This window comes from Callospermophilus lateralis, chromosome 1, assembly GCF_048772815.1.
Source record: "Callospermophilus lateralis isolate mCalLat2 chromosome 1, mCalLat2.hap1, whole genome shotgun sequence".
Lineage (NCBI taxonomy): Eukaryota > Metazoa > Chordata > Mammalia > Rodentia > Sciuridae > Callospermophilus > Callospermophilus lateralis.
Genome location: NC_135305.1, coordinates 150,696,630 through 150,839,804, shown reverse-complemented (window position 1 = coordinate 150,839,804; position 143,175 = coordinate 150,696,630). Strand labels below are relative to the sequence as shown.

At 51.0% G+C, this 143,175-nt stretch overlaps 1 protein-coding gene across 1 annotated transcript; it reads right to left on the bottom strand.

The window, feature by feature from the left end:
* Nucleotides 1-44,615: 44,615 nt before the first annotated feature.
* On the bottom strand, nt 44,616-112,521 carry LOC143642075 (uncharacterized). Its single transcript, XM_077110168.1, has 10 exons — nt 112,507-112,521; nt 111,185-111,278; nt 97,599-97,780; nt 91,155-91,235; nt 88,130-88,208; nt 81,249-81,309; nt 78,755-78,834; nt 77,352-77,407; nt 75,773-75,885; nt 44,616-44,928 (listed from the first exon to the last, which is right to left on the bottom strand). The coding sequence occupies exons 1-10, from the start codon at nt 112,519-112,521 to the stop codon at nt 44,733-44,735; spliced, it is 957 nt and encodes a 318-aa protein (XP_076966283.1). The 3' UTR covers nt 44,616-44,732.
* Between the last annotated feature and the right edge of the window lie 30,654 nt (nt 112,522-143,175).

Genomic DNA, 143,175 nt, shown 5'->3' with positions numbered 1-143,175 from the left:
GCAGGCCTCAGATTCAAACTGGTATCTAAAGTAAAGGTAAAATGAAGCCAAGCAAGACTGGCTGCCAGGGTGTCTAGCACACAATGGACCCAGAGATCGTCAAGAGTTAAACTTGACTCTAAGCTTCATGTGGAATTCAGAGCATAGTCTCCAGTGACTAATGAGCTTTGTAAACCTGAGATGGCTTGGGAACAAGACCATTCTGATGAGTCTCACTAGACCCATGCAGCCTACCCCTGTGGTGAAGATGACCAGTTCTAGCCCAGGCTGACCTCCTCCTGTGCCCTAGTCTATGCTGCATGTTCAGGGAACATGAGGGTCTGAGGTCCTGGGTGAGCACCTTTCCAGGCATCTACCCAGATGAACCAACAAAGTCCCTCCTGACACAAGGGGCTGCTCCCTGTGAGGCCCTTCTGTATCTAGGGGAGCTCCTTGGACAACTCGACCTTCAACCCAGGGGGCCTTATTCTTGGCATCTTCATGTTCAGGTGCTCGGAGCTTCTACTTAAAAGGGGGCAAGTCTGCAACAATGACATAATGAAAAAAGAAGGGGAACTTTAGAGTGGCAGGATTGAAATACCAAAGACTTAAACCTATGGGATCCGAGGAGCTGTGGACCCAACACCAACTAGAGAAGACTTAAGGTGTCTAAGAGACCATGCCTCCCCTTCAGAGTTTGACTATCTGGAAGGGAATGATGTCCTCCACTGTCTAAATCGACCCAGTTTCCTCTTGCTCCACCCATCTTGCAAGACAAGGAAAGGCTTGCACCTGGGGGATGGGATCCCATTGACCTGATCTTGGACAAACCAGTTTCAACTGTTAAGAAGCCATGTCTTATCAATGTTATGTGTGAGCTACTCGGACGATGGACTACCACTTCTTCCTCTGTAAAGACTACGGCTGACAGGTATGCATCAGCTGGTGACATCTGGGGACTTGGGTATTAAAACTGAGTTTGCCCACTCCAGAGGGAAGAGCAATTGGGAGAAAAATTGGAGCAAACTCCCAACCTTCTGGGCACTGGCTTTTAGCTCTTTGAATCTCATCCTCACCAGCACTCAAAGGATTCAAAAAAGATCCAACTAGCTATTTAAGCACCAAGTAGACACAAAAGATCCCTGGTGTGTACCATACTCCAGGTGACAGATCCCCTCACTCCTCTGCAAAAACCAGAGACCTGTTCCTTCTAACAAAAGTCTCTAGGCTGGTAATGGGGGAGTGGGGTGGGGAAGAGAAACACCTGATATGAAGGATCTCAGCTGCTGCTGGGATGTCCCTAGAGTCCTCACCGCAGGCGCAGCCCAAAGCAGTTGAGTCCCCTCTCCCAGCTGAATGCCAGTTGCCTGGGGCTGGCTGCTGCTCCTGGCTGGCTCTGCCAACCCTTCCCAGGGTGACAGGTCTATGCTGCTTGATGCTGGGTTGGAAAATCTGGGAGAATGAAGCAGGGAGAAAGTTCTGTTCAAAACTGGCTTTTGAAGACAAACTTGGTGTAAATGTTCTCCCCATCTTGGAGTCTCAGAATACAAAGAACTTCGAGGAGTTAAAGGGGGATGGTTGGATACAGGGCATGAATGTATGCTCGGCGTGGGGTCCTCATTTGGAGGCGCCCCCCTCTCTGGGAAACATCTTGATGGACTTTGGCTTTCTGTAATGAGTTAACTAGAACCTAAAAGCAGGCTTTCCGTTCACAAAGGATTAGGGGAGAGCAAGAGACCATTGCCCATGAACCCCTGTTATGTTAGGTGCTCCCCAATTATGCACCAGGAAATCCTTGAAGGTTGAACAGCCTAACTGTCCTGGACACCAGGAGAAAAGTCAGTAAATTAAACTCCTGAAAAAGTCCACATGAGAACACCAAAAGCCTATACCAGTTCCAGACTTGCAAACAGATTAAAACTCAGTTGCCCCGGCCTCTGGATCTAGAGCAGTGGCCCAACTTGGCTGTCCACCCAAGTACCATACGCATTTCTTGCCTCCGGTCTCTGGAGGAACACTGGCCATCTTTCTCTGAACCTCCCGGTACCTCCTGGGGCTTGACTTACTGATAGCAAATACCCACTCATTGAGACTCCTACAGACCTCAGTTGAGGGGGCCACACTGAATCTCTTGGGAAGTTTGTGGAACTTGCCCGGTGTTTTGGTTCATGGAGAACCTCCTTTCTAGAATCCTCTGCTCTTGGAATGTGAGTATATTGGTTCCCGAGCCATTCTTCTCTGGAATTGTTCAGTATCAGCCTGTATCAGGCTCTTGATGCCGACGACTCAACGCAGTCAGCTGTGCCCTCTGAACCCCAGCTCATGATGTCAAGCTTGCTTGTCTGCATGACTCTTGGGTACTCTGATCTGGAATACTATGACCCTAAATGACAGGCATATCTAGACAAAACCTTCTCCAGGCCTGTTGCAATTAGGCTGAGCAGGCCACAAACCTTAAATGGAATTAAGCTCAAAACTAAGTTCTGGGAGAGGCCACTTTGAGGAGAACCATGACACTTATTCTTGTTTCCTGTCCTCTTCTATGGTGACCCTGTATTTAGGAGGAGTCTCCACACCCAGAGTCGATCCATTCCTCGGCCACAATGAGGCACCAGAACAAAGCTAGTCAGGACTGCTCATGTGCATGGGGACAAGTGACATCCCTGGCTCTGACCTTAATGAGCCTGACTGGTTGGTCCAGGGCGCCTGCCCCTATCTCAGCCCCCTGTGGAGGTGATTATCCAGTGTCTGCCCCTAAGGAGGGAAGCCAGGGTACTGGGCCCCTCTAATGAGAGGTGACAGTGTCTCCAGCCTCTGGCTTGGGGATTGACGGTAGGGCAGGGGCTTGAGAGCCGGCCATCTCAGGGGTGTCTGCTCCCTGACCCGGGAGGACTGAAGTCTGTTTCCCCTGCTGTTAGGGAGGCACAGATGGGTTCCTATCCCTGAAGAAGAAAAGGGAGCCCGGTGTTTGTTTAGCCTCCCTTAGAGAGGATTAAAGTGGAATACCAGGGCAATCAGACAGGGGAGACCCTGAAAGCAGAGATGGGACGCACTCCCCTACCACTGATCTGAGCAGATGGGCCTCAGATCCTGAACCCTGGTCCCTGTAAGGACTGGACAGCTGAGCAGAGGCTAGTAGGAGCCTTTCCAGCTGCATCGTGCCTGTGTCCTTCCCCAGCTTGGGTGCCCAGGGCTGTCATCTGGGCTCCATAAAGAGCAGGCAGAGGCAGTTCAAACCCACATACTCCGTTCTTGGACCAACGTCTGGGCTTCCATGCATCCCCCCACTCTGGGGTCCTCCGTTCCCCCAGCCTATGCTATAGGTTGTGGGGAGTGGCTCAAGCTCTTTATTTCGGTAACTTTTTCTCCCTCCCTGTGGCTTCCTATGCCTTCAATGCAGATCTACTTCTGAGGCTTGACTGAAAATCCAGCTGGGGGCTTGTTTCTCTCCCACATGTAAACAGAAGCGAGCTTCTTTACCTGTCTTGACACAAATACTTATGTCTTGCCTCCTGCCAGCCATGAACAAGATGCCTGGAACTTCAGGTGAGCGCGCATTTGGCCCCTGAATTCAGGGACAGTTTCCATCTTGTGGCGCTCACCAACCCTCCATCCCCTGCTGTCCCCTCAGCTGGGTGATAAGAGGATGGGACAGCACTCTACTTCCCCATCTTGGTTTACAAGTGCTAATCAGCAGCTGAGCTGTCTTACTGACTGAGAGCTCCTGACTTGGAGGAAAAAATCTTGCCTCCCATTTTAGGACACACCCTGGGCAGAGGTTCTCTCCCCTCCCCCAGCTTCTAGAGGCATCCTACAGCTGGGTCCTTAAGGCCACACATCCTTTGTCCACTGTGTGGCCAAAGAGCCCAAGTGTGGGTGCCAACTGGAAGGTGGTATTTTCCTTTGCACTGATTTCCCCCAACCCCTTCCATTCTCATTCCTCCCTCTTCTGTGCTTAGCTATGGGGGGAATAGGTGGTGGCTAAGTCCTTCTCAGTGGCCTTGTGAGCTGCCATGGCAACCAGAGTGTCAACCTGCACCATCCTTCACCTGTGCTCTGCGACTTGGAGCTGCCTCTTTGCATGGAGGCCTGAGGTTTGTCAGGTGGCCCTCTTGTAGCCTAGCTGGGCACTAGTACCTGTGGCATTTGTCTTCAATAGTAAGCTCTGTCCCAGAAAGCAGCTTTTGAAAGCTGAATGTACTGGTCAGGAAAGGGCCAGTACTTCCAACATTGCTTCGGGTCCTAGATAAGGTGGTGATCAGATGGTACTTAAAGAAACAGCCATGATTGTCACAGCACCAGGCTTCTAAATGCTTAGTGAATAGTTTGGTCACACTCATATTGGGAGAACTGAGGTGACCAAATCCTCTTGGCAGGTCCTGAGCCGAGTTAGTTCAACTGGGTTGGGGGCTCAAGGACCACGTATACTTGTAAGGGGCCGTCGACTCGGCCAGTCAGAGTTGTCCAGAGTTGGACTAAGTTCCTAAGGGTTCGCATTGGTGGTGAAGCTTTGGAAAGTGACTTTAGGAATGATCTTCCATAAAAACATAGGCCATGCTGAGGAAGGGGTCATGTGAATTAAGACTGAAAGGTGACACACGACAGAACCTTGGCTAGAGATGCCACTGCCCTCACTATAGCTGTACAGGGGCTGGACATCCTTGGAAAGGGCTCAGGCTAAGACATTTGCTGTGACACACGTGTGAGCTCTGGATAACCTGCTAGTGAGCAGGAAATAAGCCTCCAGTGACATCCCCCCAAGTCCCTTCACAAGAAGGGCATTACTGGGTGCATGAAAATCTTGGAGGGGCACTTGTGCCTCCGGCTTCTGTCCTTGCATCTCTTCTCCTAAAGCGTAGCCCTGCAGGTCCCTCTGCCATGAGTTCTCATCTGGGGATGTGCTGTGAGGGAAACCAAAGTTGCTCTGTGACCTAACGGCTGAGGTCAAGCCGTTGTTGAACAAGTGACATATCAACATATTGACTTTCCTAGTCCCCCTGGGAACAGCCCCTCTCCTTGAGCTCTGACCACTCCAGCATTTCGGGCCACAGTGATGCTGCAAACTTCCAGCTGCCAGTTGATGATTGGCTCACAGCAGCCCCAAGCTATAAGCTAACTTATAGCTGCCAACTGATTGGCTCCTCTGCAGTGATGCTCATTGGGCTGTTTCCCCACCCTTTCAGACCATGGAGCTGCTCACTGGGGGACTTTTTTGGCTCCGCCCACGTGACCCAGCCAATTGGTCTCAAGAGCAGGAGGAGTGGGGGAGGTTGAGAGGCTTGTGGGAAGCCCCTGGTGGCAGTTGGGCTCTGAAGGTTTTTCCTGAGGAGCTGTTTTGTTTGACGTGTGTGTTCTAAAAATAAAGTTCATTTTTTTTGACAAGTGGCTCCTGAATTGTGCCCAGCCAGACTGCGGCACTTGTGGATCTGACTTAAGGGGGACACCTGACTTCTAGTGGGGTCTTCACCTTGGTCACCTCTGAGTCTACCCAAGGCAAATGGGCAGAAGGACCTTGAAGACTAAACTAGTCCAACCCCTGTGCTTCCCCCCTTCGGTTCCTTCAGTTCAAGTCACGTTGGCAAGAACCTGTTCAGCTGGCAGGTGCATCATGGTATCATCTAGAGGGACATGGGAGGTGTCACTTGGAGAGGCAAAGGTTGGACTTAGAGGTATCACCCCTGTGGGTAGATGGTCATCTTTGTGACCCTCCTGTGGGATGAATGTTTGATATGTTAAATGACTCGCCTGATCTCCCCCAGTCCTTCTTTAACCCTTCTCTGAATCCAGGCCATAATAACACTCCCCTGAAGCAATCCTCTAAAACTCGTGAGATTTGAACATTAGACGACCATTTCTGTGGCTCTTTCAGTTTGTCCAAGAGCCCTGTCAAGTTGACCAGTCGCCCACCATTCCTTATGTCCTCCCTTACTCTTGGAAACAATGTTTCCAATGCTCTCCTTGGACTTCACCTGCTTCAAAGCCCCAGCTGGCCTCCGTGGAGAGCCCCACATGTAATCATATGGGTACTGAGTGTGTTCACTGCCCCAGGCTTTATATTTTTGGAAGAAACCATACAGCAGGTGTACTCTCATAGTTAAAACGGGACTGATGGCCCTACCGAGGGTGAATTCAATCCCGGATTCCTTGCCACATCCCAACAGTCCATTCCTCTCACTTTCCAGGTGAGCTTTAGGCACTGCTGGTCAAGGTGAGGAGTGTCCCTTACTCCAGTCTGTGGATAATCCAGTCCCTTGGCTGATGCCTCTACTAGAGGTCTCAAGGAATTGAGGACATTCGGTTTGGAGAGCAGTTTCTCTTCAGCCACCAACTTGTGCAATCAAGTGACTTAATCTGTTGGGGTTTCCCAAACTTTGTCTATGTGGCCCTCCATTCCAAGTCCTTGGGATGGCCTGGGTGACCAGGTGGGCTGGCTGACGTTACCATGCATGCCTATGTTGAAAGGGTATGCAGAGGGACTGACAGATTTTTAAGATCTTGTGACAGTGCCACTGGGGATGTTGGACCTGTCACTCGTAGCATCCAAAGCTATATCTGAAAGTCCCTTGTCTGACTTGAGCTCAGAGCCATGTGGACACGGCCACCCCAGTCACCTCCTTCATTCTGAACTTGTTCTGGGGACCTCAGTGGTGTGAAGGTTCTTAACCTCAAGGCTAGCCCAGGCCTTTCCTTGAACTTGACCAGGGGTTTGTGGAAAAGGCTTACCAAGTCTCTCTGGTATGGAATTTGCCTGGTTTCCTGGACGTATGGACCATGGGGTTCCTAACGCGGAGCTGCTGCTCGAGGGGAGTCTTGGGATAGTTCCAGGACTTGTCTGAAGTTGGCTCAGGTGTCCTGGGTGAGGGGAGGCAGTGATCTGATCCGGCTTCTGTCTCTGGAGATGACCTCTTGTGAGCACAAACCTTAGGTACACCCAGACCACCCAAATCCAGCATATGGATAAGCAACTGAATCCTCACCTTCCCATGGGACAGGGAGGAATTCCAGGTAGAAGGGTAACTCGGGAGTACACGTAGCCCCAGAACACCTCCAATCACATGCAGTTTCCTGACCTGTTGGGGGGAACCTCTCCCTTCTCCTGAATCTTACCAGATCCAGGGTCATTAGCTACTCTAGTGGCTTTCCTAGATTTGGCCTTGGAGCCCCTGAAAGGCAGATCCCTGTGGCACACGTGGACAACGTCACCTGCAGGGTCAAGGCATGTGGCTGAGCTTTATAGACTGGAGAGTGGCTCTGAGATGTGCAGCTTTGCCAGAGTTGACACTGGGTGAGAGGAACTGCATCAATTGTGGCCTAGACCTTATGACGAACACCTGTTCAGGTTGCCACACACTCGTATGGCCTCTGCCCTCTAGATCTTGATCCCAGGGGAAGCCTGACATCTGACATCAGAGAGCCCTTTGGACTCCTGATCTCACTTTCCTTCCCCAGTTCCCTTATTACATTTGACTTTCCTAATCCTCAGCCCTTTTGAAGGGCCAGTCACCAATGCTGAAGGTCATGACTTGATTCTTGGTCCGGGGTGAGGAAACTTCTAGAATTCTCATGGCAAAGGATCCATCTGCATTGAATCTGAGCTGATGGACCCCCTAAAAACTCGGTTTTGGGTGAGACCCCTCAGCCATAACTCCTGAAGTCACCTACCACATGTCATACATCCTCTGGGCTTTCAGTCAAACCCTGTGAGGAGGTTGGTGAAGGGTAGCTGAGGTTGCTTATCTGGTGCTTCTTGATACCAGCTCTTGTTGACAATGGTGACTGACCTTCTGAACAACGGTCCTCAGTGCTGGAGGTAGCAGCCAAGTCTCTCATGGCTGTGCTGTCTGGAGCTTTGACAAAGGCCTTGCTGAACCACTCTTGAAGCATTGCTGCTTGAGCAACTCTAGACTTGGGGTGTTGCTTTGTGGAGGATGTGTCTGCCCAATCACCACCTCGTCTCCATTGTGGGTTGAAAGTTGGGCTAAGTCTCCATAAAAGTGCCCATGTGGGCACTTGGGATGGGTTAGTCAGGGACTTCTTGGCATCAGGACATCAGACGTGGGGTATAGCTGGCTTGTATCAGCTGTCTCTCACCCTGGCATGCAAGGATTCTTGGAGGTGCTAATAGACAAAAGATTGCTTGTCCTTGTACCTGGGCTCTTGGCCTCACTCTTGTCACTAGAACCAGATCTCTAGAGATCAAGGGGACTCATCCATGAGAAACGCATCCTAAAGGGAACTAGAATCTGGGCAAGCATGAAAGAGGATGCTGAACCCAACATGGACTCTTCCCCCAGTTCCTGGGAAAGCATGAAGTGCCCCTACTCAATGTCCTTGAGATCTGAAGGAAAAGTAAGAACCAGAGCTGGCCCAGGACACGCTGGACTAACCAACTTTCTTATCCATGGGAAAGTTGGAAATGGTGAGATGAGAAGCGGTCACAGGGTCCCAAGCATGCTTTTACTTATGTAAAAGGGCTCTTGCGGCGGGGGGGGGGGGTCTGGAGGGCAAAGAATGCTGGCCGCCATGTTGTGGCCCAACCCCATGGGGAGGGCCTCTTGAAATGCAAGCTCTGCCTGGGGAGGCTTGGGCCTTTTATACTGGTATCTCGTTGGGCACAATCTGACCCAGAAGAGGGTAAGGCCTTCTCCGTGGTTTTCCTAATCCTCCAAAGACATGGCTGCCGTGCTTTAGGACAAGTCAGTGACCTCGATGTCAATGTTACCAGCATTTCTAAGTTGTGGTATCTGTCAGGAACAGACCACCAAGCAGGTTTGGGTAACTCTTTAGGACCAGGACACAGCTTCTGAAAATGGATGAGCTTATTAAGGTGGCAGGTATTGTATCTTGGTGCTGTCCGGGTGGCCCCTTCTGCCAAGGTGGTACGTATGGCCTGATGAATTCTGGATGAAATGAACTGGCCCAGCCTCTGGGTGCCTCTGCCACTGTGGCCTTCCAGGACATTACTTGGTAGTGCAGACACTGCCTGAGATGGCATCAGGGATGCGAAGACCCTTGGCACTGGGACTCTGGATGCTGGCTTGTGCTTTGGCCCCTTTCACACGTCCTTGCTCACCTCAGATGGAGGATGGATGCCTCCAACCTTCCGGTCTGGTATTGTCCAGAGTGTCTTAAGGATTGATCCTTTAGAAATGGATGGACAGACAAAAGAGGTGCCAGGAAATGCACTTGGTGGAAGGAACCCTGGCTAGGCTGAGTGTCCTGGAGACGGAATGACCCTGGGAGAGGTGGGGCCTTGTGCTTCTCATTGGCTTAGTCGCCAGCAGGGTCCATGGCTGAAAAGCGGGCATGACCTTGGAAGGTCCATCTTCCACCAATGTACCCTTGCACACTGACCACTGAGGGCTGTCAGATAGCAACTGAAGCCACCAGAATGAGGGGATTAGGGGAACTTCGTGTCCTGTGATGACATTGGCCAGATAGTGAATGCAAGTTCCCTGAAACTCGTGTCCTGCTTCCCTTTATCTTGAATTCCTTGCTGTGATTCCCATAAGCTACCTCTTCTGCTACCCATCTTGTGTCTCAGAGAAAGACTAGACTTCAAGAATGTCGCTGGCTGGCTGTGACGGGGTGGAACCCAGGGTCTGGTGCACATACCTAACCACTGGGCTGCTCCCTAACACCTAGGTGGTCAGCCCATGTTAAAAGGGACTTGGGACATCTAATTTGAAGTCTCCACCAACCATGGTGGCAAGTGGCGCTGTAGTTGCTATAGGGCAGTTTGTTATTATAGCAACATGAAATGCACACATTCCATGCCCGAATGTCCCTGAGGAATAAACACGTTATCCGTTCCCTGGATATCATTTCCCATTTCTGCTTAACTCAGTTTCTTGGCCAAAAAAGGAGTACCTTGAGTATCAGACGCCCTACCCAGGTGTTTAAATTTGTACGATGGCTATTGATGCTGAACGATGTCTCTTTGTACAATTGGTAAGAACTGTTTCTGGTCAGAATCTTGTCTGAGACTATAGTGAAGTGTGGCTCAAGTTGTTCCTGAGAATTTGTACTGGACATTGTTTCCTGAAGCGTAACCCAGGCATCAGCTTCATTTGGGATCTTGGCTTAAATAAAACTAGGTGAATGCAAATGTGTGGCACCAGTTATAAACTCACTCTCCACTCCCAGCTCCCCTGTCTGAGGATTACTTGGCACTCTAAAACCAGAGTGGGACCTTGCCTTACAAGCTTTAAACCCATGAGGCTCTCCTGGTCGGGAACCTCCATGTCAACTAGAATGAGCCTGAATAGCCACCTGTCCTGTACGTGAAGTAAGACTTGGCTTCCTAGAGTGCCCGGGGTATCTCCAACTAGACAGTGCAGTTTGCTAGCACAAACTGCCACTCCTAAGAATCCCAAGGTTGAGTTTGCACTTGATTTATGGCCATGGTAGAGGGGAAAGTTGACCATCACAGACTTACTATCAGTTCCAGGAAGGAGCTGATTGTTGTGGCATTGCCGAAAACCAAGATGGTGGCACAGTGGGACCTGCAGCACTTTGTACCTTTTCCAGCCTTCCCCATAGACCCCAGTTGTTCCCAGAAGTGGCTGACGCAACAGGTATTATCAAGGAAGGGGACATAGACAGCCAGGAATGGGGGAACTGGGTGGGGAAGACACTGGACCTCTGATCTGTACTTTAAGCAGTAATGGCTATGGCTGTGGTCATTCTGCATGGGGGAGGACAATAGTGTTATGTAGGAGCTGGCTGGGTCATGACACCTGATATGGCTGTGACCATGGGACTGGAGTCACCATGCCTGAGTGTGTCCCCACCTGTGCTTTTGCAGAATTGCCAGGTGGAGCTGTGAGTCTACACTCCCCACATTTGGGAAGGGGGGCTGCCAATCAATGCTGGTAGCCAAAAAGGCCGAGAAACCTCTTAACCATTTCCACATCTTCAGATGGCATCAGCTGTCTGGAACACAAGTACCACAGTGACCTGATGTCCCTTGATTCAGATCCCGGTTAGAGTGCCCCAGGACTGGGACAAAGTGGCCTCCCTCCCAGTTCTTTGTGGTTCTTGCGATGCTCTGGCCTGTTGTTGGTGGCTCTTTTGATCCTTGTTCTTTAACCCAGTGTCTAGTCAAGATCTAGACCCCCAATATTGCTCCAGTTTAGAGGTGAGGGAGCTCCCCTATGAGCCTCCCCATGCAGTGGAGACTCCGCATGCTTGGAACTGACTTCAGTTCTTCCTGGGGTGCTTGTACAAGAACACTGCTCCATGTTGTGTCCCCCCTGCCCCCGTCATGCCTGCTCTCCCTGAGGAATGCCCCTGGGCTTGACGCTGCTCTTGAAGGTAACAGCCCATGAAGCAGCTTAAGCCACTGGCCGTGGCTGCTGCTGTGGCCACCACAGCCCTTCTCTCCAGCTGCCCAAACTGGCTGGCCCTGGAAGGATACCCCGGAGGCTTATCTCAAGCCACTTCAGACAAGGGGAATGTTTCCTTGCTTTCTCAAATGACAAGATTTCCCCCCAAAAAAACGAAGCCAAGTCTCTTCCTCATTGAGACATGCAAAGTCAGACATCTGTCTAGGAATTAAAGGAGACCTTATCAATGGCATCCCATCTCACCCACATGGGCTCTAATGAGCAGGAGCAGATGATACACCTCTTGCCCTCCCTGCCCACCGCCCACCAGTCTCCACCACCAGTCTCCACACTCCTCTTGACCTCCCTGAGGTTGCCCTGACTCCTCCCTGAGTCAGTTGGTCACGTCTAATTCTCCCTTGTGTACCCTCCTTAAGGGAATCCTCAGTGTCTCCCCTCCTGCTTCATATCAGACTCGGACCATGCTAAGCCCTTCCGTCTACTAGGATTCTTTCCAGAAGTCTCTCTCTAGCCTGGCTACCATCACCCCATGCCCCTGGGGTACCTCCTCACTTTCTGGAATAACTGTCCATGCTTTGGGTTTCTCCTCCTCCATCCCATAACTGGCTTCTGGTTTAAATGTCTTTGGCCCCTTCTCAGTAGGGGTATATTTGGGAACCATGAGCACTGGTTGGATTCACTCCTCCAGGACCTGGTTTTTAATCTAAACTAAGCATATGGAATGGTGGTGACAGTCACTTCTGATTGAACCAGAGGTGCTTCTTCAAGACTAGGAACTTCCCCCAAAGAATTTTCTTACCACTTCGGTCAACTGCTCACCACCTGCTAGGGATGCTCCGTTCTGCTAGACTGGAATAAAATGGCAGATTCTCTGCTGTCAACGTCCTTTAGTTCCTAGCCCACAGATGGCATCCATTCAAGGTCTTACGGGGACAAAGATGGGAACTGTTCAGTTAGGTCAGTTTCTCTCCTGGCTACCTCCAGTGACTTGATCACTGGATTTACCAACCCTGGGTAACTTAGTCACTGTTTCTTTATTGATCTCTGCGACCTCAGGCTTCAGTATCGCCTTGGATGTAGGTGAGCTGATGAGTCACCTGGTGTGTGCCTATGCATGTGCACCAGCAGAGAATCTCAAGTCTCAATTGAATAATCTGGATGTGACGGTCCTCAACTTTGCCCTCCCCCACCAACTTGAAACTGGTCTTTTGTTGAATCACCTGTGTGGGCAGGAACAAGTCCCCAGTGGGACAAAACATGTCTTGGTGACATCAAATCTTGGGAAGGTGCTTGACTACCCTCTTAAGAGCACATGCTGACTCTCCTTGGTGGTAATGCTGCACTAGGTGTGGCCTTGCCACTTCTCGGCAACCAGTGGCAAACCTGAGTCTTTGACTGACTTAAGCTGGGGTCTAGTGGACATGTTACTACTTGGTCACACTCGCCTCATTCTGCATACTGATCTTAAAGCCTAGTGACTTCCTATTGACCCCAGAGGCTGGAACCTTTCCTAGAATGACCAAAGGTTCATGGAAAGGACTTGACATATGCCTATAGACTAGGAGTGGGGTTTGCCTGGGTCTCCTGGACTTCTGGACCATTAGCTTAACACTGGAAGAATCCACCCTTGAGAATCTTGGGCCGGGCATGCTGGTGCATGACTGTACTCCTAGCAGCTTGGGAGGCTGAGGGAGAATCAGGAGTTCAAAACCAGCCTCAGCAAAAGTGAGGCACTAAGCAACTTGGTGAGACCCCGTCTCTAAATAAAATGGCTGGGGATGTGGCTCCGTTCAAGTGTCCCTGAATTCAATATCATGTTAATTTCGATAGAGCTGAGACCTCTGAGACTTGGCTTCTGTTCTTGCTGGATGACCTGTCCTGTCATCTCTGGAGATGATGGGAGATGGCAACTTCTCATGAGCTCAAGCCTTAAGTGCCACAGACCACCAAAATAGTGTTCACCAAGATTCTGAAGTCTATGTGTGGGGTAACCTGACGTGGAAGGATTGCTCTTAATGTAGAGGGGGACATGGTCTGGGAAAGTCTCCAAGGCTCAAATGGGCTTCCTGACCTCGTTGAAGGAGACCTCTTCCCCCTGTCCTACCTCCAAGGTCACCCCACACCTCTGGATCTTGTTTGGAGTAAGCCCGTGAAGGCAGGTAATGACACTTGAAGCAGGTGTGTATTGTCTTTCCTTATAAGACAAAGGTCACCTACCACCCTTGGGTGCTGACTTTTACTTGGGTACAGCTGAGACTCTTGGTTCAGAAAAACTTTGACCATAAAAACTTTCACGTAGGAAGAGCTACATTAATGATGGTCTTCTGACATGGAGAACCTGTCAGAGAGCGTACTTCTCTAGTTTCTTTCCAGTTCTCCTGCTCCTCCAGAGGAGCCTGGGAAGGTTTGAGAAGGACCAGCAATGTCTTCCAGAACTGCCAAAGCTGTACCCTAGTTATGAGGACCCTAACTTGAGTCTACTCAAAGTAGGAGCAATGATGATTTTTCCCTCGTTACACTCCCTTCCTGTCACTCCTCTCTGCCCGTTAACTCTTGATCTCCTTAGAGAGAAGTGTCCCCAGTAAAGGACAGGGAACAACGACACTTGGGCTCTGAGCAGAGGGACACAGTGGCTCAGGACGGTATCTGCTTGATGTCAATGCTGAAAACGGAACCTCCAAACTCCATGAAGAGAAGCTGGAGCAGGCTTAGGACGGCTCTCCCCACAACTTTCCTATCCTGAAAAACCCTAAACTTGGATCTCAAGTCAGGAATTATTTAGCAACTCTGTAAATCCAGACCTCTGAGAGGGTGGGGGTCCCACTGGGTCCCTTGGGTGTGTTCCCCTGCGCCCCGTTGTTTCTGGGGCAGTTCTCCCTCGCCCTAACATAATTGTGCACAAGCTCAGTGGAGCCTCCTAGCCACCAGGCAGGTCTCTTGCTGGTATCAACACTGTCCTGATGTCAAGTCCCCTGTCCAACAGGAAGAGAAGCCCATGTCATTACCCCTGACATCTTAACAGACCTGATACTGAATGCTCAGGAAGCCTGTATAAATGCAGGCTCATGAAGATTTTTAACTAAGACTTAAATATGCTCATGTTAGCAAGAAAGCATGCAGTTCTATGGAGGGTAATGAGTTCTTGACCACTAATGGAGAATTCTTGCAACAAGATGATTATCCTTGAATCCAGTGGACATGATGTACAGGTCAGGGCCATGGGACAGGGAGAACTACTGGCAGGGGGGTTGTATAAATCTGTGGGATGCAGCTTATGCTGGTTTTTGGTCTGCAAAGAGTCCTCGGTATTTCTAAAGTGGTCAAAGAAAGCATCAGAAAGGCACAATGTGTCTTTCCTCTAGGCAATAATCACATCAATGACATGGGTTGGGTCTTGTTTCTTATCCCTCAACCTCTCAACCGTCCCTTAAACCTAGGTCTTAGGTCTCCCTACTACAGTATATGAAGACCATGATGTCTCTAACACACTCTCAGAAAAACCCAATTCCTCTACCAAATGACCCATAAGTAGTCACACTCCAAGTTGGCCGCCTTTTCCTCCACTGTTCAAGTCAGGATCCGAACGTGGTCCATACGCTGGTAGCTAGCAGACCACAAGCCCTCTAAATGGAATCATTCCTTTTGTCCCCTGGCTGCTTGTCCTACACTGGACAGCCAATATCCTACAGATGTGCCCGGTACCTGTCATGGCTTCACGTTCCTGTTCATGGTCCTCGACGCCTGCTCCTCACCACTCCTGAAGCTGAGTGTGCTGTTAGTTCATCTTTTTTCTTTGAGGCTCTCTTAGCTTGGAGCAGGAATAGTGCCCAAATCTACAACCCCTCAAAAGGCTCTTTCTGTCTATGGCACTGGAACCTGGGGTCGGGGAAGGAGGGCATGATCACGGGCACCAGTCTTACCAGGTGAGGCCTGGAGTGACCTGCAGAGTCTTCGGTACTGCTTGGGAACTTGGCTCTGATGTCGACTGAGGATAGAGATCCGTAGTTCTACCTTCTATCTACTGGCACCACAGTTCCTCAGATGAAAGGCTTGTCCTGTTGGCCTGACACCTAGTAGCCTGACTGCCCCATCCTACCAGGTGTGGGTTCCTGGACACAAACAAAAGGCCAATGGGTAACACGTGAGACTACCTGGGCCTTACTAGGTCCTGCTGAAGGAGTTCTCATTCCTTCTCAAAGTCCTAAGTATGACTCGGAAAGACTTCCATGAAGGTGATCACTTGTAGTGGCCTGTCTCGGACACACATGTTGGGGGTCACATTATGGACACTGAGATTGCTACTTGATGAAACCAAAGATTTTTTTTCTCCCTTTATGAAGGTTCTTTTCCCTGCTGGGTGGTTACTACGTGGGGACAAATGAGATCCTTGTTCTAGTTCACTGAATTCTACTAACTTGTTGAACAAGGTGAATAATCCAGCATTTCTAATTCTATGGTTAACATCAGATACTTCCAGCTCCCTGTCCTGTTAACCATAGAAGTGGAATTTGCCCTCCATTGGGAAGTGATGAATGTTAAAAAATGCTGGACACTCTCTCCTAGCACCCAGGGAAGACAAGAGAACATTCAGGAACATAATCCTTAATGCCTTCCTAGTTATCCTGCCAAGGCCACACAAGATAGTTCTATGTTACCTTCCATAGAACTGCATACACTGTGTATGGTCAGGATTAACTCTTACCATGGGAGGTTAGACAGTCTTCAATGCAAGGAAGGGTTCTTGGTCACTTTTAAAGACAAATACTGAAACACGTAAGAAAGAGTCTAGAAGAAGGTACAAGATGGCGGCAGCAGTAGAAAGCTTTCTACTGAAGCTTCGCCTCTCGTGTTTGCCTTCATAGTAAGGTCCCATCCCAGCCCCTAACCCAAGAGTTGCATCAGAGGCTTGGGCAGGGCCAAACTGCAGCCAGTCGGTCAGATGGATGTGGTTATATCCCCTCTGGTCGCCAGCCCTGAGAATCACTGGACGGTCGAACTTTGGTGCATAATTGCCCCCATGAAACTCCAGATCCAAGACCCTTGTCCTAAGGGTTCGTCTTTGTTCTAATGGTTGGCCTGTGTGGAAGGACCTGACTCCAACTTCCAACACTGGTCACCTTTGAGCATTTTTGCCACCCACTCAGGTAGGACATCCATGGTCTAACCCTACAAATCCATGTGGCTGTCAAGTTTTCTAGATGGGCTCATCCAGAATGGAGGGTATCCTATAAGACAACCTGGACTCTGCATTTGGTTCCCTCTGATTCCACTCCACTTGGAAACTTGGCAAGAGTCCAAGGAAAGTGGTGGTCACTTCCTCTGGGGTCACATGTTGAAGCATGCGCCATGGTGTTCTGCCTCTGAGGATGCCGAGATTGCTCCTCAGTTAAGTCCAACAGCCCTTCTTCTGTAAAGGGTCGACTCCTTGACTTGTGATTCATGTGGGGTAAAGGTTTGAGATCCCTGAAAGTGACTTTCTATTTCAACTGTGGAATCTGAACCTTGGGTCTCTGCTCCCATCAGATGTTATAAATACATTCCATACTTACCAAGGAAATTCCTGAGTTTTCCTTCCATAGTTCTAGAAATCGGACCTTTAGAGGGTTACTGACATAACCCTTCCCAGCTGTCTAGACAACAAGAGCCTCTTCAAACAGGCCCTAACCCTGTTGATTATGAGCAGATATTCTTCCTGCATTCTTTGGACAAACTATGGTCAAGGTCACCTTAACTTTCTTGACAGACTTGGACTCCTATCGAACATACTGTGTATATTTACTAGGAATACTTAGTAAAGATGTGGGTATTTGTTGAGGTCATTACCCACAAATGATGTGGGATTCCAGGAACTGGAGCTTGGTCTATGTAAGGGATCTATATTCTCAAAGAAGAGATTTTTTTTTAATTTAGCAATTCTCAAGTTCCTACAGAATAAGTGTCTCCCATACTGTAGACCACACTTTTCATAACTGAGCCTAACAGGAGGGATCTGACCACCATGCTCTCCCATGATTTCACAAGAATTCCCAAAGGGCAGCCCCTGTTAATGGTGTTCATGTCAATCATAGCAAGGTGAAGGCATCTGAGATGACCAGTCGTTCTGATGAGTTCTGTGGATGAGCCAGGGAACTGGCCAGCCTCTTTCCAAAGTTGTGTGGCCCTAATTGGGCTCAACCATCTTCGTTCCATCTTTAGTTCCAAGAAGTATCGCCCTGTCACCCAGAATCTGCAATCACATCAGAGAATTACGGGCCTAAGACAGTGGCCCCCGAGAGGGTGACTTCCGGATTCTAGCCAAACACTGGAGGCTGACCTGTCTTCAGACATAGGACTGACCTTGTCTCCCTCAACTACACCTGAAGGGACTTTAGGACCTGGCACTTAGGTTTGTGCCACTGCAAAGTCTTCCCCTGTGGGAACACCTCAGGGACCTAAACCACGCAGAGCTACGTCCATGGAATTTCTCCCTAAAGGTCCCCGGGTGCTTCCTGTGTACAGGCCCCCATGAAGGGAGGACTGGGTGTCCCTTTCCTGCTCGGGCCCAGAACCAACGGTGCTACACCTGCACCACCTGTCCATGGCTGCCTGCCTCTGTCTGAGAACCTCACATCTGAGTGAGTTCATGGACTCCTTGGGGCCAGGAACCAGATCTCTCCCGAAACTTGGGTGCAGGGTTGACCAAGGCTCTTCGTACAACTAAGATGACTGCTCATGGCTCATGGCTTTCCGGACCATGGGTCCTTTTTTTCCTGAAAACTGCCTCAGATGGACAAGGGATAGAACTGAGGTCACCCAGAGCTTTGCTTCTGGGCATGACATTGATGTGGCCTTGCTAGGTAGCACGGCCCTTGCTCCACTGTCCTCAGTATTCATTCCTGAAGATGTCGGCTGCTTGTGGGTTTAGATCCTGTGTGTACCCACTTGACCAAATGACTAGCATTCCAGACAAGAGGTTGTCCTTCTCCATGGGCTCCTAGATAAAGCCTCCCTCACGTTGGCTGTGGAATTCACTTGTGTGCAGACTTGGTGGGGGCCTCCCTCCTGTTGGATGGAGGATACCTCATCTCTGTAACAGGGTTCCTGTGTCGAGAAACATCTCAATCATGGTACACCTGGTCTTTCTCCTGGCCAGAAAGTCTTTGGTTTTGCTTCTTATAAAAACTTTAGAAACGCACAGAACCAGCCAGAGAAATGGCTGTCCCCATCGTGTTCAGGGACCCACCTCTGACAGCTGGGACACAGTGTCTGGTTTCCGCACCAGCTCGTGTAGCTACCCCTTAAGGCAAATGAACATCTCCATCTGCAGCCTCCATGGTGTATGGACATGAACCAAACATCTTAATGCCTTTAGCATTCAGACTCAGCTTCTCCGGCATCCAGCAACATGTAGACAGTCAAGCAAAACTTTCACAAGGATCATCAAAACTGGCTTGTTTAAATGGGGATCCAGATACAGCCTACACATCATGAGCAGGGGTTCCCCCACCGTTTCCCCTGGCAATTTCTGTCTTCCCTGTGTCCTAAAGCAGATGTCTGCTTCAGTCCTCTGAATGGGAGACACTGCCCCCCATAAATCTAGCTTCCCAACCCGGACAGCACAAGATTCTAGTTCTCAGGTAAAGAAATGAGAAGGGAAACGGCCTCCCTTGATAATGAGCCGGTTGGGACCTGACGGGCCTCACCTGGGCCCCGTCTCCCTGCCGTGATTCCTGGGAAACGTTTCTGGCTTGAGATGGTGTATGTCATGTGGTAGCTGTCAACAGACCCATGACGGGGAGACAGTAGGACAACCGCGTATACTGTCGGAGCTGCAGTTGTGTCCTTCTGCCTGAAGGTAACTTGATAATCTTCGGCAGTGGAGATGCAGGGGATGGCCATTGGACTTCATTACTGAACTGCTGTTCCCATTTAGGATCTACCTCAATGATGCTTCTAGATCATTTTGGATTTGCTATGGCTTTGGGGACCATGATGATCTGCACAACCTTCACTTTCTTACAAGCCAAAGAGCATCTCCATTTAAAAAAAAAAAAGAACTCTCCAGCTTCTAGGGATGGAACAGTCAGACTTCATAGGAGTAGGGTTCTCAACACTCCTGTGTGCTGACGACCTGTCACTCATGACCTGAGATGGAGATTGAACTTGTTCTGTTGAAATTGTAGCAGCCTAACTGCTCTATGGTACCAAATGTGGATTTCTAGAGACAAGTCTACGGAAGAGACCGGGAAGGAAAAGCTACAGTATCCATTCCCCAATCATGGAGGATGGCGAACATTCCAAAGACCCTCTTGACACTCCTCCCCAGTTCTAGGAACAGTGCTGTCGGCCACTACTGAAGGCATTTGTGACTTGCCTTTGCAGATAAGTGAGTAAACAACAATAGTCTGATGTATTGGACAACATGGACCCCCTCATCTTGACACGAGACTGGAAATGCTCCACTGAGATGATGAGACCTTAAGGGGTTCTAATTGTCTAAGGATCATGGAGGAGCCTGATGTGACAGTAGAGTGCTGCTATCTTATTGCAGCTTTGGCTCAGAAGGTTGTCTTTGTCTTCGAGGTAGGGTCCCATCTGGGCTTGGAGAAGTCACTCTCCAGGCTGTGTCCACTTGGCCACCCAGATCTGGCTCCCTCGCTTCTCGGTTGGCTGACTCGGAGCCTAGTGCAGGATGGAGGCTTGGCAGGTGTGTCCCAACTGCTCCATGGGGAGCTCTACCACCAAAAACCGCCAGGACGTTACTTGGCTTTTCTAAACAACATACGTTCATAGTGTCCAGTTCATATGCAGGTGGTATAAAGGGTGTTACCGGCTCTTGGGGTTCCCAGATCAGCATTGGGTTCTCCTGATCGATTGGAGATAGAGATCACCAAGAGGTGACCAATAGAGTTGGGACAAGACTCTGTTGGGACTTCTGCTGGAGTCGAGGGGAGAGGATGCATGGGTGAGGGTTCCTAAACCAGCTCTCCAAAGACATGACGAAGCTAAGGGAAATGGGCTCAGGTAGGCACATGACCCAGGAGTTCTGCACCTGGCTCCTCTGCCCCTGGCACCAGGGTTTGCACAGGAGATCTGCTCAGCCCTGGGCCTCTGCTCAATGCCAGAGGGATCCTAGGTACGTGGAGGTTGGCAGCACAGATCACAAAGCTGATAGACACGTTCAGTATCTGCCTCCCAGGAAGGCTGTGCCAGTCAAGGATGGACATATTGTGTATGTGGGGTTTTAGAAAAACTCAGGAGGAGTCGGCTCTGAGTCTGGTCATGGGTGGAAATCCTTACTGACAGCAGTTCTTCCTGGGCAGAAAGTCTTGGTGGGGAACAAGGGTTCTTCCTGCCCTGTTTCGACAGGGGCGTAGTACATGATGGAAAGTGTAATACCTTGGTTATCTCCAAGCATTCCTATCCCCTGTCTTACATGGGAACTGAAAAGAATGACACCAGCCCCACCTGCCACTTTCTAAAACTTTTCATGATGGGCTAATGCAGAATGTGGGACAACCTCTAAGACGACTGGGACCCTTGGTTCCTTTTTATGCCAGCCTCCATTATTCTCTGCCTGCATGGTGGGTCTGTCATTGGGGGCTCTCACTGCCCTGGGTGACCAGGTATGCTGACCATGCCAGAATGAGACCAAAACCCCAGCCCAAAGGAGTGGTCACGGAGGGACAGTTATAGCCTCCAGCTTAATTCTCCAGTGGTTACTGAGGCTGCAGGTCCCAAAAAGGGACTAGTCCTTTCATCCTGTGCTGTACCTGAGAGGTCCTTATTAAAATCCTGCCTTTGTGGCTTTCACCAACTTGAGATTATCTCCAATGGCCACATCTCAATAGCCTCAAATTCGTGTCTGACATTCCCAAGTTTGCCCTGACTCTCCTTGAGAACAAAGCCAGATCTATGTAGGCCAAGGGGGCCCTTTGCCTCGGGCTCAGAATCAAAGGTGACCTAACATTTCACCCATGACCTGCCTGATTCCCACCTCCTGGTTCTAAAACCTCATTTTAGTCCGATTTTTGGGCCTGAAGTTGGAATGAGCTATCTTCTGAATCTAGGATTACGTGAGAAGAATGACTGCAAAACTGAGCTTTGTTCTGTTTTGGTCTCCAGTTCCTGGTTGACTTTTTAATTTTTGAGCTGAATGTCAAGAGCCAGCCACTCCTTGGTGTGCAGGGTTGGGGGGAACGAGGGATAGACCTGAGCACTGCTCTCGGGCCTGCTGCCATGGGCTTAGTGTGCATGTCCTCACTGGTTCCAATGACCTCTACCACCGTCCTCGGTGCTTATTCTGGAAGGTTGGCTTCTTACGGGGTCAGGCCCTGTGTGCACCCAAATGACCAAAGGCCTTTCATTCCAAGCAGGCGATTGACTAGGGGGTCCCTGGGAACATCAGAATCGTCCTTCCCATGGAACCCCTTAGGAGGGGAGAAGCCCTGAGGACGTCTCCAGAGCCAGAGGAGAGGGTTCCTGCCCGGTTGAAAGCCCTGCTTCCCTTTTCTCTTCCATATGTCCTCAGATCTAGGGTCACAAGTAGCCTGTGGCTTTTTACACTGTGGGCAGAGACCCTAAATGTCACATATCGATTCTCAGGGCAACAATGGGTTTTTGTCATTGCAAGACAAATCTCAGCTCCCTGTGACTGAACATCTGGCCTCTAGTCTCTCTGCTAAGGTCTGGATGAAATATCTGGGGGCAAGAAGGACTTTGACGGTGAACTCGTTTCAGTTGGAAGGAGTGTCGTCTATCGAGCTGTCAGACTTGACATGGAGAAATCTGTCACTGTTGTCTGCTCTCCTGACTTCTCCCACTTTCTCTAATCTCTGGGCTGCACAGGGAAGTCTGGGGACACCTGTCACCCATGGATGAGGTTTTCCCTGCTAATCAGAGCTGTAGCCGATTAGTGGGGTATCGAGATGGCTGCACCTCAAGATCACTTCTGTGGTGATGCAAATAATCGAGTTCTAACTCTCTGCTTGGCTCCCCACCTTGTGAGAAATGCAGGCGTGTCCTCGGGGCCCGTGAGGCACTATGTATGGAGAGCTGAGGCCGAGAAGGCAGAGTCGGTGTCAGCCTGAGTGGCCACTAACAGAAACTGAACCCCAGACTGCAACGCAGAGGGAGGAAAAGCAGGCTCAAGGGTCCTGGTCCTTCTTCTGCAGAGAAATCCTGAACTGTCTTCAGGTCAGAAGTGACCTGGCAGTGGGGCCATGGTGTGGGAGTTGAGGCTGGAGTGTCTTCTGGGCTCTATTGTTCCAGGGTGAGCTCCCCTCACTCTGGATCCACCTATGGGCACCCTGATGGGCACATCCTGGCTGTGTGGAGCGGGCTTCTGGAGTCGGTACCATCCTGGATTGTAGCCTCTGTTGGAGTGCACCACTGGACCACCAGTGCCGGATGGAACTGCACTGAAAACCTAGGAACGGCTGTCCGTGGTTTGCCTCAGCTTCCCTGGTGTGAGGAAAGGGACTGCCAGATGTGGGAGTCACACCTATAGTCCCAGTGGCATGGGAGGCTGAGATAGGAGGATCGAAAGCTCAAGTCCAGCCTTAGCAACTTGGCCCTAAGTAACGTAGCCTGACTGGGTCTCAAAAGGGGTTGGGGAGATGTGGCTAAGGGGCTTAGCATCCCTGAGTTCATCCCCAGTACCCCCCCCCAAAAAAACACCCTAAGACCCTGTACTGACACTCCTACCCCAAAAATTGCAAAAACAATTTTAACCAAAGTAATCCTCTCAGGGTGGCATGGTCTAGAGCTGTCTTAATCCCTCGTATTTGGAATACACAGAAGGCACTATGTCCCACATAGCTTTATGACCTCTGGATCCCAAATACACTTTCAAGTGCCTCAATCTGTCACTGACTTCTTGAGGAAAGAATTCCCCATCCTGCACACCATAGCTCGCATTTTCTCTTACTGTGAGGAATATTCTCTGGATTTGGAGGAATATAGTTGGTCCTCCTAGCACTTAATTGCTAGACTTTAGCCCTCAGCTTGGATTGATGTCCAGCCCTTCATGGTCAGTGGGGCAGATTCCAAGGATGATGGAGGTAATGGTGCCTTCTCCCAAGGTCCTAGGTGCCGCTGTGTTGGGCTTCCCCTCTGGACAGGAGGCTTGGCTATCTTTCATAGACGATTGGTTAGTTCCTGTCACTGTGGCTCTTTGAAGTACAGCCCATGGCTGACCAGATGCCTGTTCTCCCGAGCCTCCACTAATACTGACTCCTGAATATTTGAGGTTTCCTGAACATTCTGCCTTGGGCTTCCCTAGTATCCCACTCCTTGCCTCTTAAGATATCCATTCTCAAGTGGAGACTGACAAAACAGGAAAGCGCTTCCTGCCAAAAAGCTTGGATCTTGAAGTTATTTTTACTTTTCTGAAGTTGAAGGAAAAACGTACGTTTCAAGTGGGTCCTAGAAGGAAGGACTGCATTCCTTCTGCTCTTTGGGGGTTGACTCTACAACCTCCATCTCTGCCTTCTGACTCCCAGGAAATATGTGTGTCCTTGACCCTCGGGGTCCAGCTGGGCTGACCTGCTCCACAAGTAGCAGGTGGGTCAGGCAGGACTTGGACCCAGAATGTGACCTTCCCTCACTGCATGAAGGGCCAGAATTTTCCCTTTTTAGAAATGTCATTGTGGGGAAAAGCCAGCGCCTTCAGTGACATTTCCAGAATGAAGCCTGCAGTCGGGACCAAGGCTGTGTACCTACTGCCTGGGGACCCCCACCCCCCACCCCACCCCATGCCACTCTGGGGGGAACTTGAAATGCACACCCAAGCGGCTGTAGCCAACTGTGTGGCGTCTGGTGGGCCAACTGCCCAGTGAGTCTAGTCCTGTCACTCCTTAGTCACCAACCCCATTAGTCAGTGGATGAGACGGGCTCAGGGGATGTACCCATCTGGTTCTTAGAGGCAATGTTTCCAAGACTTTTGCCCAGTTTCCCTCCACACATTTAGGGTCTGGAACCCAGGAGAGATGGGGGTGGGAGATGGTGTCTGACTTCACATGGGGTCTTCACTTGGCCATTTGCCAAACTTCTTCAGCAAATTCCTGAAAGTGACACCAATGTCATCTTAGGTTATCAATGCTCCCCATTGTCTTGCAAATTCTCCAGATGGGCTAATGCAAATCTTTGCCAGGCTGACAATTCCCTTGAGAAGCCATTGCTTTCCCTGACTAAGATGCAGTTGGATACTGAACAGAACCCCATGAGGGTGGTGGCTTGTGTCCTGTTGGGGCTGTCCCTGCATGCACCTCATGATGGGAGGCTAGGGACTCACTCCATGGGGAAGGGTCTACTTTCTGTCTAATGTACTGTTGTCCTTCTCCAGTGTGGCCACCACTTTATTGCTCATAGGGACATCAAGTATCCATCCTGAAAGTGTGGTCACCGTGGGTCCGACTGGCATTTCCTGAGACCACTGGACCACCTGTGGCTTTGCCTAACCTTTTGGCCTAGACACCAGCCCATCCTGTCTCTGGATTAAGGTCAGCCACCTACAATCAATGACTAGTTCAATAGCCATGTTGGGCTTTCTCTATATCAGCTTCAGGGTTGGCCATTGGATGCACTGTCCCGCAGGCAGACCTCCCAAAGTGAGTCGTGACCTCATGCCTAGGAGCAGGCCTCGTACATTGGTTTCTACTAAAATCCTAGATTAGCTGAATCCTGGAGGAGGGGCTGGGTTCTTGGATTACACGAGGCAAAGTAATCAGTAAAATCCTAAATGTCTCTTAAATGGGTGCATAGGGCTAGTACAAGTCGAGGGATTTCATTGACTTTCTATACATACTTATAACATACTTATAAGTTACAGCCACCCACCTGGCAACCCTCTACCACTCCTCCCTAGTCCCCTTCACCTTCCCCCTGCCCCCCAAAATCCCCTTTTATGTCATCTGAGACTCCACATGAGAGAAAGCATGGAATACTTGTCAGGAGTTTAGCTTATTTTGCTCAACACAAAGATCTCTGCCTCATCTTTCTATGGATGGCATCTCATTCTGTGGTTAAATGATACTCTATACACACACCACACTTCCTCCATTCATTCAGTCCATTGTCTCCCCTTGCTCTCTGCTGTAACTTAACAGCCCTACAGAATGATTCATGAAAAGACTGCAGAATACATGATTCTCATGAACATGCAGAATTTTCTCTCATGATCATATTTGAGACCATAAATATTTCAAGTCTTGGCAACACAAATCTGAACATACCTTGCATTTTAATCAAACCATAACAAAATCGTGGGAGTCAACAGCAAAAGAAGCTGCAGAAAGTATACGTGATCACAAAGGGATCAAGCAATAGGCTTTGAGCAAACAGTGGGTCATTGAAATGGAGGTCAAGAAATTTCTAGAATTGTATGAAAACTGGAAATGACCAACCAGATCCTTTGGGACACAGTAAAACAAGACTTGTATAGCTGTGAGTGTCCACAGCAGGACAGACCTCAAATAGCCTAATGACTCATCTTAAGATCTTAATAAGCCAAAGCAAAAAATTGGTAGATGAGAAATAAAGATCAGAAAGAGGCTAAAAATACAACGCAAAGGACCAAGGAAAGAGTTGATTCTCTGACAAAATACACAAAATTGACAAACCTTTAAATTGTCTGAAGAAAAATGTAACAGAAGCTGGCAAGAGGGGAGGTTTTTACAGATAATGCCAAAATCCAGAGAGTGTGTACAACTTCTCAAAATGTACCCAAACTGGAAGATCCAGAAGAAATGAACAAATTTCTAGACTCATAGGATTTATCAAACTTAGGTTGACATCCTGCCTAGACCAGTAACAGCAATGACATTGAAGCAGTCATGAGCTGTTCCCAGAGAAACACCCTGGACTGAATGGATTCGGTTGCTGAACTTTTCCAGACCTTTGAAGAACTTGCTGCCTTCATGAGTCAGGGAATTCATGTATTGCCCTAAAGAAACCAGATACATGGACACAAAAAACTAGAAGAATGTCCTTGATGAACATGAATGAGAAACTCCTCAATAGAATTCATTATCCCAAAGTTCAAGGATTCTATCTCGTGCACCATGATCAAGTTGGTTCTGTTCTAAGGATGCAAGATTGATCAACATACGCGAGTCCATAAATGCAATGCTTTTCATGCAAACAAGGATAAACACCAGACAATCATCTCTAAAGGCAGACAATTGGCGGCCTCAAACTTGGCATCCCTTAAACTTGGCATTCCTTTGTGGTAAACCCTGAATAAACAGGTATAAAATGATAAGAAGCCCAAATAACACAGGATATCTATAGATCACATAGCCAACACCAGACTGAATGGGAGAAGATAGAAAGCATTTCTCTAAAATTGGGAACAGACGAGGGTGTTCACTCTTAACTTTTGACCAAGGTTGGTGTGGAAGTACCATTCTGCAAGTCAACTTGTTCTGAATTGTTATTTTTAGACTTGAGGGACATGATAGCAAAATCTTATCCAGCTGGGGCAGGTATTTGACCAGGCCACATGGCTGGGATTTGGCCCAAATTAATCTGGGCTCTATACTAGGACATGCTAGCTCCTCCCAAGGGAGGAGATGATCACTTGGGGCAGGTGATGCCAACTTGGCCTGAACAGTCAACTCTCCAAAGATGGAGAGTAAGTTATTCTTGAAGACATGGTTTCTTCTACTCAATGCTGTCTCTGGGGCCATAACATAATCCACTCATCTTATTATAAATCCAGTAGGATTTTTGGAAGAGAACTTTCTTCCATTACTCAATAAACATATTAGGTATTTACCGAGGATCTTTCAAATGCCTCCCTTAATTCCTTATGGCTGGTGTGGAAGAGTTCCAAGTTCCATATCGGGAAGCCTAGGGCTCAGCACCTGGAAAGATGTCCAACTGTGGAAGAAACAGAATTCCCCCTGAGGTGGGTGCTGCCCAAGGCCTGCTCTCTTTACTGTTGACTGGGATGAGGCCTCGAAAGGAGACCGTGAGGGAATAAAGGGAGATATACTGGAACTTGGCTCTGCCAGCTCCTCTAGACGGTGGCTCTCAACTGAGTTTCTATTCGCTTTGGTTTCCACGGCTGCTATTGGTCTTTGATTCTCAGGGGCTGAATATGGTGTAGCCAAAACATGGAAGCCAATGTGGCTTAGAATAGACCTTCCTGATCACTTCAACCTCCTGGGGGAGACTGCCCTGAGGGTGCTTTCCGAGCAATGGCAAACCCCCTCTTGGTTACTGGTGTAAACTGTGGCACTAGCAGATCAATGCGATAGGCAGAACTGTGGTGTGAGACCCTAGTCATGCAATCGGCCAGGGTCAAGTGTTGAAGGGAGCAGACATGTCACTAAGTGACAACATCATAATTACAAAAATCCTCAAAATACTTGCAGTAAAGTTCAATATCACATCAAAGTTTCTGGCACCATGATGGAGCTGGTTCTTACCTGCAGACGCAAGGTTCTTAGACATACATGAGTTGATGAATGGGATGCATCTCACACAATCGAGGACAAACGCCAATCATCTCGATAGAGACAGATAATTGATTCCCTTAAAGTCTGCATCTCCTCATGGTAAACCCCAGGTGAACCAATATAAAAGAATAATAATCCAACATGATATGGGGTATGTAAACACAGCCAATGATCCATTATCCTCTAGCCTTGAACAATGATTCTGAAAATACAAGTTCAAAACCAGACAGAAGTAGCATTCAAAGATTCTTGAAAAACCAAGAGCTATGACAGTAGCCAGGGCGTAGGTTATGGATCGGAACCCAGGCCCGTCTGAAGCCCTTCTGAAGCTTTGCAAACCCACGGCTTAGAGTGTCACTCCTAGGCCAGAAGAGCCACAGAGTCTTGTCAAGTCACCTACTTTAGTGTCTAAAGATTGCCTGGGCAAGATTTCCTCTTTCATAGAGGGAGCTGTCTGTACTCGAGCAGGGCCATGTGCTTTGACTTTCAGAAACAGATTTGGGTATTAAACTCTGGCTCATACCGACTCTTTGAAATTCCTCTAAAATTGGGAGGAATTGGAATCGACCTAAGCCAGAAATGGTCTCGGCTTGAAGAAAAGATCCCTCTTTCTGAATGAGGGGGTTCCCTCTTCCTCCCTGAACGTGTACAAGATGTGGGTGAGAAGTGGCATTCTTGTGTTAGGGGCAGGGTCACTGGGGGCGGTTTAGGCAAACCAAAGGTGGTCCTCTTACCAGTTTCCACAGGGAACTTAAAACTGCAGATGCTCTAACCTCTCCAAGGAGGAGAAATCGCCAGCAGTCCAGTCTTCAAATAGATTCTTACCTCCTTCTATCATAGTGGAGGGAGAGGGGTAGGAAAACCAGGAGAGAGACTTCCTGGGGTTTGTGTCAAAGCCACATGGCCTGAGGTGCTCTGGTCTCTTGGGTATCCTAGAAGTTACTGAGGACTCTTGTGAATCCCAAGTCTTCAAGATGATTTTCTTTCAAAGAAAATTAACAGGTGGTAAACAACTCTCCCTGTCAGGAGGAAGGTGAAGTCGTGTAGAACTGCTATTGCCTAAAGAATCCCTGAGTTCTTCCAGAAACGATTGCTAGGAGGTGACCACCTAGGAGGTGTAAGTAGAAACAGCTCATTATTTCATGACAGTTTCCCTATGTCTAAAACCCAAGCCCACCTGGGCAGGATGTGGCCCAGTGCCCAATTCTCATTGGCCGGCAGGAAGGGGGCCCAGGTTCCTCACTTTGTGGCTTGAGCTTTTGACAGTCTGTGGCAGAAGCCTTGGGGACAGCTTTAATGGCCCCTCCCCGTGCCTCCTCCCTGTGCGGAACCCTGAGTTTGCAGTCGGCTCTTGCGGGTCCCTTGCAAAGCCAAACCTCAGGTACATCAGGAGAGGAGTCTGGAACAACCCTTGACCAGAGGACCCCACCCCCGGGTCCTCCCGTGCCCTTGGACTCCTTCCTCCTGTGCACGTCCATTAGGTCCAGAAGTGGGATGGGTGGTCCCTCGGCTGCCTGTTGGCTCGACTTCTGTGAGAGAAGTGGAGAAAGACGTCGGGCCACCAGGTGGCTCTCCTGGAACCTGGGCAGGGAGATCTGGTTTCAGTGCCTGCCACTGGGCTTGTGGTGGGGTCACGGGACACACTACGCAGCTCCACTTCTGCTAACTCCCCCTTCACGTCCTGTGACTCTGTCGGATGGCCCAGGACTGAAGGAATAGGTCCCATCTCTGCATCCCCCATGTTCTGAACTTTGAGGGGGACAGAAAGGCCTCTTGGGAAAGATGTCCCTGAGGGTGGTGTCTTTTCCTCAGTTGCATATCAAAGTGGGCCCAGGAACAGTTCTGCTCTGGGCACCTGCACCTTGACCATCTTGCCGTTTGGCCTCCCGAGGGCCTTGAGGCGGGTCCTCCTGGAGGGACCCTGGTGGTGAACAGCCCAGTATTTCCCTGGGGTCGCAGCCCCTGGGTGCTCTGGTTTGACTGTAGCCTTCTGCATTCTGTACCTGGGTCCCGAGCAGACTCGGGGCCGGGAGGAGTGGGCCTTCCTTGGTGCCCTCTCGGGACGGAAGGCTCTGTCACCTTTCATCACCTTTTTCCCCCTGGGGTCCTTGGTAGGCCACAGACAACACCCCTGCTGCAGAGATGCTGCCCCTTGGAATTGGGGTCCTCGTGGACGTACCTAGGGTGCTTCCCTCTGTTTCTAGAATTCTCTGTGGTGAAAGTCGAAGTCTGAGGACTCTTAACAGGCTTGTCCCAGACACTTGACTCCCTCAGAAGTCGATATAATGTGCGTTTATTCCCCAAGTGGATCACCTGCAAGGAAGGGCTGGCTTTCCTCCTGTCATCCTGGGGAGATCTTCATCTTCTGCCTCAGTTTGGGCCCATTTCCATGCCACAAGTCCCGGGTGGGAGAGGCTTGGACCAGAGTGTGACCTTTACTAGCTGCAGGAAGGGCTGAAACTTTCTCTTCCCTGAAATGTCCTCGGGGGAAAGGCCCTGGCCTTTGGTGATGGTCTCAGAACGAAGCCTGCAGTCGGGGATGAGAGCTGTGTACCTACTGCCCCCAAGCTGCCCAGTGGAATGTGCACGTCCAAGGGGCTGCAGCTAACGGTGTGGTGCCTGGCCAGGTAACTGGCCACTGGATCCAATGTTGTCCCTCTCTGGTCACCATCTGAGAGTCAACAGACAAGGCAGGCTTCAGATGGATCCCAACTACTGCTTGGAAGGAACATAACTATTTCCTCCTCTGTGGCCCATGTGTTCATAACACAAGAATGAGATGATGCTGTATTCAAGTGTGGTCTCCAAACACAGGGAACAAGCCCCTGGCTGGGTTGAAATGTCTGGCATGTACAGAGGCACATCCCTCACCCCCACTCCCATTCCTCAAATGTCCCTCTGGATGAGTGCATGTGAACATCAGAGCCATGAAGGAAGCCTGTCTGTGACCGTCTCCAGGGGTACAAAGTGCCTGTTGGCCATGATGTTGTGACACATGCTTCTGGGTCTGATGGTGTGGGGACCATTTTTAGCTCCCTGGAACACTGGGATAACTTCTGCCCTTCAAGGGACAATATGGGATAGGTCAGCCTCCAGGGCTTGGCCATGGTGCAACTGGTGGCTCTGGCTTGCAAGGCACTTCCTCTACTGCCCTTGAAGACCATTCTTGTGGGTATCAGCTACTCGGGAGCCAAGGCTATCTGCCACCAAATGACCAAAAGGAGATCCTCCCAGACAAGTGGACAGGAAGTCAACGGGGCTAAACAGGAAGTCAACGGGGCCATCCTCTTCCCACGTGGACTTCCGGAATGGAAGGGGCAGACGACCTGGAAGCATGTCCAATAGCTGAGGATATTTCCTGTCTCCATTGAAGGAAAACTGGCTTCCCTTTTATCTCGGGTCTGCAATCAGACCCCCGTGTCCCATGAAGCCTGTGACTTTTCCTGTGTCTCAATCAGGAGTTTCTAAAGGACAAGTAAGGGCACCTGTGGCCCTTAGAGGTACATGTTTACTGAAAGACAAGCCACCCCTGTGGGTAAGGGTGGGGGCTGAGCTTTAAATGTCCCCAGAGAGGGGACATGGGGATAAAACCTTTGGGTTGAGAAGGACTTGGCAGTGAAATTCCCCTCCAATGGTAAGGGAACCATGGATTTCACGTCCTAGGTTACGCTGGCACTGTACAGCAGGAGCCAATGAGGAGCCTAAGGCGGGTCCACGTCCTACCCAATAGAGTCACGATGAATAATTCTTTCCCAAAGAACTAGACTGAGAAGGACCAAGTTTCTTTCAAATTCCCCCATCTGCCCCTTCACTCACAAGCCTCCTGAGACAAAGCAGCGGCCTCAGGGGGCGCTGGTGAAGACCTTCACTTGGCCTTTGAGCATCTGGCTGCTGAGGCTCCCAAGGGCAGAGCTGGCTTCTACCTGACTTGCCAAGAACAGGAAACCAAGCCTAGGACCCGAAGAACAGATACGGGCTCAACTAAGGGGAGCATGCCCCAGGGTCCTCGTTAAGGAGGAGCTCACGGGGTTGGACTCGCAGATGAACTACTCTGCATTGATGTTGGCTGAATGTCTGCTTCTGCTCAGAGACTTGGGGCACCGTTTGTCCCGTTGGGCATATCTGAGCTTACCAAGCAGAGGGGCTGGCACTTCAGAACCAATGCTGGTCTGTATGGACCAGCTGGCCCAATAACCAGTCTGCTTTCCTGAGTCCGTGGCCTTCACAGAACTTTCTAGTCCCCCAACTGGTGAAGTAGGCATAAGGGGACTCTTCTGATCAGTTTTCACTCACTATGACAGTCTGGGAGTCCTAGGTTTTCTGAAGGCCGTTTTGAGACCTATGGAATGCAGCACTACCAGTAACTTCTCTGCCCAACTTAATTGATGGTGCCATAATGTCAAGACCTTCTGCAGGAACAAAGCACAAAACCCAAGCTGAGCTTTATTTTAGTGTGGACACATAACACTCAAACTCTGACCACTACTGACAGGATTGGATTGGAGGGAAGACCATGGGCAGACCATGGAAGAATCTTCCATGAAAAACTTCTCTTTAATATCATTTGAGGATTATTGCCTAACCCATAAGTAATCAGGATTCCAAACTTCTGAATTCTCCCACTCCTTCCAGGGCATGGCTTATTTGACTTAAAGTCATTTTTCATCAGGAGAATCTTTAGACAATACTGGTACAGCAAGAGAAATGAAATACAGATTTCTGAAGTTCATGGGACAGCAATTGAAAAACCAAATTTATCAGGTGCTGAGTCAGTGTGTGGCTTTTTGATGTCCACCATATCAAGGTGGTTTTTAAAAAACGAAACTGGAGTGGAAGATGGGGGGAGCAAGGGGCAAGGAGGAGGGATGAGAAAGGGAGAGAAGGGCAGAATGAAATTAACAAGCCACTCATGTGCATGTACAAATATATCACAATGAACCCCATTGATGATGACCATAACACAGCAAGAATATGAAGGGGAGATCAATTTTTAGCTTAATCCTATAAGAACACTAACCTGCATGCCATGACAATGGTCCCCTCAACACAGCTCATGAATACCTTTAGCTACACACTTACAATGCAATGTTAAGCACTTAACAGCTGGGAAGCCATCCTCAGCATCTTTAACCAGCAACACGGAAAAGCTACCACTGGAGATAATGCTGGCAAAGTGCCTTGGCTTTTAACCCACTGTCAAACCATTGAAGTCTTCTGATTAGAAAACCTTGAATGTTCTATGTATCGAGAATCCTACACCCTGAAAGGGGGGAGCATGGCCGCCTCCACCTGCAGCTACATGTTGTTGAAAGTCAGACCCCATCAGATCTGTATCCCGAGGGAACCCCACCCTGAGGGAAACTCCTGTTGCCCCCAACTCCAGGAGGCTCTGCTGCAAGGAAACTCCCACTTGAGAGCAGTTGAAGTCCTTTCCTTCTCAAAGAGAAGGCGTCTGGAAGCATGAACAACTTTCCCAGGACTGGCTGGAAGGAGGCGTGCTCTGAAGTGGTCCCCTCTCTGGGACTCGCTGTTGCATGCAATGTAGCAATGTAACTTGGCCAATATCGCTGTTAGAATGTAAGGTGTCCCCCAAAAGCTTGAGAAAGCATAAGGTCTAATAGGGAAGTGACTGGGTTGCAAGAACCTTCACCCAATCTGAGTTAATCCCCTGATGAGGATTAACTGAGTGCAAACTGTAGACAGGTAGGGTGTGGCTAGAAGAGGTGGGTCCTTGGGGTGAGCTTCTGGGGTTTAGTCTTTGTCAAACAGATCTCTTCTTCCTGCTCTTGTCCTGAGCCACTTTCCTCCTCCACCCTCCTCCACCATGATGTCCACCCTCAAATAAACTTTCTCCCCTCTAAAATTGTCTTTGTCAGGTCTTTTGGACATAGTGGTGCAGAAGATGACAAAAGCAATCATTCCACAGGTATCTGCAACTTCCCTCTCTACTGATCTTCCTCTTAAAATAAGACCTCCCCATACCTTTTACCCCTCTTGCTTCCACATGAGATAACATGACCCTTGACTTCCCAAGTGTGGGTTTTTGCTTAACATAATGGTCTTAAGTCCCATCTATTTTCCTGCAAATTTCTTTATGGCTAAATAAAGGCCATTGTGTATAGACATCACTTTTTTTTTAATCCATTGATGGAAACCAAGACTTTTAATTCCTGAGGATAAATACCAAAAGTGGCACAGCTAGATTATACGTTGACTCCACTACTAGTTGGCTACGTTAGAATCCCTTCAGCAGTGCATTCCCTCCTCTCCATTCTCTCCAGCATTTGTTAATGAGATTCTAACTGAAGTGACAAGAAATCCGGCTTATTTCCCTAACTGCTAAGAATGTTGAACATTTTCTCTGACTAGTCACTTTTATCTTGAAGTGTCTGTTTAGTTCATTGGTCCCATTGTCTGGGTCATTATTTTTGGTGTGAATTTTGAGTTCTCTATAGATCCTGGATGTTAATCCTCCATCACAAGAGTAAGAGCTGACGCAGGGTCTCGAGCTCAAAGCCAGCCTCAGAGACTTGGCAAGGCCCCGGGCCACTTAACGAGATTCTGTGTCAAAAACTAAGGACTGGGGATATGGCTCGGGGGTTGGGCACCTCGGGGTTCAATTCCTGGTACCCTAAAAGTAACTAGCAAAGACTTCCATTCTGAAGATTCTCTCAACATTGTTGCTGTGCAGAAGTTTTCTAACTTGATGGCATGCTGCTAGCTCGGGAAATACTGACAAGAGTTTTAGGGGTCCTATTGAGGAAACTCAGTGCCTCTGCCCATGTGCTGGAGTACTGACCCTACATTTTCTAGGACTTGGGTAGTTTCTGGTCTAATTCCTACGTCTCTGATCCATTTTTTTTTTTTTTAGTTGAATTTTGAACAGGGTCTCAGGTATCTCTGATATCTTGCTGAATACATTAGCTCTAGCAGTCTTCTGGTTGTTTTTTTTTTTTTTTTTGGATCTTCTGAATACAGAATCATAACTGCAAACTGAATCTGCTTCCTTTCCTACTCTGTGTATTTCCTTCCTTCTCCTCATTGCTCTGGCGAGTATTTCTAGTACTGTATTGAACAGGAATGGAGTAGACATTCTTGCCTTCCAGATTTTAAAGGAAATGCTTCGTTTTCCCCAGTCACTATGATGATGGCCTTGAGTTTGTCATAATCTTTATGATGTGGTAGCTCCTACCCCTATTTTCTTCAGCGACTCCATTATGAATGCCGAATTGTCAAAGACTTTCTTTCCATCACTAACTTTTGTCTTAACTCTACTTAACGTGATAAACTATTGACATGCATGTTAAACCATCTCTGCATCCATGGGATTAAAGCAAGCTGGTCATGCTGCGTGATCTTAATCTGTTGAATACAACTGGCTAATACATTAAGGATTTTTGTATGTGAGCTCATCCGTAATATCAGTCTGCAGTTCTTGATGGTTCCTTGTCTAGTTGTAGATGGAGTGATGCTGGATTCCTAGAATGATCTGTAAATGTTCCACTTTCTATCTTGTGGAATAACTTGAGGGACATTGGCATTCATTTTTTAAATGTCTGGAATCCAGTTGAGAATCCATCTGATCCTGGGCTGTTTATTGGAAGGCATTTGATAACTGCTTCTATCACATCACTACTTACTAGTCCTGCTTAGGCTATTTCCTCTTGATAAATCTTTGGGCATAAACCTCCCAAGATCTACGTCTTCCAGGTTTTCCAACTTGTTATTCTGCTTTCAAAATAGTCCATAACTCTCTGGATTTTTGTAACATCTGTGGCAATCTCCTTTTTAACTTCGAACTTCATCTGGGTCATCTTCGATTGGGTTAGGGCTTATCAATCTCTGAAAAGATAGGATCAATGAGACACTTCAACTACAATGTCTCATGGAGTTTTTAAATCTTTTTTGTCTGGGGTTCTGAATGATTCCTGTACCTGGATGTCAATCTCATGCTTGAGGCTTAAAAATTGTTTCCCTGAAGAGGCTATTCATTCTATTAGCTTGCATCTTTCCACACTCAATTCCAATTACTTAAATCCTATTTATAAATTCTTACTGTTGTCCCAGACTACTTGTATCTTCTGGTCATACTTATATTCCCTAATACTATCTGAATGTTCAAGGCTGGCCACTTTGTCTTCCAACTGAGATTCTGGCTTCAGCATAGTCTATTCTAGACTTCCAACTGGATATCTTAATCACCGTCTCTCGTTTGAGATTCCTGTTTGGTTCTTAATATTTGTCTCCTTATTGACCTCACACTCAGATCCTGTGCCAACTTCCTTAACTCAATTGTGCTTTGTGTGCTTGGAATTCAGAGACCATTTCTCTTTCAAATACTGAAGTGGATGAAATGGAAATACCTTAAGAGTCAGTTGCTGGTGGATCACGACCTTGAGGAGGCAGCCAGTTACCTTGTGCATAAGACTCAAGGGCTACATTGGGTGGTATCACTGAAGAGATCGCCCACTCCTGGGGCCAGGCAGATGCCAGTCTGGGCTGGGAGCCTGGGTCTTAGGAGCCTTCCAAGAATCCCCATCATGGGGTAGGTCTAAGCCTGGGGAGTGTGTATTCACGGGCAGCAGAGTGTGGGGAGGATGGATCCCCCAAGTGTAGTCACACCTGCCTGATTCATTTCCCAGCCCTCCTCAGCCCATCCCATGAGCCGCCAGACTCAAAGGGAGAAAGTGTTGCACTCCCCTGTCTTTTCTGACTCGAATACCCTGGGTTCAGTCTGCTGTGTCCATTTCACATGTAGCCTATGTCCACCTTAGATGATGAGTAGTAGGAATGTGCTGGAATGTGTAGGTAGCGGCCTAAATGTGGTTTCTGCTTCCACTCTCCACTTGCCTATTGAGAAGTAAAAAGCACTTTTCTATACCAGGGTGTTGTTCAGTCTGATTTTGCTATGTTCAGGCTGCTTTTTTGATTTACAGGCTCTTCCATGCTAGATGTCCCCTTTGTAGCCAACCAGTGCTGTGGCTGCTGCCACGGCCATAGCAGGCTTGACCCCAATGTACTTTCTTGTCCAAAGCCGAGTCTGTCCAATACTAAAATTCAGTAAGTCCCCTCTTTCACCAGAGAGCAGTACTCCTTCAGCTTATATCCCAAGCCATGGAGCAGCTGGAGATAGACTTCTCTAGCATCTTGAATCTCCCTGTCTCCCAGTTCAACAGGAAGCAAATGTAACTCCTAGGGCCGGGGGCACCACCTGCCCTCCCAATTTGACAGGCTGCTTACAGGCAGGCAGGGTGGGGGAGAGCCAGAGTCCAGCTCTTTGTGGCCAGGTGGAGCTGACCATCCTCCTAGGACCCTCTTGCCTCCTGCTCCGGGCTGTTCGAAGCTCTACATTAAGACTTTGCTCCTGTGAACACACAAGGCACATGCTGTGCTGGATCCAGGAGCAGGGGTGACAATTTGCAGGCAGGAAGCAAGAAGAGTGGACTTCCTCTTGTATCTTCAGGAACCCAGCTGCTGTGGTGTGAGGCCAACACTGACCCAGCCTTCTGTGTCTACAGGGAGCCTGGCCAGCTGGGCCCCAGGCCTTAGGTGGCAACTCCACTGTCTTCTCCCCCACAGCCTGAGCTAGAATCCTGGCCCAGGCATCCAGTCCACCCCTGTCTGGGTGGAAGGACTGATGCAGGAGGCTCAGTTTTATACCCAACCACGTCCTGTTCTCAGAACTCCAGGGACATCACACTCTTGTCCACATCTAATTGTGTTTTCCACTCAATGACATCTTGAGCTTGGCCTCGTTTACTATGTCAAATATTCCTGACTCATGAGCTTAGGCAGAGTGATTGACACACCTGGTTTCTGGTCTCCGTGTGTGCATAGTGCTGTCAGTCAAAGCCAACCCCAGTGTCCCAGTGAGATGGGTCCAGAGCGCAATGAAGAGCCAGCTCCCCCAGGTCCTGGGCTCTGGTTTCTCTCTGCTCTCTGTGAAAGGGGGGAGACCTGCTCTGCAAGGAGGCTTTCCCATCTGCTTTCAAGATAACCTCAGTGGCGGGAACCAGACAGGATCGGCTGACCACATACCCACTGTTCTATGGGCGGCTGTTGACCATCCTTGGACCTTGGCGTCCGCCCATTCACTGGACTTTTCTGCAGAATCCTTTTCTTTCCCTTGTCATCTCTATTCTCAGGAAAGAATGGAGATTAAAATGTCCTAGTGCTTCCCCCGACACCAAAAAAAACCACAAACTTGTCACTTGTCTAAAGTGTCTTAAAAAAATTGAATATTAAAATTAACTAACTTAGAAGGAAAGGTTGAGTTTAAACCCTTCCTGGGGTATTTTCTCAGCCTTCCTATGCCTCCGGGCAGGGGAGGGGACGCCTCTCTCAACTGGAGGCACTGCTGGACTTATTTCTGTATTCAAAGCAGACAGCGAGGCAGGGTCACACCAGAGCCTGGTCCCCACCATCTGTAGGGAGGGGGATAGACCTTTCCTTACGTCATCTTTAAAGGGTTTAGGCCTTCAATGGCACTATGGTAATGAAGCCTAGCTTTAGGGACAAGGACTAAATCCCTATTGCCTCGGTATCCCAAGCAGCCTTACGACTAGCTTGCAGACTACAAGCGTCTAAATGTGTGTAACGAACTACTGGATTGCATTTTGGGCCAAGAGGCATCCAGCTGCGTTACAGCCTCCAGTGCTGTGATGCAAATCAGCTTGTCCCCTTAGCATGGAGGATTCTATTAGGGCAAGATACCTCCGTGCCTGGAACCAGATATGGGTGGGGTACACATGCTGGGGGCAGAGGGCAGTGTGCCTTCCTTCCCCCAGCAGCCTCGTGATGTGGAAGCACAAATCTATACCCTGCCCTCTGAGGGTTCTATTCCCTCACATGGCCCCTAGACTAGCACAGATGCTGCCCCTCATCTGCCACTGCCATAGCAAGTGTCTGCTGAGCATCTTGGCTAAATGGGCCATCTTGGTTCTGATGGTCCCAGGACGCTGAGCATGTACACCCTGAAGAAGTCGTATTCTGACCTTGGTGTGCTAAGCTTGCTGCTCCATGGTAGCTCTGTGGACCTAACTCTGAGAATATGCGTTGACCTGTGTTCCTTGTGTCTAGTTCAGAGGCACACAGCACGTTCATGTGTTAGCTCTCAAATGTGTTTGAGGGGACACCTACCCAACCTCAAATCTTAGGTATTCATTCAACTAAATTTGGTTTTACTAACCCCAGGGCTGGATTATATATACTCCTGTGAATTTCCCTGAAAATTCATCTTCTATAAAATTTTCTTTTTATGAAAATCATGGTCACGATGGATGGTCTTTGTGGATGTTAGATGGCTTCTTGTCTAACACACTTGGCTTGAGACTTTTCAAATTACCTTGAACCTGTCGAAATGTGGCTTGCCCTTGGCCTTGGATCTACTAATAATACTGCTTAAAGTGGAGGAGTGGAAGGTTGGTTGTGGTAGGCAGACCAGATCAAGGTAAACCAGGGCATAGAATGGAGTCCAAGCGGGAAGTGGGCATCATTCAAGCACTTCTGACAGACACTGGCATGTGTCCTCTCGTCTAATACTGACGCCATCCCTGGAAACATGTTAAATGTTTTATAGACCAAACTTATTAAATGTTTTATAGCTATCTTACCAAAATCTCGGTAATTAGATCTGTTGTGGGGGGGTGGTTTGTAAAAATTTCATTCAGGGAAACGTATCTTGGGTCTCCAGGTCATCCTGAACCATCTCACTAGCATGTGGTCCAATACGGTGGCCTTCGTGAACGGGCTGAGGTGTCAGCACTCCGAGGATTGCCGTTTTCAGCCCTGGGTATGGTACTGCCTAAAAACAATTGGCTTGATGGATGGCCTTACCTACAGATAGATGTGAATACATCTGCAAATGGTTGGACTGGGTGATAGCTTAGCTGGGAGTAGGAAATTCTGTGGCTGTGGTCACTGCAGCTCATTTCTGGAAGTGAGACCTTATCAATGAGCATGTGGGTTCCTGATACCTGGACACACATAGGAGCAGGAATAGGAATTCTTTGGGGGACTCCAGTTTTATATTCTAAAATGCCATTGTCTCAAATGTTCTAAAGCTTTCGTCCTCAATGGGGTTTTACGAAGGACGTGTAACTGCCCTAGTGTGTTCATGTCAGCTGTAGATCCCCCAACACAAGGTCACCTCTTGACCCATGTTTGGCTGAGATCTAACGCTTTAGAAATACTGCCTGTATCTAATAGTGCACATTTCCTACTGGAAACACATATCCCCTCTATTTTGGGACACCATCACGAAGCAGAGTGTTTTAAGTTTTTCATGGACAGAAATCATCAGTTGTGGTAACAAGCTCTGAGCGAGGGGGTCGCCATATCATTTGCAGTTGAATCACTGGACTTGTCTTGGGTTCAGACGTGTTCATCAAGTGGAATTTGAGACTTCCCCAGTCTGGATTCTGAAGGAACAGAATTTGGTCATCTCTAGTCTCATTTGCTATTGACTTCTGCTCTTCTGCCTGTGACCTTAATCTGACTAAAATTTTAGGTTGACTTAAGGACTCTGAAAGCAGAAGTTACGGTGGCTCTTCCTAATCTTTTTTTTTTTTTTCCTTACATGAAACTTGATGCATAGCCCTTTCCCCAAAAGAAATACCTGTTTTCATTGAGGCAAAGGTAGTACTCTCTCAGAACATAGCCAGCAGCAAAGATCTGGATAAAGTCCTAAAGATGTGTTTTCTCAGGCATTGCTTATATCAAAGTGGCTTAGAATTACTTCTTGGAGGAAAGCCACCAGGAACTCCACCCTAGTCAGTGTTAAGGTCTAAAGTGATATTGCAGCAACTCTGCTTGTTGACTGAGTATTCTATGCCACGGACCTTTATGTCTGACTTCAAAGTCCACAGGAAAGGAAATGTAACGGATTTTGTTGAAAGACAAAGAGGATCACCCTCTTACGATCTACCCTGCGTAGATCATCTTTTTATTTAGAGCAGGGCAAGCGCCTGACAGTTACCCTTCTAGACCCAGGAAACAGTCTGTGGCCTTGAGCTGGGGTCAAGACCTTGGTGAGAATGGGTAGCATTCTCTAGAGTAACCCTGGCTGTAGGCCTGTGGGAGGCGGTACTCTGCCCAAGCTGGGAACTAGTCCCAGTTCCTCTTGGAGCATCCAGCGGTGTCTATATGACTTCTGATTGTGATTGGGGGAAAGGGTGTTGGGGATCCAGAACTGAACAGGGTGAGATAAGCAGGGTACTTCCTAGGTTGAAGTTTGGCACAAGAGCCTCATGTCTCTGGTCTCATGTCTCATGATGTGAGGACCAGGTATGTTGACAACACAACTTGAAGTTTGGGCACCTGAGCTTCAGGACCCCTTGGCTTCTGACACCATTCAACTCCCATAGAAGCTGAACTGGATGTGGTGGTCTATGCTAGATTCCTGGGTCTCACCATCTCAATGGCCTCAATGCTATTTTCAATTATGGCACCACAGACGTGTTCTGATTTGTTCGAACCTTTCCTTCAAGTGTTTAGAGAATGGAACTTGACAGCTATGTTGGACCTAAACTAAGTCATACCTACTTACGCCTGGATATTATTGTATGGGGTGGGGGGCAATTATGACTAACAGTTTCCTGTCATTATGTCAATGTCCCTTTGCCAAAAATGTGAAAGGGAGAGAAGGCATGTCATAAAGTGGTATGTGCTTTTCATTAATCAGGATTAAAAAATAAATCTTGCTTTGGGAATCCATGTGCCAAACTATCTTGCCAAACTCTCGTTCCAACAAATCCCTATGCTTGCAGCAGAATCCTGATGACTTTGGCAGAGTCCGTGAGTCTGACCCTAGACTGGAATCGCCAATCACTTAACCAGACAAGTTGGTTCACACAGGATGGCTGAGGGACACTTGTTGACTGCCATCAGAAAGATGGCAACAGATCTCAGATGAGATTACAATACTCGGATGTGATTATAATAGGACCTGGCAAACCAAATCTTGAGCTGGTCCTTCCATCAATTTCTCCAAACTATCATATCCCTCCCCACTTCCACAAATGTTTAGAGGCATACGTGGAGTCGCCAGGGGTCCTGTTTCACCTTGTCTGAAATCTGATGGTAAATACATTAAATTGGCATATCTTAAGTAGTCCATGTCAAGAATGACCAGTGTGTTCTCTGTACTACGGGATTAGAATCACTAACATTTTAGGTCTGATGGGATTAGAGAGCCAGGTTCAGAAGTGCCTTAAAACTTGGTTCCTTTATAATCGTGCTTGGTACCAAAGCCTATTAAGTCAAAGATCTACAGGGAAGATTGGCAGGAGATACATAAATATCTGAAGACCCCTGACTAGCCATGAAGACAGAAAAGGTTGTGTCAATGAGGCTTGAGATGGGAAGCAGATCCTGTAGAGCCCTGGACCCACAGCTATTCATGTTACGTCTTTGTCAAAGAACTCGTCTGAGTATGGATGAGACAGGATTTAAGAGAATTTGTTTGAATACAGAGGCTGAGAAGGCCCTGACAGGTCATCTGAAAGCCAGACATTTTGGGATACTCTGAGAAGCCTTGTCCTAGTGAAAGTCTTCAAAATGCGGAGTGGGCGGGGGGGGGGGGGGACTTGTGTCAATCCTAGAGTTCTGATCAAGAATAGGATTGAGAGCAAATCCCACCCCCAGGCTCAATTCATTTCTGTTCCATGCAGGACCCCAACCAATGGAAAGGGCTCCTCCATGTGGGGACCAATCTCTCATGCTTGCTCTACTCCATCTCTTCTAGAAACATCTCCATAGACATATGCAAAACTCCAACTTTTCCAGTTCTCTAGCTGTTGACTAATCCAAGTTAACACCTAAAAGTGAGCTGTTTGTAACAGTGGAATAGATGTACAGTCGCTACCATGGCCCCCGAAGGTCCTGTACTGAAGGCTTGGTGGCACCCTGTGGCACCCTGTGTGTGGGGGAGTGACACTAGTAGAAGGCTGTAAGGTCCCTGGGGGCAGATCCTTGAAGGGTCCGTTAGGACCCTGGCCCTTCCTTGGCTCTTTCTGAGTGAGGTGACTAGCTTTGCTCCTTCCCTGATCCTCTCCCTCCCTCCAGTCTCAAAGCAATTGGGGCTAAGTGACCGTCAACTCAAATCTTCAGAAAACAGTCAAAACCTTTTCTCCTCACAAACTGTCTATCTCGGGTGTTTTGCCAAGGCAATAGAAAACTAAACAAAACCTGGTACCAGGAGTGGGGCCACTGCTGTGACGACATCTGGTATACTTTAGAAGCCTTTGGAATAGGCTTATGGCACAAGTTAAGTCTAGAGGCGTGGGGCTGGAGGCAGCCTAGGATGGTCCAAGCCAAGTTAATGGATGAGCCTGACCTCGGAGGACCACAATCCCGATAGGCACACAGACAGAGAAGGTTCTGCTGATGAGGCTTTAGATGGAAAAGAGGATCTCATGGAGCTGGGTACCTGATGCCACTTGTGCTCTACTTTGTCCCTCCGGAGACTTAACTCTTCACCTTCAAACTCAGTCTGTTATCTGGAGAGAACTTCAAGTCAAAATAGCATTTAGGTAGCACTGGCATTGCTGTCTGCTTTTATCTAGACCCCAGTGGGTCCAGAGCAGAACACAGTGGAAAGAATTGAACTTTCCATTCTGCAGAAAACGGGTGTACTTAAAACCTCAGCCAATGACGGTTTTGTTGCTAATGAGGTGATTGCCATTAATAAGCCAAAAGTGGATGAGCACTTCCCTGGTCACACAAGGCCCTGGGTTTCCTACTTTGACCAGGAGAGTAGAAAAAGGCCATTAAGGGCATTCTTGGCAACCAGCAAAACTCAAAGCCTCCCAGGCTCAGACTTCCGAGAGACCCTGGATGCACTCCTTGCTCAAGACTACCTAGGAGTCCTACGTCCCCAGGGTTTGTTTCTCTGTGCTGTGGGGTTCAGGCACTCGGGCTGCCATAGCCAAGGTCTGAGTGGGTCCCCATGTGTGGCTCCCTCAAGGGGCAGACCTTGGCCTTGTTCACGTGGTGATCCTTTGAAAGCTCTGTTGGATGCCAGAACTGTGGGGCTGGCGTCAAGGCAAACCTGGGAGGCCAGAAACGTGTTGCCATCAGAAACCCTCCAAGCCTCACCAGAGGGTGGGCTGTGACGCTGGGTGAAGTTGAAGCTAGAATGGAGACCTCAAAGTTGGGGATGCCAAGAACGGGGGGCATTTGCTGAAGGAAGCTTCAGGAAGAGCCAGCCCATCTGCACCCTCTGATGCTCACATCCTCCCCCTGGTGTCCCTGATACCAGGAGGAAGCCATAGGATTTAATGTCTGCCCTGCTGGGTTTTGGTCTCCTTGGGTCTGATCCTTCCTATCATCCTACTGCCTTCCAGAATTGGTGTGTACCTTGAGCCATCGAATCTTGGAAATAATTGAATTATTTCTTGGCTTTTAACTGAGAATTTACAGCTAAAGTTCACCGTGAGCTGCCCAGATGAGTTTGGACTTGGACTCCTAAGCAATGCTGGGTCTGCCAAGGTTCTGGGAGACTCCTGAAGATCACTAATGCAGTCATCATTATAAGATGCACATGGGCCTTCGTGGGCTGGAGGAGGAATGCTTTGGTGTGCCTCTGAAATGCCCCTCAGAAGCCATTCCCTGAAGGTTGTGCTGAGGAGGCTTTGGATTAAAAAGCGGTCCTCATGGAGCATAGGACCCTCAGTCGTCCGTTACTGTCTGTTATAAAGGGAAATAAGGGTTCACATGGCAGAATACATGGTGCAATCAGTGACCAAAGGTCAGTTGTGTCTGAAATCAAAGAACAAAAGGCAGTCTTGTGACCCAAGAATAGGACTCGCCACTGCTGCGGTCTGGTTGTGAACAATTCATGAGCCACTTGTCAAGCAAAAACAAACTTTATTTTTAGAATACACACTCCGCACCACACGAGCTCTTCAGGAATTCCCTCAGAGCCCAACTGCCACCACCAGCTTCCCACAAACCTCTCAAACCCTCACTCCTCTTGCTCTTGAGGCCTATTGGCTGGGTTGCATGGGTGGAGCCAAAAGAGTCCCCCAATGAGCAGCTCCGTGGTCTGAAAGGGCAGGGAAACAGCCCAGTGAGCATCACCACAGAGGAGCCAATCAGCTGGCAGCTGGAAGTTTGCTGGGGCTCCTTCGGCTGTGGCTCTCAACACGCCACCCAAAGACCTGGAGAGAAACAGAATGGGAAACTCGGTGACGTTTGACCTGCCTTGGTTGGCAATCATGCAGCTTTGAGAATTTTTCTCTTATGCAGGATGATAACGATAAGCCTGCCATCATGTGGTCCACAGGTGAGGGACTCGGCACAGACTCTGTGGCCTCTCTCCTCAATGAACCAGGAGTGCCAACTCTGATTCCTCGCTGGCCCATTCTTGGCTTTTGTTAATGAGGTTGGGTTTGGGTGGCTAAGAAAACATGGTTATCTCTGGAATCCTATGGCATGAGAGGTTTGTGTGGAGGGTGGTGGGACTTTCCAAAAGTCTAGGGCTATCCAGACTTCCCTTGAAGGAAAACTGTTGGCTTCTGGAGTCTAGTGGGAAGAGACAGAAGGACAAGAGAAATAAGGTCGTTAGATAGAAAGACCTGAGTTTTGTGGTCATCCCTGCATGCTTGTTATGATACAAGTTCTCCTGGGGGACTCCGGAGACATGGAACCAAATGCCCCAGTACTGTGGCCTTGCAGGGGATGGTCTTGACTCAGAGGTGAGGTTGCCCACCTCTGCTGAACCTGAGAAATCATCCCTTAACCTGTGGGGCTGAGGAATCCAACCAGTGAATCAAAGTAGGTTCGCCTGTTCCTTGGTTCCGCCTTCCCAGAGGGGCTTACGGGAATCTAGGTCTGGTGAACACTAAGGACCAGGAATGATTCCACTGCAATCATTGACCCCGATGGGGTCAATGTGCCTTTGCAAATGGAAGTGAATTTGAAGCCCTCACCTGGGGAGGATAAGCCCTTCCTGAACCAACTCCTAAGGAAGAGAAGTCCTCCTTGCAGATGCTGCTTATTTAACACACAGAATCTCTCCTCCCCTGGCTCTGACTCTAATGTTTCTGTGAATCAAAGCTTTTATACCCTGGGCAAGTGGAGAGAAGGGACTTTGATTCCTAGTCAATCCCTGATGGCAGACAGGAAACCACTGCATGAAGTCCACGGCCTAAAAGATGACCCATTCGTCACGGTCTCTCTGTAGTCTCGGGACTGTGTCCTCTGCCACTTCTCCTAGAACTGAAAGAGCAGAGAAGGAACCAGTGCTCATGGGCCCAGCTGAGCTTGTAGCCATGGAAGCCCAAAATGGAAAGGGAATGTAGTCACTGGTTGGGAAGAAAAGAACGAGATACCCCAGACTGCCTTTTGCTCTGCTGAGGATTTTTCTTGATGGCACCCTCTGGTCCCTGGGGATAGGATCTCTTATACTATAGGATTCCAGAGGTACCATTATTTTTTTAGCTACCAAACCCAATCTCGTTAGCAAAATCCAAGAAATGGCCAGCGAGGAACTTTAAGTTGGCACTCACGGTTCATTGAGGACAGGGGCCAGAGTCTTCCGGGTGAATACAAATAGGTGATTCCTATGGAGCACAGCACAGGATATAGCATGATCTTTTGAGTCAAACCAAACAAACACACCCACGTGAAGATGTCCTGTCAGTCCACTGGGGGCTTCTCCTCAAGTATGAGGAATGACCATTTATAGCGACTGACATCGTATATTGTCCATTCTTCCACTGGAGTCCCCCACACTAGGATGGCATCTCTGCCATTTTTAGTGTGGTCCTCCGTCCTGACCTAGTTATAAAGGAGTTTTCATGCTGTCCCCACTACAGTTGTCTTTTCAGATCTTGCCATCATTGTCACCCCTGTTGGCTATTCCTGCTCCTCGGGTTGTCACAAATATGCCACCTCTTCTACCACCACTGTTCCCCATCCCCTGTCCCTGCCTTGTGGAGGCCCCTTGGCAGCAGTAGAAATGAAGTCATTTGCATGGTCATCTTTGCAGTGGAATCATTCCTGGTCCTTAGTGTTCCCCAGACCGAGATTCTTCCGACCCTGGTTGTCTGTCCAGTGGAATGGGCAGAGTGGCTCCCACGTAACCCCTGGCTAAAAAGGCTGGTGGCTAAAAAGGCTGGTGGAGGGTTAGGGACCTGGACTGTGCTCAGAAGCACCTCTTCACTAATGGTAACGAATTACCTGGCATCCTGACGTGTTCAGCGTCTGGAGCGTGTCCTTGCTGGGCCCTCCTGTACATCTCTATGTGCACTTGTTCCCGAGGCTCTTGTAATCCTAGAGTCAAATCTCTAATGTCAAAGGATGAACCTTGGGCCACTTGGGCTGAATGTGTGAACCAGAGGTGACTATACCTCTGCCTCATCCAGGCATTGATCCATACGCCCCCATCCCTCGAGCCCCTGAAACCCACTGAAGAGACCAACTGTTCCATCCCCAGAGCTTGGCTGTGGAGTGATGTGGTTGCCTCTGGACTTTGCTTGATGGAATGCATCTGTCCACCCTCTGGCCTCCCGCTTCCTTGAGTGGAATGATCCCTACTGGTAAATCCCAAGGGCGCTTTGTAGCAACCCCTGGACCCCAGAGTCAATGCCAGGGGACCCACTGAGGTGGCCTCTCCCATTTATTTTTTAGCAACAAATAAACCTCATAACTTTGTAGAAATGAAGTAGATAAAACTGATGTTCAGCTTCCTACAGGAAGCCAGCACTTGGGATAAAGCAAGTGTTGATGGGATTAGAGCCTAGAGAGTCTAGATCCATAGTTCAGTGCTGTTTGAGAGCAGAGTTTCCTCTTGTGGGATGAAACATGGAAGTGAAGAGGGAATAAAGAACCTTGCATGCCAGCTAGAAGCCTAGACATCTACCGATTCTAAATGGCCCCAGACTGTATCCAGCTCAGACGGATGTCATTCCCCATCGAAGAGCAAGAACCTGTCCAAATAGATTCACCAAGTGAGATTGCCTGTGTGTAGGAAGGAGCCCTAGGGTACCTTCTTCCAAAAAAGCAGATCTCTCAAAAGAACACACCAACGTAAGGATGCTCTGCTTAACTACAACTGCAGAGACACATTCACTCTGTGAACAGCCCCTAAGCACTGTACTTGGGATCTTCGCACCTTCCCAAATGTAATAAAAACACTGTGAAACCACTAAAGTGTAAATACTGACCTGCAGGTCCTGCCCATGATCCTATCACAATATATTTGCTAAAATTAAAATGACCCAGGGCCCATGGTAATCATGGAGCCACAGGAGTGGGAGAGGGGATCAGACCACACATGCGGCCACATGCCGCTGACACATGGGTTACTTTTTCCCTCTTCCAAGTTGACTCACTTGAAGATGCAGAAAGGAATCATTTTGCCCTGAATAGATAACTTTCCCTCTGCATTCATCCAGCAAAACCTCAAAATTCCTACATCTCCTTCCCCTCCAGAAGGGCTGTGGTGGCTGCCCTCTCTTGTAACCCACCCACCTCCCTGCTACCCAGATGCCCGGCTGGGTCCTCAGCTGCTGCATCTGTTGGTGAGGCCATAAATCAGAGGCGGGGTCAGGCCTGGTCAGCTTGCTGATGGAATTAGAGTAACAAATGGGGAGTGGGGTGTTTAGATTAGTCTTGGCTCTGGAGCTGAAGGAGGAAGGCTGGCACTTAACTTCTTGATAAACTCGGCACCAGCACATCCTGGGTCAGCAATTATGGTTTAAAGATCCCTTGGAAGGGGCCGAGGTGGATCCTCCCTGAGCAGCTGTGTCCACCTGTGTAGCCCTGCCATGACTGAGAGGTGGGTGAGATGTGAAAGCAGGAGAGGGCCAGCTGCAGATGACACAAGGTACCTGCCAGTGCAGAGCACTGCCCCCTCGCGTGCCCTGTGCATGAGCTGAGGTACGCTGCAGTGGTAAAGGGGTGAACTGGATGTGGACAGGGGAGACTTGGATTATAATCCAAGTCTGAGGATATCTGGGCAAACCCCAGGGGGATGCTCCAGAACAAGGCTCATTAGGCACTAATGAGCCAGGTCCCATGTCCCTTCTGTGCTCAACCCTGGGCTGGGGTGACTTGAGAAGCTCATGGTGACACTGCAAATGCTATGATAGATCCCAAAGGTGCCCCAGACCTGTGCAATCCAACCGTTGAACAGTGACTTTCTCTCTGAATAAAATCCCGGGACCTGTGGGACTGCCACGTGGACATCTTCCTCCCTGCTCCAGAATCCAGGCTCACTGGAGAGACTGATGCATCCAGATATGTCCACTTACCCTGCATGCCACTCTTGGGAATCTTCTCGGTCTGTGGACTTGGTGGCAGGGCCTTTTCTGTGATCCTCGGGGAAGTCGGAACATGAGGGGACTTGAATGGCCTATTCAATGGGTGGGCCCATCCCCCTGTAGACCACCCATCCCCCTGTAGACTTCAGCAGAAGGGCCAGAAGCTGTGCATCCCTCCAGTCTTCATGTCTCAGGGCGTCTGCATTGGATGAAGACCCAAAATCATGGTGACAAGTGGTTTACCTGAAACGCTAGAAACGGGCAGCTGGAGTGACTACAGGGAAGGGATAAGGGAGATGGAGCGGGAGGTCAATGAGATAGCAGATAATTTTTTTTAAATGGTCTCCAGTCTCCCCAGTTTTCCCAAACTGCATGAAGATCCATCCCTTACTGCTTGGAACTGAACCCGTCTTTTACCTTCTTCATTTGATAAAACATGGCATAAAGGAGCCTTCCAAGGCTGGATCACAAAGGTGTGAGGTTGGATCTCCACTGCCTATCTTTAGACACTTGGTCTTGGAAACCCTCTGCCATGTTGTGAGGAAGCCCAAGCTCCCCTGTGGAGAAGCGATCTGGACAAACACCCCTAGTCCTTGGTAGCTACACCCACATGGATGTCAAGTATTGTAGATAACAAATCCATGTCAAGAATGCTGTCCTGTCACTCAATTAATGATGGGATGAGCTGTCTATTCCTTCCCTGATCCCTGCACAAGGGCAGATCCATGGACAGACAGAATGTGGTTGACTTAAGGTGATGTTCAGGCAATTGATACAAAGAGCATCCCAGCTTCAAAAACACCAATATAGGGTGTAGGGGACAACATGACCTTTTTTGGATAAAGGCTCAGGGAGGTGAAGTTAAAAATTCCTGAGATCACAAAGCGAGTAAGAGAATAACCATCAGACTCGGATCTGTCTGACCTTAAACCATACTTTCAATGCTACTGTTGACCATCTTCAGGATGTTCTTCCCCAAACTGCAGGGAGGTCACTCAATCCCATGTTCACACAGAAAGTACCCAGGCCTCCCCTCATGGATCCCTAACTGCCTACAAGACATGAATGACTCCACACTGCTGGGGGCAGATCACCCATTACATCTGTTCAGCAACCAAGTAGCAGATACAGGGTTGTATAGAAAAGCGTATGTGCTATCTAAAAGCTGCTAGTTGGGGGCACTTATCACAACAGCCCTGAGATAGATCAGGATGGTTTAGCTTCTGAGCTTTTATTTTCTCAACTGTAAAACCAGGATAAGAATCTGGGAGAGTCTATGCTGGAAATCCTTTGGATTTGCACCCTGACATTCAATCTTCAGCCATGCCAAAGCTGCCTGCAAGACCAAGTGTCAGACCAGTGTCCTGTATCTGGACACCAAGCATTCTCAGCTCTAGTGCTCCCCAGTCAAGCATACAAGGGGACCTTTGTGCTGGCTAAGACCACACAGCAGGTCCTCTTTCTCCTCCACAATAAAGTCCCTGTGAACACGGGCATCTTGCCATGTTCCAGATGGCCAGCCTGTTCTCCTGATGTGTCACTGAACAATCCTCCATGTTTCATGGTCCTGTCCATTAAAAGTCTGATGCTTAAGTAAAGTGGAGGCCTCTGGCTGGAACTGCCACTGGTAATCTGCAGGCTCTGCACTGAGAAGCATGGGAGCTATGTCCACAGACCGAGGAAATTCCCAAGAATGAAATGGGACATCACCAAGGGAACTAGGTAATGGCTGGCCAGGAGCCGAGGGTGTCCATCTTAGATCCTCTGGTACCTTTGGAGAGATACTGGTGTGCTCCTTAGGCGACTGGGAGGCCAGGATCTCACCATCCTGAGATCCACAGAAAGGTAGAGATACATAAGAATCAGGATCTGACTGTTGCTAGTGGCTGTGGGTCTGGAGTCGGTCCCAGCTCTGCTGCTTTGTTATAAAACCTGTTCTGATCTGAAAAATGGGAACCAATTTCAGTATTAAACACTTGTGAGAACCCACATCATGGTGCCCAGTGCTCAGAGCACCAAGCACACAGAAGCCCTGGATCCAGTATCAAGCCTGCAACACTGGCCTGCAGTCGCCACCATTTCCATGGATGGTGACACTGGGAGTGTTGTGTTTTCTCAGGGGACTGTCATCAAGGAAGAGGCTACAAGGGCTTCCTTGGGTTCAACCCCTTGGGGAAGGAGACGGGAGTGCCGCTGCCACACAGGACCAGTGACAGACCCCATAGGGAGCTCTAGAACTGGCAGGTCCCTTCAAAGGCATCAATATGGCCTTCCCAGCCCCTCATATAATGACGTGGCTGTGCCATTGGTTGGAAGCCTGGCGAGAGAGCGTGTGACCTTGGCCTAGGCTGCACCCCACAAATGAGGCAGCATCAGGAGGACTGACAGCCAGGGTGGCAGATGTAGGGAGGTCTGGGTGCAGCATACGAGACGTGGGGAGCTGGGGACAGTCTCCTGGAGGTGGCATCTCGGCCGAGTTGGCCAGGTGAAAGACGGGAGGAGGAGCTCCAGACAGACCTCGCAGCTGAGGGGTGGGGAGGGGACAAGGGGAAAAGTTAGCCCCACTGATGCCCTCTGACATCCCTGGGACACATTCACCTGCGTGTGGGCTCTCTTCTTCTCCTTAGCTCTTGTAGGAAACTTCCTGAGAAGGTGACATTGAGCTGCTACAGTAGCCCTGTTACTGTCCATCCCTTACCTTGATATTTTTTTTCCTTGCAAACTCTCTCAATTGGACACCACATCCCAAACCAGATGAGAAGGTCCTTTTCCACTGTGGAAAGGAAACGTCACAAGGGCAGAGACCTTGAGCACCTGCCTCGTGTTGAACGTCCCCAGCACCTGAGCAAGATGAGACTTTGACACATTCGGTGACTGTCCTATGGGTCTAGGTCTTCCAGTCATGGGGAGGAGGGCCAGCAGGTAGAGTGGAAGATGGCATTGAGTGCTAGGATTCCATGAGGTCTTGGAGTGATAGAAGTTGGAAGGTCAAGTTCCTAGGTCTTGGGAGGTGGGAATTTTGACCTCTGTGGTACATAATTGGAAAGGACACCTGAATCCTCAGGAAAAAGAGGCGAGTCTGACACACCCTCGGATGCATGGACAACTGGGGGAAGAGACTGGCACACCAAGGCCTCACTCCCAAAGCCTTGGAGACAGACCTGCACTACAGCTAACAAGGTGCATCTGCCATGGCCAGGCCAGATGGTCCCCTAAGCCATCCCATATGGGCAGCTCTCCCATCACCCCAGCAAAGGCCCCTCCCAAGTTCTCTCATCAACTTGCCTTGAAGTCGTACCTTCCTGGGGCAGGATACTCTTTTATTGCAAACTCCCTGACTGATTGTTCTCGGGACCAAGCCCTTTGATGGTTTAATTGTCCCTAAATTCACACCAGGCTCCAGTAACTTCAGAGCAGGTAGAGAATGCAGAGAGGGGAGGGTTTGGGAAGGGAGCCACCTAGGATCAAGGCAGGAAATTGAGACTTCTAAATCTGCCCACCAGACTTCCTCTGAAAACTCGCACATGCAGGAGCAGGTCCCATCATCTCTGGCCCAGAAGGCCCACGTTAAGTGGATCAAGGTGGCCGTCACCTCTGGGAGCTCCTGAGCACACCTGCTCCCCCTGGTTGGACCACGCAGCTCCCTGATTCCCTGCCTAGCGGCCTAGTTCAGGGACTGAGTGGCTCTCAAGATGGACACTGATGCGGTTTCATGGTAGGTTCTGGATTTCCCAGTTCGTGCTGGGACCCGCTTGGCCGATGTAGTGGCTCGAGGTCTGCTTTTGGAAGTTCCCAGACTGAGCTTGGGTACAAGAAGTCCACTCACTTCCTGTCTCCTTTCCCCACCCTCTTGCTTCCTGGGATGGACCTCTGGATTACAGGAGGCCCTTAGGAACCGTGCTGAGCAGAGGGGCTTTATCCTGTTGGAAACGGATGGCCTGGACATTTCTTACCAAAACTCTTGTGCTGAGGACCTGCCACCAGAGGCTCTGGTGGAAGAGGGGGCCGTTGGGAGGTGCATAGGCCCATGAGGGCGGGGTGCCCTCAGCCCTCCTGAAGGGACCGCTACACCCATGAAAGACCCCAGAGAGCTGCCTGGCCCCTCCCAGGGGGGACCAAGCAAGAAGGTCTGAACCAGGAAATGGGCCCTCACCAGACGTTGAGTCTGCTGCTACCTTCATCTTGACACTCAGACTGAGATTTGTTTAAGCCACCCCCACCCCAGTCTGTGGCCTTTTGTCAGAGTAGCTCAAAGAGACTAAGACAGGGACGACTTGATGGGTGGCCCAGAAGAAAGCTCTAAGGACAGTTATCCAGGCAAAGAGGAAGCCACAGGGTATCGAACCATCTTTCATGGGTCAGGTGGGGTGGGTGCCTCTGGGTGGGGATGTCTAGGAACTTCTGGTTGTATGTGCTTCTTGCATGCTACATGATCAGACAAAGATCTCAGGTTGACTTTGAGGCCACTAGCATGATGCTCATAGGGACAAGAACTGTCTGAAGGGACAGGTGGACTTGAGTGGGCTGGGAGGATGGGAGACATGCCCTGGATTCTAGCTACAGACTTTCTAGCTTTGGCCTGGTTCGGCCGATACATGCTGAGGCACTACTACATATCAATGCCTCTCCTAAGCCAATTGCAAGAAGGCACTTGGCAAGAAAGCCCACTGGGCTCTGTGCTTAGTGTGTAGGACAGGAGGAATGTGGGCAGGTTCAGGGTGTTTGAGAGCTTACTGGATATGCTGATGGACAGGATGTGGAAAGAGACAATTCCCAGGGATCAGTTGGAGACAATTCCCAACTGTGCTGAGTGCTACCTCCTCTTGGGAGATCGGCTCCGATGAAAGTGTTTGTACCACAGAATTTGTCAGATGCTATAACCTGAGCAGGTTGTTAAACGTTGCTGGCACGCCACAGGTGTCTGCAAAAGAGATGGGGGCAGGAGTCGGACCTGGGCAGAGAGCCTCCGCTCAGGAAGCAGACCTGATGGTCCCCATTAACTCAGGTTAGCTAAGAGCCGAGAGTGCCTCTCTACGGAAAAGTGCTGCATGGGGCAGAAGTGCCCCACCATGTTCAGCCTGTGAATCCGGGCTGCCCAAGAAGAGCCCAGCTCAGCCTGAAAGCAGAGATTGACCCTAGAATCTCAGCTAATGGCATTTCTGCAGCTAAATAGAAAGATGATTCTTTAAAAAAAAATTTGACCAAAAAACATGTTTTGAAACATGTATACATTGAGGGACAGGCTCAAGCTAATGCATTTCCATGGCTTTCTTGTTTTCTGTGATAAGAAAGACAAATTAACTCTTGGCTACTTTCTGGAATGCAATACTTCGTTAACAGACTTTTTCATGTGATACAACAGATCTCTTGAGCGGATTCTTCATATATGACACTTTTTTATTTGACCAACATTCCTCCAACTATACCGACCCATTAGCGACCATTCTACCCTGCTTCTGAGTTCAACATTTTTAGGATCTACATGAGAGATCCCTTTGGGAGGGGTCTGGGAGGTTCACCTGACTGCTCTCCAGCATGTGTTCTAAGAAGGAGGTAGCTGTACCCCAGTCTTCCTGCTCTCCATGGTGGGGGTATGAGGGGGAGGGGAATTCATGTCCTCCAAGGGGAGGACAGAAGGCACAATCACTAGGATTTATAAGATGCCGGGTGTCAATCCCCGTCTCCATGGCTTCCCCTCCTATCTAGACCAGATCTGTTTTACTTCTGGCCTGTGCCAGATAGCCCGTGTCTGGCTTTCAACAGAGTTCAGCCCTCAGAGAAGAGGCAGGACCTCAGGGTGGCAGGGAGCGGTGGGACAGCTAGTCTCCAATAGCGGGAGCATTGTCCTTTCTCAGTTCTCTAGATGCGGTTCCCCAGAGTGGTATGGCTCCCTTCGTCCCTCAGGTCTCTACTCATGTGCCACCTTCTTCATGAGACCTTCTCTATCATAATTAACATTGTAAATTTGCCCCCCACCTCCTTTATTTTCTCCACCCCAACGAGGATTTCTTTGTCTTCCCCCCTTGGAACCCAGAGCTCCACAAGGGCTGGGGTTCTGCATCTGTCTCTGCTAAATCCCCAGCAGCTGATTGACTATCTGATGCAAAACTGTTTTTACCCCGTATCCCTTAAAGTGGGAATACCATGTGGGAGGTGCCCTGGGTTGGTGTAAGGTGGGCACAGAAGGCCCGGTGGTGTCAATCACTGGCCCCAGCTCAAAGGAACATGCCAAGAAGCTCAATAAAGGCCACTTAATATGGAGAAGAGTAGCAAAGCCCTTAGAGATGTTGGAGCAAACGGGGTAAGAAGACCCCACACACATCTCCCGCAGAGATTATCAATAGCCAGAAGCCACCACCATTGAGGCTGGTGGGGGAAAGAGGTGGCACCACCAGAGCCCACAAGTTTGAACTCCAGGTTGGAGCTAGAGAAGCTCTGGGTTGTCACAACAGTAGTTGGTGACCATAGAGGGAGGGGGCTGGCAGTGGGCACTGGACCCAAGAGACAACTCAAAGGGGTAGATTATGCAGGCTCCCCTGCTCTCCAGGGTAGGAGCATGTGCGAGGGGGAGAAGAAGGCATGACGAGATGGGAAGCCAGAGAAGGATTCAGAGGCCAGACTTGACCTTCTAGAACTTTCTAAGAACCATCCACGAGATGGCGTCCATCTCTTAAAAGGGCTGTGACCTAACACCTTCCTCCAGGCCACTTCTCCTGAGGGTTCCATCTCCACACACAGGATGCCAGGCTTCCTTGGGAACACTTGGAAATGGACCAACTACACTCAAACCATAGCCGTCACTGAGGGAGAAGAATGTGCTGCTAGGGAGCCTGGGAGTGGGGTGCCTCTTCCTGTCTGGACTGGACCCATGCACTCTCACTTGGCGAGGGCTAGGTACACAGTCCTGGGTTGCATGTGAGCTCTCACATCTGGGGATCGGCTTGCGACAGACTGACCTTAAGGTGGTCTTGGTGGGGACAGATGGCCCCGTGACCCATCACCCTTCAGCAGGCTAACTTGGGCTGCTTCATGTGAGAACAGCTTATTTTCTCTCCCAACCTCTTAGAGAGGAGCCAACATACCCCTAGGTGAGTTTGGGTTGATGATGGCTTGTGGATCTATTCCCCAGAAATTGCCCTCAATGCAGATAACAATGTAACTCTTCCCAGGGCCACCTCCATTCCAGGGTTAGTCTAGGAAAGGTGTGAAGCCCACCTCCCCTCACCTCAAATTAGGGTAGTTCTGGGAGATCATCCTGGGCCAGAGCTCTCCATGGGTCAGCAGAGGCCTCTGACAGGTGCATTACCCTCTAGTTTCTCCAAGGGCTAGCCCACTCTTCTGCCTCCAATTCCACATGGGTTGTGTTCCTGAGGTCCCACCTCGGAACTCAGCCTTCCACCTGTGCCACTTGCTATGAGAAGGATCTGATACCTCCTCAATATTTACCAGTATGCCACTACTTCCATGAAAACCACCAGCTTTCCAGGGAGAAATCCTGATTTCATGTCAGCCAACTTCCATGGTGCAAATTATTCCTACCATGGCAATTCCAAATTACCACCTGGAAGTCTCTGCCATGTGAACTTGGCGAGAGATTTGCAAAATCCCTAATCAATAGGAGCTGACTCTGGGACAATGCTTGTCCTGGGCCAGCCTACCCATGCACGTGTCAGTGGAACAAAAATATCTTGAAGCAACCTGTGTCTACTTTCTTGCCTTACTAGTGAATGGATTTTCTGTTTAAGCTGCAGTCTGAAATGGTCAAGTGGACTCTTTGGCCTTAAAGGTAAGAGCTGAGAGCTAGAACGAGGCAGTGTTAGGGGCAGGAAACCTGCTGCCTCCACCTGGATCACTCAAGGTATTTTAACACCAAAAAGTTGGCAAAGCATCCTTGCCCAATTCCCCAAAGACCTTCACTGAAGCCCTCTTATGGTGCCCTAAGAAGTGTTTTTGCAAGTGGGGAGGATGAACAAGGTCCTGTCCTAACCCATCCCCCAACCCCTAAAAGAAACTCCTGGGTTCTGACACTGTGGTTATTGCAGGCAAGCCATGAAATCTCTGGACAAAGCCATATTCAGCCATCAATAGTGGCATTCACAGATGTCACAGCTCTAGATGGGCCAACACTTCCAGGGTCTCCAAGGCTTGGCCACCTGGCTACAGAACGGCCATGATCAGCTGCAAGCATGTCAATCTGGCTTTTGCAGACAGTCTTTTGACATTAGAGTGAGAACTTCTAGGATGGACCAGAGTCTGGCAACACTAGGCCCTCCTTCTCACCTTGCAATAAGCTGATAGAGTGAAACCAGAACTTGTCCTGAAGACACAGGGTCCCAACTGGCAGGATGAACTTAAGGACCCTCCAAAAGCAATGGTGGGTGCAGTAGATCTGAAAACCGGCACCTTCCATGGCAGAGTTTATTTGAGCAGCCGATCTTAGCCAAGCAGGAAAATAACCTGTTGCTAACCCAACATGTCCCACCACCCACTGGGGCCTCACCATGGCTGCTTGTAATCAGCTGGAAATTGGGGCCTCCTGGTTAAGGTTTCCCTTCCCCTGGCAGCTGAACCTCCTCTATATCTTTGAAGATTGCAGGGCTTTAGTGTGCCTTTAAAGTGAATTTTTCCCTCTGCATTTTATTATAATTAATGACCAGAAAACTCTTCTCTTTCCCCTCTCTTTATCTCTTAAATATACTGCATTTTTTAAAAGAGGAAAGAAACATATCTTTTAGACCGGGATATGGATGAGCCTGTCCCTAGCAGGGCAGGCCCAGCTTCATCGGTCAACTTGATTATGCAAAGCCTACTTTCCACTGGCATCTGAGGTGGATTTCAGAGCTATGAGTCACGTGGGTTTCAGGCTTCCAACCTGGGGAGCAGCCGTCTCCTGAAGCCCATGCGCCGGAGGCAGCCTGACTTTGGGAGTCCCTCCAAGGCCCTGATGGCTAAATGGTCCAGACTTTGAACACGTGCGTGCACTAGCACGATCATGTAGTCTGCTGACCTGGGCTGTGACAGTTATGAACTATTCCAGGATTAATTCCCTCAGAAGAAATACATTGAGGATCCTGGAACAGAAAAAGGGCATTATATAAAAGCTAAATAGGAGAAAGTGTGTACTTCAGTTAATAATACTGTGTCACTACTGGCTCACTTATTATAACCTTGGTCCCACTTCCAATTGAAGATGTTAATCCTAATGGAAAGTAGGCACAGGTTCATGAGGGAACTCAATTAGCTTTTTTGTAGATCTAAAACTCTTGTAAATTTTTAAGTTGGAAAAACACATCGGCAGTCACTCAGAACTGCGGATTTGCTGGTCAAGGGTGCAAAGACCTACCTTTGTGTAAACATTAGGTTGTCATTATTTTTCCCTAAATGTGCCCTGGTATACACATGGGACAGAATGATATATCCACCCTATTAACAAAAACCCAGAATGGCATTCTGGGTAGCAGCATTAGAGAACAGGCTGACTGGGAGCTCTTGTTAGTTGGATTGAGTTAACTTTAATTTGATTGCAGGGCGAGTCTGCAGGCTTTAGGGAACATAGCATATAAACTGGGAGCCTGATTTAATAACCAGATAGTATATAAGCAAAGTGAGATATCTAAAGATCAAAGTCTGCGTAGCAATCACTCCCTCTGGCAGCCCTAACCCTGTATGTATAGGGCTCTTGTGAGGTTTTTGTGCTGGGGGTAAACATGTTCTGACACGAAACAAAATCATTGTGCACATTCCTCTGGTGGTTCTTACCATGCACTTGACAGAGGCTTAATTTGGGTAGAGGAGCTTTGGCAGCCTAGAATCCCATACTCTGCAGAAAGTATCCATCCTATTTTCCCAGGAGCTGGGATATAGGTGTCCATCCCCCCAGTAAGGGGAGTGTCCTAGTCTATCTCTACTAGGGACGCCCTCAGGGGGATTTGAGTTCACCAGGATAGAAAAATCAAAGGTCACATCTGCATGTGACACTCAGCAATCCTACAGGATGTCTCGGTTTATAAATGGCTCCTACATTGTCGAATAAAACGCGGTGGCCAATCCATCAACAATCAAAAAAAAAAAAAAAAAAAAGGTGCCTGTAGAATGGCGGGAAGCGGGGTCAGGATTATGCCTCCTTCATGGGACTTTGATGCAACCTCTGGAGACCTAGAGACCAGAGGCCTGCGCCTTGTGGCTCGGGCTGATTTCAGTGGACTGGAAGTTGGGCCCGGGGCCTCTGGACACACACACACAAAGGACCCAAGGGATTCTGCTGTCATGTTGCCCTGTTTCTCTCAGTCCACTTTCTGCAAAAGCCCACTGTGGGACCCTCTGTGATAAACGGGAGAGAACTGAAGCCGTGATGTTCTATGACAAAATTCTGAGGGGGCTTGTGACAGAAGTTTACAGGTGAGCCTCATGGCTTGTGCTATCAGGGGAGACCTGTCTCAGGTTGGACCCTGAATGGAAAGGCCCATGCACCTTGCTGCATGGACAGCAACAGCAGACCTGCCTCGCCAGGGCTGCAGACCCCACCTCTGAGCCAAATGGTTGAATTTGATCAGAAACACCGAGAGGAGGTGGGGGGCCCAGAGTCTGGCCTGGGACTCCTCAGTTACTTCATGCTTTCTGTGTCTAGAACACAGCTGTCTGGGAGTGTTCACATCAGCAAACAAGATGGACCAAGTACCACCTGCCCAAGATCACATGTGGGGACAGTGCAGCCTGGTTTCGGACAAGCCTGGGTCAGAGAACACAATCTCCCTGAGCTGGTTCCCACAGAAATGAGGCTGAATTTCTGCCACGGGCATTAAGAACAGGGTTCTAGGTAGAAGGGCTAGATCCAGGGGTTTAGCTAACAGTGACGTAGGAAGGTTAACTTCTTAAGATTCCGTGGTAAGATGCAAACCAGGGAACCCAAGGGGAACTTCTGTTCTATCTGAATGCAGGCCTGTGGCAGACGGGCTGGGGCATGTGCTAGGACTGTGGACTTCCGGCCAATTTCACATCCCTGCTCTGCCACCAAGCAGCTGGATGTTTTAAGAGAACAGGGTGAAGTTCCCTAACCCTTCACCTCAACTCCCCCATCTGTGACATGGGATTGATGGAACCAGCCAGTGAGCTGTTAAGGACTAGATGCATGACAGAGGCTTCATGTGGTAAATAGAAATGGGAGGCTGCATTGTACAATCGGGACCTGCCACTCAAACAACCCAAGTGTCCCCTCAGGACAACTCATCGCAATTTGATGGCCTGATCATCACCCTGTTCTGCCTGTGGGGGGCCAGTGGATGTCTAGCCCCCTGCTTTCTAAAGGGGCTCGAAACACGTGGGCAGACCAGGCATCTTGCTCACACCACAGGGCTGCAATCTTGCCCCTGAGTGTGGGTGCTGGCCTTGGCCACTCTACCACCAAGTTAAATCAACCCTGGACTTTCTCGGGATGGCTACAGACATTCCATGTAAACCTTCCTATGACAGGAATGAATTGGGGATGACATAAGTGCCCATAAAGAGGGGGTGGCTTAGGGGTCCACCCCCAACGGCTGGCACCCAGCCAGTGAATGAGGCTGGACAGGCGCCCATGTGGACTGAGCTCTGTAACACTCTGGGTAAATGTCTGCATGCAGGGTGGGCTACAGTCCCCAACAAATGCAAAGCAATTGAAGGTGTGTATTTACATATCTGTAGGAAACAAAGGTCTAGAAAGGGGGAGTTGGGAGTCTCTATCCAGAGTTGTGGCCACTAGCGATGTGGACAAGTGAGCGCTCAAAGTGTAGCCAGTGTCACTGGGAAACCCAATGCTTCTCTTGTGGTTCACTGACGTTGAAACTGCACTGCTGCCTGACAGGTGCCGAATTGGGTGGTGTAGGGAGGCAGGTCCAGAGGCGGCAAAGGATGGACGGCCAGGGGCCACTATTTTTTGTGGCCTGGTTTAAGAAATAAAACCCTGTATTGTATTAGAAATATTCTCCAGAAGCACTGGCTGGCTCTGGGCTCCACATGTGGGAACCTCCATGGGGACGGGAAAGCCGAGCCCGTAGGAGCAGGGTGGGCTCCAGTCCTGCTGCTGTGGGGCCTCCGCAGGTGTCTGAAGACTGCAGGGTGCTTTGGCCAGAGACCCAGCTGCGTTCTGTTGAAGGGTGGCGGAGACTCTGGTGCCTGAGGCCCCTTCTAGTACCTCTATGAAAACCTACGGGCAAGGGCCACCTGCCACCTTGGCCCATGAGTCCTTCCCAGAACCTCCTTGCCTTGGGAGGCCAGAAAGCTTTCCCTACTTCCATTTTTAACTGGGGAAAAAAAAAAAAAAAAACCTCAAACTCCCCACCCTGAGCTTCAAGGCCGGGATTTTGCCAAGTGGGACCCAGGGCTTCTGACATGCACTCGACTGTTCTACTGGGTGGGAGCTGGCCAAGGTCACTGCCCTTGGAGAGCCCCATAGAGCACCATGGAGCCTGGGGAACCCGGATTGTGTCCTATCTCTGTTTTTGTGCCCTCACTATAAGCACTTGGGGGAATCCTTTCTCATGAGTTGTTCTGAGCCTGTTTATCTGCCGATTCTGAGAATCAGCAAGAATTGAGTGGTCTTAAAACTCAAAACATCAAGTGAGACCTGATACTTCATGACGGCTGTCATTTCCCGACTCCCACCCTCCTACCCAGAGCGCCAAAGATTCCTGAATCACATCTTCTGGGAAGTCCCCAGTTGCGGACACCCGTGGTACCTTTTGATGCCTCTCCCTTTGGGCTTGAGTATCACTGAGTCCTGGAGGTTCCAGCAGGAAATGGTCATCTGAAATCTCTGCCTGGGGTCTGATTCCTAAGTGCTCTGAGTAGCGGCCTCTTCTGAAAGCCTGGTGACAGTGTCCCAAGTCCCAGACTAGATGAAGGGAAGGTGTAAGAAGCACCGATTTGAGAAGTGGGTGCTGCTGTGCTTTTGTGGAATGGTCCTCTTGGAAGAGGAGATAGAAACTTGACTCTGCTTAATAAATAAAATAAAATGGACTCGACGTCCACCCAGCTGCCTTAGTGCTGATGAGGCCTGGTGTCCTAGTATCTGGTGGGAGGGGAGGGAGGTGGCTCCCAGAGGGTGGGCCATGGACCACAGTGCCATTCACTCAAACCTGAAAGGCATCAGTACCTCGCCCCAGCCCTCGTCCCAGCCCTGCAGGGCCTGGGGTCTCCATAAAAGGGACTGGGTAACTGTTCGTGGAGGTCCTACTGCCTGGACACTTCCTATTCTAGTTGGGTGTCTCCAGGGGAAATGCCTCAATCCTGCTCATTTGCATCCCAAAGTGCCCTTCCCCAGAGGGTATATATAGGGCAGCTTTGCAATTGGGAACTAGGTTTAAAGTCCTAGAAATGCAGAGACTTAATAGCGACCTATTTTTGGAGACCTATTACAGCCCCTAGAAACAGGCTTACATACCTTTGTTCGCCTCTGAGCCTCATTTCTACCCCCTGTTAAGTGGGGGTACTGGTATGTATCTCATGGGCTTGTTCTAAAGGTCAAATGAGCCAGGATGTGTCGGGCTCTGAGAATAGCACCTGGCACGTCATGTCACAGAAGCTTTCCTCAAGGTCCTGCGGAGTTATCAAAGGTTTCCGGGAGGAAGGATCTATTCAGTGCCAACTGCTGGCTGAAAAGGAAGCAGGGCCGCTGGTCCCCATGCTTCAGGGTCACAGCAAGTACAGCCTGGATTGTCAGCCTAGGCGTTTCGACTCCAATCTTGGCATTGGTACCAAGTTGATCGTGATGGTAGCTGATCTTATAGTCACTGGGGAAACGATGGCTGTCATCTTTGAAGGTGACTCTTCTTGGTCAACAACAACGCTCTCCACGATTTTAACACAACCCATTTGGATGACAACTCACTTATTAGCATACAACTAGTCGGCCTATGAAAATGGGTGGGCCAGTACCCTAAGCTCTTCTGATAACTAGAAAATCAGGGGAGAGTTGATCCCAGGAGCCCTTAGCCAGTCACCAACCATCACAGGAACAGGTGTTGGATTTACTGTGTGACAGGCGCCTCAGCCTGTTGGCGGACATTAACATCTCTGAGCCTCAGCTTCTCTGTCTGTAAAGTGGGCACAGAATGAACTTGAGGATCTGGAGTCCTCTTGCCTGTGAGGGCCACGCAGTGGCGGAGGCAGAGCTAGAGTCTGAGCTCTGGTGTTTGGCCGTGGGTGATGCCTCCAGCCACCTTGTCCTAAGCCCTCTGGGGACACGCATCCTCCGGCCCTCCACCTCCATCTGTCCTCTGAAAGCCAAGTGCACCGTGAGGCCAGGCAGGATGGGTGCTTCCTGCAGAAGTGGCAGTGTGTGATTCCTGCCCCACCCCCTAGACTGGGGCAGTGTCACGGGTAGGGGACTTGAGTAATAACCAGAGAAGAGGGGACTCTGGTTCCCAAATAAAGGAGGCTCATCAGTGATGAGGGGACCCTCTGCTCCTGCCCCCACCCGGGCAGCTGTTCCCAAAGCTTGGGCTGCCCCCTGCTCCTATGAGTCTGTGTGTTTGGAACCCATAAAGGGATGAGGAGAAAGGTCCTCTCTGCCTGTCCCTCCTCACTGGAGGGTGATCCATTAAAAAAAATCACATCTGACTATGTCCAGAGCTCTGGGAACCCTAGATGACCATCGTGACTCGACCACAGCAGAATAGCTACTGTCCAGAGCAAGATCATGCCAAGGTCAAAGGCTCTGGGCCAGACTTCCCAGGCTCAAGTCCTAGCTAGGCCATTCACTAGCTATGTGACCTTAGTTTAAGAGAAAGGCTTCACCTCTGCCCCAGTTTCCCATATGTAAAGTAGGGTAAGAAGCCTGGGTCATGGGATTAGATGAGCTAACACTGAAAGCACATACTAGCCTCCACGGAGTGCCAAGCACTTTTCTCAGCTGTTAGCAGGCAAGACAGCCAGAAAAAGCCCAAGGAATGGCTAACAGAAGTACTTAAGCTAGTCAGAAGCCTCAAGAGCCTGAGAGTAAAATCAATTTGTAGGAGCAAAGGTCCTGGGCTGAATTATTCAAGGAATAATAATCTACCATTAGTGCGTGGAAATGCAAAATGCAGGAAGCACAATGAGACTAGAGCTGCTGGTACCTGAGTCTTGGATGCTAATGGGAGTTCGGTCTTTCCCATGTGGCAAGGGGGAGCCCTATAGGACTTAATGCTGAGAAGTGGGGTGAGGTCATTTAGAAGCCCTGAGTGACTAGTCCTGGGAATGGGGACTGGAGAAGAGGCTGGGAAGGCAGGAGATGGTTGGAGTTGTCCAGATGGGAGAGGACAGGGGCGTGGGGGAACATGGCTGCTCCCTCTCTGCTTAACAGACAGCAATGGGGGGCTGTGGGAGGAACTCTACCAGAGTTCAGGAGCCTCGTGGAGGAAAAGTCGAGGCAGCCTCCCAAGTCTGAGCACCTGGTGCTCGGTACCCCTGGCTGCAAGGAGGGTGGCAGTGTTCTTGGTTTTGCCAGGAAGCGCAGGCAATCCTGGAGGGGCCGAGCTCGTCTTGCACGCCTAAGCAGACTGAAGATGGATGGCCAGACAGAGCGATGACCAGGCTCCCTGAGTGGGAACTTGAGGGAGCTGAAACCTGATGTGGGGGGGAGATCGTTGTCATTAGTGGCTCCTGAACTGTGCTGCTCGTCGGGATTCTTAAAGCGTTAATGCTCGACCTCCATCCCAAGGCATTGTGTGAGGTGGGGTGTGGGCACCAGGACACCTCAAAACCCCCCAGGTGACTCTACTGCAAAACTTGGGAAGCACTATTTAAAGACTCTCAAGTGTCAGATGGTGGGCCAAAGAAATGATGACCCAATTTTAATCCCCAACACCACCCTTAGAAGGTGGTTCTCACCTGTCCAAGGACAGGTGGTCACGTCTGTACCTGGCCATCTGACCCAGGACTGCCATCTTACAAACCCTCCAAAGTTTCCCATGGGGCTCCAGGGAAGCAGAACTAGAGTGGCCCTGGGCAGAGGACCCCAAGGAGGGTCTTTGCTACCCGCACGGGTGCAGATTTTAAGCTTCTCACTATTGGACTCACATGGGTTGGCGGCGAGACACACTAAATGGGATCCGAGTTCAGGGACTGGCATCAGGCACAGCTTCCTGGGAATGCTGCTGAAGACTCTTGCCTCAGGTGGGGACTTTATCTGAGTGACTCCTTGATCACCGACACCTCCATTCTGTGGTTATCTAGGACGCAGGAACCATGGACCTCCCTTTGCCGTTTTGGTCTAGGTCACTCTGCTGGGCTTGCTAGCCCTTCAATCCTCCTCCACTGTGGCCCTTCCCTGATCCAGAATCGAGCAGGCCATGTAGTTTGATTCTTCTAACTGGATTCTTACCCTATCCTAAGAATGGGCCAGGACGCATCCTTCGACCTTGGACTTGGTGGTTTCCAGCTTGCGATTACAAGGAGCAAAGCTTCCAAGCTCATCCTCGGCCATGTCTGTGGTGCAGGGGGTGGAATTGCAGCCCGAGGTGTGGAGAGCTTCACGTTGATCTCGGGAACTGTCATCGACCTGGTCTGAGTGGTGTAGATTTCCCCAAAAGAGTGTCCGAGGACCCCTGCAGGGCCATACCTCTGCAAGATCTGCCTACCTAGGAATGGCTTGTTTCCACATTCCAGAATGTTCTAAAATTCCTTAAGTTCATTCATGTTCATTTGATCTGGGATCCACACTTCCTGCCTGCCAGTGCATCAGGCAAGAATAAAATCCGAAATGGATGATAATCCAATCCAAGGACAAGATAGATCCTCAGTGCGAAGCCACTCCATAGTTGACCCAAGAAGCTGGCTACATGCTCCCGGGAGCCCTGGGCTCCTTAGCTGGTGCTTTGCACCTTACAGTTGACATAGGCTTGGGAACCCTCCGGGGGCAGAAGGAAGGACAGGTGGACATCTCCAGGCTGCACCCCCACTCCCAGCACAGCTCACACGCAGGGTACACCCTCGAAGCCCACTTCCTCTTCCTGCAATGGACTCCACCAGACACTGAACCCCAAATGGACCCGCTGCAGCATGTGAGCCTATGGAAGGCCCACGCGAAGATGTAAACAGGGACGTGAGGTCGAGAAAGTGGGTGAAGCAGCTCACCACAAAGTCAAGTTGGAAGGCCAAACCTAAAACTGGCTAAGATGAAGGATATTGATCGCGGTCCCTTCCTCTTTGCTCCTAGCTGACCCCCTAGGTGCAAAGGGCTGGGTGTCTTGGTACTAAGGGAGCCAGAGGCCAAGACAGGAGATCTCGGCAAGAGGCCCCCCAGTCACAATTCTAGCTTATACCCGAGCAGGGACCCCCGTGCCACTCTGCCCTTGGGGCTTCAGACTGAGCCCAAGGGCCAAGCTCCGACTCCCCTCAGCACGCTCTGTGGAAATCACAGATAGGTTAGCTCCCGGCACTCCCTGGTCTGGCTTCCTGTGGGAGAAGCCCCTCTCCCTCCCTGGCTCCAGTAGTGGGGGCCCCACCACTGTCCTGTAGTTACTCTGAGTGTGGTTTCCTCTTGGGCCAGTTTGCACCAGGCTCAAAGTGCCCCTGGGGTTTCTTCCTTTTGGAAAAGGAAGCAGTTATGGGACGTATAATCCCCGGGGTCTGCCCCTGTGGAGCATCTGGAATCGTGCAGGGGACAGCCAGAGTGACCTCTGTCAGGGTCCAGCTGACTGGTCTGCACAGTTGAGGATGTGAACTCTGGCCTACAGCTCTCTCCTGCAGAACTCCTCCTGAACATCTCTCCCTGAGCCTCATCCTTCCTCTCCCGTGAGATGGTGATCGTAGTCCCCTTTCATGGGCCATTGGGATTTAGTAACTTCAGATGACCAAGGGCTTGGACCTCACATGACACTGCTTAGCACTAGTTGCTATCATTTTCTCTCCTGTGGCCACCATCTGCTGGCCGTGGACTTGGACATGAAAGGGAATTGCGCAATCACACCTGAAGGGGAGGATGTGTTGTCCCCAAGGCCACCTTTTCACACAGACATCTGTCCTGGGAGTTCCAAAAGATCCTCATCCTAGCTGAGGGGTGTGGCTCTGGGCAATGCTGACTTGCTTTGCTGCTGTTCCTTTCCCTGTAGGAGGGAGGTGACACAAAGCCCTCCCTGTGAGGCTCAGATGAGCCATGCACCTGGAATGCCAGGACTGTGAATGGGGACTGTAGGCACAAGTTACTATCCTGTGCAGAAACAACAGAGATGTGACAAAGAACCAGGTTGTAATGAGAGTCCAGGATTCTGAGCCAATCCCTAAAGCAGCTGAGTTAGTGATGGGCATATTGGCACCTCTCCCCCTCCCTCCAGGTGACTTCTCCGCCCCCTTCAGATCCCACCCTGTTTTTCCTTCCTTTCCATCCCCTGGTGAAGAAAGGACCCCATTGGAGGAGGCCCGGCCCATCTGTTTTCAAATTCAGGGAAAGATGCCAAAGGCCTCCCCAGCTGGGGCCTCGCTGCCTCTGATAAGGAGGACGGGGTGAATTCTGGAAATTAAACAACTCCTGGTGTCTTTGAAAGGTCACTTGGCTCTGAGGTTGGCCGTCCCTCCCCAGACAGACTGTGTGGCTGCCAGCTGGAAGGAGGAAGTATCAGGAACAGATGAGACCAAAGGAGAGGAGGCCGGAGAGGAGGCCCAGATGTGACTCCCACAGGTGAGAGGCCTGTGAGCCAAGGGAGGGGCCTCTCCTGAAGCTGGCCATCCCCAGGCTTCTTTGCAGAACCCACAAAGTTCCAGAGTCTGGGGACAGTGTCCCTGAAAGAACCCACTTTCAGGGGCAAAGCCAGCGCTCTCCTCCCTGCTGACAGCAGATGGGAATGTGTGTCTGGGGACATAGAGTCCGTCCAGGGCTCTGCTGACCCTGCTTGGGGCTGCTCCTTCCCTCGGGAGCTGAGGGACACTAGCAACCAGTCACGTCTAGATGTGTACGCCCCCCGGAATGCACACAGCAGTAGGGCCATGGGACGTTTGCCAACAGCTTTGCCCCTGTGTGTGTGGCAGGCCATCTGGGCCACTGGGAACCCGATGAGCCCGGGAGGTAAGAGGACCCACCAGGAGTCTGAGAGAAGGATGCCAAGCTTTGAAAACGTGCCCAGGAAACGTGGTCTGGACCACTAAGCCACGTGTGGACCTCGTCTCAATCCTTAAAGCGGCTGAGTTAGTGATGGACGCTCTGGTCAGATGTCGCGTGTCGATAGTCGGAGGTGTTGGATCCCGTCAGTGCCACCCACAGCTGGGGAGCTTCGAGCTCAACCTTGCCCCAAGCCTCTGCTCCCAATGGCTACCTGTTACTGCTCCCCGTCTCAGCCCTTACGTCCCCATGAAGGGCCTCTGGAAATGGCCAGTGAAGTCAGCCCCTCCCCTTCTCCGGGTGTACAGAAGGGGTGGGTTGTCCGATCGGGCGGGGTGCCACCAAGTTCTGCACCTCCTGATTTTTCTTGTTGGCATAAAGGCTTCTCATGTGGCTGAGACGTGAGATGTGGACTTGGCATCCGAAAAAGTGCAGTCCAGTCGGTAGGTGATGTCGCCGGGGAGTCGGCCCCTCCTGGCATCATCTAACTTTGGTCTTTGTACTTGATAGAAAGGGGGGCAACCGGCAGCACTGATGCCCGCTGATTCTATGCGGAGGACTCACAGGCCCTAGTCGGCCTGGGTGGGAATCCCTGCTCGGCCACTGTGACCTCAGACAAGTTGCTTCATTTCCCTAAACTCCCATGTAAAGGGCCCTGGTGGTAACAGCCACCTCACTGGGTAGCTGTGAGGTATGGAGAAGGCAGATCCCCCAGGTCAACCTGTTAGTCATTCTGTAATGTCCATCTGTGATAATCAACTTGGAGGCTCATGTATTTTGACTTGGCTTTGGAGGTTTCCAGTGTGATTGGCTCCTCGTGGGCTTTGTCAGGATGCCAAGCGCCGGGTTTCTTAGCTGGGATGCAAACCTGCCTCGTGGGCAGAGTTCCCCTGTGTTGCTCAAGGTCACTCTTGGGGGGGCCTTGGGATGCAAGAGGAACTTTCACACTATGCTGCTTACATTTTTCACTGTGCCGTGAGTGAAAAAGGTCCTTTGACTCTGAACACTTGTCAAAAATTGACATAAGCTTGTGAGATCTGGGGGGTCAGAATGCAGTGGTTATTGAAAAGCGAGGATGACTATTGCAGATCAAGCCAATGTAGGATGACTCCACCCCTGGAAATTGGTGCGTGGAGCTTCATGTGTCCTGTAGATCTTTAGTACCCAAAGGATGCTTTTAAAGTTGTCAATCCTTTGGGATCTGACATTCAAACCTTTACCTGCAGATTAGAGGCTTAGGGGTCATAGGAAGGGGGTGGTAAGCCTGTCCCTTTTAGCTTCCTGGGTCGATTCATGGAGAAACGGAGGAGGCCTTGATCAAATCCCAGGTTTATATCTGAGGCACCATGGAAAAAATGGCTGTGTGAAGTCACAACCTGGTTCCAGATCTCGGCCCTGCTGAAGGACAGAAGAGGCTGAACAACTGAGGAACTTTCTGGAAGCAGGTTTATTGGCTGCAGCCCACCGTCCAGAGTGTGGCTCATGCCTGAAACATTCTCTGGACAGAGATTCTGGAATTCTCAGAACTTTATCCCCTGGAGGCAGGGGGGAGGGCATTCACATAACAAGTTTCTCTGTTGCATTTCCTAGACCAGACACAGGTTTCGCAAGTCTTACGTTTTCTTGGTTTAAAAAAAATCTTTTTGTACAAGTTTGCAGATGGTCCTCAATCCATGAGGATGAAATAATCCTATAAATATCATTTCAAAATACCAACTTCTATCCAAACGGAGAAACCCACCCAAGTCACAACTGCAAAACTGCATTGCTCACCTTCTGAACGATCATCTGTCTACCCAGGCTAGTGTCCACTGCTAAGCATATTGCTGTCCATAATAGCCTCCTGTATGCACCTGTTCTCTCTCAGAGCAAGGGGAGGAGATATGCACCCCTCTGGAGTCGGGGCTGGTCCTGGCCTTGCTTGAATCAACAGGGTGTGACTGTGAGGCGCTCTTGTAGCTCTTCCAGGCTCTGGGGTAGTTCCAGGGGGAGGGATGTCATGATCCTAGGCGTGAAGGTTCAGGAAGGAAGTGGACGTCCCTGGAACTGGCTGGGCCTGTGTGTTGGGAAAGGCTGGGCATATGGAGGCTGGCCTTTATCTCCCACCAGCTGCTTTTCCCAGGGTCAGACAGGGGTGTTGTGGAGCTGGCCCCAGCCAGGCCCCGGGGAGACAGAAGAGAAAGGGAACTACAGGGTGGGATGTGACTTAGAGGGGTTTTGTTGTTGTTGTTTGTTTGTTTGTTTTTTTTGTAGTTTTTTAATTATTTTGGCTTTAAGCACTGAGGGCAGTGAGGTCAGGCCTGGGGTCAGTAGGCTCCATGTGTCCAGACTGACACCCGGCTTCTGCAGCAAACCCCTCAACTGCTCCGTGCCCCAGTTCTTCCTTCTATAAGTGGAGCAAGAACCAGCCTAGCTGCCGCCTCGGGAGGCCTGGGGGACTGGCCATCACTCACCCCCTCAGAGCAACCCAGGTCTCCACAAGGCAAACTTGGGAGGACAGTGTTGGGCAGGGCTGCGTGGTGGCTCAGAGCCTGGCTGGCAGCCGAGGTTCCCCAGGCCCTCAGCCACCCATCTGAATGTGCCTTCAGGGTCACTGGATGGGTGGGTGGGCTGGGGTCCAGGAACAGGCCAGCGCACAGGGAGCAGCACCTGGTGGCAATCTGCATGCCCCCTGCTCCCCGTTCCTGCGGTGGGCGCGCAGCCCATAAGGAGCTGCGCCTGCGCAGGTGGCGGGAGGACCTGGAAGCGCAGGGGCTGCGTGTTCCTCTTTCCGGGTGTTCTCCAAAGTGGGGGCCGTGAGGAGCTGCTCCATCTCCAGGAAAAACAAAGCAGGTACCCTGTTCTCGTGGAAGGACGTGGTTCTGGGAGACCACACTGGGGGAGGGGGGCTTGTGCAGAATATCCCCTCCTCTCCTGGAGACCCTGGCCATGCTGTTGGAGAGATCCCTGGCCCGGGCTCTGAGTCAGAGCTTTCGTAGGCCCTCAGGTGGTCCTGAGCTGTGTGCATAGTGGGCAGCTGCAGCGCCCATCAGCGCCCAAGGCCTCCCTTGTTCCCACGCCTTGGCACCCAGGAAATCCTCAGGTGTAGCAAAAAGGATAGATCCTGGGCTTTCCCCTCAGTTCCAAGGGATATGACCCTGATATGGAACTTCTAGAACATTCCACCACATCGGTAATCCGGTACATCCCTGGCCAGTAGGTAGTGGGCAGGCACAGGCCGCCTGGCCCCTCCGTTAGCCCTGGAACTTGTCCTGATGCACTTGTTCTTTGCCCATGTGTTGTCCAGCCCTGAGTCTTCAGAGCCTGAGCAGGGACGGTCCTTTGTCCTTTTCACAGCCATGCAGTCCTGTCCAGCAGCCCTTGGCCTTGCAGAATGAGTGGGTGCAGAATTGGTGGGGTGCAGTGTGAGTCAGCCCAATACTGTCCTGGGTGCCTGTGGGTGTGGTCACAGTGTCTGCTGCTCCTTCATTCCCAATAGGCCCTGGGCCACCAGTCAGTGGGCACCCAGGGCAGTAGACCAGAGGAGATGCGGTCCTTGTCCCCAGGCACCTGCAGTAGCAGGGGGACATATGAGCTGGTGGCTTCAGCGCAGGAGGCTGTACCAGGAGGGCCATGGTAGGACTGCGGTCTCCAAGTCAGACTGGGGCCTGGAGGCAAGGAGGCTAAGCAGTCTGGTGGCAGAGGCTGAGGCGGGAGGTGCCCTGGAAAGGGAGGCAGACTCCTGTTGAGAAGTGGCTTCTGTGCCCGGCAGAGGTTTGGACTGTGGCCTGGTGGGCAGCCACCGAGAGTTTTAGCAGACACTTCTGTGGCATAGAAGTTAGAGTCCCTTGCCTCCGTCTGCTCAGGCTGCTGGAGCAGAGAGCCACACCTGGGGCCTTCATCGGCAAAGACAGCCTGCCTTAGGGTTCTGGAGGCCAGAAGCCCAAGGCCAGGCATTGGCAGCAGTGGCTCCTTCCGAGGGCTGTGGTTCGGGAACCAGGCCCGGGGACAGAGGCGGGGCTGAGGCTGGGCTGGGGGGGCTATCCATGCTGGTGGCATCTAGATGGGCTCAGGAGGAACAGGAACTACGAGGGTGGACGGGGACCCCAGGCAGGGCCTGGGCAGGAGGTGACCTCACTCGTGGGGGGAGGCCAAGGGGGTCAGACTGGGTCGGCCTGGTCCATAGCGTGGTGCCAGCAGGTCATGCTGGCCACCTGCAGAGGGGGGTCTGCATGGGTGACAGAAGGCCAGGGGCTGGGCCGCCTGGGGCGTTCGTAGGGAGTGACTTCCTGTTTGTCTAGGGGTCTGGCCCCACTGGCAAAGTGAGGTCAGGAGGCAGGGCCTGGGCCAGGCCGAGGACAGTGTCCAGCATGCCCACTGCCCCCATGGCTCTGAGCAGGCCTGGTCAGGGCCGCGCTCTCCTTGCTCTGCTCCTGTCTCGGAGTCACTCAGGCCTGGCCTGCGTCCTGCCAGCAGCCCTCACTCGCACTGGGACCCCAGACAGGTGCCTGGCCCCCACGACGGGGCTGCCGTCCCCATCGTCCAGGGCCTTGGCCAGAACTAGTGTCCAACAGGGCTCCTAGCACACTGGGCTGCAGGGACAATGAACGAGAGCATGGGGACATGCCCAGCCCAGCCCAGCCCTGAGGCCTCCCAAGTACCCTCAGTCCTGGCCACCTCTGTCCCAGCACTGTCCCCACAAGTGCCCTGCTATGGAAGGCCATCATGTGAAACATGGGCAGAAGTGAGACCTGTCCAGCGAGTCCTTCAGCTCTGTGCACAGGGGCTGGTGCCCAAGGGCAGAGGCCCCAGAGCCTGCCCTGCACGCCCCCAGCCCACAGCCTCTCCGCCCGGGGGACTTTCAGGTGGAGACTAGGGAAGGGCACATGGCGGACCAAACCTCCTTTCTTATTTAGGAATCTGAAATGACATAGCTCTCTGTGCACCTGCTGGGGGCTGAGGCCCCTTCTGCCCTGCCCCTGCTGTGGGGTGGAGTCTCCTGGAGCCACTATGCTCTGGGGCCCCCAGCTGTGACCACAGTGCCTTTGGGCGGGTGGCAGGGGCAGCGAACTGGGGCCGGGTTCCCTAGAGCCTGGCCCAAGGCACCTTGGGAAGCTAGGAGGGTGGGATGTGACTAGGGAGGGAGGCAAGGGGGAAGGACTCAGTCCTGCCACCGATGGCTCTGCCCTGGGTGACACTGTTGGCAGGTCCTCCTGCCTGCTGCTCCTGCCAGGTGCCTGATCTCATCTCAACCTCTGAACAGCTCCGGAGAGGGTGGCCATGCAGTGAGGGAAGGAGGAGGGTGATAGTCTGAGGTGTCTGAGGACTGAGGGGGCAGGGCTCGGTCTCAGGAGCTGGTTTCCCTACTGGGAAATGGGGCTGAGGACAAACCACAGGCTCTGATAACCACGGGACCCAAGGATGGAAACAGCCCAGTCCCCTAGCCTGGCCCAGCACGCAGGACCACCAGATCGCCCCTGCGCCTTCGGGAACCACGGCGCCTGCGTCATGAGCTCTGCACGGTCTGAAGCCAGGAGAAACCGAGGCCCAGGAAGCCAGTGGCCGGGCAGGGGGTGGGGCTGCTCTGCCCAGCCTGCTCCACGGTGTGTGGACTCTGAGCTTCCCACAGCAGTCCCTGAGCCGCCCACAATGACCCCAATGAAGTGAGGGTTCACAGGGCCTCTGGTGCCCGTCTGGGCATCACCAAGGCTGGACGACTCACGGGTGGGAGCGCAGCATGGCCAAGTGCAGAGAGCAGAGCCCTGGGGGGCGCCCAGCCGAGGCCTTTGGGGCTGGGGAGCCTGCTGCGTGGGCTCCCTCCCGAGTCTCCACAGGCTCTGGGCCGTGGAGGGCCTGGGGCTGCCTGAAACAGTGGCACGTGGTGCCCCACACGGCACCTGGTAAAAATGACACGCTGGGGGAGGCACAGCGTCCCCACTCAGACCAACCAGGGGACGACAGGCCCTTCCAGACCCAGGAGGAAGACAAAGGGTGGCAGAGAGGAGCCTTCCCAGCCCGGCTCTGGGTCAGACCAGCTGAAACCCTCAGACGTCGTGGTGGTGGGGTCCCAGGCAGGACTGCCCTCCTCGTCTCCCTGCGGGTATAGGGATGGTGGCTGCTCCTCCCTCCCAGGGCTGCCTGTGGCACAGGGGGACAGGTGCACAGAAGGCGCTGGGCAGATACAATACCGAGAGCGTGCCACACGGGGGCTGGTGGTTCTTCCTACACCTGGGAGGGCAGCCTACAGAACCAGCCTGACGCAGAGCACCAGACTGTCCCTTGGTCCTGAGGTCCTCCCCTGGCAGGTGACCTTTGCTGGCTGGTGGCTTTGTCTGAGATCTGGGACTTCCCTGGAGACACCTCAGTCCTTGAGCCGGCTCACAGCGACCCCTGCTGTCCGCCACTCAGAACTGTCTCAAACCACCAGCCAGTGCCACCCAGGAGGCCTGGAGAGGGAGCAGGGAGAGGGAAGGGCCTGGTTCCCAGGTCTGGGAAACTCCTCCAGGACAATGCAGGGAGGGGACCCTGTAATTATGTTCAGGGGACACTAAGTCCTGGTCTCCTACAATAGACATGGAGCTTGAGATCAAAGAAGTCCTTCCGCCCTCAGGGAGCCAAGAGGAACTGTGTTTCCCAGGGACGTTATTTTCTGATCAACACATGCTGTTCTCAGCAGCCTGTGCGGATCCAGTGGGTCTTAAATTGGACTCTTCAAGAAGCAGAAGCAGTGGAGACACGCAGACGCACACGCCACAGACCTCACCATACCCACAACCTCAAGCTCCTTCCACATGCAGGGAAATAACCCCCCAAGTCGTGACCCCATCCTGCCAAGCAGGGCACCAGGACCAAGGGAGACCTGCTGCCCAGACCAGCAGAGCCTGGACATGAAGGAGAGTGGGCGGGAGCAGGAGTGGATCCCCATCCACAGGGGGACGCCCAGGGCACAGTCCACTCCTTGTCTCCTCTTGCACATGGTCTGCCTTGCCAGATGCTAACTGGTGATTCTAGGGACTTTGCTCTCCTAACCATGGTCACCCACACGGTAGGCCCTAAGCACTCTTAGACCCCAGCCAAGCCTGGACACAGGGCACACAGTGGCCGCCCCCGCAGATGGCTCTGCTCTGTGCAGTGTGGAGACAGCTGCTAGATTCCCTTAAGACTGAACGGCCGGGTCCTCCTTCCAAATGCGACAGGACCTGGTCTGAAATCCGGGTTCCTCTGTGGAATCACTATGGACCAGCAGTGTCCCCACAGCCCCCAATCTGCTGGTTGCTGTCCCCTCACCACCTGGCTCCCGTGCTAGTAGGCGGTGTGGGAAGCAGGTGGTCTGCTGCCTTTCGGGTGGGGATCCTGTGAGGTGTCACTGAGCCCAGGGGTCCACTACCGGCTGGACAGGACAACGCCCTGGGAGCTTGGATCAAGAGGCTGGTGTCTGGTGACCCAGCTCCAGGCAGAGCCTCAGCAGAGTTGCCTGGGGTCACCAGCGATGCTGACCTGCCTCCTGCAGCTGCTGGGTAGCCAGGGGGACACTGGCTGGCCCCCCTCCCACCCGAGGAAGGATGTTTTGACTTTTCCGAGGTCACAGGAGATGAATCAAGGCAGCCAGAAGATGACCTCTGAACCTCACAGTGCTGGCTTGCGGGGACAGCCCAACCAGCAGCTGCCCTGCCCAGCTGGCCACGACCCTCCTGCGGCGCAGCTCACCTGAAGAGCTCGTGGATCTCCCTGCGGTCAGCCTGGAAGGGGATGTTCCGCACCAGGATCTTGGATGAGGTCTGCTTTGGGGAAGCTGCTTCTGAGCAGAGGTCAGGGCTGGCCTGGAGAGGAGGAGAGGGTACAGGTCACCTTGGCCAACCCTCCAGCTCTCTCCTGGGCCTCGTCCTGGGGAAGTCGGCCAGCATGTTGGAAGGACACTCCAGCCGTCCAGGGCAGAAGCCCCAGGTGAGGGCCTGGGCCCTGTCCATGGCCCTGTGTGCACCACCTCAGAGGCCAAGTTCTGAGTGCTAGCGGGCCTTCCAGGGGCTGCTACCCAGGTGGCACCTACTGCAGCCCCAGTGGAGACCTGAGCCACAACCCAGCAGGGCTGCCGAGCTCCGACCACAGAACCTGCTACTGCAGAAGCTGAGGGGCCCAGGGTGTCCGTCACGCAGCAAGGGATGACCAGTGCACTTTGCATCCGCCACGCATGGCAAACGACTCCAGGCCAGATACAGGACTCGGGGCACCCCCACTGCAGGAGGTCCTAGCAGCAGAGTCCCCAGGATGCAAATCCCATAAGCAAACGCCACTCAGGGCCGACAGCATCTGGGGAACAGGGCTCAACACAGCTTAGAATAAAATGACTGTGAACACCGGCCAGGCCGCAGCAGCTGGCGAGGCTGCCTCGGGCTGGCCCTGGGGACAAGGCACTGGGAGGGGACAAGGCACTGGGAAGAGACAGCCACCAAGCTGTGAGCAAGGCACGTGCTGGAGGCTCCACCCCCAGGTGTCACTTTGTACTCTACAGGCCAAGTCCCCTACCCAGGTCACCTGTCCCTGGATAAGAACCTGAGGCTCTGGGCTCCAGGTCTGGGCTCCCACGTCCCCCTCAGGAACCCTGCGAACCTCCTGGGCCTGAACCAACCCTCCTCTGGCTAAGGAGGCCCAGCACAGGCGTCTACAATAAACGACCAACTTGCTGGAAATCGCCAAATAAATGCCTTCCCCCAGCTCCAGACTGCTGGCGGCAGTAGGTTTTACACTGGAGGCAGATGGGTGACACTGATGATAATGGCTCGCAGGGGCAGCACAGCACACGTGCCACCTCCATCAGGAGCCACAGAGCGTGCTGGCTCACTAGGACGTGTGCCCAGGACGTCCAGGAGCAGACCTCGCCCTCCGGATACCTGGGTCGCTGGGCCAACCCGTCTGTCTCCACCTGCCACCTGCTGAACTGCTGAGGCCGCTCTGGCACCGCTGTCCAGCCCAAGGGAAGGCCGCCCCAGAGCACAGAAGGGCGAGAGCCATGGCCTCCAGAGAGGTTCGGCCAGACCGCCAGCGGCACGTAATCCCCAGGGTTCAAAGAAGGTGCATGAAACATCCCCCAAGTCATCAGCACTACCCCAGCTCAGCAGGGAGCAGGTGTGGCAAAGACCCCAACCCCAATCAGGAAGAGCCCTAGAGGGCGGGGGAGCAGGGAGGAAGGGACATGGGACATGGAAGGGCTGAGACACCCTCGGGGGGCCAGCTCCAGGGACAGAAAGAACAGGGGCGTCATAGGAAAGGGGAGGTGCTGAAAACTCACTTGGTGGCTCGTTCTGAGATCCGCACTTCCACCTTGTGGCCGTCCATGATGTGACCCTGGAGAGGAGACAGCATGGCTCATCCCCATCCGTCCTCAGTACTCACCGTGTCCTTGCCTGTCCCCAAAGCAGGGCCGTGGCTAGAGGGTGGGAGACTGCCTGCTCCCTGGCAGAGGGGTGGGGATGGCAGGCACAGAGGGGCCTCCCCAGAATGGCTCAGCAGCCAGTGGCCACAGAGACCCAAGCTCATGATGTCCCCTGCGCCATGTGGCAGCCCTGACCTTTACAGCACTCAAGGGCACAGGGCCTGTCGGCTCGCTGTGTCCACAGCCCTGAGAACCCAGTCCCAGCGCCGTGGGCCTCAGTGAGGGAGCTGTGGTCACTGCCAGTGAGGGCAGCTCCCCAGGGGGTGGCAGAGATCCCAGGCCATGTGCTCCCTGCGGCCACAGCTCCCTCCTCCTGCCAAGGGTTCCATTTACCCCAGGATTTGGGCCCAGGCGGTGGCACAGGATGTGGATCTGTCCAAACTCTCTCAGCCCCTTCTACCACCTTTGCTGCCACCACCCTGGTCCAGGCTACAGGGCTCTGGTGACCGCAGGGTTGCCTGCTCTACTTCTCCTCATCCCATCTCCACACAGTAGCTGGAGACCATCCTAGAGGATAAATGAGACCCTTCCCCGTGTGCTCCAAACCCTCCAGAGTCTTGCTCAGCCTTCAGGTTGGATTCCAGTCCTTTAAGTGGGCCTGTGAACCTAGTCCTGGACACCTCTCACCTCATCTGATCCCACCACACACTCTGCCTACTCTAACCTCAGAGTCCCTGCCACAGGCCCTTTGCACTTGCTGTTCTCGGCTCCTACTCAATTTCCCTCCAGGTCTCTGTGCAGTTGACTTCATGTCAGTAGGGTCAGCTCAACCATCTGCTCCTCAGAGAGGCCCCCTTCGCCCACACGACCTTAGGTAGCCCCACTTCTCAAGTTATTTTTATCCAAGCCTTTTGTGTGTGGTGCTGGGAATTGAACCCAGGGCCTTGTGCATGCGAGGCAAGCACTCTACCAACTGAGCATGTCCCCAGCCCCCGTATCCAAGCTTTTGTCACGATCTGGTCTTTTGTTTTTGTTCATGGCTCCACTGCCCGTCTCTCCCTAGAAAGAGGAGGGTCTCTCCGGGCCTAGCCTGGTGCCTGTCAGAAACCAGGCCCGCAGGGAAGGAGTGTGAGTGGAATAGATGAAGGACAGTGACCCTGGAGGGTGAGAGGCTGTTCATTCTCTTGGGCGTGGTCCCTGGAGAACCCAGAAGGACGGGTCAGCAGAACGTGAGTGCCCACGATACCCCAGCAGCAGAGGCCAACAGCCCGAGCCGCCTGCCGAGGCCCCCGTGGACTGTGACTTGGAGGCCCACTTACCTGCAGCTGTTTGAGGGCTCTCTGGGCTTGCTCTGGCTGCCGGTACTCCACAAATCCAAACCCCATGGAAAGCAGCGCCCCTGAAAGAGGGGGAGCCCCCAGCCAGTGGGGCACAGAGTGAGCCCAGGACCTCCACTCCCCCCCGCCGCCCCGGGGCTCCGCTCCTGGCCCGCCATCCGATTAGCCGTCCCACTGAGCCCGCCACCTGAGGCTCCGGACTGTTAATTAACCGATGATTGACGTGAGGATTAACTTCATCATAGGATCCCGCCTTCGGGAGGGAGTGGGACTGACAGGGATGACCACCACGGTGACCAGGGGGTCCTCCACCAGGACAGCCCCACCACACCTAGTGCACGGGATGAGCCCACACGCTGTCGGGCACCCAGGGCTGCCTCCTGGTCGGGATTCTGGACCCTCCCATCTGGCTCCAGGTCTCAGATAGAAAGTCCCCTTGGGGAGGGCCAAGAGCCATGGCTCCACCTGGCTCCCCACTCCGAGGTGGGAGGGCAGGAGCGCCAGCAGCCCATCCCAGGGGCGTCTGCTGCTCTGACTGTGTGTGTGTGTGTGTGTGTGTGTGTGTGTGTGAGTGTGTGTGTGAGAGTGTGTGTCACACACCATGTGGGAGCTGGGGTCCCACAGGCACTGAAGTACAAGGTGTCCCACTGCCCCTTGACCTTCTGACACACTCCCTGCGTCTTTGCCCCCCTCCTCCCTGCACTTCACAGGGTGCTTTGTTCTTTGCACACTGCACTCTGTTGGCTGGGGCACTCTGGTGGGTCCCAAAAGGCTGGGACTCCCTGAGCCTGGCTGGCCAGTTCCCACCTCGACCTCTACTGCACTGAGACCGGTGCCTGTGCTGGCATCCAGAGGGCCAGGAATCAAGGGCAAGACGCACTAGTAGATGCCAAGAACTGCCCCAACGTGGCTCAGAACCACGGGGACAGGCAGTGTCCCTGCAGCCTGCACAGAGCCGACAGCGCGTCCAGCCTGATCTACCTGCTGCACTTCAGGGACGACTCCTCTCCTGGAATCCCCAGGCCTCGACCCTCCTACCACTAATGTGGCACTTAGCTGCCCTTCCTCGTGTCCTAAATTGGTCTGATGTGCTCAAGAACAGGGACGACAGAGGAGCTGCTGTGGGCCCCTGGGTCTTGCACTGGAGGCCTGACCCAGGTCTCAGAATCTCACTTGAGACCAGCTCTTTGCATCAATAATCAAGTCAATCAAGGTCACTGGGGTGGGCCCTAAGCCAGAGCGACCAGTGCCCTTTAAAAGGTGTGTGGGAATCCAACCCAGGACAGGCCATCCCAGGAAATACAGGGATGCCATCACAGCCAGGGAGGGCTGGACAGGCCGCCCCTCCCTGCCGCGGAAGGAGCCACTGCTGCCAATGCCTGATCTTGGACTTCTGGCTTCTGGCCTCCAGAACCCTAAGGCAGGCCATTTTTGCCGATGAAGGCCCCAGGTGTGGCTCTCTGCTCCAGCAGCAAGAGCAGACGGAGGCAAGGGACTCTAACTTCTATGCCACAGAAGTGTCTGCTAAAATTCTCGGTGGCTGCCCACCAGGCCACAGTCCAAACCTCTGCCGGGCACAGAAGCCACTTCTCAACGGGAGTCTGCCTCCCTTTCCAGGGCACCTCCCGCCTCAGCCTCTGCCACCAGGTTGCTTGGCCTCCCAGCCTCCAGGCCCCAGTCTGACTTGGAGACCACAGTCCTGCCATGGCCCTCCTGGTACAGCCTCCTGCGCTGAAGCCACCAGCTCATATGTCCCCCTGCTACTGCGGGTGCCTGGGGACAGGGACCGCATCTCCTCTGGTCTACTGTCCTGGGTGCCCCCTGCCTGGTGGCCCAGGGCCTATTGGGAATGAAGGAGCAGCAGTCACTGTGGCCACACGCACAGGCACCCAGGACAGTATCGGGTTGACTCACACTGCACCCCACCAATTCTGCACCCACCCATTCTGCAAGGCCAAGGGCTGCTGGATGGGACTGCATGGCTGTGAAAAGGACAAAGGACTGTCCCTGCTCATGCTCTGAAAACTCAGGGCTGGACAACACAAGGGCAGAGGCCAACTGCATCAGGACAAGGTCCAGGGCTGACAGAGGGGCCAGGCGGCCTGTGCCTGCCCACTACCTACTGGCCTGGGAGGTGCAGGGTTACCGACGAGGTGGAATGTTCTAGAAGTTCTACATCGGGGTCATTTCCCTTGGAACTGAGGGCAAAGCCCACATGCTACGCCTGAGGATTTCCTGGGTGCCAAGGCATGGGAACAAGGGAGGCCTTGGGTGCTGATGGGTGCTGCAGCTGCCCACCACGCACACAGCTCAGGACCACCTGAGGGCCTGTGAAGGCTCTGACTCAGAGCCTGGGCCGGGGACCTCTCCAACAGCACGGCCGGGGTCTCCAGGAGAGGAGGGGCTGTTCTGCACAAGCCTGCCCTCCCCAGGTGTGGTCTCCCCAGAACCGCGTCCTTCCACGAGAACAGGGTACCTGCTGTGTTCTTCTTCCTGGAGACAGAGCAGCTCCTCACAGCCTCCACTTTGGAGAACACCTGGAAAGAGGAACACACAGCCCCTGCACTTCGAGGCCCTCCCGCCACCCATGCAGGCGCAGCTCCTTATGGACTGCACGCCCACCGCAGGAACAGGGAGCAGGGAGCATGCAGACTGCCACTAGGTGCTGCTCCCTGTGCGCTGGCCTGTGCCAGGCCCCCAGCCCACCCACCCATCCAGTGACCCTGAAGGCACATTCAGATGGGTGGCTGAGGGCCTGGGGACTGAGCCACCACTGAGCCCTGCCCAACACTGTCCCCCCAAGTTTGCCTTGTGGAGACCTGGGTCGCTCTGAGGGGGTGAGTGATGGCCAGTCCCCCAGACCTCCTGAGGCGGCAGCTAGACTGGTTCTTGCTCCACTTATAGAAGGAAGAACTGGGGCACGGAGCCGTTGAGGGGTTCGCTGCAGAAGCCGGGTGTCAGTCTGGACACGTGGAGCCTACTGACCCCAGGCCTGACCTCACTGCTCTCAGTGCTTAAAGCCAAAATAATTAAACAACAACAACAAACAAACAACAACAACAAGAACAAAAACCCTCTAAGTCACATCCCACCCTGTATTTCCCTTTCCCTTCTCTGTCTCCCTGGGGCCCGGCTGGGGACAGCTTCATGTGGCTCTGTCTGCATCTTGAGGACCAAAGACAGGCAGGTGCTCAGTACCGTCCAGCAAGCGAGCGACAGGGAGCAGGAGGAGTAGGGACCCCAATGCACACACTCGCAGCAGGCAGGTGCATCAAGCATGGGGCCCTGTACTGCAGGGTCTCACTGTCCCAGTCAGACCTTCAAACCACCCAACGGGAAGCTTCTACTCATGTCTCATGACCTAGGCACAGACAGACTGCAGGACTCACCCACTGGCAGGAGTGAGGCCAGGATCCAGACCCAAGAGGACTGACCCCAATCACGGCTCTACACTCAGGTGCTGGGACAGGAGTCCTGTGAGCTGGGTGTGCTTCTAATGAGCTGTGTGACCTCAGGACAGTGAAGCAGCCTCTCTGAAGCTCAGTCTCCAATCTGAACTAGATGGTCCTGGCTGGGCCTTCAGCTCCAGGGCCTTTACTCCTGAGGATGCTCTTGAGCTGCTGTTTGCGCGTCACTGAGAAACGCTGATCTCTGATGTCCCACACCACGCCAGGAGTGACCGTGACACCACAAGGACCACAGCTGGCCCGAGAGACTCAAGGCCACCTGCCTGAGACACTGCTAGCTGCACCTCTAGAGGCCAAGCCAGGCGTGGATGTCGGTGGCTGAGAGGCGAACTGTGGCACACAGGCAGATCCAGGGCTCGGGCTTCATTACAATCAGGTGCAGAATGTGTTTGCCGCCCCCTCCGGGCTCCCGTGGCCTCCAGCAGGGCTGTTATCAGTCCCAGCAGCTTTCCAGGACCCCCGCCCCCCCACCCACCTGGAGCCCTTTATCTGGAGGTGCAGGTCTTGATGGTGGGGAGATAACATGGCCGCCCCCCTGGAGACCAGAACAGAGAGTGGAGCAGAGCTGCCAGAGATGCCCTCCTGCCTTCCCAGCCCAAGACATGGCGGGTCCCCCTCCTGTCATCCTGGGGAAGATGACATCTGGAACAACGGGCAGAGAGCGGGGTAGGGAGCGGCAGGGGAGAGGGCACAGCTCAGCGGACCAGGACAGGGGGTTGTGTAGGCAACATGGTCAGAAGAGGAAGACAGGCTCAGGGCGCTGACCCAGGAGGTGACGTGAGCCCAGCGGGTGGACGTCACACCACGTCCTGGAGCAGATCCAGGCTGAGGCCTCCTCTGTCAGCCAGTGAGCAGAAGGCAGCCCCTCCAATGGCTGGACACTGTCAGGACACTCAACACCGACCTGAGGACAGGGGATAGGGCCTCAAAACCAACCGGGGGACTGGGGACAGAGGAACATTCTGACAGGGTCCAGACACGGGTACCAGGAAGCCATTGTTCATGCTCTAGAGCCCGTCTGCCCCCAAGGCCCCCCTCTGACACTACCTGTGACCAGCTGAGAGATGCTGGGGACAGTCGTGCCATGCCTGTCTTGGTCACCCTGGGCAGCAGCCACCGGTTAGACAGGTGTTCCCACCACGTCTGCATCTCCCGCATCCTCAGAAGGGTGCCTGGGCACCACTCTCTCTCTCAGGGTCAGTAACAGCCTGAGAGGAGACAGCTGGCTCAGTCCCAGAGCGGGGGCTGAGGACGGCACTGCCCACGTCACCAGCATGGCGGCCAGTTCCCCAGCAGTGGCTCCTGAGTGGAAGGACATGGAGGGCAGGCCAGCAGTCAGGGAGCAGGTGCCACTCTGCCTTCTGTCACTCCCAGGGTCTGGCACTCCGCAGGGTGCTGTGGTCAGCAAGGCAGATGCTGCTGTGGAGTGGACCCTCTGGTGGGAACAAACTCAGGCAGCAGCCAGCCGCGAGGGGCGGTCACCTCACACGGCACAGACGGCCAGTCCTGAAGACCCCCAGGGAGCGGACATGAGCCACGGGCATGCGGAAGGCCTGTGCTCAGAGAAGGCTGCGGAATCCAACTGACAGTGGCTGACCAGAGACGACCTCCTCTACTTTTTTTTTAAAAACCGTAAAACACTTTAATTTTTTGTAAATATACGGGAACAACGAGGGTGGTAAACAAGAGACGGTCTATCTTTAAGAGGAAAATCCTCATCTTAGTAAACTGAGCAACTGGAAGCCCTGTGTGGGGGGTGGGCGGAAGGTAAAATCTTAACATCTGGGTCAAACAACCCAGTCCTCAGAACCTCCCTCCAGGTGTCTATTCTAAGACGTGGTCGTGGTCTCCAGACTACGTGGTTCCATGGGAAGCTGCCTGGCTCCTAGGGGCAGCTGGGGGACGGGGAGGGTCTCAGGTTTTGGCATCCTGACGGGGCGAGGGCCGGGGCCCAGCCATGACCTGCAGTGTGCCCCACAGTCCTGAAGGACATCCTCATCCTGCCTCAAATGCCCCACTGTGAGGGCTACCCAGGGGGCTGGCACCCCTGTGGCTGGGGACACACATTGGTCTTTCCTTTCCTGCCTGGGCAGTCGCTGGACACCAGAGGGCGCTGAGCCACTCCAAGAACACACCCCCCAGCCCCTCAGCCACCTGTGGAGCTCTGGGCTTTCATGGGCTCTTCTGGGTATGAAGAGATCTAGGTTTTTTTCCCTTAACCGTTAGCTGACAAACTAAAAATCTTCTCCATTACGTTGCACTCGTAATTCTTTTTTTTTTTTTAAGAGAGAGAGAGAATTTTAATATTTATTTTTCAGTGGACACAATATCTTTCTTTGTATGTGGTGCTGAGAATTGAACCTGGGCCGCATGCATGCCAGGCAAGCACGCTACCACTTGAGCCACATCCTCAGCCCCTGGACTTGTAATTCTGATCTCTCTCTCTCTTTTTTTTTTGGTACCAGGAACTGCAATCAGGGGTGCTTCACCACTAAGCCCCAGCCCAGCTCTATTTTGTACTGTATTTAGAGACAGGGTCTCACTGAGGCTGCCTTTGAACTCGGGATCCTCCTGCCTCAGCCTCCTGAACTGCTGGGGTGACAGGCGTGGGCCTCATCACCCGGCTCTGATGCTGTTTTTCAGGGATGTTTTAACACCTGCTTAATCAGAGACCGAGACCCGCTGGTCTGTGGATGAACAAAGCCGTAAAGCAGTGGTCTGCTGAACAGCTCCTGGCTCTCCGCCCACCCCTCGCCCGCCTGCCCAAGACATTGACCTCTTCTTGCCAGTTTCTGGCTCCACCATGTATTTTTCACGCAGGTGCTTCTTGGGCTCTTTCCCCTGTGGGGCTGTGCTGGAGAAGACGCCAATTGGAGCCCACTTGAGATACAGGGGGACATGGTGGAACTGCAGAGGCAAAGGTGCCAATACAGTGGGTCCCTGACACGGGACACAGCTGAGAGGGACTGAGTCCCATGTGCAGATGACGCGCTCCAGGGTCGAGAAGATGGGTGCTCGGCAGGGCAGAGGAGCCAGGAGACACGCAGCCCTGAACCCCAAGTGCTCTGGGTGCCTGAGGAAAACACTCGGGCCCAGGCTGAGAGGCAAAGGCCACGTCTCTGTGGCCTTGACCTGCGGTGGGTTCCAGGTGCCCTGTGCGCTTTCTCTAATCAGAGGATGAAATGCGGACTGTGACAAGGGGAGGAACTGCTAGCACAGGGCAGTTCCAGGGGAAGTCAGCGGGTCGCAAAGCCAAGAGCATTCGTGTTGCTGTTCAGAGGTGACCTGTGTGCCAGGGGTTTCTTAAAAAAGGTTGAGACAGCCACTGCTAACAGCCACCTCAGTAGAAGGCCCCTGGGTAGCTACAGGGCAGGGTGGGAGGGAGACTTGTCAACTTACAGCCTTTGGGACTCTTTTCAAATTTCATACTGCATTCAAGCCTCAAAGATGAATTGTATCCAGGGAAAAAAAAACAACAACAAAGAAAACAAGCAGCCAGGCGCAGTGGCGCACACCTGTAATCCCAGCGGCTTGGGAGGCTGAGGCAGGAGGAGAGCAAGTTTGAGGTTAGAAAGCTCGAGACCACCCTCTGCAACGTGGTGAGGCCTTAAGCAACTTAGTGAGACCCTGTCTCAAAATAAAATATAAAAAAGGGCTGGAGACAAAGCTCAGTGGGTAAACACCCCTGGATTCAATCCCTGGTATAAAAAGAAAAAAGAAAAAGAAAAAAAATGTGCTCGGGAGGGAGAGGGAGCAGCCTGGGGATCAGACAGTTGGCGGTGCCACTTGGGAGCTGTGTGGCTTCGGGTCACTGGGCCTCAGTCGAGGCTGCTGACGGGAGCGGTCAGTGAAGAAAACACTTGTCAGAGTCAAAGAAGAGGCTGTGCCTGGACAGTGCCTTCGCCATTGTCCACTCTGGTGATAGGGACTCCTTCCCGAAGCAGCGGGGAAGGAAGGGGCGGCTGCACTCCAGGCATGGCTCCTGGCCGGGCCACCAGAGACACCGCGGTCTCGCAGGCCAGGTTCCCACCAATCCCTGATGGTGCAGTGGGCAGGGCCCCAGCTGGGAACCCCCCAGGGCTGGAGGGGGCCAGGAAGGCCTGCCTGCGGGTCACTTCGCTGCTGAAATCCACAAAGATGTACCCTGAGAGGGGACCACAACAAGGTAACTGCCAGCCCTGCCAACACTCAGAGTCAGAGGACGTGGGCACCTGGCTAGGTGCAGAAAGCGAGAGCCGCCACGGCTCAGGCTGACCCCCCATCTGGCCACCCTTTGGAGGAGCACTCAGCACCCGCCTGGCATTGCGGGTGAAGGTGCAAAAACCAGGCCCCTTCTGCCTCCCTCCCACCCTCACCCCTTCCCTGACCATGTTCTGCAGAGAAGAAATGCTCACGATGGCCGCTGTGACCCAGCCCAGCACTGGAGGGTCACCTCCACACCACCCTGCCTGCAGCTCCAGAGGCTGTCACTACACAGCAACAAGCAGGTGCGGAGGCCTCCACAGCCTCAACCTCACTGGGCCTTGACCCGTGAAGCCGCCAAGCAGCACCCCATCTATACCACCACAGTCTCCCCCAGCCTCCCCCACCAGCTCACACAAGCAAAAGCCTCCACTGCCTGCGGCTGCCAGCGGCCCTCCCTGCACTGGCCAGCGGGCCTTTCTAAACCCGAGGCTGTCCTAAGCCCCGAGCCTCCACTGGGCCCAGGCTCCCCCATTTACTGCAGCCCCAGGGCCCAGCCCAGCTCCCGCCCCCTCACTTCCACCTGGGTCATTTGCTGCCCTCAACAGCGTCATGCTCAGGTGCTGGCTCTCTCCAGCGCCAGGGCCTCCAAGATGCTGTCCCTGAGCCCCAACAAGGCAGGTACCTTCCTCCTGGCTCCCTGCCTGGTCTCTGAGGCACCATGAACCAGTGGCCCCACTACCAGCACCAACACCAACAGCTGCACTCTGAGCGTGCCCAGTGCTCACACTGTCCGGGGCTGACCCTGACCCCTCCTAACTGCACGACAGGTCTGACCCCTTATGCAGAGGAGGAAAAGAGGCTGAGTTCCTGTCCCAGGTCACAGGGCTCCTAAGTGGCTGGCTGGGCTATGAACCTGGGCAGAGGCTCTGTCCCCCGCCCCTCACACTGCCCTCTGCTGAGCTCCAGGAGTAAAGGCTGCCTGAACCATCAGCCTGGTGAGCTGGGCGGGAGAGCTGGGGAGGGACGAGACCCGACACAGCAAGGGCACTGGACCACCCCGACGCAGGAGCACCTTTCTCCTTGGGTGCCAGCTTGGCCAGACCTGATCACTCTGCTCAGGTGGCATCTTCCTGCCAAGGCACTCCCAACCCCAGGGTCCAGACATCCAGTGGCCACAGAGCCTTAGTATGGTTCTCTGAGATGTGGCTATTCTGCACTGGTCTCCTACGGCTTTCTGGCCTAGCTGGCCACTGGGCTGGGCAGGTGCCCCTCTCCCAGATCCACCTTCCTTCCAGCCATGCTCACTGCCTCCAGGCAGCCAGACCCAGGGTTCCAAGGCCAGGGAGGAGGCTCACAGCCCGGAGAGGACACCTGGGGAGATGTGGTCTGGGGCAACACCACGCATGCGCAGAGAGGTAGAGCACTGCCCACCTGCAGAGTCGCCCATGGACTTAGCCCAGCAAACCCAGACTTGCGGGCATCTCCCTGAACAGAACAGGGGAACCTACTAGAACAGTGGAGGAGAGAATTCTGAGACTATATGCCAGGCTGCCAGAGGCAAGGATGACAGATCCGAGTCTTGACTAATTAGCCACATCCATAGAACTGAGGACCCCAAAAAGGAGAAGGGACAAGGCTGACTTGGGACCTCCCCAACCATGTGGCCAGCCCTCCTCCACACATCCGCCCAGCTCCCAGGGCTTACCTGTGTTGTTCCTGTGCACATTTCTCACTATTCGAATGGCCACTGGTTTCAGGGGTGCCAGGAATTCCAGGACATTTTTCTGCAAGGACAAGTTTTGCCCCTTATCAGTCCCCCAAGAAACCATGCAACCCGATAAAGAGATAAGGAGCAAAGTGTTGGATCAGAAAAGATAAGGAAGTGATCATGGTTTTTCTCCTTCCTGTAAGTCACACTCATCTCTCCTCCACCATAAAGTAAGAAAAACTGGGAAATAAAAACTGAAGAAGAAACTAATAATGTAATTATAAAATAGTAACATTAGCAGCAGTGTTTTAAGGCATTACATCATGTCTTTTGTTTATAAGGAGTTGTTTTTTTTTTTTTTTTTTTTTTTTAAATACTTGGGGTTAAAGCTGGCTTTTCTTCTCTTTAAAGCACGGATATTTGTCTACGTTAATCACAGTGACAAACCTAAAGTTCCATTGTAGGGAGGCCCCCAATTCTTAACTACTCCCATCTCTGGACATGTGTGAGATTTAAACACATTTTTAAAAATATGTGAACATTCAGGGTGTAAAATTATAACAAATACTAAAAAGTACAAATCAGGAAACCAAACTGGTTCCTAATTCTGAGGCCAGCTCACTCTTCCTGGCTCCTTCTGCAAAACAAAAGCTACAGATCCATTTCCCATCTGGGCACTGGGGGAAGCCCTTGAGGCCCCGCCCTGACGTAGCTTGCCCTACAAGGTGACAGAAGGACAGAAGGACACATCCGGGTGCTCCAGGTCAGTGGAAGAAGCCCAGCCAAGTTCTGAGCTTTCACGTTACTGCATCCAAGTTTGTAATTACCAGATTCTTTCCAAACCTTCCCCTGCCCAGAGGAAAGTCAGTATGGTGAGTCACACACAGTTAGGTTCCTCTGGGGATGAAGCCATGTCCTGCTCCACACCTGGCCTTTTCCACTGGCCATGGCACCTTGGGGGTCTTCCCTGTCATCATGTTCTTTTCTGTGATACGTCATCTTACACCATTTTCACGTGTCCCCGTGAGTTAACCCAGGTTTAACCTGGCACTGGTGACATTTTGGGCTAGTGACTCTTTGTTGTGGGGGCTGTCCTGTGTGTGGCAGGGCTTACACAGCACACCTGGTCTCTGTTCACTAGAGGCCAGCAGCCCCCCACAGATGTTACCATCAAGAGCACCTCTGACCACGGCCAGATGTTGCGCAGGGGCAGACCACTCCCCTCCGAGAACCACGGACACACCACTTCCCCAGAAATGGAGCTTCAGGGTTGATTTGGGTTTTTGTTCTTATCAATGACTGCAAATCAACACATTGAGTTATAACTAATAACAGGAAGGCTGCAAGAAAGTTCCCGCATCCAGGCTCTGATGTGCCGGGATTCACCTGGGGGCAAAGCCCTGTCCAGGAACCAGCTCCGCAAAGGCCTGGATGTCCATAATGTTGCCAGGCAGCTCCATGTGGCCCTCTAAAAGGCAAGAAAATGTTTACTGCCAAACATGAACGATGCGTACCATTTTGGCAAGTGAAAAATGTGAACTCCAGTTTTGATTCTGTTTTGTGATAATCATGACAGAATCCAAACATGTGCACTGGCCACCCCAGTTCTTGTTCTTTGAAAACCTTCTGTTCTTTGTGTAATTTTTCTGTTGGGTCATAAATCCTTCATAAAAATCTCTCTGTAAATTAGAGACACTAGACTCCTGCCTCTGTTAGGGTATGAACCACTGTGACTTCACGACAGCTGCTGGCTTCCAGAGCTTTGGGCTGGTGGGTAGGTAATCAACCCATTTTTTTTTTCTTTTTTCCTACGAAACTTTACAAATTGCTTAGAAAGAAACTTTTTCAGCTCAAATCCTTGATGTATCTGAACCTGATTTCATCAGGAGGAGTAGGGCAGGGGTTCATCTTTTCTTCAAAAACAGTTAACTAGCCGGGCACAGTGGGCAGGCCAGTAATCCCAGTGGCTCCGGAGGATGAGGTAGGAGGATCACAAGTTCAAAGCCAGCCTCAGCGACTTAGTGAGACCCTGTCTCAAAACATAAAAAGGGATGAGGATGTGGCTCAGTGGTTACGTGCCTTGGGGTTCAATATTGGTACCCCCACCAACAAAAAAAAATCTGACCCTAAATCACAAGGCTTCCGTATTTCTAACAGCACAAAATTGTAAGTAGCTCCCACGTCCACTGTAGGAGGTCAGAAAAGTGTATCAAAGCATCTCTTGAGAAAGGAAGACTACATAACAAGGCAGTGGTGGGCAGCAAGCATGGTACTACAAACCAAAATGGGAATGAGAAACTGGACCAGTGTCAGTGCACAGGAAAAAACATCTAAGAAGGCTTGTCCCCAAAGTACCAGTGGTTGCCACTGCGTGGGACATAGGAATGCTGAGCAGGGTTGCCCACTGTGCCAAGGACACTTGGCACCTCCAGCTCTAGTCCTTAGACCTGCAGTAACTGTACTGAACCCTAGAACCCCACTTGGCTACACCCCAGCTCGCAGCTCAGTGTGGACGGTAACCCATGTGGTCATCCCAGTTGTAAGTGACGTTCAGGTTCTAGTCATGTAGCTGTGTCCTTCAGAATTTCCTGTAGTAAGCTTCTCTGACCATCACAGGAGGGAAATGAAGACAGGGTCCTCTGCTGGCTCAGACCTAGAGCCAGCTAGCTGCAGCCCGTGCTCCATCTGGCCTGCAGCCTGTTTCTGGAAATAGTGTTGAGCCGGGCTGCAGCAATACCTACGCCCTCACCTGTGTCTGAGACGGCTGCCCCTACGGCAGCAGGGTGAGGGCTCCCAACAGAGACCACGCTGACCACTCGGCCTTCCCCAGGCCCCAAGCCTTTTTTTTAGTTGTTGGTAGCCATCTTGTTTCCTTCCCTGAGGATGCCCAAGATGTCATCTGTCAGCCCTCTGGGCCTCCGATTCCTTCTCCCTCGTGACCCTAATGGCCTCAGGCAACAGAAGCTCCCCACCCACCCTAGTCTGCTCCCACAGGTGATCTTCCCATCCTCAGAGCACCTACCTCTGTGACACTGAACAGGGCTCCCCGTAGCTTCACAGTGTGGGCCGTGGTGGGGTCTTTCTGGCTTGCTGGTTTCTCTGTCTGAACAAAGAGAAATGGCTACAGTGGATTCCCTGGGGCAGTGGTGGCAGGGCAGACTGGGACATGGCAGCTCTAGGAGTGGAGGCTATGGGGTAGCACGAGAGTGCCGCATCTATGCCCGCCACAGGCTCAGGGTCCAGGCAGAGGTGGAGGTGACGGCTGCGGGGTGTCCATTTGCCTCTGAGGGCTGCAGCCAGGGCTCACTGTCACTTCCCTTCTCTGGGCCTCAGTTTTCTTACCTATAAAATGGAGGCAGGAAAATGCCTGCCTCGTGACTGTGATGGCATCCAGTGATAGCAGGCTTGTCCATCAACGAGGAGCCACCCACAACTGCCTGCCTTGTGACTGAACACCAAGTAACCCAGCCGTCACCACCTCACTGGTGCCCAGAGCCCCAGCAGGCCACCCCTCCCGTGTAGCAGGCAATGAGCCCAGAGGACCGGGGAGTGCATGGTGGGTTGCTGAGAGCCATTGCCAAGTAGGAATGAGGCTTGGCAATTTCTTTGTCAGCCTACCCCATGTTGCTTAGAAGAAGGACTCTCCATTGTGGACCCAGGTCATTTGCAGTGACTTTGCATGAAAGGTGACCTTGCTCAAGGACCAGGGTGGATCCGGGTTTAGGGCGGATGGGAGTTTAGGGTGGCTCCAGGTTTAAGGTGATTCCTGCTGGGAATAGGGTGTATCCTGCTGCCTCAGGCGCCTTGAGTTCCCCTTGAGTTCTCATGGGATTCAGAGCCCGGTGGAGAGAGTGAATTTCCCCAGAATGTGCATGTAGAGTGCCAGTGTGAGTTCGGAAATAAAAAATTGCTGTTTGAATCTACAAGGCTGTGAGTGGCTCGTGATTTTGTGCCCAGCAAGACTGTGGCATTTGGTGGCCTGTACGCGGAACGTCTGAAACTTGGAGGTAAGTGAAATTGCTCGCCCCTGAGGGAAGGCGAGAGAATGGGTGACCATTTCAAAAAACAATGTGTTCTTGTTTTGATTTATTTTGCTTTTGTTTCAAGCTGCCTATCTCTAGAAATTTCTCAGGCAAACTGGGGAAAATGGTTGGCTCAAAGTTTGAAGTTGTTAGAGGAAAGAGGCACCCCAGTAAGACCAAGAACAGTTAGGACATATGTTGATACAATACAAAAATGTAGCCCATGGCTTTTTAAAGATGAGTTATTAAGTATATCAATGGGACCATCATGGTATCCTGTAGAAGGATTTTTCTTCAACAAGAAAGAGATGGCTAGTTCTGTTTACTACATTTGTCTAAGATCTTGGTTTTTACACACATCTGATTAATTTACAAAGCTAAAGTGTTAAAATATCAACCACTAAATATAAAATCAAGTACTCTTTACTTATTAAGTTCCTTAAGGTAATATATTTAAACATTATGTGTGTTTTCATAAATTGGTAAATGGAAAAAAGGTTTAATATTGCTTTGGTCTATGTCTTTGCTGAAACAAGGTTACTAAGTGTTAAGATTCTATCAGGTATAATCTATATACAAAGAGTATAAGAAGTTTCAGTTGGGTTTCAATTATATTATTATAGCACCATAAAAAACATAAAAATATTTCATCTTATTAAAGTGGAGTAACATCTAAATTCAGAAATTTTATAAGGGTTGTTTCACAATGTAAATTTTTTTTTTTAAAAAAAGGGTTAATGGCTACAAAAGAGATAAAAAGATTCAAGATGTGGAAATATATTTTAATATAAAGTTAAAAAAAAGAAATGTTTCTAGATAATCTCTGTATGGTAAAGTAAAAAGTTGTAAAATGCCATTTAAAAAGATTTTGAGGAAACTAGACTTACTTTAAAAGCTTGAGAAAGAAGGAAAGAAGAAAAAGGTATTTGTACATGGCAGATTGAGACAAAACTTCTTAATGGAGTAAAAAAGAGCCTTTAGTTGAAGGGCAGCCATGTAAACTAACATTAAGCGATTTAAACAGAATCTAAGCCTCGTTTAAAAGAGTGAAGCTGTAGGTGGTGAAAAAGTACATTTAAAAGTACAGTATAGATGATAATTGGAAGGCTTTAAAAGGTTAAATTGAAGGTGGTTAAGATGCCTTCATGACGGAGGAAAGATTGCATCATTCGAAGCCTAGTTAATCTTAAAAGCATTACTTAAAAAAAAACATGAAAATGGGAAGATAATAGGATAAAAGCAATTTGGAGAAAGAATATTAGAAATTTGAAGTGAAAAACTTTGAAGACAGAAGTACAGGAAGGTGAAAAAAAAAGATAGAAAAGATATAGGAAGATAGAGAAGATGTAGAAAGACAAGAATTTTAAACCCACAAAATAGGAAACAAAAGAAAACTAGGAGGAAAAAAAGCAACTAAGGGTGAATGTATAAACCTTAAAAAAACAAAACAAAACAAAAAAACTAGAAGATAGAAATAAGACAGAAAATGGTTGAAAATGTCAAGTAATGGTATTTCAGATAGAAAATGCAAAAAGCTAAGACAACTATTAGATACAGACATTCAAGATAGAAAAAGGTAGAAGAGAGAAGTTTAAAGTCAAATATTGGATAAAATAGAAGATTAAAATGTACTTATTAAAACAAAAAGAGGGAATTGGAAAGGGGTATATATCCAACAAAGATAAACTTAAAATAACCCTTTTTACTCTAAACTTTTTAAATTTGGATTCATCAGGACTTCGTGCTGCGGAAAGGCATATGTATCCAAAAAAATGTACATAAGCCTAAGGTACTTGGGAAGGATATTCTAACAGGACAATGGAAAGGTCCTGACCCAGTGATTGTCTGGAGTCAGGGTTCTATTTGTGTGTTTCCACAGGGAGAAGAGCAACCGATTTGGATTCCAGAGAGACTAACCAAAGCAATTTCTACAGACCAAAAAGAAGATGATTTGACTCAAATCCATAACAGCTGATATCCAGAGCTCCAGCTTGGCTATTCTTACATCTGCGACAGTGATTAACCAGGATGCTTTTTTCAATATCTATTTTATTATTACCTTTTCCCACATCATAAAGTTCTATTTTATTTTTTGAGCTCATACAAACTTAGGTTAATGTTTTTCTGATTAGTTTTATTTTTTGCCTGTGGAATTTTTAAACATTACAATGGAGATTTCACCTAGGTAAAGCTACAAGGCCTTTACTATTGTCTTATGTGTTGTACGTTTGTGTGCACTCTTGTGTTTTGTGTTGTATGTCTGTGTGTGCGTATGTCCATATTTCATATATGAGGAGTGCTCATGAAAAAATGGATCCAAAATTTTTTTTTTTATTCACGTGATTTAAATGGTTTAATTTAAATTAGGTAAACAGCTGTTAAGGATTGTTTTTAAAGGAGGTTAACAGATCTGTTTGTTTACTTTCACCTTTCCTTTTCATTATATTTAATAATTCTTTTCAGGATAATGTCTCTTTAGCACCATTGCCAGAATTCCTATCTTCATCCCAGTGCCGGTGAAGACAAAGATAAAACCAAACTACAGCTTCTATGATAGCTATCACAGTAAACTGTATAAACTGATGCATCAATGAATATAACTCAACAAGTAATGCTCAATCAAGGAGTCAACTTACTTTGGGAGGAAACAGACATATTGATAGATTCCTCGGCTTTGAACTGCTTGCAGAACTTGTCTGGACTATGTAACTATCGTTTGGTGCAGCGAATTGTGGTAGTGCTGGCATATCTTTGCTGATGGTGTCACCAGTGATGCAATTTTTCCAAAGGAGCCGTCAATTGGCTTGGTGTCATGGCATTTCTGTATCCTCCTCCCTTCTGCTAGTGATGGTCTAAAATTTGAGGACCAACAGAGGTGAGGCAAAGAAACTCACCCCCCACTGGCACCAAGGCCAAATTTGGGGGCCAACAGAGGTGAGACAAAGAACCTCACCCCCCCACTGGTGCATAGGCCTATCCACAAGTATGGCTGTATGCTGGACCGGTAGTCAGTGATGGGTATGATCCAATTGCAGTGGTATCAACCTAAGACAGGAGGCTGATGCCTAGAGGTCAGTTTATCCGATGACAGGTAAAAACCATATGTTGAATTGGGCAACCAACCAGGCACGGTCCTTAAGCCACATTGCTTGTTGTTTAATTAATCAGAATGGGGGAGATGCTGAGAGCCATTGCCAAGTAGGAATGAGGCATGGCAATTTTTTGTCAGCCTACCCCATGTTGCTTAGAGGAAGGACTCTCCATTGTGGACCCAGGTCATTTGCAGTGACTTTGCATAAAAGGTGACCTTGCTCAAGGACCAGGGCGGATCCGGGTTTAGGGCGGTTCCAGGTTTAAGGTGATTCCTGCTGGGAATAGGGTGTATCCTGCTGCCTCAGGCGCCTTGAGTTCCCATTGAGTTCTGGATTCCGAGAGTATTTGGGATTCAGAGCCCGATGGAGAGCATGGATTTCCCCAGAATGTGCGTGTAGAGTGCCGGGGGATTTTGCCCAGAACGTGAGTGTAGAGTGCCGGTGTGAGTTCGGGAATAAAGAATTGCTGTTTGAATCTACAAGGCTGTGAGTGGCTCGTGATTTTGTGCCCAGCCAGACTGCGGCAGTGGGGCCACACCCCCAGACAGGCACACAACCCCCACTGTCCCTCCTTCAGGCATACCTGGGCTCTGGGCTCCTGCAGCCTCCCCCCCCCAGGTAGGGTCCCTGGGCTCCCTTGCTCTGGCTGGTCGAGGGCGGCAGGGTACTCCTCTTCCTTGCTGCCTCTGTCACAATTTACAGCTTCGTCCTCACTTTCCTCCTCCTCTGAAGAAGAGGACTTGGCTGCCACCACCTTGGATTCAGGTACTCCATGTTTGACAACCCCCGCTGGGCAGCCGCCTTAGCTTCCAGGCCTTGCTCTGCTGAGAAGGCGGGGGTCGGGGAGGAGGTCACCTTCCTGAGCAGTCAGAGAGACTCCGGCAGCACAGGGCTGGAAACCTGGGGGGTGGCCTGAGGCCACACTCACCACAATCAGGGCCCTGGTGCCCACTGCTCCAATAAACCCTCTGATGGGCACCGCGAGAGGGTGAAGCTCCCGCGCCACACACAGCTCCATGGATCCCTGCCGCCTGCCAGGCTCTCCCCTGGATGGCCCCTCCCGGTCATCAGTCACCTTCCCAATTGTGTCATGTACACTAAGGGGCTTCAGGTGCCACAGAAAGCACTTACACAGCAGAACCGTTTCTACAGTGAACCCTTTACAGCACCCACCCATCATCTCATAACCCACCCACATAACCCCGGTGGGAGCCATGCTCGATCATCTACTTAGGCAGCAAACACCCCAAACATTAGGACCTCACCCCAGCCCAGATCCAGTGCTGGGCCCCTGGCTAACTCACCTGCTATCTGCTACCCTGTGGGAAGCACACAGGTGTGAACGGCTTACAGGGGACACCTGGTGATATGCTGGCTCTTGAGGGGTGCTACAGAGACAGCCGGGAGGGAGGAGTGTGCCTGCCTGGCTGTCAGACTGTCCTTCTAGCCTCACACCCCCACCAGTGAGTTTTGGACACTGAGGATGGAGCCCCAGCCCCTCCGCTCCAGGCCTGTGTGAGCTCCTTGGGCCCCACTCTCCCTGCTCCAGTGCCCAGAGCCAGTCTGCCCTACAGTCGCGCGCTCCCCTATCCTGAGCCCCTGTGATGCTGTGCCCTGGTCTGCGACCCCCTGTGCCCCCAGCTATGTGTCCACCATGTCCCACAAATCTTCCAGATCGTAGCTTAGCACAGAAACCCTGCCAGGTGCACAGGTGACACTACGTTCACATCCTCTGCCCTCAGCCAGCCTGACCAACCCCCAACCAGAGCTGCCATCCCATACTGCAGCCGGTCACTGGCCATCAGCTGCCCCAGCACGCTGACCCTGAGAGGACAAAGGCTCACCCACCCGCAAGGCCTTCCCCAGCAGCTCCCTCCCAAGCTCTCCTGCTGCCTCTCTGTAGCAGCTGTGACCCCATGACGTGTCCCTGGGTGCTCATCTGTTTACTGCTCTCCTCTCACCACAATGACAGCTGACAGCACCATGGGGAAGGATTCCTGTCTACGGCTCAGCGCTATATCCCCAAAGCCCAGCATGCAGCATGCACTTGGTGAACACTCCCGACTGACAAGCATGTGACCAGGACTAGTCATGGCAGACCTGTCTGCAGGTGACCTCATCCCCCCACTAGAAAGCTCCTGAGCCATGTCTGGACAGCCCCAGGCCTGGTGTCTGAGGGAGGAGGGGCCAGTGCCTGCCAGCAGGTGTCGGTGGGCCACAGGGCTGCAGCTGAGGGACACAGGTGCACAGGCACAGCACCCAAGCCTCACCTCCCGACTCCTCCTCAGCGGCCTCCTTCTCACTCTCCTGTGGTGGGTGACACTCTGGACGGACAGGCAGGGGCCCACTCACTGTGATCCGGGACGTGTCGATAAAGCTCTTGTTGAAGTGGTTCAGCCCAGCCTGGGCCTCCTCCTCAGACTTGAAGCCGATGAAGCCAAACTTGCGGAACTTGCCACCTTTCTGAACTTGAGGCTGCAGTAGGTAAGCGCGCTGAAGGTGGTTAAGAGCTGCCTGAACCCCTCCTCCTTCATCTGGAACAGAAGGTGGGAGTGTAAGGGACCGGTGAAACGTCGGAGGAAGAGACCACCAAGAGACTGTCTCATGCAATAGCAAAGGGTTTATTTGGGGACCAGCATGCTGGGGCTCAGAGCTCACTAGAGCAAAAAGAGATACAGCCCTGAGAACTGCTTAAGCAGAGCTTATATACTTTTCTTGGAGAGGGCAGGGAGGGAAGTTCATTGACGGGTCAGGGCGAGTGGGCAGTTTGCCTGCAACCGAGTGAGGGAGTGCATTCTGCAGTTCGGTAGTTGGGGACAGCACATTCTGGGAACAAGATTAGCAAACAGTTCTCAGGATTTCAACAGTGTTTTGTTAAGCATACAGAAAAACAGAGTGACAAGTACCTATTTTATTAACCTTTCAGGAGGAGCTGGCGAATCCTTCAGCAAAGGGACAAATGGCTAGAAACCCGGGGCTCCAGGACTCTAGGGAAGACAGAGACTAGGAGATGGCAATGTGCTGTGCCAGTCAGGCCAGGTCCATGAAAGAATGAACAAGGCTCGTTGTTGGAGAAAATGCCTGTTTATTGAGGAACAGCTCTGCATATGTATAGAGCTGGGGGTGGTTTAATAGATATGACAGTTTAACAGTTGAAGGGTTTGACAGTTGGCATAGGGTGCATTCTGATTGGTGGGTAAGGATCATGTGAGCCAGCAGGGCTAGTCTGATTGGTGGGTAAGGATCATGTGAGCCACAGGGCTAGTCTGATTGGTGGTAAGGATCATGTGAGCCAGCAGGACTCACCATTGGATGGCTCTTCTTGGGGGATGGGGAAGTTAGTCTTTGGAGCCAGGGTGACTCCCAACATTCCCCCCCCCCTTTGTTATTAAGTGAGAGTGGGCGTTGACTCATTCTGGCTGTTTCCTGCTGAGATGGGGTGCTGTGGGAGAATCAGAGAGAAGGAAACTAAGGAGCCCCCTCAGGAGGGCAGAGAGGACTGGTATAACTTCAGGAACCAGATCAAGGAAGGTTCCTTGCCACCACAGATCCATGATGATGTCAGTCCATTAGGCATAGGTCTGGACTGGAGGTACCATCAGTAGCCAGGAATTAGTAATTCCTGAGGAGAAGCTGGTTAAAAGCTTGATTAGAAATTTCTTACCCACCTGAGTCTGAATGAAATTTATGATAGCGGGAAGGAACAGGCACAGAGAGTTTTTATAGCCCAGATCTAATGGGGTCTCTGAGTCTGCAAGCTGCCTTGTTGGCACAAGGGGGATTAAGTGTTCAGCCTTGAACGGGGGCTTCGGCATTTGGGCTTGAAGCAAACAGGTGATAAAGAACCAGACAGAGGGCTTGAGAAGTCAGGTCATCCTGCAGGTAACTTTGTTTGGCATGCCCTGCAGACCAGCCTGTTCTGCACCTAACACTCTCAATTCCATTCTTCATTTAGCTCCTTCCCCTCTCTATTAAGGCCGCTCTTCAAACTCTCTCCTACCTGGGTGTCTCTGAAACCAGCTTGCTTCTCTCTTTACCTTTCTCGAAATATCCCAGCTTTCCAAACCAGTTTGCTTCTCTCACTTATCACTGTTCCCAGCTTTCCCCAGTCACACCAAGAAAGCACAGGCTTTGTAATAAAGAAGGCAGCTTCTTCCAAGCTCTGAACGAAGAAGGCCAAGGGAGGACGGTGGCCCATTGTTACCAGATTTCCCTTTGACAGCAGTCAGATCTCTCCAGATTGTATGCGAAACACCTCAACTTTAAATACTGATACTTGAAATTCTTACAAAACTGGGAGTGTAAACAAAACACACATGTTCCTCCTTAGGCCCAGAAGGCAACTGGTAAAGTGCTCTCATATGATAAAGGTAGGTCACACTTACTCAGGGGTCACCATGCTCCAGACACCTAAGTGGTTTGTCAGAAGGACAACAAACAACGGTCCCACTACCGGCCAGATCCAAGCAAGTGTGTGTGTGTGTGTGGGGGGGGGGGGTCTGTAGTAAGGAGGAGAAGGGGGTCTGGCTGGAGGGGGCGCTTAGGGTCACTTGCTTTGAATCTCCAGACATAGGGAGAAGAGAGGACCCAAGAGGGGCCAGATATGAGGGGGAGCAGTAGGTATTGGGCTAAGAACAGAGACACAGGAGAGGCGGAGCTTGAAGGAATCTATGGGGAGGGATGACAAGAGTACTTAATAACAGGTGATGATCCTTGGCTCTTCCGAAGAAGGTGTAGGAGCGCCGGGCTTAAGCCTGTAGGTTCAAACAGGAACCTTTATTCCCGAACTCTCACCGGCACTCTACACACACTTCCCAGGAACACTCCCGAACGCCACGCGGTTCCTCCAGGAACCACCAATCGGAAATCCCTCCTCCAGCACATCCCCAACCACTGGGAACTCTCCAGGAATCCCCGCGAGAACTCCAAAGTAACAGGAGAACTCCAAAGTAGCCTGAGAACTCCAAAGCAGCAGGCGCCCGAGGCAGCAAGAGCCACCCCATTGCTCAACAGTAAAAGTCAAATATACAATACAATCAATCCATCCAGCATCACAGCAATTATTTATAGCTTAACTTAAATCATCATCTCATGGTTCGCTGGCATCACCTTTCAAACATTCCCTCTGGCAAATGCCAGGCATCATTCTAACCAGCCATGGCTCTCAACACCTGAGCAGGGCCCTTCCATTTTGGTTTTAAAGGGAGCTTTTCCCCCTGTGGGCAATAGTAAACAAGTTGACCAGGTGTTAAGGAGGTAGGGTTTTGAGAGACACTAGGGCCGGGAAGGAGCCAGTCTTGATAGTGCCAGAGTTCAGAGCACAGATGGAAGAGGAGGGGCAGGGCATAGGTTTCGGAGATGGGTAGGGGTTCTGTAGGCAATCTGGGAGGAACAAGGGGATGGCCATACATGACTTCAAAAGGTGAGAGATTAGAAGGCTTCTTTGGTAAGGCCCTAATGCGCAATAAAGCCAAGGGGAGCACCTTTATCCAGTCCAGGCTTAATTCCATGGTGAGCTTGGTGAGGGTCTCTTTAAGGGATCCACTGGTCCTTTCAACCTTTCCAGAAGCCTGGGGGCGGTAAGGGCAATGGAAATGCCAAGGGAGTGATGGTGCACGAGCCAGTCCCTGAGTTATCTGCGAGGTGAATTCTGGGCCATTGTCTGATTAGATAGAAGTGGACATCCTGAAACGGGGGATTATGTGAGTAAGCAACAGATCAACTACCGTAGAGGCCCGCTTGTTAGAAGTGGGAAAGGCTTCAACTCATCCCGAAAAAGTATATGACCGTGGGCCTGATGAGAAGGGAAAAGTTTAGGTTTTAATGGAGTATTGGTATTGGTTTTCTGGCAGATATGACAAGTAGAAGTGATCTGTTGTAGGAGAGTCTTATCGTGTGGGGAAAGGGTGAAAAAGAAGAGAAAGAAAGTAGTGAGACTTTGGACTAGAATGGAATAGAGGGTGAAGAAACTGGAAGAGTTGTTGGGGATCTTTGGGCCGATCCCCAGTGGTAACGAAGAGTAGCGGAGAGGAGGTAAAGCTCTGTAGGGCGGCTGATGGAGCCACTTGATTGGCCTTGGAATTCCCATAGTAGTAAGGGAGGAGTCAGTTTGGTGGGCCTTACAATGGATTATTCCCAGTTGGGAAGGCAGCTTGGAGGCTCCTAGTAGGCCAGAAATAAGTGTGGAATTAATGACTGCTGTCCCTCTGGTGGTCAATAGCCTCCTTTCTTCCAAATGGCTGCATGGGAGATCTGTATATAGGGAGAGGGTTTTCCCTCTGCTAGCTCGCATGCCCTGTGGCAGCTATGAGTTCAGCTTGTTGGTTGGTGGTATTGGGTGGGAGAGGTTTTGCCTCTGTGATGGATGAGAGGGAAACGACAGCATACCCCGCCACTTTAACCCCTTCATGTGAGGGAGAAGATGGGAGGAGGGAGGCAGGGTTTAATGGAGAGCAGGACTGAAAAGAGATGGAAGGATTTTCAAGGAGAGACAAGGAGGGATAGAACCCTGGAAGGAGGAGGTGACTGTCATCTTTGGTCTTTGGTGTAGGTATAGATACAATAAGCTGTTTTCTGTCTACTGTAATGGCCTTTTTCCATTGAGTGATGTGTGACCTCTTTACATGCTATTTGGGCCTTTTGTGGAGAGGCCCGATATCCCTTTAAAGCCAAGAAAGTAGAGAACTGTGTCATCTGTTGAGCGCCCTTTGTAAGGGCTAGAAGAATATTGAATGCTCACAGTAATTATAGAGATCCCTTAGAATGGAGGGATCCAGGGACCCAAAAAGGGGCCATCTACTTTGCTTGTCTAAGGGATGAGTGGGCCAGGCCTGGGTGCTATATTTGATCCAAGAGACATTGTAGGGGAGAGTCGCAGAGAGGACACATTACCCATTTAAGGAGGAAGGAAGAGGATGGAGAGAAGGAGGAAACCGATTTATTGGAAAAAGGGGCATCCCCGCCAGAGCCAAAAAATCAGGAGTGCCTAAGTGGCAGGTTTGAGCTGCACAGATTGATTGTCACCGAATCCTGACAATCGAAGCTCTCGTCCTGGATGGAGCCAGAGCCATGGGAGACCTTGGCCAAGGCTTTTCGGGACCCCTCCTGGAGAGACCAAATACTCCCTTGGCCAGAAAGAGGGGAAAAGCAGGGCAAGAGAGAGGAAAGGGAGGGTAAGTGTCTCTCTAGCAGCCGAGTCTTAAAGGTGAGAGGACTAGGACTTTAGGAATCTGCCCAAGGAAGGAGTCCCTGAGGGCCACTGTAGCCTTAAAGGCTGTGGTGGGGTGCTTTCCTCCCCGCAGGTGGGCAAAGAGATTTGCTGGACTGTTGAGGTCTGTAAACAAGTCAGATTGGCACCTGTTATTTTGCCAGAGAAATGTTAAAGTCTGTAAACAAGTCTGGATGGCGCCTGGCCAAATGCCAGAGGGAGTGGTTTGTGAAGTAACAAAAGCAAGCCATTAAGTGTGGAGATTCCTGATTGGTTGACTGCTGTATCTAGTTTATGCTAATTAAGATAAGCTGTGCAAAATGTATAAATACCTCTGTTATCCTACAATAAACGGCTTCCACTCCTGCTGCATCAACGTACACAAGTTATTCGTCATCCCCCCGGTTATTCTGCTGCAACCGGCCTGCGGCACAGGACGATATTGCAAGATGGTGGATTTAGGGCACTGGGGGTGAAAAGTTTGGAGGTCGGAGGCCAAGGTTTGTCCAGAGAGGTGTGGACTATCTCAAAATCCCTGAGGAAGGACAGTCCAGGTTAGTTGTCGAGAATGTCTGGTGGTGGGATATGTCCAGGTAAAGGCAAAAAGATCTTGTGATTCGGGGGCAAGGGGAATGGAGAAGAAAGCATCATTTAAATCTATGACGGAGAAGTGGGTGGCAGCATGGGGGATCTGAGACAGCAGGGTGTAAGGGCCTAACAGAGGTGTTGATGAGTTGTAGGTCCTGAACTAAGTGATAGGACCCGTTGGGCTTTTTTACCGCTAGTATGGGAGTATTGTAAGGGGAATGAGCAGGACAGAGGTACCCCTTGCTAAGAAGGTCCTGAATGATAGGTTGTAGGCCTAGAAGACCTTTTGTGGACAGGGGGTACTGAGCCTTACTGGGGTAGGTGTTAGGATCTTTGAGATGAACGTTAACTGGTGGGCAGGAAATGGTGGAGGGGGTGTGGTATCCCACACAATCGGGTCAACCAGGTTAGTATGGTATTTCACGTCAGCCTCACAAGTGGAGCAGAATGGCCAGTCTTCTGCCAAAAGGGCCAGAAAAGATGAACAGGCCGATTCTGGGGCCTGACTGATGCCAGGAGCCCAGATGTTGATTGTTGTATTGAATTTAGAGAGAATATCTCAGCCAAGCAAAGGAACTGGACATTGGGGCATAACTAGGAACGTCTGAGAGAATGGGAAGTTGTCTATGGAACAGAGTAATAGGGGAGTCTTTCTTGGATAGATGGTCCTTCCTCCTACCCCGACAATAGGAGAGGTGGACGGCACTGTTTGCCCCCAGAATACTGTCAGGACTGAGAAGGTAGCCCCGGTGTCAAGGAGAAAGGCAACCTTGCACCTATCCACCTGAATCCGCACCCTGGGCTCCTGTCTATTGATCGTTATGGCCAGGGACAAGGACCCAAGGCTCCGTCAATCTTCAATTGCCATGCCCAGAAGGTCGGAGGGTTCCCTGGCCATAGGCCTCCTACGGGTTCTAGGACAGTCAGAGCCCCAATGACCTTGTTGTTGACATTTAGAACATGGGGTACTTGGAGTGCATGATGCGGGCCATGCACTGGCCCAATGTCCCTCTTTGCCACACTTGAAGCAGGCATCCGAGGGAGTTTTTGGTGATGGGCGGTGACCCAAGGAAGCACCCTGCAGGGCCTGGGCGAGCATCTAAAATTTCTCAGTCTGGAGGGTGGCAGGGCCTTGTTCAAGCTTTTTTAGTTTGGCCCGGATGTCGGGGTAGCTCTGCGAGAGGAAATATGTCATAAGGACATGACGGCCATCTGGGGTTTGGGAATCTAGGTTACTGCTGAAGGGCTTTTGTAAGCTGATCCAGAAATTCCAATGGGGTCTCTTGTAATTTTTGGAAATTGAGCCCAGCAATAATACATGCAGAGAATCGGTCCCTACTCTGTATGCCAGCTTGTGTATAATCCCAGTTGGGAGTTTGATCTGGGGCAGCAAGTGGCCCCAGAGGGTGATTGGGATTAACTTGGTGAGTTTCATCTGCATGGGCTCTGGCAAGTTCCCAGACTCTGGTACATTCCTCAAGAAGGAGAGTATTAACTGTTAAGATCTGTAAACAAGTCAGATTGGCACCTGTTATTTTGCCAGAGAAATGTTAGAGTCTGTAAACAAGTCTGGATGGCGCCTGGCAAAATGCCAGAGGGAGTGGTTTGTAAAGTAACAAAAGCGAGCCATTAAGTGTGGAGATTCCTTATTGGTTGACTGCTGTATCTATTTTATGCTAATTAGATAAGCTGTGTAAAATGTATAAAGACCGCTCTTATTCTACAATAAACGGCTCCTACTCCTGCTGCATCAACGTACACAAGTCATTCGTCACCCCCCGGTTATTTTGCCCAGCCTGCCTGATTGCGACAGATGGTGGCCTGTTACGGGGAGCCCCGGGACACTCGGGGGTAAGTGACGAAAAAAGCTGCCCATCCATAGATAGGACGGGGGCAATCTGCTCGTCCCTAGGCAGATAGGGCGAGAGGAAAAATGGCCATTTCGAGAAAATGGAGAAAATTGATGCAGTATGTTTGTGTCTTGTTTTGTCTTGAAATGTTGTATTGTCTTTGTGATGAAAATATGGAAGGGGTGAGAAGTAAATTGATAAGAGAAAAAGGCACCCCAGTGGAACCAAGAATAGTTAGGGCGTGTGTTGATAAAAGCCCAGAAACTCTAGTCAGAAAGAAAAAAGAAAGTTCAGAAGAAGAAGGATTATCAGGAAAAAAGTTGGAGCAAAAGGCTATTACTGAATACTTTTCGTTACCGGAGGGTGCGTGAATCCACAAGGCGGCTGCCACCTGCCCAAGCCGATCATGGTGCAGCAAGAATTTTCCAAGCGGCAGTTGCGGGCTCTTCCCTGCCCCCCTGCCCGGGGGAGCGGATTGCCACTGCAAGCCCAAATCTAGACCTGACCTGGAGGCACAGTCTTGCAGGCTTTTGCTCTCTGTGCCTGGAAGCAGCTTGAGTCTGGGACTCTCCCCAGGGCCATCTGGAGTTGCCCGGGATGCTACAGCTGACAGAAGACACTACCGGTGTCCCTGAAGTTTGATCATTTCCAAGGTCAGTAACTACAATGGGTCTCCCACACCTGGAGGCTGATGAGTAATGAGTACTATTAAGGCTTATTTCAAATGTAAAAAACCTTGAGATAATGTACTAAATTGTTCAGAAGGTTGTTTTCTTAGTGAAATGCTACAGGATTTTCTTTAGCCATCCGGAGTTCCTGCCTTCATCCCAGTGCTGGTGAAAACAAAGGTGAAAGAATTTACAGTGTTGCTGAGAACCGGAGGAAACTTCGGCAGAGAACCCGAGGAGACTTCGGAACTGTTGCTGTTTCTGCTGCTACAACTTAAGCTAGCTGCCTGCAGAACTTACCCGGACTGTGATTTACCTGGACTGTGAGTTAATCTATTGAGACACTGCTTTATCTGGACTGAGACAACAAACTGTAATCTACAACAAATTGTAACTCGGTATCTTTGCTAACGGGGCTTCTTGCATGGAGCCATCAATTGGCTTGGTATTGTAACATTTTGTATCCTCCCTTTCTGTTTCTAGCAGGCTATTTATGGTGTTTCTGTAAAAAACACTATGGTCGTTATTTAAATTAAACAAAAGGGGGAAATGTTAAGATCTGTAAACAAGTCAGATTGGCACCTGTTATTTTGCCAGAGAAATGTTAGAGTCTGTAAACAAGTCTGGATGGCGCCTGGCAAAATGCCAGAGGGAGTGGTTTGTAAAGTAACACCAGCGAGCCATTAAGTGTGGAGATTCCTTATTGGTTGACTGCTGTATCTATTTTATGCTAATTAGATAAGCTGTGTAAAATGTATAAATATCGCTCAGATCCTACAATAAACGGCTTCCACTCCTGCTGTATCAACGTACACAAGTCATTCGTCACCCCCCCCCCCCGGCAATTAACCAATAACATATAAGTGAGGCTATAACCCTGGAGGGCCCACTGAAACTCTCTTCTGTGGTGAATGAGCCCAACCTTCGCTCGAGTTGCGTGAGGTCATTCATAGGGAATGGGACATGTACCCGGATAATGCCCTCAGGTCCAGCAACCTCTCTTAAGGGGGCCATGGTTTGTGGGACTAGGGAGCAGGACCTAGTTTGGGGGGACTAAAGGTGTTGGCCAAGGCAGGGGGAGCACCTGAGGGGCTGGATGGAGCTGATGCAGGAGGTGGGTAGGGAGTGGGTTCATCTGCCGGATTGGTCAGGGTGAGAACGAAGAAGAGAAAAAGCCTCAACATAGGGGATCTCCTTCCACTTTTTCGAGCGCTCGCTGAAGTTAAACAGATCTCTGAGAATTGTGGGATCTAGGGATCCTCCTGGCGGCCATTGACTTTGATTGTCTAATTGATAGTAAGGCCAATCTTGTGTGCAGAATTTAATAAGGGGGAGTCTGCAGGGAGGGAAGAAGAGGCCCTCATACAAGGGTGGTTATTGAGAGAAAAAGAAGAAGAGAGAAGGTGGGGAGAGGGAGGGAGAAGAATGCCTGTTCTACCACCCCTCAGGACCTCCCACTCACGAACCGGGTTCCAGAGAGTCCACTGTAACCATGAAGGTCGTGGTGGGGTGCCTTCTCTCCTCCAGATTGGGCATCAAAGGTTTGCCGGATGATCACGGTCAAAGCCCCTGCATAGCCGTCTGAAGGTGGATCCCAATGGGGGAACTCACCTACTGAAGAGCCGGTGTTGTATGAGTAGTAGCAGTGCTCAAAAGAGAGAATAAGGACGGCAAGCCTTGAAAGGGGGGGCTCTCGAGCAGCGAGGCATTCCCTCTCCTGGGTTTTGGCACCAATGAAAGAACGAACAAGGCTCGTCGTCAGAGAAAATGCCCATTTACTGAGGAATAGCTCTGCATATTTATAGAGTCGGGGGTGGTTTGACAGTTATGACAGTTTAACGGTTGAAGGGTTTGACAGTTGGCATGGGGTGCTTTCTGATTGGTGGATAAGGATCATGTGAGTCAGCAGGGTTAGTCTGATTGGAGGGTAAGATTATGTGAGCCAGCAGGGCTAGTCTGATTGGTGGTAAGGATCATGTGAGCCAGCAGGGCTCACCATTTGATGGCTCTTCTGGGGGATGGGGAAGTTCTTTGGAGCCCAGACGACTCCCAAAGTCCCAGCTCTGACACTCAAGCTATGCCCTCAGGCAAGCCCTCCTCAGGTCACTTGTGAAGAAATGAGACTCACGAGGGCCACAGGATGTCTTGGTGCTCTTTGTGGATCCTACAAGGTTAGGACCAAGGACAGAATCATCATCATGCCGCTGCCCAGTAGCCACTTCAAAAGGCTTGGCAGAAAGAGCGCCAGATGGAGTATGCACGCTCTGTTGTTTATAGCCTCCCCAAGGATGCCCGCACCCTAGCCCCCCAGACGCTGGTTACACACCAGTCATGGCACACGGGATTTTCCATGTGATTCAATTAGGAAACCTGAGATGGGGAGAGGACCCTGTATTACCCAGGTCCAAAATAATCAGGAAGATCAGAGTCAGAGAAGGAGATGTAATGAGGGAAACAGAGGGAGGGAAACCGGAAGATCTCCACAGCACTCTGCAGACTGAAGGTGAAGGGTGTGGCCTGGGGCCACCCAGGGCAGGCAGCCTCCAGAAGCTGAAAAAGTGAAGGAACAGATTCTCCCCTGCAGCCTCCGGAAGGATGGCAGCCCTGCTGACACCTTAATATCTCCGACCTCCAAAACTGTGGGAATCAATACGCACTGTCTCATCTCAGGAAGTGTGGCCACCTGTTATGGCAGCCATGGAAACATGACAGAACTTAGTGCCACCATCCCCATGGCCCCAGGACCACCCTCACAGCTCAGCGACTTTTCCTGGAAGAGGAGATTCGTGTGTCTGGTAGGGGGTCCAAGGGGCACCGGGGCAGCCACAAACAACCAAACAAGCTTGAAATAAGAGGAACCCATAGGCGTTGGCTGCCCAGCAGGAAGAAATCTCCAGAGGAGCTGGATAATAACTCTGAGCTCATCCAAATCTCACAATCACCAAGTTCAGGACTTTTATGCACACTTTAGAGAGGAGAAAATGGGATCCTCAGAGGATAAATGACCTGCCCAAGGTCTACAGAATCGAGGGCTCTGTCAGCTCAGATTACAAAAGTGAACTCGTGCCCCCACTGCATGGGGACACCTCGCTGAAGTCTGACCCATCATTCTGCTGCTGCGGCGATCACGGAGCGCCCCTTCACTTCCAGGGCGCTCCTCTGCCACCTCCCATAGGAAGCCTCTCCGAGACCCTGCAGCCTCTGGAAATATGGCAGCCCCGCTGACCCTGCGGGTCAGTAACCAAAGCCCCCTGTGCTCCCGCAGCACTGCTCACACTTCAATCCCTGCATCTTGATCTGTTTCCCCTGCAAACTCCATGAAAGCAGGGACCAAGTTTGTCCACTTCGGTCTACACTGTCAGCAACCCCAGAAGTACTCAGGACCCAATGTTTATCTGTTGGAAGATAATTAAGACAAGGGCACGCAATCATGCTAAGCAAGACGGGAGGTGCAGTGGTCAGAACTGCTCATTCCAGACAGAGGCCTCAATTCTGTCACTGTTGTATAAGTTATCACACGTGAGTGACTTCAGGCCGATAACTTTACCTTGATGTGCCCTGGTTTCTTCACTTTTAAAATGGGTATAGAAGCAGACTTGCAGGGTTGTGTGAGGAGTAAATGAATTACTTCACCTAACACATCTGAACAGTGCCTAGCACACAGTAAACTCTCCGAGGGCTCACTACTATTGTTAATGCTTGTTGTTAATTCTTTCATTCATCAGACAAGATGAACGATGAAAACATCTCTAGCAATTAGAGAAATGCAAATCAAAACTACTCCAAGACTTCCAAAATGACTCACATCTTCCAGTCAGAATCGCTGCTATTAAGAATACAAACAACAATAAGTGTTGGTGAGGATGTGGGGGGAAAGGCACACTCATACATTGCTGGTGGAACTGCAAATTGGTGCAGCCAATATGAAAAGCAGTGTGGACATTCCTTGGAAAACTTGGAATGGAACCACTATTTGACCCAGCTATCCCACTCCTTGGTCTATACCCAAAGGACTTAAAAACAGCATACTACAGGGATACAGCCACATCAATGTTTATAGCAGCACAATTCACAATAGCTAAACTGTGGAACCAACCTAGATGCCCTTCAACAGATAAACAGATAAAGAAAATGTGTTATATATACGCAGTGGGATATTACCTAGCAATAAAAGAGAATAAAATCATGGCATTTACAGGAAAATGGATGGAGTTGGAGAATATCATGCTAAGTGAAGTTAGCCAATACCAAAAAAAAAAAAAAAAAAAAAAGCCAAATGTTTTCTCTGATATAAGGCAGCTGATTCATAGTGGAGTAGGGAGAAGGAGCATGGGAGGATTAGATGAACTCTAGATAGGGCAAAGGGGTGGGGGGGAGGGGGCATTGGCTTAGAAATGATGGTGGAATGTGATGGATATCATTATATAAAATACAGGTACGAAGTCACCAATGGTGTGAATATACTTTGTATACAACCAGAGATGTAAAAATTTGGGCCTATATGTGTAATATGAATTGTAATGCATTCTGCTGTCACATGTAACAAATTAGAATAAAAAGAAGAACAATGGGAGAGGAAGCCACACTGAGATGCAAAATGAAACTAGGAGGGAAAAGAAGGGTGGCCATGCTGAAACTCTCATCCAACTAAGTGAAACATCAGGAGACACTGTTTAGAGCTAATGGATGGCTGGGAGCCAGCACACACCTGTAATCCCAGCGGCATGGAAGGCTGAGGCAGGAGGATCCAGAGTTCAAAGCTAGCCTCAGCAATTTAGTGAGGCGCTAAGCAACTCAGTGGGACCCTGTCTCTAAATGAAATACAAAATAGGGCTGGCGATGGGTTCAGTGGTCCAGTGCCCCTGAGTTCAATCCCTGGTACCATCAAAGAGCTGATAGATGGATCAGTAATACATATCTTAAAAGTATACCACTTCAGGTAAAGAGCAGGATATTTAAAAACAAGAATATTCAGATGAATCGATTATGTAAAGTCCTCATCTTTCATAGTAGAGGGAATCAGCAGATGGTCCCTGGGATAAACTATAGGGGTGAGCAAAGTACCTGGGTATGTAGAGAAGCCTCTGGGGAATCCTTCTAAAAACAAACCACTTGAAGATGGGTACTTTCAGAGAGACGGAGAATAGGATGTAGCAAAAAGATTTTGCTTCTCATTTTACATACCACAGTCCAGTTTTGATTTTTTAAATTGTGTGGCATAAACGCCTCCCACATGACAAAGAGAAAAAAACAAAACTTAAAAAAAAAAAAGAAAAACCACACAATAAAAACAAAACAGCTCCTAACATTCTCTGCCTAGAGAAAGAGACACCCGAGGATGGAGGCACAAGTTCAGAAGACACTCTCACACCATCCAAAAGGCTGGCTTGGTATTTGGGGCATGCTTTCCTCTCTATCCCAGAAAAACGACAAGGAAACAGGAATGACAACCCACTTGGGTACACCGCAGCCAGAAACATCACCACACCATCCACCCGTTTCTTCACTCACTAATCAGGCGCGATTTCGCTAGGAGCCTACCACGGGCTGGGTTCTGTGCTAGGCCGGGACAAAGGGCTTAAAGGATCACATTTTCAGATTCCCTACACCAGGCTCTCTCCTCACCCCATTTGGGAGGTTCTTCACGATCAGTCGTGACATGGCACCAGGTTTCTCTGTTCTGATTCCAGCACCTGTGGATAGCGACAGCCCAGGACAACTTTCACGCTGGTGCTATGGGCACTGCCATCTTGAGCAAGTCGGAACAAAGTCACGTGGTCCTGCTCTCGGCCCGCCCACACGGAAGTGGGCGTGGCTAAAGCCGGGCCTGCCGGAGCAGGTCACACCCCTAAGAGGCGGGCCTGAGTGGTTGCATTCTGCGCAGGCGCAGGTTCTGAAGCAGCTCCGGGAGAGCTCAATACCGAGGTCCAGTAGGCAGGGGGCGCCGGATTCCAACCTCTGCAGGGAGGGTGGGGGGTGTTGCGCGGGATCTGCTCTACTTGGAGTGCTAAGCAGGGAATGTGGTTTTGTGTCCCTTTCTTATTGTACTTTACCATGGATTCCTAAAACAGCCCTGAGATGGGGGCTAGACTAGGGATCCCTGCTTCCCTTTGGGAGGTAGAGAAACAGCCTTACTAAGCACTGCAGGGTCAGTGGTAGAATGTGCATTTTGGGAACAGTCCCATTTTGCAGGCAGGACACGGGGACCTGAGGAGTGAAGCTACTACACAGAAAATCGGAGATTTGGTTGTGATTGTTGTTGACAGCTTTATTGAGGTACAATGCACACTCCCTACAATTCACCCACTTAACATGTACAACTCAATGGTCTTTAGTATAATTTGCCAAGTTTTGCAGCCACCACCATCACTGTCAATATTAAAATGTCTGTATCCCCTCCCCCCCAGAGGAAACCTGCACCCCTTAGTTGTCACAGGCCAATTCCTCCTCCCTCCAGGCCCTGGCAACCACGGACATTCTGTCTCCCCGGAGTTGCCCCCCCTGGACATTTCATGCAAATGGAATCTGGCAACACTGGACACAAAACCACATCCCCTGCTTAGTGCTCCAAGTAGAGCAGATCCTGTGCAACCCCCCGCAGAGGTTTGTGACAGGCTTCCTTCATTTAGCATCCTGCTTTCGAGGTTCATCCTGAGCAAGGTGAGTTGGTGCTTCCCTCTGATGCCTGCTGGATAATATCTCATGGGCGGATAAAGAGCATTTCATCACCCAGTCCTCCGCTGATGGACATCTGGGCTGTTTCCACCTGTGGCTATTGTGGATAATACTGCTATGAGCTTTCAAGTGTTTGTGTGCAAGTGTGTCTTCGTTTCTCAGGGGTGTATTCCTGGGAGGGGCATCGCCGAGCCACACAGCAGCTGCACCGTGTGACCTCCCTATCAGTGGCATTTGAAGGTTCCCGTTTCCCATCTCTTCTGGCTTCTTACTAGGTCTCCACCCATTCTGGCCACCTTAGTGGGGGTAAAGCCACGTCTCCCTGTGGTTTGGGTTTGCAGGTCCCTGTTGACTCCTGTTTTTGAGCATCTATTTGTGAACTTTGGGCCATTTGTGTATCTTTCTGAAGCAACCCCTGTCCCCATTCTCCAAGACCAGCTCAGGCGCAGTGTCCTTGAACCCATCTCTTCCTCCCTGAGTCCCAGATGCACAGAACTCCTGCATCTGCCATAGCATAAGCACACAGACATCGCTACCAAGAACATACTTAGCTGATTCCAGGGTACAGATGGGACCATGTGGTCTTCCCACCTCAAGGTGCCCAAGGGGCCCGAGCAGATCTATCTTTGCAAAATGCTGCAGCAGGCACCAGGAGAAGGTGTCCCTTCCAAAGATACCTCCTCATCCTGGCCACTGGCACCTGTGACTCACCTTGTTTGGAAGAAGAGTCTTTGTCCATGTGATGAAGGATCACAAAATGAGAGGGTCCTGTGTCATTGGAGTGGACGTTGATCTAGTGACAAGTGTCCCTATGAGAGACACAAGAAGTCAGTCGTGCAAAGACAGAAGCAGAGGTATGGGAGTCCCAGAAGGGTATGGGAGTCCCCTGCCCCGTCCTGCTTTCCTCCTACTTTCTGTTTCCTGTTGCGGCCTCCCATAGACTGAGCCAGCCAGAGACCAGAGACATGGTCGGAGCGCCAGGCGCACACAGGTAGCTCGTGGGTGCAGAGCAGGGTGGAGGAGCAGGTCAGTGCTCGGGAGACTGACCACTAGAGAGTGAGCAGCACCCAGGGTGGCCTTGAAGCCAAGTGCTAACTAGTGTGTGACAAGTGCTGTCACGCAGGTGGACAGAGGAGCACGGGGTGCAGTCCCCCCCTGTTCCCCCCGTTCCTGTGAGCTAGGGCCCCCATGCACTTAGGAACAGTCCTCGGTGGGTCGAGGTTGGGAGGTCGGATCCTCCTGCATCCCACGAGGACGCATCTGCCCCTCCCCTCCCCTCCTTTCTGGGTGACCTTTGGTGTGGCCTGGGTGGTGGGTTCATCGCCCCATCTCAGCCTCGTCTCGTGCTCACAGAAGCCCCATCTGGATGGTGGCCACATCACCATGGTGGCTACCGCGGTCCTAATGAGCACATTTTAACCTGACCATCCAGTCTCCAAATGGAGTCGCCACGAGGGGTTCTAGAAGGTGGGACTCTGCCCTGTGAATTTGGGGGAGGGACCAGGAAGCAGGTGTGTGGCTGGAGGGACACACCCTTCATACTAAGAAACCTTTTGTAATTTTATTTTATTTTTTCACTCCAAGCCTCCAAAGACAGCATGCACAGCCATGTGGCAGCCACACGGTCTCTGTGTCTTTAAGTGAAAGGACTGTGGGGCCCACTGGTTTCCTGGAGCTACTGTAACAAATTACCTGAAACCAGGCAGCTTAAAATAACAGAAATTGTTCTCTGGCAGTTCTGGAGGCCAGGAATCCCAAAATGACGCCGCGGGCACAGCCATGCTGTCTGAAGGCTCTAGGGGAGGGCCTTCCCTCGCCTCTTCCAGCCTCTGGGACCCCAGGGCTCCTTGGCTTGTGACTGCATGGCTCCAGGCCCCATGTCTGACTTCTTGTGGCCTTTCTTCTGTCTGAGTTCACCCTACGTCCCTCCTCGCCTCTGATGACACACCTGCCACTGGGCTGAGGATGCTTTAAATCCAGGACGACCTCATCTCAAGACCCTCAGTTAATCCGGATGCAGTGGCTCATGCCTGTCATCCCAGTGGCTTGGGAGGCTGAGGCAAGAGGATTGTGAGTTCAAAGCCAGCCTCAACCAAAGCGAGGCCCTGAGCAACTCAGTGAGACCCTGTCTCTAAATAAAATACAGAATAGGGCTGGGGAATGTGGTTCAGTGTCCGAGTGCCCCTGAGTTCAATTCCCGATACCAAAAAACAAAAACAAAAACAAAAAACCCTCAATTACATCTGTAAAGTCCTTTTTCCAAATAAGGTGACATCATCAGTCTGGGGATTAGGGTTGGGGAAGGCCAGACCTCACCCTGCCTCTGACCTCCGTGGATGTCTGTTCAGTTAAAACTCACACACATAACAACGCACCCTCCACAACCCATGCTAGACAACAAGTATCTACTTCAAAACAGCCAGAGAGAGAGAGAGGATTTTACATGTTCCCAACACCAAGAAATGATAAATGTCTGAGGTGGTACCTAAGCCAGTTATCTGATGGTGACCCCCTCAAAAAGCACAATTGTCATGAGTCAGTTAAATTTTTGTTTAAATTTAAAAACATACCCTCCACCCTGGAAATGACTTGGGGGGTGCTTGTTTTGAGACCGTTCATTTATTCAACAGCTATTTCTATTTATTGATGTCTTTAATTAAATGAACTTGGTGGTGGGTGGGGGGGTTCTGTGCCCGTGGCCCTGTCAGGATGCCTTTTGGGGGTGGCTTCGAGGCATGAGCCTTGGATGAGAGGTCAGATGGGGCTGCCCACTGGCCCTGGCTGGCTTCTTAAGTTTTTTTATATCCTCATGAATGGCCTTTATTAAAACATACGACTAAATATAGCCTTCCCCAAAGACATTCGCAAATCAGAAGGTGTTTTAAAGGTATTAAAAGAAACTGGAATGCTCTTTACGGATCTCCACGTCCCCAGGCCTGCCCAGGAAATGTGGCCACCACATGTGGGGAGGAGAGGGCCATTCAGAGGCTCCGTGTTCCCGGGCCCTTCATAAGCGCGCGCGTTATTGGACGTTATTATTAGCCCTCCTGGTCTCCTGACTCCTGTTCCGTCCCTGCAAATACAATCTGGGGGTCCCTGGACCCCACCAGGGACTGTGCCTGGGGACTGAGTCAACCAGGGAGGTCTGGCCAGCTCCTGCCACGGCGGGGTGACCTCCAGGCTGTGAGAAGTCGGGGCTGGTCCCCATGGGAACTACATCCCACCCAGGGAAAGGCCCATGGGGGAGAGATGCTCCTGGGCCTGGACTCTTGGCGTCCTGCACAGGTTGGTGGGTCTCAGGCCAAATGAACGGGATCAACATCCCCCAGAAACCTGGGACTATCCCGAGATCCCTCCCGCATCCTCAGCCTGTCTACTCTGCCAGCCAGTTCCGTCACCCACCCCTTCTCCCCCTGTCCCCACTGTCCTGACCCCGGGGTGCTGCAGGTTTTGTGACTGAGAATCGCACTCGTCATAGTCTTTAGTTCTCCGGGGAACGGGGTCTGAGCCAGGGGGTGGGCAGGCTGCCTCCCTCTGGGGGCCCCAGGACGGATCTGCTCCCACCTTTCAGACCAAGTGGTCAAGGTCAATGTCAACCGTGACCAGGCACAGTGACAGCACGTGGCCCTGGTTTGACATCACATCAATGGCATCTGAGCCTCTGTGACATCTTGCCCAAGACCACCATCAGGTCCACCCAGGAGAACACCAACGGCACCGTGAGGGACACTCCGTAAAACCTACCAGCACTCCCCAGACCTGTCAGGGTCGCGAACAACAAGGGACAACTGCGAACCCGTCCCAGCCAGGGGGAGCCCACGGAGACGGGGGGGGGGGGGGGGGGGGGGCGGGGGGGGGACTCGGCGTAACATGGGATCCTGGGACAGAGAAAGGACTCGGGGTAAAACCCAAGGAAATCTGAATGACGCCAGACCTCAGTGACCGACGATGCGTCCATGCTGGTTGACTGTGACTAAGAACCAGAGCAGAGCTAAGGACACTGCACGGGGGTGGCGTGCCGGAACTGTCCACACCGTTCCCACGACTTTCCTTGTCAATCTAAAACCTACTCAAATGTAGAGTTTGTGCGACGTTTTTAGAAGATATTTTAAATGCAGGGAAGGAGGGGCACAGGCGGTCTGTGGGCCTAGATGTGGACGGACCCCCAGGAGCGCTCTGCGTGGCCATGGGGGCGGGCTCTGCACCTGGCCTTAGCTTGTTTACTGACTGGTTGGCTGATGAGTCTTTGGCTGTGATGTCAACTTGTCCCCAACGACAAACTGCATGACTTTAAGGGGTGTCTGCCGGGGCTCTCTTAGGCCAACAACTTCCCAGGTGGCCAGGGGAACTTACACAGGAGACCAGGTGTGACCCGTCTCGGCCACACTTGTGTGATCAGGAGGCAGCTGAGCCTTGACCTCCCCGTAGGCGCAGCCGAGGCTGAACCATGGAGATGTGGGGGCCCCTCCTGATCATGGCAGGAAACCATAAATGTCCACCAGGAACTGCAGAAACCACAGACCGTCCATCACACAGGGTGGGGCTGGGGAAAGGCCAACTCATTCTCTCTCTCTCTCTCTCTCTCTCTCTCTCTCTCTTTTTTTTTTTTTTTTTTTGTGGTACCAGGGACTGAACCCAGGGGTGCTCCACCACTGAACCACATCCCCGGCCCTTTTTATTTATTTTTTAAATTTTGAGACAGGATCTTATCAGGATGCTTAAAGCCTCACTAACTTGCTGAGGCTGGCTTTGATCCTGGGATCCTCCTGCCTCAGCCTCCAGAGCTGCAGGGATTGTGGGTGTGCACCACTGCATCCAGCTAAGCCAAACTCATTCGAAGACAATGTGCTGGTGGCGTCTTGTCCTGGGCTCTGGAGGCTGCAAATCCCCGTGCGTCTGTGACCCTGGCTGCCTGTGATGAGTCCATTTCTTGACTGAAGCCTTGAGGTGCAGCCACTGACCGCTGCCCTCCACCTACTCCACAGATCCTGCCCACGGGCAGCAGCTTCTCTCAAGTTATTTGAGCCCCAGGTCCCTAGACCACAGAGCAGCCATTGGTGGAACACGTCCCCTTAAGACCATCACCACCTTCACACGTGAGCGAATCTGCTCATTCATTCGGGTGTCTGTGGAGAACCTGTCCTGTGCCAGCCACGGCCAGCCACTGAGCACGAGGTGGCGATTGGAGAGACAAGTCCCTGCCTCCGTGGGGTCCTATCTAGTGGATGAGACTGAAGTTAAGACACACCCTTAAGGTTGTCACTGAACACATTCCCTGTGGGGCAAGCGCTTTGCCATCGTGGGCACCATGTTAGAAGAGAAGGCAGCTGAGACGTCAAGGTCACATCTAAGGTCTGTTCCTAGATGTGCCCTCCTGCCCCCTGGCTTTTCTTTAAGAATAAATAGTGCCACCATCTACCCACCTGTCCTCTCCCCTTGTGCTGGCCGAGGTGAACCCTGGAACACCGTGATGTGAACTAGCTAATCCTGAGATCCTCAGGGATAGGGAGCCCTGGAAAGGATGTAGGTAGACACAGGAAGTGGGGAGATCTGGGTTCCAATTCCAATGCTGACATTTCATGCTGTGGGACTTGGGTAAGTCAGTCACCTTCTCTGAACCTCTTGCCTCATTTGTAAAGCAGGACCACAGACACCCACTTTCGGGGTGGTGGCAAGGATTAGAGATGATATATTCGTACCGTCCAGTACAGTACCCATAACAGCAACCACGAAATCATATTTTGTTGGGTCACAAAATACCCTCAAAACAACCCAGTGATATAGGGACAACTATTGCAGATGAAGACACTCAGCAGAGAGATTTAGTGACTTCCCTGAGCTCATGGAGCTGGGAGTAGGAGGCGAGGGTTTGGAGCCTGCATCCTAGCTGCCATGGACCGGGCCAGCTTGATGACTCTTTGCTTTGCTTTAGGTTTTGGTTTCCACTGTCCCCAACTCATTTCCCCTGCTGCTTAGTGACCAGGAGGCATTGGGGCTCACACCGCCTTTGCTCATGCTAGAAAATTGCCCGCAGTTCTACATATTGACCAGCAGGTGGCGAGAGAGGACCATAAGCCGGGGCACAGAACAGGGAGGCTCCCTGAGGCTGAGCCTCCTTCCCAACCTGGCCAGGTGCACAGTGGTGAGGTTTATTCTGGATTTTGCTGCTGCAGGGAGACAGAACCCTGCTTTCTCGCCAGAAGGACCCAGCCCAATGCAGCACCAGGCTATAGAGTTGGTCAACATTTCTGCGTCCACACATAGATTTGAACCTGTAAGTTGGAGGAGCCAAAGGCAGCTAAGTGCATGTGGCTCCAGAGGGAGGTCCAGCTGGAGAGGCAGACAGGGGAGGTGCTGGGCAGAGTCCCAGGCAGGGAAGCAGCCCCTGGGGCTCTTCAGGGACTTGGCTGGAGAAATGGCCCCCAGAGGTGCAGGCAGCCTAAGGGAAAGCCAAGGCGCTGCAACGGGGGAGCCTGAGAAGTGGCCCCCATAGGCTGTCCACACCCTAAAAATTGTGGTGTCAAGAAGCCAAGGGTCCTGAGTTGGGATCGTCCTGGATCTCCCAGGTGGGCCCTGGGATTGTCCCACACAGAGGAGGGGGGATGGGGTGGTGGGGCCACAGCCCCAGGGGTGGTGGGAGCCCCCCGAAATGGGAAGACACAAAGGATGGTCCCTCCTGAGGCCTTCAGAGGAAGCGTAGCCCTGTGACCTGTAAAACTGAGAGCGCCCAGGGCCCAGGGAGGGTCCCAGGGAAGTGCAGTGGCCATCTCTAGTGCTGAAGAGGGGAGGGGAGGGCCTGGCTCCCGAGCCCAGAGGGGGCGTGTACAGGGCCCTATCTGGCGCAGCTGGGACCCTCAGGGATGCCACCAGCCTGAGGTGGCCCTGCAGGGGGGACGTGTAACAAATATCCCAACCCAAGGGGCTTCCCGTCCTGTGACCCCACGTGGGGGTCTCCTTTTGGTTGTGCCCACCTGGACGCCAGAGGACAGAGCCACCCTGGCATCTACTGGGTGCCATGCCGGATGGAGAAGATTCAGGAGGGAGGGCGGGGCACGGAAGGGGAAAGGGTGCTGCTCTCCCCCCCCCCCTCTGGTGTCACTCCACCTCTCTGAGCCTTGGTTTGATCACCCACAAAATGTACTACCTACCGTGACTATTTGTGTAGGGGGTTGAACTGTGTTCTCCCCAGAGAGACCTGGCAGTCCTGACTCACAGTATCTGTGGATTTGTCCTGATCGAGAAATAGGGTCTTTGCAGATGTAGCAAATTCAGATAGGTTGGTATTGGATGAAGGGGGTTCTAGTCCAAAATGGCTCCTGTTCTTATAAGAGATGCTCAGGGGGACACCTTGTGGCAGCAGAGGCATGGAGTGGAGCCATGCATTCATGCCCTTGGCAAGGAGGGTCAAGGACCACCAGCAACCGAGGAAATGGAGAAAGACACAGAACAGATCCTCCCCAGAGCCTTCAGAGGGAGCACGGCTCTACTGACTCCTTGGTTTTGGAATTCAGGCCCCCAGAACCGTGGGAGAATACATTTCCATTGTTTAAGTCCCCTAGATTGTGGTACTTTCTTTTTAGCAGCTCTAAAGAGAGAACACCTGGCGGTTCTAGTTACAAAGGCTGTGTGAGGAATTATCCCCAAAGCCATGGCATCAGTCAGCTTTCTGATGCTGTGACAAGATACCTGAGAAAAGCCACTTAGAGGAGGAAAGGTGGATTTTGTCTCACGGGTCCAAAGGTTTCAGTTCCACGGTCGGCCCTGGCTCCATTGCTTCCCGACTGCAGAGAAGCAGAGCATCATGGAGGAAGGGCAAGGGGGAGAAAGGCTGCTTACCCCTAGGCAGCCGAGAGCAGAGAGTGAAAGAAAGGGGCGAGGAACAAGATACAGCCCCAAGGCCATGTCCCCAAGGACCCACCCACTCCTAGCTAGGTCCACTGGGGAGGACAGCCCTCATGATCCAGTTATACCCACAGCTCCACCTCTGAACACTGCTGCATTGGTGACCACAGGAGCCTCAGGGGACAGTCTGGATCCCGATGGTGACCCTGGCTCAAGCATCCATTTGTATGCTCACAGACGCACTTGGGCAGAGGTGGTAGCGGGGTCTCCAGAGCAGACGCCCTTGGTCAGGTGTCCTGATGTCCTGATGACTTCTCCACGTGGTTTCCTTGGGCTCCCCAGGGCAGGAGCTGGCCTCCTGGGAGCAGGTGTCAGGAGCACAGCAAGGGGGGGGTGGGGGGCCTGGCCCCAGGAGCGCCAGCGTCCCGCCCCCTCGGGGTTCAGCAGATTCCCTTCCTGCTCAATGTTCCTATGTGCTGTTCTTGGGGGGGGGGCATTCATAAGCATCATTTTTTTTTTTTTCTTGATTAAGCTGCAGGATTTGAGTTTCTGGGAACTTGAGGCAAGTTCAGAGGGGGAGGGGACGCGGACACCCCCTCTCCCTCCCCCTCCAGCCAGGCACTTCTTGTGGGGGAGGGTATCCAGCCTCTGTCCACAGCCTCCCTGGCTTCTCTCTGGCCGCAGGAGTGTGCCACCAACATGCCAGCCATGCTGTGGAGGTACGGGTCCAACTGTCTGCCTGAGAGGGGACAGCAGGGACTGAACTGTGTCCCCACTGCATTCCTAGTGGCCCCCAGTGTGGCTGTATTAGGGACTTTATGGAGGTAATTAAGGTGAAATGAGGACATGAGTCCTGATCCAGTAGGACTGGTGTCCTCATAAGAGGGGGAGAGACACAGGGTGGTTCAAGATGGAGGACACTCTGTGCTGCTCCAGCCAACTTCACTGCATTGCAGATGGGAAGGAGGAGGCAAGGAGGAGGAGCAGGCGCCCTTGCTGCTGGTCAGACACTCAGAGGCATCTTTAGGGTCCCAGCAAAGATACCTGCTTACCATTGGCCAGGACTCAGCCACATGACCCTCTAGCTGCACGGCATGCTGGGAAATGTAGTTCCCCTGGCAGACAGAGAGGGCTCCCCCCAACCCTGACCTCAGGACCTGAAGGAGGAAGTGGTGCAGGTCTTCTTCGTGGTTATGGAGGACGCTGCCTCAGGCTACTCCACGAAACAGGGACACAGTTGAGGAGGCCGGGAAGAAAAGGAGACTTTGTCCACCCGTGGCCTTCGGGGCCACACCCAATGCTGTGTTGGAATTACTAGGTGGGAGAAAGCATCTGCGGTTCCAGGTGGGAAACTGAGGCAAAGGTGGCACCATCTGTCCTTGGATGACCCTAATGTGTGGCTGTCATCCCCCCCATGCCCCCTGTGATCTCATTTCATGACTTCCTCAACTCTACCCTGCAGGAAAGCTTACCCTTTTTCTTCTTTGTTATTTTTATGACTACCCTTTTCTGATAAGAAGCTGTTCAGAGAGGTAGGGGCAATACCTGTGGTCACAGAGCAGCTGCTGCTGCTGCTCATTACACTCGCAAGAGAGGTGGTATGTCTACAGAGGGCGCCATGTCTGAGGTATGTTCTAAGCACTTTAAAGTATTGGTGCAGCATATTTAGGGAGAGATTTAACATTTCACTTTTATGGATGAGGAGACTGAGACTCAGAGAGGGGAGTAACTCACAGGCGGTCATGGGGCTAGCCCATAGGACTGCCGTCTGTAACATTTCAGTTACAGGGTACTCTGCCTTTCCAGTAAGCACAGCCAAAGGTCTTGTCATTCAAAGATTTGTCATGCAGCTGGAAAGTCGCAGAGCCTGGACTTGAACCTCTGACATTGGAGCTTGGGCTATTGCTTTCACTTTGGTCTCCAAGCGTGGCATGCTGGAGTGAGGCCTGGGGTGAGGTGCCAAGCCCAGAGGGCATGAGAGAGACCGCCCAGCCCGCCTCTTTCCCAGGTCCTCTCTGCCCTGGGACTCGGCCTCACTCACACGTACACAGCTGCCAGGGATCAAAGTCCTCTCCAAGATGTATTTGCTGTGAGTTCTAAACAAACGGGTGTTACCATGTAGCTAAGAGAAACACTGGAGGACACCGTGTCCAAACGCCAGCAGTCCTTTAAAGTCCTGTGATTGATCAGCCCCTCCCTGGTCTCATGCTCTTAGGGGCCATGGTGGAGGAGGGAGGGGGAGCCCACAGCTCCAGAGCGTGGAGGCAGGGCTGTGGGCCACTCAGGGGGCGTCTCCAGATGCCTCGCTGCCTCTCCCGTGTCCCTCTGTGCTGAGAGAACATCCCTGCTGACCAGGAGCCATAACCCCCAACACACACACAAGTGACAAGCAAGTGCTGTCTGGAGTGGTCACACGGGGAGCTCACGGGCACTGCCCTTTAAGCCAAGCCACCGGTTTGAGGGCACAGAGATGGCAACCAGGGGAGCTGGGTCTGTTCAGCACTCAGCAAATACAGATATATCAGGGCAATGGGCAGTTACTGTGTGAAGAAGGCATGGGCAGGCAGAGGGGAGACCAGATCTTTATGGGGAGGGTCCCTCTGATTGTGTTAAAGTTGATTTGGGGGGGTATTGCTCCGGCCTGTTGGCCGACAGACTGCTGACTGCCAGGATTGGTGTTTACATGATGGTTTCAAGACAGAGAGTGACAGAAGAGAAACCAGGATATCTATGGAATGGGCTTTCTTTTTTCTTTGCTCTTCTATTTCAAAGGCTTGGAATGGTTTGTGTAATGTTTGACTGGGGGAAATAGAAACATAAAGTGGGTTTTCTTCAGCATATTTCAATGTCCAAGCATCTATGGTGGGAAGAGATGGGATAATTACCTTGAAGCACTTGCCCAAGTATGCACAAGTGCCGCAGTCTGGCTGAGCACAATTCAGGAGCCACTTGTCAAAAGAAACTAACTTTATTTTTAGAACCACACAAGATAAACAAAACAGCTCCTCAGGAAAAAACCCTCAGAGCCCAACTGCCACCACCGGCTTCCCACAAGCCACACACCCCAACAACCTCTTCCTCCCACAATCCTCCTGCTCTTGAGGCCGATTGGCTGGGTCACATGGGCGGAGCCAAAAAAGTCCCCCAATGAGTAGCTCCGTGGTCTGAAAGGGCAGGGAAACAGCCCAATGAGCATCACCGCAGAGGAGCCAATCAGCTAGATGTTGCTGGGGCCGCTGTGAGCCAATCATCAGCTGGTAGTCTGAAAGGGCAGGGAAACAGCTCAATGAGCATCTCCACAGAGGGGCCAATCAGCTAGGTGTTGCTGGGGCCACTGTGAGTCAATCATCAGCTGGCAGTCTGAAAGTTTGCTGGAGCCCCTTCGGCTGTGGCTCTCAACATCTCCCCCTCTCTGTTTAATCAAGAAGCATGTGGCTTAGGGACCGTGTCTGCCTTAGGTTGTCCAATAGTACATATGGTCCTTACCCGTTATTGGATGAGCTGACCTCAAGGCATCAGCCTCCTGTCTTAAGTTGGTACCATAGTAATTGGATCTTACCCGTCATTGACTACCAGTCCAGTATACAGCCACACCTGTGTAGAGGTCTTCGTACCAGTGGGGGGGGGGTGAGGTTCTTTGCCTCACCTCTGTTGGCCCCCAAATTTTAGCTGAACGATCATGATAAACAGAAGGGAGGAAGATACACCAAGCCAGTTGACGGCTCCTTTTGGAAAAATTGTACCACCGATGACACCATCAGCATGTATATCCCAACACTACCAGAAGTTGCTGCACCAACAGATAGTTCACAATGCATACAAGTGAGTTCACAATGCATATAAGTGATACATAGTCCAGGCAAGTTCTGCAAGCAGTTCAGTGATGGCTATTGCAGAAGCTGTAGATTGGTTTTATCTTTGTCTTCATGCACTGGGATGAAGATAGGAATTCTGACAATAATAGCTAAAGAAAAATTATATAACATTATATAACATTCCAGAAGACACTAAAAGAAAACAATTTTCTTAACAATTTACATTGTCTTCACTGAAGATAGGAATTCTGGCAATAATGGCTAAAGAAAAAAATTATGTAACATTCCAGAAGGCACTAAAAGAAAACAATTTTCTTAACAATTTACATTGTCTTCACCAGCACTGGGATGAAGATAGGAATTTTGGCAATAATGTCTAAAGAAAAAATTATGTAACATTCCAGAAGGCATTAAAAGAAAACAATTTTCTTAACAACTTACATTATCTTTAAGAGAATTATTAAATATAATGAAAAGGAAAGGTGAAAGTAAACAAACAGATCTGTTAACCTCCTTTTTTGTTCACATTTTAAAACAATCTTCAACAGCTGTTTACCCAATTTAAATTAAACCATTTAAATCACGTGAATAAAAAAAAATTATTTGGATCCATTTTTTCATGAGCGCTCATCATATATGACATATGGACATACGTACGTTCAAACACAAAACACAAGTGTGCACACATAATACATACGACACATAACATAATAGTAAAGGCCTTATAACTTTTTACAGGTGAAATCTCCATTGCAATGTTTAAAAACTCTATAGTCAAAAAATAGAACTGATCAGCAAAACATTAACCTAGGTCTGTATGAGCTCAAAAAAAAAAATATGGGAAAGGGCAATAATAAAATAGATATTGAAAAAAGCATTCTGGTTCTGTCGAAGATGTAAGAATAACCAAACTGGAGTTCTGGATATCATATCTTCTTTTTGGTCTGTAGAAATCGTTTTAGTTAATCTGTCTGGAATCCAAATCAGCTGCTGTTCTCCCTGTGGAAACACATAAACAGACCCCCGATTCCAGGCAATCACTGGGTCAGGACCTTAGTTAATCTCTCTGGAATCCAAATCGGCTGCTGTTCTCCCTGTGGAAACACACAAACAGACCCCCGACTCCAGACAATTACTGGGTCAGGACCTTTCCATTGTCCTGTTAGAATATCCTTCCAAAGTACCTTGGGCTTATATACATTTTTTGGACACATATGCCTTTCCGCAGCACTAAGCCCTGATGAATCCAAATTTAAAAAGTTTAGAGTAAAAAGGGTTATTTTAAGTTTATCTTTGGGGAATATATACCCCTTCCCAATTCCTTCTTTTTGCTTTAATAAGTACATTTTAATAGTTTGATGAGCTCTTTCAACTATGCCTTGTCCCTGTGGATTGTATGGGATTCCTGTAATATGAGTAATGCCAAATGATGAGCAAAATTGTTTAAAAGAGGTAGAAGTATAACCAGGGGCATTATCTGTTTTTAACTGTTTTGGAACGCCCACAGTGGCAAAATTTTGTAAGCAATGAGCTATAACATCTTTAGTTTTTTCTCCGGCATGAAGGGAGCCCATCAAAAATCCAGAAGAAGTATCAACTGTAACATGCAAATATTTTAATTTTCCAAATTCTGGCAAATGTGTGACGTCCATCTGCCAAATACGGTTAGGTATCAATCCTTTAGGATTGACTCCAAGATTAACTTGTGGTAAAAAGGTCACACAATTTTGACATTGCTTTATTATTTGTCTAGCTTGTTCCTTAGTTATTTTAAAACGCTTTTGTAAAGTATTAGCATTGACATGGAACTTTTTATGAAAATTTATAGCTTCTTCTAGTGTAGAGAAAATATGTATGTCATGTGTAGTTTTATCTGCTAAATCATTGCCCAAACTAAGGGCTCCAGGCAATCCTGTATGTGCCCTGATATGTCCTATAAAGAATGGATCTTTTCTGTCCCAGATTAGACTTTGTATAGTGGAAAGCAAAAAGAAAATAGTAGAGGAAGGGGAAATCCTACCATATTCTTCAAGGGATACTATAGCATTAACTATATACTGACTATCGGAAAATAAATTAAATACAGAATTTTTAAACATCACAAAAGCCTGTAATACTGCCTTAAGCTCTACCTTTTGAGCTGATTGTTTGGGTACTAAAAATGTAAAAGTTTGATCAGGTGTAACTATTGCTGCTGTACCATTATTTGATCCATCAGTGAATATATTTGGAGCATTCCCGATAGGTGTTTTTCTTGTCATTTTTGGAAAAATTACAGGATGCGATGACCAAAAAGACAATAAAGGATTAGATGGTAAGTGGTTATCAAATGAAACATTAGATTTGCACATGATTATTGCCCAAGTATTTAACTCATTAGCTAACTCATCAATTTGATTCATAGTATATGGAGTAATAATTTTATTGGGAGGAATTCCAAACACTCCCTTTGCTGCTTTTATTCCTTTGAGTATTAATTGTCCTACAGCCTCAGGATACCTAGTAAGAATAGTGTTAGGAGAATAAGATAAATGTATCCATAATAATGGGCCTTCTTGCCAAAATACTCCTGTAGGAATATTTTTTGTTGGTAGTACAATAAATAATAAAGGCAAACTTATATCAATTCTATCCAAATGTATATTTTCCATATATGTTTCAATGATTTTTAATGCCTTTCTTGCTTCAGGCGTTAACATTTGGGGTGAATTTGGATCTGATGGACCTTTTCGGATATCAAATAAAGGTCCCAACTCTCCTGTTGGTATACCTAGATAAGGCCTTATCCAATTTATGTCTCCTAATAACTTTTGAAAGTCATTAAGTGATTTGAGTTGATCTACTCGTATTTGAATTTTTGGTGGACAGACCATGGTTGAGGATAATAGAACTCCTAAATAATTAATTGGAAAATTTAATTGTACTTTATCTATTGCTATCTCTAGATTATAATTTTTTAATAAGTTTGTAAGCGTGGCATAACAGTCCAGCAATGTGTTTTTAGCTTTGTGTGCTAATAATACATCATCCATATAGTGAAATATTTGTAGATCAGGATTTTGATTTCTAAGTGGCTGGATTGCTTTGTTAACATAAATTTGACACATAGTTGGGCTGTTAGCCATCTCTTGAGGGAGTACTTTCCATTCATATCTCTGATCAGGACCTTCATGATTCAGTGCAGGGATAGTAAATGCAAAACGTGGACTATCCTCAGGATGAATTGGAATTGAAAAAAAACAATCTTTAATATCTATAACTAAAACATACCAAGTTTTTGGCAAAGCAGACAATTGAGGAATCCCTGATTGAGCAGGTCCCATAATAACCATCTCATTATTAATGGCTCTTAAATCTTGCAATAATCTCCATTTACCAGATTTCTTTTTGATGACAAAAATGGGGGTATTATGGGGAGATACAGAAGGTTGTATATGTCCTTCTGCTAATTGTTGTTTGACCAGATCATGGGCTGCTAGTATCTTTTCTTTAGTCAGGGGCCACTGAGGAACCCATACTGGTCTTTCTGATTTCCAAGTAATTTTTATTGTCTCAGTGGCCCTTTCTGAAAATCCAACCCATGTCTGTCTGTTCCTTGATCTATTTGTATTGGTGCTGCTATACCTTGTTCTTGTTTTCCTAATCTTTTTCCTTTCCTAAAACCTTGTCTAGTCATAATAGTGGGTGCATTTTGGTTGATGTTATTTGTTAATGTCAAACCTAATTGATCTAGGACATCTCGTCCCCATAAATTTATAGGAAGATGATCCAATACATATGGCTGTATAGTTCCTTCACATCCTTCAGGATCCTTCCAATCTAATACCATTGCACTTCTATGGGGATTAGTCGCCACTCCTAGGCCTCGAAGCGTTTGAGTGGCTTGTTGTAATGGCCAATGTTTTGGCCATTCTAGACGAGAGATGATGCTAAGGTCTGCACCTGTATCCAGTAGCCCATTAAATTCATGTCCTTGAATATTTAGTTTTAGCATGGGGCGAGAATCTAAATTTAAAGACAGCATAGCCCAATCTACACCTGTGGAGCCTAATCCCTTGGAACCTCTTTCTATAGCACGACTGGAAAATTTATCATGTAGGCTTGGTATTATTAGTAACTGTGCTATTCTATCTCCTGGTGAAATTACTGATATACCATTTGGAGAACTGGCTATAATTTTTATTTCACCTTCATAATCGGGATCAATTACCCCAGGACTTATCATAAGTCCTTTTAGAGTAGAAGAGCTGCGTCCCAATAATAAGCCTACTGTTCCTTTGGGAAGAGGTCCTTTCACCCCTGTGGGAATGATTTGAACTCCCATCTCTGGAGTTAGTACTGATCTGGCGGAGGCGCAGATGTCCAACCCTGCGCTCCCTCTGGTTTGTCTGATGAGGGATCTGATGGATAATGTGTCCTGGGCACTACCCTGATGGGGTTGCTGGGTTCCTCCAGTGCTCCGTATATTTGTGGTTTTGGGCCCCGGAGCATTGGGCCCCCCTGTCCATTTTTTGGCAATGGAGCCCAATGCCTTTCTCCACGATATCGTGGATAAACACTTGGTCCTTGTTCGTTTTTTGATAATGGAGTACCCTCTATGGTGGTTTGAGAACGGCATTCATTAGCCCAATGTCTCCCTCTACGGCATCGTGGGCAAATACCCGGTATTCTACTCCTTTGATACCTAGTTTTGTTAAACCCTCCTCCTATGGGGCAATTCCTTTTAAAATGTCCTGTTTGTTCACAATTGTAGCATGTTCTTGGCCTGGAATCTAAAGCCTGTTTTACTGCAGCTGCCACAATTTGCCCTTGTTCATTAATGTCTCTGGCATCTAAAGCCTGTTTTACTGCAGCTGCCACAATTTTCCCTTGTTCATTAATGTCTCTGGCATCTAAAGCCTGTTTTACTGCAGCTGCCATGACTTGCTCTTGTTCATTAATGTCTCTACATAATTTAATATAGGTGTTTAAATCTTCATGTTTCCATGGTCTAATGATATCTCTGCACCAACGATTCGCTTGGTCATAAGCCAGTTGTTTTATTAATGGCATTGCTTGTTCTGTATTCCCAAAAACTCTGGTAGCTCTTTGAATAAGCCTATCTACAAATTCAGCATAAGATTCATTAGTTCCTTGTATTATCTTAGATAATTGACCTTGTAAACCTCCATGTCCTTGTAAAGTCTTCCATGCCTTAACTGCATCTACAGCAATTTGTAAATATACACCAGGATCATATGCAATTTGTTGGTGCTGACCCTCATAAGGTCCCTTTCCTAACAACATATCTAGATTTCTCTGAGGATAACCAGCTGCTGCATTTCGCCTAGCCGTCTCCTTGCAAAATTCCTCATTGGCAACCTTCCATAACAGGTATTGTCCTCCATTTAGCACAGCTTTACACATATTAGCCCAATCTGCTGGCGTCATGTTCAAGTTGGTAATGGATTCGACCAAGCTTACAGTGAAGGGTGCTTGAGGACCATAGGTTGTTACAGCCTCTTTTAGCTGCTTCACTGTTTTGAAATTTAAAGTATGGTAAATTCGCTGCCCTCCTACCTCAAATACAGGGCATGTTAATACTTGAGATCCTGTCTCAGGATCTGAACTATCCACTGCGGGGGTTGGGGGCCTCTCAGCATATGGAAGTGGCCTTGTCAGTTGGACACTTACGTCCTCTGGTGATAGAAAGGTGTTAGTAGCAGTCTCCTGTAGAGGTGGTGCTGTTGGTTGGACACTTAAGCCCTCTGGTGATAGAAAGGTTTTAGTAGCAGTCTCCTTTTGTAACTTTCCCCCTGATGGCTTTTTCTGCTCTAAACTTTCTTTCTCTGTCTGATTAGCTCAAAAGACCTTCTCTTTTACTTGAATCTTTTCCTCTTTCTGACTAACTTGAGAGACCTCCTCATTTACTTGAATCAATATGTCTTCTCCTTCCTCTACCTTTGTCTGAATTGAAGGCTTTGGACTAAGAAAACCAGATACCAACGCCCACAATGCCAATGTGCCAGCTGGCAGAGTTCCTGGGCTGTTCTTTTCTATTCTTTTTAAATCTTCACCATGATGGTTCCATTGTGATATATTTAACAACTTCTCCTTAAAAAGCCATGGGCTACATTTTTGTATTGTATCAACATATGCCCTGACTGCTCTTGATTTTACTGGGATGCCTCCTTCCTCTAACAATTTACTTAACACTCTTTCGGTTTGTTTTTTACTAATTTCTGATCCCATATTTCTACTATAATACAGCCCAACAAGATGATGCCAAACAAAACCGAGACAGAATGAAATAAAAATGGAACAACAAAAATTCATTATAGCCTTTCTATCCTCCTTATATGTGCATCCGTCCTTTCTCCCTATCTGTTCCTCAGACGTAAATAGTTTTTCCTCAGAAGTGAGCGGTTTTTCTTCCATCTCACTCATCTCCAGGGACAGGCAACTTAAAACAAAAATGAAGCAAAACAAAAGAGAAATCTTAAAATGGCTCCCCATCCTCTCACCCTGCCCTCAGGGGCGAGCGGTTTACTTACCCTCAGTCGCTCCCCGTGCGAGCCACCAAATGCCGCAGTCTGGCTGGGCACAATTCAGGAGTCACTTGTCAAAAGAAACTAACTTTATTTTTAGAACCACACAAGATAAACAAAACAGCTCCTCAGGAAAAAACCCTCAGAGCCCAACTGCCACCACCGGCTTCCCACAAGCCACACACCCCAACAACCTCTTCCTCCCACAATCCTCCTGCTCTTGAGGCCGATTGGCTGGGTCGCATGGGCGGAGCCAAAAAAGTCCCCCAATGAGTAGCTTCGTGGTCTGAAAGGGCAGGGAAACAGCCCAATGAGCATCACCGCAGAGGAGCCAATCAGCTAGATGTTGCTGGGGCCGCTGTGAGCCAATCATCAGCTGGTAGTCTGAAAGGGCAGGGAAACAGCTCAATGAGCATCTCCACAGAGGAGCCAATCAGCTAGGTGTTGCTGGGGCCGCTGTGAGCCAATCATCAGCTGGCAGTCTGAAAGTTTGCTGGAGCCCCTTCGGCTGTGGCTCTCAACACCCCAGTAGGCACAAGTGCTCAGTAAGTACTGTCACGATTCTCAGCCACCAGGTGTAGCTCTCAGCTGTGGGCCCCAGGAAGCCGGTGTGCACACCCCATTCAGGGCTAAAGTCAGGGTTAGGACATTTGTCTGTGCTTCTGGATGTAGTGGTGCACTCCTGTAATCCCAGTGGCCCAGGAGGCTGAGGCAGGAGCATCGCAAGTTTGAGGCCAGCCTCGGCAACTTAGCGAGACCCTGGCTCAAAATAAAATATAAAAAAGGCTGTGGGTGCAGCTCCACGGTAGGGCACCCCTGGGTTCAACACCCCAGTGCTGGGGACGGGGAGCTTGTAGGTGTCCATGAGATTGTGCTTGTCATTCTGTGCTGTCTAGTATGTCAACTCATGTCCCACATCTTCAAGACGTTCAATTTTTATTTGACAATTTTAAAGGAAGCTAAGCATGAAGGAGGAGTGAATGTATTTTGAATTCTGTCCTCACCATTCTATCCCCAATTTTTTTTTTTTTTTGTACCAGGGTTTGAGCTCAGGAGCACTCAACCACTGAGCCACGTCCCCAGCCCTATTTTGTGTTTTATTAGAGACAGGGTCTCCCTGAGTTGCTTAGGGCCTTGCCCTTGCTGAGGCTGGCTTTGAACTTGCGAATCTCCTGTCTCAGCTGGTAAATGTTTAACAATGGTTTTCCATGGGACAGAGTATGTTGTGGGGAGAGGGAATTCCTGCTGTATTAGTTGTTTTTGTGTGTGTGTGTGTGTGTTTGTGTGTTTTTTTTTCACTTCTGTGACCAAAAGATCCTACAAGAACAACTTAGTGGAGGAAAAGTTTATTTGGGGCTCATGGTTTTCAAAGGTCTCAGTCAATAGACAGCCGACTCCATTGCTCTGTGCCCGGGGAAGAGTTTGGCGGAGAAGAACAGCTGAGGACGTGACAGTCGGGGGCAGAGAGAGCTCTGCTCAACAAGGAAACTATCCCCCCCACAGACAACCCTGGGGATCTGCCTCCTCCAGCCACACCCGCCCTGCCTAGGTGACCCCAGCAAATCCATGCCACTGGATTCACAGGCTGACTAGGTTAAGGCTCTGGAACCCCATCATTTCACCTCTGAACCTTCTAGGGGGACACCTCACATCTGAACCACAACACCTGCTGTATAGTGATCGCCAGTTTCCAGGGTACCAATGCTCCTGCTAGGGCCAGTTTCCTGCCTGTGTGAGGCAGGTGCCCAACCACAAAGCTGCAATCTTATGCCTTAATGGATAATTTTTATAATCGTGGCCACATTCAGCCACTGACTCTGGAAATTTCTGAGCAATGATCTGCAGGGAGAAGCTGGTGTGTGCGGGTTCCAGCACCCACAGTTCCTGGTTCTTCTTGTCTCCATCTCTGTACCCGGCAAACTCAGGACAATCCCACTTTGCACAATTCTTGTTGCAAATAACACTGCAAAGAGCTGGGCAGAGAGCACGCACCCCAGCAAGGCATCTGCATGATCCCAGGGCTGGTGGGGTGGGGGAAGACCAGCCCTTCAGCACACCATAAATCCCCCTTTTGCCCATGGGGAGGAGAGACGAGGTGGGGTTTCCACCGACCAGTCAGGTTGCTGGTGCAGGGCTCCTGGCATATGCCAGCTTTGTATCTGGCCATCCGTCACCTCCGGGAGTGTTTACCTGGTTACATCACATCTGTTGGAAAGTGGGTATCCAAGTAGGCACACTTTTACATTTTTCTCAAATTAAAAAAATATATTAATAAAAATCACATACGTTAATTGTTCAAAATTGAGGTAAACCTGTGTCTGGAAACCAGGAAACATTGAATACATCTTATGTGTTGTGATTTGAGAATCTGCTTATAAATTGAGTCAAATTAACGAACGACAGATCGACCACTGTATTCACCCCCATTGTATCCGTTTTTCTCTGCCCTCTGTTCTTCTGTATTTTAAAAATAAAAGCTCACTAGGTATCTTGTGTATGTTGTTGCATGTTCTGCTTTTTTTTAAAAAAAATTAATTTAGTTGTAGCAGGAAATTTGTCTCTGGAGCACCTGTGAGATGCTGGGGTCACGTCAATGGTGGGAATCATCCCCAGGAGCTGGGCTGCCGCCCACCTCCTCGTTCACCTCTGACATGGTGCTGCATGACCTGACGTGAGGCCAGGGCCCCTGGATCAAGCTGCAGCATGTCCTGGGCTGAGCACCCGTTTCTCTGCCATGACCTGGTCCTCCTGAGACCTGCAGCGTCCTGGAAGGGCCCAGAGCCCAACTAGCTCCCTGGAACCACCCAGCGGAGCCCCGCCCAGCAAGGCTCCTTGTCACATCCTGTGTCTGTCCCACCAGGCTCTGCCCTCTCCAAGAGCATCCATAATGGTGCGCTCTGGGGAGGGTCTAGGCAGCAGCTGCCTTTGATCAGCCCAACATCTGGGCTGCCTGGTGATCAAAGATGGAAACGCTGTGACAGCCCAGACTTGGCAAGGACCCAGCCTGGCTAAAAGCACTGGCGGGGGAGGGGAGAGAGGGCAGGGGTGAGGGCAGGAAGGAAAGGGATGGAGGGCTGGGGCCCCCTGGGAAGGGCAGCTATCAGGAGCACGGGCTGTGTTTGGGTGACCTTGACTCTATGGGCCTCGGTGTCCCTCTCTGTAAAATGGGGATAACTGGGAGCGGTCCCCAGCATGTGACCTGGGCTCTTGCTCAGGGGTGTTGAGTGACCAGAGCCCCAGGCAAGGCCCCTGGGATCCTGGCATCAGCCAAGAGCCCCTCCAGCTTCTCCTACAGCTTGGAATGAATGACATCACTAACAGCAGCAGCAGCAGCAGGAAATATTTTATTTCACATTTAAAAGTTCTTATTAAAGAACCACAGACGTCCTCAGTGGTCACCCACCAGACCCACCCAGAGAGCAGCACCCTTGATGCAGAGGCAGTACACTCACAGCCCCCTGCCACTCCCTGGGGCTCCCCTGAGGTCACTGCCCTCCACATTGTTAGGACGCCCATTGTACAGAGCAGAATACCAACATGCGGACAGCAGAAGCCCCTGGCCCAAGGCTCCTCCTGGGAAGGTGAGGCTTCAAAGCTTCAAGCCCTGGCCACAGCCCAGAGCCCTGCTGAGACCTGCTCTCAGGGCTGACACAACCCCAGGGGTGCCATGTTTACATGGTGGGGCTCCTGGGAGGGGGATGAGGATGGAGATGGGGGGATGGAGCTCCTGGGAGGGTGGCTTTATTTATTTTTTTGGAGGACCAGCCCACTTCCAAATACTAGCTGCAGAAAGTCTCAGAGCTCTTGGGAATAGAGCTACTCAGTGGCCCAGGGGATTCCCTCAAGCCCCTAGCCCATCTCAGCTCACAGGAAGGAGAAGGTGTCCCAGCCCCTGCCCACCCTCTCCTCACCCTCCCAATGCTGTCCCCTGAAAGCTTTCTTTGTCTCCATGGGAGGGGGTTGGAGGAGGTGGGATGTGCTGTTGGCACCAGGCAGAAGCCCACTCCCTTTTGTGGAAGTGCCCAGAAGGTCTTGGCCTGAGTCTGAGAGCAGAGTCGGAGGCAAGGTTCATGCACAGAGAGCAAATGTAGGACCTGACCCCACAGAGAAGGAAAAAGATCAGGGCAGGAGCCGGAGGACCTGGCCACACCATAGGCATCCAGTGCCTGTTCTGCTGGACCCAAGGAGTCCTATGAAACGCATCTCAGAAGTGTCTGCCAGGGCCCCAGGACGGGAGCACTTATCAGTTGGCTCCACCTCTGTTGGTCAAGGTGGCCTGTGGCCTAGGAGGAGTGATGTCCAGGGCCTCGCCTTGCCCAGGGTATCCACAAACCTTGGGACAGAGTCTTCAGAGAGAGTGTCCACGACACGGTCAGGGTGTTACCTGCAGCAAGCTGGTGGCCGCTGACCTGGAACTGGGGCCAATCTGTGTGTGTGTGTGTGTGTGTGTGTCCCAGTGGGGGGAGGGAACACGTGGGGGTGAAAGGCAGGTGTGGGCAGATAGGAAGAGGTGCACAGAGGGTGTGGAGACACTGGTGCCACCAGGAGGCTCGGCAGAGGCTGTGGGCCAAGGCTGGCTCATTCTCACCATAGTTGACCTCTCTGGCCATCTTCCCTTCCTCTGTCCTGTGAACACTCCCCTCCTCCCTTCACTCCAACATCATCCCGACAACACGGGATGGCAGCCCGTCCTGCCATGAGACGCCTGTAGGAGACGGAGTTGCCTTTCCCAAATACTCACCTGTTGAAGCCTAAACTCCAGGGCCTCACAACAGGGTCCGTGAAGGCGTCGGACCACATTAGAGGAGGGGGTCCTGAATTCAATATGGTGGGTGTCTCATCAAAAGGAGAAATTTGGGCACAGATATGTGCACACAAGGAGACCCCCACATCAAGGTGAAGGCAGAGGTGGGGCACATGGTCTGTAGCCAACCAACAGCAGGGGCGAGGCATGGAACAGACGTGCCTCGTGGCTCTCAGGAGGAGCCAGGCTTGCCCATGCTGTGATCCCACACGTCCATCTTCCAGAATGGCGAGGCAATACTGTCAGTGACATGAGCCGTCTACTGTGGTACACTATTGAAGCATCCCTTGCCAAGGAGGAGACCTAAGGATACGGCAATTCCATGGCACCAAGGAGAGGCGCTCGGTCTTGGCACTTGCCTGGGCCCCGGGTCCTCCTGGGTAATCCCACGGAAGGGGAAATTCGCCCTGCCGAGAATGAAGGTCCACAGCCAATTTTGGAAAGAAAATTCCGATGCTCTCAAGCATCCTCTAGCTCACGTGTGGCTTCAAGAACATTCTGAAGATGGTTCTTTGGAGGTAGGGCTGTCTGCCAGGGAGTGGAGAGGGCTCAGCTTATGAAGCTGGGCAGATTTGATGCGCAGATGTGCTTCCTTTAATGAACAACCTTGGAGACAAATAAATCATGAGCAGGGAGAGACATCTGCAGCCTCTTAGAAGGCGAGGGGAAGGCATGGCAGACACCGGTGAAGAGGGCATCACACCAACCTACCCACTCATCTCGTGTGTGCTCAACCCACTATGGCTGTCTGCTGGCTCCTGGGGAGGAGGGACACATGTGCAGAATCGGGCACTTTGCAGATCAGAAGTGGGTGATTGGTTTTAACCGGGTCACCTGGGTTTCAGCAGATTTGCACTGTTGGAGCTCCACCCGGAGTCCCTGTCTCTTACCCCTCCTGGGAAAACGTCCTCAGCTCTATGACCTCGTGCATCCTGTGGCTGCAGCTGTGACTGTCTTTGGAGGTCTGCTCAGAGGATACACGATGCTTTGCCTGCAAGTCCAGGAGCTGATGGCCTCTCGATGGGGGATAGCATTGAGCTTCTGAGCCCAGTACTGCTTTTGTAGGGAAGCGCAGCCTCGCTACTTTGCCTCGAATGTTGGGCCCCGCTCTGAGCTATAATTTACACAGCAAGGCTCCCCCGCAGGATCAGGCTAAGCCGAGGCTTTGCTGAGATCTCACCCTGGCTGGGCGTCTTCTTCCCTCATCCTCCATTAGTTTCTCCTGGTGCATTTCCTTAATCAATCACTTTGGGAGACTCCTTGTGTCAGCTGTTGCTCCTGAGAACCTGACAGGAGGCAGGGGGTTTAATCCCTCAGGAGCAGCCCAGGTCTCTTCTCAAATATCCTGGGCTGTCTTCTCGGGTCCAAACCACACTTGCATGGTCTGAGGAGGGAGGAAAGAGATTTGTGGGAGGGGAGCAAGAAGGAAGGCATCTGTCAATCAATCAGGCGACAGAGAAGTTGATGCCATATTACACCGGGGTTTCTCCACCTTGGAACTAGTGACACTTGGGGGATAACCTGGGCACCGTAGGAGACTCAGAGAATCCCTGACCTCTGCCCACCTGAGTTCAGTAGCATGCCCCCAGTCATGACAACAGAAATTGTCTCTAGACGTGCCCCGTGTTACCTGGCTGAGAACCATCGCATTCAACTGAGGCCTGGGACCCTGCAGGCCCCGTCTCCAGCTGGTTAGCTTGATGCAGCCCGGGTCAGTTCTCCAGGAAGGTCCATGTCAGTTTCCTGCATGAGGCACGGGCAGCAGCTAAGGGGTGTGTGCACTGGAAGGTGGGGCAGGACATCAGCATCGACGACACGTGTGGACCACGTTGATGGGCTCAGCATGGTGCTAGGCAGCCACAGTGGGAGTGGAACTTATTTTGGCAACGGAATCACCAATGTGCTTGAAAAGACCCAGGGTGAGCTCTGTGTGTAGTCAGCATGATTTACCAACCAAAATGTTTTTCCAAGGATGGACAGATTTTTTCCCAGGGTGGAGGACATCAGAGGCTGAAAGCCAGCAGAGTTCCAGGCAAGCTGGGGCTGTGTTCCCCTCTGAGAGGAATCCGGCTCACACCAGCTGATATGCAAGCATCCTGATGCCAAGCGTCACCTCCAGGTGGTGGGTGGCATGCTTCTCCAGGTCACGTCCTGGTATTTCCGTGGTGGTGATCAGGCCCACTGAATGAGCATGCACCTAGGTTCCTCCTAAGGGTATTGGAAAATGTCGGTCAGTGACAGTTGACCTGAGCCTGGGTTGGCTTTCTGTGCCTCGGGCACATGGGGCAAGCACGGAGGCTGCTGCCCTCCTCCCTCTGCTGTCTGATGGCTCAAGAGGTGCAGAAACCTGGCCCCCAGCCCTCCCACTTTCCCATCTCCCTACCCCATAATCTCTCTCCACGTTTCCAATCCCCCCAGGCTCCAGCCCTCTCGGAGTCCATGCTGGCTTTCTTCTGCATAAGCACAGGAGATGCAAACAACCTTCTTATAAATGACTATCTCCTGGACCCTGCTTGCCGACTCTGCCAAGACACACGCTGTCTCCAACCTTTCCTCCGAGCCCGGTGCCCAGCTGTCTGGGAGAGAACAAGCCACTTGTGAGCCCTGCGGAGCAGCCCTGCCCAGGGTGGTCCCCTGGCATCTCTGCAAGATGACCTCCTCTGCCCTGGGCGTGGCCAGCCCCATCCAGAGCTGGCCAGACTGTCCTGGACTCCCTGTGGCTCCTACCCCGGTAAGCAACCCAACCTCCCTCTCTGCTCAGGGTTCTGAGTCTTCTTGGAAGCATTCAGTGATGATATTTCAAAAACCTTATTCTACTTCTTTCCCCAAAAAACAGCCCATAAAACAAATCTTAGAGCCAGAGGAAATGCATACTGGTTGGGGACTGCCAAGGTATGGGCAAGCTGACACGAGTGATCTCTCCCCCCCCCCCCCATACTTGTAGAGACTCATGGCAACTTGATTTTCTGTTCCCAACTTCTAGGGAAGATTATTATTATTCTTAACTGTGTCGCTTAGTGACCTCTGGATCCTGGGAATATCCATTTAGCCCCCTCCTCTTTTCCCCATAAGATTCTGTAAAGGCCACTCCCTTTCCAGTGGGATGTGGGGAGGAGGAGTTGGCCATATCCACTGTCTCATGCCCAGGCTGGCACAGGGCTTGGACCCAAGCAGCTCTGACCCAGGCCCTGGGATGTCCAGAACCACTGGCTCTTTCTTTGCCTATTTGAGAAGGGACAGGAGCAGGGGGGCTTCTTCAGCTTCACAGGAAGGCTGCAAAGTGCAGGATAGCTCAGGAAGCAGCGGGGACTGCCCTCTCCGGGCATCAGCAGTGTGACCAGGACAAACCCAGCCAAGCATCACCCCAGGAAAAAGCCCCAGCCCTCTCTGCAGAGGTGGCAGGCACCTTGGACTGGGTTCCTCAGAACCAGGTCTGGAGACGATGGAGGAGGGGAAGTGTTTGCTTGGGAGGTGAGCCCAGGGAGCACTGGGAAGGGAGGTGGTGAGTTCCTGAGGCCCAGTCCTCTGCAGGAAGTCATTTTAGGTCTCCTTAGGTTCAGGTGTGACTGGTGCATGGGTGACATGGCACCATGGGCTGTGGATCCTGAAGGCTCTCAGTGGCACAACCCCCAGTGACTCCCATTAGCACCACCCAGGTCAAGGTGCAGCCAGCCGAGTGCATCGCATTTTGAGGCTGATCAATTAAAAAAAATAAATAAAGGAGAGTGTTTCCCCTGCTACTCTCCAGTGGGCTGCGCGTTAGGGAAGGCTCGACCACCGGGGCCCGAAGGAAACAGGGCGCCATCCGACTCTAGACAGAACAGACACCCCTCCTGGCACCCCAGAACCCACTGCCCGGGTCAGAGAACCAAGGGCCACATTGCACATGTAATGTGGAGGATTTTTTTTAAAAAGAGAGGTGTCATGGTTTGGATATGAGGTGTCCCCCGAGGTCTCCCGTGTGAGACTCTGCTAGAACATTCATAGGTGAAATGACTGGACTTTAAGAGCTGATGCCTACCCAGTGGATTAATCCTCTGATATGGAGTAACTGGGTGGTGGCTGGAGGCAGGCAGGGTGTGGCTGGAGGAGGTGGGTCACTGGAGGAGTGCCTTTGGGGTGTGTAGTTTGTCCCTGGTGAGTGCGTCCTGGTTCCCGGGTCCTGAGCCGCTTCCCTCCTCCATGCCCGTCCGCCATGATGACCTGCCTCACCTTGGCCCAGAGCGGTGGAGTTGGCCAACTGTGGACTGGACCTCGGAAACCAGGAGCCAACCTTCTCCGAGTCGTTCTTGTCAGGTCTTTTGGTCACAGCCATAAAAAGCAGACTGAAATGGTCCATTAGGGCTCCCATAGAAAGCCACAAGTTGGGTGGCTTGTGAACCACCCTGTAGTGCTCACGGTTCTGGAGCTGGAAGTCCAAGACCAAGGTGCCAGTAGATCTGGGCCAGGTGAGGGCTGCTTCCTGGTTCACAGACGGTGTCTTCTGGCTCTGTCCCCATGTGGGGGAGTGAGGGAGGGATCTCTCTGGAGGGCCTTCCTGACCAATCACCTTCCACAGGCCCCCTCCTCACACCATCACGGGGGGGTGGGCAGGGTTTCAACCAGGGCAGGGAGCCCTCCCCCTTCCCCAGCCGCCAGATTTGCAGCCTTGAATTCCCCAGTGCATTTATATCATTCTAGATCAGATCCTACTAAGGAAACACAGTCCCTAAATTCACACTAAAGGGTTAGTGGCTGATAGACAAAAAAGATCCTTCATAGTCTAAGTGAAATTTTGTCCCTTTGCGTTGAGAGATTGAGCAACCAGTTTGATGATAAAAATTTCCCATAACTACAGGGGTTGGGGGGAAGCCGGTGTGGGAGTCAGGAAGCAGCCCTGGCTCTCCCCAACTCTACCGTCAACATTCTGTGGCCTTCTCAATGCCACTGCTTCTCCGGGGCCTCCCTGAAGCAAACCCTCATTTCGTCGATGGGAATTTATGGTTGTCCTCCCAGTGAGCATGCGCTCCCCTGCAGGGCCTCTCCTTGGCTGAAGGATGGCCGTCTTCAAGTTTATATGGCCTCCTTCTCTGAAGGTCCTCATCTCCTCTTCTTCCAAGGAAGCCAGTCCTCCTGGGTTAGGGCCCACCCTGATGGCCCCTCTTTAAAGACATCCCAAGGAACTTGGGGTAAGAACATCAACACATGAATTTTGAGGGGACACTTACAAATCAGCCCATAGCCCATGTTACTGGTCTAAACACTTACAAAGTAAAAAAAAAAATTCAACTTCAAGGAGGAAAATCTTAAGGAAATGATAATATGGTGGTATGGCAAAATGAGGAAAGTGGTGATCAGTCTGTCTATTCTATGGGTATGTAAAAAACTACCCTCCAAATGTGGTAGCTTCGAACAGTTATTTTAATTTGCTCATGATTTTCTGGGACAACAGTTTAAAGAGGACTCAGCTGCGTGGTTTCTCTTTGATCCACCAGGGGTCTGCTAGGACAGCAGGATCCACTTCCAAGATGGCTTCTTCACGCACCTACCTGGGGCCTGAGTACTCCTAGGCCTTCTTTATTCTCTGCATGGCGCCATCTTCTCAAGGACCTCTCCAAGAAGCTTGGTCTTCCTCACAGCCTGTGCCATCAGATGGGTAGGATTCTTACAAGGCAGCTGACTTGAAGCAAGTTTTCAGGGGACCCAGATGCAAAGGTTCAAGACTCTTATGATCAAGCCTCGGCTGTCCCCACGTGTCACTTCTCCATGTTCTACTGGTCAAGTTAATCAAGATTCAAGAAGGGGAGCTGTCAGTGCTCTGTGAAGTCTCTCTAGAGGGTGTTCTTTGACATATCTGTGCTGCGAGTCCCACCACCATTTAAATTCAGTCTTTGTGCCTTGATGTCTTTGGAGTTGTGCCAATGTTTAGGTGGCCAGGCCCCTGCTGACAGGCATCTTCTGAGCCCTTGGTGAATGGAGGGGGCCTGGAGTCACCTCCAGGTAAAATCCTCCCTCCCCTTCTTACCCTCGCTGTGACTCCCGAGTGATTCTCACAAGTAAAAGCTTCCTGCCCCCCACTCAGCGCACATTTAGATTTCTGGGCAGTTCAGGCAGAAAAATGGCCCTGGAGTCAGGCAAGCAGAAACCGTTAGCTGGCAGGAAAGCAGGGTGGAGGTGAGGGCACAGGAGTTTCAGTGTGGGGAGGCCCGGTGGGAGGCCCAGGTGGGAGGACCAGTCACATCTCCGTGGAGCCTTGGAGGCCTCTGGGAAGCTCTTTCCAGCCCCCCAGCCCCAGGCAGCCCAACCTGCACCTGATAGGCCCCCCCTTGGAAACATCATTAAGAAAGAAAGCAATAGAGTCAGGAGATCTGAGTTCCAGACCCAACTCTGGCTGGTCCACCTATGTGGTTTCCCAGTGCTCTGGGTAATAGGGACAGGGATGATCAGTGTGAGACGGTCTCTTACTATGACGATGCCTAAGTGCTTCGCAAGTGTGACTTCATCTCGTCCTCATGGGACATCTGGGGGGTGGGCAGGCCACTCTTAGCTTGGGATTGTAAAATGGAGAAAAGTGTCAGAGTGGTGTGTGCGTGTGTGTGTGTGTGTGTGTGTGTGTGTGTGTATGTGTAGAGGGAGGGAGAGACACGGCATTTGGAAGGAGCCTGCTGCCCTCTGGCTGACTATGGGCTGAAGAGCTCCATCCATTGCTCTCTCTTGGGGGACAGTGGAGTCTGGCACACCAGGGAGAGGAGCACCAGGGGCCAGGTGTTCTCAGGGGACAGCGCACCATGCCAGAGGATGGAAGTGGCAGGGGGTGAGTTTATCCAGCTTCAGGATGACCGCTCAGCCCAGGGTGAGCTGCTAACCCCACTGCATCTTGCCTCTCCTTGGCAGAAGGGTACCTGTTTTCAGGACCTTGCAGCAGCATCTGCTGGGGAGTCTGGGAATGTGTCGCTTTGGATTTGGGGACAGGGTGTGCACGGGATGTAGCACCAGGGCATACCCTGTGCATGTCCAGGGCTAAAACATCTCAAACCTGGGACCAGCTGCAGGGGAGAGCTGAGGGCAGAGCGCCTGGGGAGGGGGCAGAACACCTGGGGAAGGGGCAGTACCAGGACAACCTCCCCCCCGGAACCTTTCAAAGCACACCAGGTGCCCTCCCCCCGCTGCCCGGGCACCTGCTCCTCTCGGTCCTGCGTTCGGGGCAGAGCACAGCAGATGAAACGAGTGGGGAGCAGCCATGGGGTCCAGGTGGGCCTGGGGTCAGCCTCCCCTCTGCCACGTAGCAGTGTGAGACCTTGGGTGTGGCACTGTCCCCCTCAGAGCCCCAGTTTCTTCCCCACTACAATGAGGGGCCCCAAGAAGTGCCTATGATCCCGCGAGCTGGGGCGAGAATGCGACTTCTAACCCCAACATGCGAGCTTCACCCCCAGCTCACATGAGTCCCATGAAAAATTCACTGATGGATTTTAAGAGGATCCTGCACAGAGAGGTGGAGGCCAGAGCAGTCAAAAGCCAACCCAGAGATCTGGAAAATGATCAGGAAGATGCCCAAGTGTGTGTGTGGGGGACTTGCCACCTGGCCCTGGATGGGGAGGGTGCGAGGAAGGGCTGGAGTCCCCGAACACCTGCAGAGCCCCTGCCACACATCAGGCAAGGGGACATGCCACCCTCCCAGGTGGGGCGTTCTGAACCGCATACCTATTTCTCCTGGTGGGAGAATGTGTTCTCCAATTCCAACTTCTCCAGGTTTCATTTGACCCTCTTCTGCACAGACCACGTCCCTCCTGTCCCCAAGGACAGGCTTAGAGAAAGGCCTGGCCGGTAGTTTAGCAACACGTTGGTCCTTAACCATGGCCGGTCCTGCCATCTGATAGTATTGACGATCCAGAAGCAGCTCCTTGCCCCCTTCAATAGGAAGCAGCCCTGAGACCTGCTGTGCCCGTTGATTGACATCCTGTCACTCTGGCAGCC

Coding starts and splice junctions, on each gene's coding strand:
- LOC143642075 (XM_077110168.1), bottom strand. Junction 81,310..88,129: donor TGTGCACAGGAACAACACAG/GTAAGCCCTGGG, acceptor TCCTCTTTCCAG/GTGTTCTCCAAAGTGGAGGC. Junction 44,929..75,772: donor GAGATCCACGAGCTCTTCAG/GTGAGCTGCGCC, acceptor GTTTCTCTCCAG/GTCTTTGGGTGGCGTGTTGA.